The following is a 113516-nucleotide window of genomic DNA, read 5'->3' on the forward strand; positions in this document are numbered from 1 at the left end:
GGAATAATTCAATGCTCTGCGTAAGATGGGAGAGTGTTTGACAGCTCAGTGCAGTTACTGGTTCTTCCTGTAAATGATCTGCGCCCTTTATATTGGCACATCGCTGTACCAAAAATGTATGTTGTGCAACCAGTTTTAAGATCACAGTGCTTTTTTTAAATTCATTTTACGGTATGTGGGCGTCGCTGGCTGGTCCAGCCATTATTCCCCATCCCAAGCTACACTTAAAGGCGGTAGTGAACTGTACATCACTGCAGTTCACGTGATGTAGGTACACCCACAGTGCTGTCAGTGAGGGAGTTTCCAGGATTTTGACCCAGCGATAGTGAAGGAATGCTGATATATAGGGTGGTGATTCAAGTTGCAAGGGGGTCTCCAGGTGATGGTGTTAGCAAGTCTGTGTTGCTCTTGTCTTTCTAGATGGTCTTGGATTTGGAAGGTGCTGCTGAAGGAGCCTCGGTGAATTCCTGCAGTGTATCTTGTAGATGTACACATGGTGGACACTGCTCGTAGGGAAGGGTTGAATGTTTATGAAAATGAGAGTGAGCAAGAGGGCTGCTTTGTCCTGGATGGTGTCAAGCTTCATGAGTATTTCTGGAGCTGCATCCTTCCAAGCATCGGATAGCTTCCCTCACCTTCCAAACCCCCTCACCCTCGCTATCCTCCAAACCCTCACCCTCACAATGCTCCAAACTCCTCACGCTCACAACCCTCCAACCTCCTCACCCTCACAACCCTCCAATCTCCTCACCCTCACAACCCTCCAAACTCCTCACCCTCACAACTCACCAATCTCCTCACCCTCACAACCCTCCAATCTCCTCACCCTCACAACCCTCCAATCTTCTCACCCTCACAACCCTCCAAACTCCTCACCCTCACAGCCCTCCAAACTCCTCACCCTCACAACCTGCAAAAATCCTCACCCTCGCAACCCTCCAAACTCCTCACCCTCACAACCCTCCAAACTCCTCACCTTCACAACCCTTCAGTCTCCACACCCTCACAACCCTCCAAACTCCTCACGCTCACATCCCTCCAGTCTCCTCACCCACACAACCCTCCAAATTTATCACCCTAGCAACCCTCCAAACTTCTCACTCTCGCAACTCTCCAAACTCCTCACCGTCCAAATTCCTCACCCTCGCAACTCTCCAAGCTTCTTACCCTCTCAACCCTATAAACCTCTCATCTTCACAACCCTCACAACCCTACTCACCCTTGGAACCCTCCAACTACTCACCGTCCAAACTCTCAACTACACAACCCTCCAAACTCCTCACCCTCTCAACCCTCCAAACTCCTCACCCTCGCAATCTCCAAACTCCTCACCCTTGCAAACCTCCATCTCCTCACCCTCACAACCCTCCAAATTCCTCACACTCGCAACCCTCCAAATTCCTCACACTCGCAACCCTCCAAATTCCTCACACTCGCAACCCTCCAAACTCCTCAGCCTCACAACCCTCCAAATTCTCACCCTCACAACCCTCCAAATTTATCACACTTGCAACCCTTCAAACTCCTCACCCTCGCAACTCTCCAAGCTTCTCACCCTCCCAACCCTCCAAATCTCTCATCTTCACAACGCTCACAACCCTACTCACCCTCGGAACCCTCCAAACGACTCACCCTCCAAACTCTCAACCACACAACCCTCCAAACTCCTCACCCTCGCAACTCTCCAAACTCCTCAGCCTCACAACCCTCCATCTCCCCAACCTCAGAACCATCCAAACTCCTCAGCCTCGCAACCTTCCAAACTCCTCACCCTCGCAACCCTCCATCTCCTCACCCTCAGAACCTTCCAAACTCCTCACCCTTGCATTCCTCCAAACTCCTCAGCCTCATAACCCTCCTTCTCCTCACATTCACAACCCTCCAAACTCCTCACCTTCGCAACCCTCCAAACTCCTCACCCTCGCAACCTTCCATCTCCTCACCTTCAGAACCCTCCAAACTCCTCACCCTTGCAACCCTCCAAACTCCTCACACTTGCAACCCTCCAAACTCCTCACCCTCCAAACTCCTCAACCTCGCATTCCTCCAAACTCCACACCCTCTCAACTCTCCAAGCTCCTCATTCTCACAACCCTCCAAATGCCTCCCCTTTGCAATGCTCCAAACTCCTCACCCTCGCAACCATCCAAATTCTTCACCCTCGCAATCCTCCAAACTCCTCACCCTCAGAATCCTCCAAACTCCTCACCCTCGCAACCCTCCAAACTACTCACCCTCCCAACTCTCCAAGCCCCTCACCCTCGCAACCCTCCAAACTACCTTACCCTCCCAACCCTCCAAACTCCCTCATCCTCCCAACCCTCCAAATACCACCTGCCCTGTGGGTGACAGAGTCCGCGGAGGGAGTGTTGGAATTCTCCGCCACCTCAGAAGCAGAGTGGAAGCACATCATCCTCCCTCTTGGGGAAGTCTCAGAAGGAAAGATACCCACTCGTCCAGTATTCACGTACATGAGGTGCAGTGATGGTGTGTCTGAGACGGGTGGAAGGAAACACTTAACCTTGAGGTTAATTCCCTTCATTATTGTTTCGGGGTGCATGACTACTTTAGGCATGAAGGAAGTTAGCTGTGGAATTCCAACGCCAGTTTCAGGTTCAGTTTCAGCGAAAAGGAAAGCACAGAGAGTGCAGAGTGAATTCAGCAGCGAGGTCAGTCTGAGAGAGAGCAAGAGTGCTTCACAAAACTATCAACCCAAAAGCCAGTGACTCTTCCCAACTGGGGGATTTTCACAGTAACTTCATTGCAATGTTAACATAAGCCTATTTGTGACATGAATAAATAAATTTAAACTTAATTAGGTCATATTGCTGAATGTCTTTCAGACGTGCTGGTTAGGGTGCATTGGCCGTGCTGAATTCTCCCTCAGTGCACCTGAACAGGAGTGTGACGTCTAGGGGATTTTCACAGTAACTTCATTGCAGTGTTAATGTAAGCCTACTTGCGATGTTAATAAATAAACCTTCAAGTAGGCTTATATTAACACTGCAATGAAGTTATGGTGGCACAGGGGGCACGGTGGCACAGTGGTTAGCACTGCTGCCTCGCAGCACGAGAGACCCGGGTTCGACTCCTGGCTTGGCTCACTGTCCGTGTGGAGTTTGCACATTCCCTCCGTGTCTGCATGTGATTCCTCCGGGTGCTCCGGTTTCCTCCCACAGTCCGAAAGACGTGCTGGTTAGGGTGAATCAGCCATGCTAAATTCTCCCTCAGTGTATCCCAACAGGCACCGGAGTCTGGCAACTAGGGGATTTTCACAGTAACTTCATTGCAGTGTTAATGTAAGCCTGCTTGTGACACTCTTGTTTCCACTGCCCTTAACCCCTCAGATGGAGACCATTGCCTTGGCAGCATAGAAAGACTAACCTCATGGTCCCCAGTAGCCATCACCATTCACCCAGGATTGCAACGTGATCTTGTTCAACTGGACCAGTGGGCTGATGAATGGCAGATGGAGTTTAATTGAGATAAATGTGAGGTGATGCATTTTGGTAGATTGAACCAGGGCAGGACTTGCTCCGTTAATGGTAGGGCGTTGGGGAGAGTTACAGAACAAAGAGATCTAGGGGTGCAGGTTCATAGCTCCTCGAAAGTGGAGTCACAGGTGGACAGAGTGGTGAAGAAGGCATTCGGCATTCTTCGTTTCATCGGTCAGAAAATTGAATACAGGAGTTGGGACGTCTTGTTGAGTTTGTACAAGACATTGGTAAGGCCACACTTGGAATACTGTGAGAAGTTTTGGTCACTCTATTATAGAAAGGACATTATTAAACTAGAAAGAGTGCAGAAAAGATTCTCTACAGTGCTCCTGGGACTTGATGGTTTGAGTTATGAGGAGAGGCTGGCTAGACTGGGATATTTTTCTCTGGGGTGTAGGAAGCTGAGGGGTGATCTTATAGAGGTCTATAAAATAATGAGGGGCATAAATCAGGTAGATAGTCAACATCTTTTCCAAAAGGTAGGGGGGGTTGGGGGATCTAAAACCCGAGGGCATAGGTTAAAGGTGAGAGGGGAGAGATACAAAAGCGTCCAGAGGGGCAGCTTTTCCACACAGAGGGTGATGAGTGTCTGGAACAAGCCGTCAGAGGTAATAATAGAGGCGGGTACAATTTTGTCTTTTAAAAAACATACAGATAGTTACGTGGATAAGATGGGTATAGAGGGATATGGCCCAAACATGAGCAATTGGGATTAGTTTAGGGGCTTAAAAAAATGGCATCATGGACAAGTTGGGCCAAAGGGCCTGTTTCCATGCTGTAAACCTCTAGGACTCGATGAGGATGGTGGTGGTTTGGAGTCAGGAATTGGCTGTTCTCCAATAGCCATGACTCATGAAGGCACTGGGGAGTTCTAGAGGCTCTTGCTTTTAGTTTCATTTATTCTTTGTTACGGCCAAAGCTTGTACAATAAACCTGCATCATTATTTTGAAACGGCGAACCACGATGTTATGGCCATTCGTGTCAGTGAGGTTTTCCCATCCCGCCGCAGCAGACGGAGGGTTAGCCAGGCGTCAAATTCCCCGACCTCGCTGCAGTGGGAGTGGGGCATGAACAGTCGGTAAGATCGCACTCCCCCCTCCCCACATCTTCTAGTTTTACTTACAATCTACAATGCCTAATATAGTCCGGACATTACACTGACCTCACTGAAGAATCCCGACAGTGCAGAGAGAGAGGCCATTCAGTCCATCAAGTCAGCACTGATAGAGCATCTTACCCAGGCTCGCCCCAATCCCATAACCTCACTAATTTACCAATCTCCCTAAGTTGCACAGATTTTGGACGCCAACGGACAACTTACCATGTTTACTCCATCTAACCCGCACATCTTTTGGATTGTGGGATGAAATCGGAGCACCCGGAGGAAACCCGCGCAGACACGGGGAGAATGTGCAAACTCCACGCATACAGTGACCCAAGGCTGGAATCAAACCCGGGTCCCTGGCACTATGACGTGGCAGTGCTAACTATCCTTAGTGCGTGGTAAAGGTTGGAAGGTTGGAAATATTCCATGTCACCTTTTAAACTTGTTGCATCGTATTTTTACCCTCCCCCTGTTACCCTCCACTCCCCCAAACATTGTCACCAACCAGTGAAGTGTTCCCAGCACCGTAGAACCCAAAGTGGATGTGTGGGCTGGCATTTCTAATGTGGCCTCACCAGCATCTTATACAGCTGCAACATAACCTCACTGTTTTTAAACTCCATCCCTCGAGCAATGAAGGACAAAATTCCACTGTCACTGTAGGGGACAAAGACAGACAGGTTGAAAAGTGTGAGGGAAGTCATTTGAACAAAAAAAACCCAAAGTTTTCCATTCAAGTAAAGAAAGTGTGAATGGCAGTGTGAAAGGAAGTGGATTTAAAATATAGAGGAATTGACATTGGCATCATTAAGCCATCAATTCACATTGTGTGACCCGGTTTATAGCGACTGAGTGAGAAAGGTCCCCTCTGACTGTGAGCGACACTTGTTCACGGGGAAAGCACGTGCTTTCAGCTCTCTGGTGAAACCACAGACCAGTGAGTGCCTTAGGCAAGTTCACAATTATTGTCAAATACCTCTTTCGTGACTTACACTTTGTTTTGCATTTCTTGACAGGAAATATCTTACACAGATACGTCACAAGTTGTTTCAGTTTCTGCATTACTATCGTTTCCTCAGGGCAACAAGGTAGCACAGTGCTTAGCACTACTGCCTCACAGTGCCAGGGACCTGGGTTCAGTGCCCGGCTTGGGTCACTGCCTGTGTGGAGCTTGTGTGTTCTCCCCGTGTCTGCGCAGGTTTCCTCTGGGTGCTCTGGATACCTCCCACAGTCCAAGGACGTGCAGGTTAGGTTGATTGGCCATGTTGAAATACCTTAGTGTCAAGCGGATTAGTGGGGTAAATATACAGAGTTATGGGAATAGGGCCTGAGTGGGATTGTTATCAGTGCAGGCTTGATGGGCCGAATGGCCTCTTTCTGCATTGAGGGGATTGTATGAAATCTATTTAGCAGCTGCTGACTCCTGCCATAATGTAAAGGGTCATTATTCCTGCTCACACACAATAGCACTGACCCCCGCTGGGGCACGGTGCCACTGACCCCCACTGGGGTACGGCGCCACTGACCCCCGCTGGGGCACGATGCCACTGACCCCCGCTGGGGTACAGCGCCACTGACCCCCGCTGGGGTACGGCATCACTGACCACTGGGGTACAGCGCCACTGACCCCCGCTGGGCTACAGCGTCACTGTGTAATATCAAAATTTCACCCATTCAGTGTAGGATTAATCACATCACAGTCACAATGGGCAACACTCAAAATTCACAGCGCCTCCTTCCCGCGGACATCTGGAGCTGGACAACAAGTCCTTCTCCCACCATATCCATCTCCCCAGCATGACTAAATACATGAAGCCCCACCACAACAACACTCTCCCAGAAATACTGTATTTATTCAGGGATAATTAATAAATACAGATTGATTACGTGCCTCAAAGATTTCCCACTGAAATATTTGCTAATTAATTAACAAATTTCTGATCAGAAGCACACAAAGCAGTGACTTTTGATTATTAAATATTTCAAACAGAAAACCCCACTCTGTGATCCTCAAACAGGAAGCATTCACCTTTAACGAGAATGAGCAGAGGACTATTATTTTTCAGAGATGCCGAATAAAATAATTATCTCCCCATTTTATCCAATCCCCTTACCTCCTTCCAATCCATCTCTCCTCTCTGAAGCGACCTCAGACTTTTGTATCCTTTTCCCGAAGGTGGAAAACATTCGATTGTGGTGAGGGGCAGCTGGGGTGGGGTCTTTTGCTCCCACCACTGTCAATGCGAATTGAAATGTGTGTGTGTGTGTCTGTATGTGTGACAGTGTGTGTGTGTGAGTATGTGTGTGTATATAGAGTGCGAGAGTGTGTGTGTGTGTGTATATGAGAGTGAGAGAGTCAGTGTGTGTCTGTGTGTATGGGTGTGTGCGTGAATGCAAGAGTGAGTGTGTGTATGGGTATGTCTGTGTGAGAGTGGGTTTGTGTACGTATGTGTGACAGAGTGTGTGTCTGAGTGAGAGAGTGAGTGTGCGCATGTGTCTCGGTGTGTAAGTGAGTGTGTCTGTGTGTGTGCATGTGACTGCAAGAATGAGTGTGTGTGCATATGCGACTGCGCATGTATCTCCGTGTGTGTTTGTGTGTGTCTGTGTGTGTGTGTCCGCACCAGGATATCCTTGGTTAGGTGGATTGGCCATGCTAAATTCCCCCTCAGTCTATTCGAACAGGCACCTGACTGTGTTGACTAGGGGATTTTCACAGTAACTTCATTGCAGTGTTAATATCGGCCTACTTGTGACTAATAAATACACTTTAAACTCCTGATGTTCAAAACCAATTTCAATCCAGACTTTGCTGTTTGGGACATTGGAATATTTGGCTGTTATATTTATAATAAAAAGCTTCCTGTGTCGTTCAGGTCCTGGTGGGAACTATGTCTAATCAGTGATTACCTTCAGTGCTTTCTTTGCACAGTCGCTGCTCAAGATGGGGTAGAGTTTCTCGGTGAATGTGTCAGTGAATGTGTACAGGTGAGACATGTCCTCAGCATTGTAAAACGACACCTGTCCACCCTCGTAATCCAGGTAAATCCCAACTTTCTTTAATCCCATTTCCGCACTCAGAGGTGTAGGAGGAGCGCTCATACTGACAAACTGCCCGTTTAACACGTGTCTCACAATGGTCCAAAACCCAGTCGCAGGTTTCCGATCACAGTCCTTGTTCCGGGGCACGGACTCAGGGACCACGCCCACGCGCCAGGTTGAGTTATTCTCCACCTCGACCTCCCAGTAGTGCCTTCCTGCTGTGAATCCCTCCGAGCACAGGGCACTTGGCCAGTGGGTAAATCGTTCAGGGTTGTCGATTGCACAAGGCGGCCCACGGCGAAAAATCATTTGCGTTCCGTTGTCAAACAGGTGCAGGTTTCTGTTCGCTGTGCGTGCATTGAGCGTCAGAGAAGCTGGAACTGAAATGTAACTGGACTCAAATATGAAGCCTGTAACTGAATAGGCACAGACTGCACCTCCCAAACCCACAATATTTATCAGAACAGCACTACGGGATTACCCCACCAACAGCACTGTGGGATTACCCCCCAACAGCACTGTGGGATTACCCCCCCCCAACAGCGCTGTGGGATTACAAGACCTCCCTACTTTTATATTCAATCCCCCTCGCTATGAAGGCCAGCATCCCATTCGCCTTCCTGACCACCTGCTGCACCTGCAGGCTGGGTTTTTGCGACTCATGCACAAGGACCCCGAGGTCCCTCTGCACCGTCGCCTGCTGCAGTTTTTCGCCACGTAAGTAATAGTCCTTCCTACCATTATTCCTACCAAAGTGGACCACCTCGCACGTGCCAATATTAAATTCCATTTGCCAGTTCCTGGCCCATTTGCACAGCCTATCTCGATCCTTCTGCAGACTCTCCACACCCTCCGCGCAATTTGCCGTTCCACCAATCTTGGTGTCATCAGCAAATTTCGACACCATACACTCGGTTCCCTCCTCCAGATCATCTATATAAATGGTAAATAGCTGAGGCCCCAGCACCGACCCCTGGGGCACTCCACTGGTCACCAACCGCCAATCTGAATAGCACCCATTGACCCCCACTCTCTGCCTCCTATTTGACAACCAATCCTCTATCCACGTTAACACCCTACCCCCAACTCCATGCCGCCTTACCTTCTGCAATAACCTCTTGTGAGGTACCTTGTCAAACGCCTTCTGAAAATCAAGAAAGACCACATCCACCGCCTCTCCTCTATCCACCGCCCTAGACACATCCTCATAGAACTCCAATAAATTCGTCAGACACGACTTCCCCTTAACGAAACCGTGCTGCGTCTGCTCTATCAAGCAATTCCCCTCAAGATGCCTTGCTATTTCCTCCTTGATGACGGATTCTAACATTTTACCTACAACAGACGTTAAACTAACCGGCCTATAATTCCCTGCCTTTTGCCTGCCACCCTTCTTAAACAACGGCGTAACTTTAGCCGTTTTACATAAGAACATAAGAAATAGGAGCAGGAGTAGGCCAACTAGCCCTTCGAGCCTGCCCCGCCATTCAATAAGATCATGGCTGATCTGTCGTGTCTCAGTTCCACATTCCCGCCCTCTCCCCATAACCCTTAATCCCCTCGCTTATCAAAAACCCATCAACCCGCGTCTTAAAAATGTTTAGCGAAGTAGCCTCCACCACATCAATGGGCAGAGAATTCCAGAGATTCACCACCCTTTGAGTGAAGAAGTTCCTCCTCAACTCTGTTCTAAACCTCCCTCCCTTTATCTTGAGGCTGCACCCCCTAGTCCTACTGTCCTTTCTGAGAGGGAAGAGTCTCTCCACCTCTATCCTATCCATCCCATTCATCATCTTATATGTCTCAGTGAGATCTCCCCTCATTCTTCTAAACTCTAACGAGTACAAGCCTAATTTATTCAGCCTCTCCTCATCGTTCAACCCCCTCAACTCCGGTATCAGCCTAGTAAACCTCCTCTGCACTCCCTCCAAGGCCAAAATATCCTTGCATAAGTGCGGCGGCCAAAACTGCACATAGTACTCCAGCTGCAGCCTCACCAATGCCCTATACAGGTTCAGCAAGACCTCCCTACTTTTATATCCAATCCCCCTCGCTATGAAGGGCAGCATCCCATTCGCCTTCCTGACCACCTGCTGCACCTGCAGGCTGGGTTTTTGCGACTCATGCACAAGGACCCCGAGGTCCCTCTGCACCGTCGCCTGCTGCAGTTTTTCTCCACGTAAGTAATAATCCTTCCTACCATTATTCCTACCAAAGTGGACCACCTCGCACTTGCCAACATTAAATTCCATTTGCCATTTCCTGGCCCATTCACCCAGCCTATCTAGATCCTTCTGTAGACTCTCCCCACCCTCCGCACAATTTGCCTTTCCACCAATCTTGGTGTCATCAGCAAATTTCGACACCATACTCTCGGTTCCCTCCTCCAGATCATCTATATAAATGGTAAATAGCTGAGGCCCCAGCACCGACCCCTGGGGCACTCCACTAGTCACCATCCGCCAATCCGAATAGCAACCATTCCAATCTTCCGGCACTTCCCCGGAATCCAGTGACGTTTGGAAAATAACCACCAAGGCATCCACTATCACCTCTGCCATTTCTTTCAGAACCCTTGGATGCATTCTATCTGGTCCTGGGGACTTGTCCACAATCAGTCCCTCCAGTCTGTCGAGCACCGCCTCTCTAGTAACAATAATGTCATTGAGATCCTCCAGTCCCACCACCTTTCCATCGCTAACACCCGGCAAATTATTCACGTCCTCCTCCGTGAAGACCGAAACAAAAAAGTTATTCAAGGCCTCAGCCATTTCCCCATCCCCTACCACTAAGTCCCCCCTCTCATCCTCTGAGGGTCCAACGTTCACCCTAGCCAGCCTCTTCCTTTTCATATATGTATAAAAACTCTTGCTATCCTTTTTTATATTAAGCGCTAGCCCAGCTTCATAGTTTCTCCTACCCTTCTTTATCAACTTCTTTGTCAATCTTTGTTGAAGAATGTCCTTTTAGGGAAGGAAATCTGCTGGTCTTACCCAGTCTGGCCTACACGTGACTCCAGAGCCACAGCAATGTGGTTGACTCGCAACTGCCCTTCGGCAACGAGGGATGGGCAATAAATGTTGGTGGTTTGATATTAGTTTTCTATCTATCTGTATTAACTGAGGTTGGGCTTTACTGTCCGGCACAGAATCACTGATTTTGTATTTCCCTGGACTGAGGCATGGGCTGGGTGCAAATCGATTGGCCCAATCACTACTGTTTGATGTTCGGAGGGCTAGTTCCATTACAATAAAGATTGTTCCTCAGGTAAGTACTGGAAGATGGCACAGTGGTTAGCACTGCTGCCTCACAGCGCCAGGGACCTGGGTTCCATTCCCAGCTTGGGTCACTGTCTGTGTGGAGTCTGCACATTCTCTCCGCTGGTTAGGTGCGTTGGCCGTGCTAAATTCTCCCTCAGTGTACCCGAACAGGCGCCAGAGTGTGGCGACTAGGGGATTTTCACAGTAACTTTGTTGCAGCGTTAATGTTAGCCTGCCTGTGGCGCTAATAAATAATAAAAATAATGAATTGACCATACTGTGGTGTCTGCGGGCTGTGACAGGCTTCAGTATAGAAACAAGTCTCCGTTTCTGATCACAGGGTGAGGCAGCGTTACCTGGTTTGAGGACCTTGAACATCCGTTTCCAAACAAAATACTGGAGGGGACGACTGAATTCTCCTAGCGACAGGTCAACAGAGACACTGCTCACAACTCCACCTTCACCGTCTGATCTGGTCAAACATTATTGGATGTTTAAACTCCACAGTAACAAACATTTAGTTCAAATTGTCAACAGATGATCAACTCCAACACTGAGCTTTAAGAGAAATTCTCTCTCACTGGTGATGTAAGAGTTTACATTGGACTTTGTTGAAAATAGTGGACCACGGGGTGATCTTTCATAGAATCCTACAGTGCAGAAGGAGGCCATTCGGTCCACCGAGTCTGCAACGACCACAATCCCACCCAGGCCCTATCCCTACAAACCCCTGCATTTACCCGAGCTAGTCCTCCTTGATTTACTGTGCAGTCTGGAGCTCCTTGGGAGGGATATAAGTAAACATTGCGTTATCTCTGGGGAGGGAGATGGTGGCACGGTGGTACACGGCAGCTGGCTGGAATTGAATTGCCGTTAATAAATCTGGAATATTAGGCCAAGCTCAGCAATGTTGGCCATCTGGTTCACTAGTGCCCTCTGCAGGAGAAATCTGCTGTCTGCACCCGGCCTGGCCTAACACGGGACCCGAGAATCCATGGTCATGTGATCGATTCTCACACACCCTTTGAACTGGCCCAACCTCCGTCTACATTTCCCGCCACCTCAGCAAAGCAGTCAGCATAATCAAGGACCCCACGCACCCTGGACATTCTCTCTTCCATCGTCTTCCTTTGGGAAAAAGATACAAAAGTTTAGGTCACGTACCAACTGACTCAAGGACAGCTTCTTCCCTGCTGCCATCAGACCTTTGAATGGAACTACCTCACACAAACCTGATCTTTCTCAATACCCTAGCTATGACTGTAACACTACATTCTGCACCCTCTCTGTTCCTTCCCCCCTATGTACTCTTTGAACCGTGTGCTTTGTCTGTATAGCATGCAAGAAACAATGCTTTTCGCTGTATCCCAATACACAGAGGTATTTTTCTGACACCTCCTCTGAAAAATAGATATTAGTGTTATTATATAGTGTCCCCTCAAAGTCTTTGTCATTTGCATGTTTTTATAGAAGGGTATTCGTTACATACCTGTCACTAATGGGAGTGACGTTCTGAAATACAAGAAAGTAAGTCAAGAGTTAAACTTACAACCTAAACATTTTCTGAACTACAAAAATATATATTTGGTGAGGATTATTTTCTCCCTTTATTTCTTTGAACGTGAAGGGGAGGTGATGGCCTAGTGGTATTATTGCTAGACTATTCATCTAGAAACTCAGCTAATGTTCTGGGGACCCGGGTTCAAATCCAACCATGGCAGATGGTGGAATTTGAATTCAATAAAAAACAAAGGGATCTACCGATGACCATGAAACCATTGCCGATTGTTGGAAAAACCTATCTGGTTCACTAATGTCCTTTAAGGAAGGAAATCTGCCCCTTACCTAGTCTGGCCTACATGTGACTCCAGAATCACAACAATGTGGTTGACTCTCAACTGCCCTCCAAGGGTAACTAGGGATGGGCAATAAATGCTGGCCAGCCAGCGATGCCCATGTCCTGCATTTTAAAAAAAGAATCCCCAAGTATTAACTAGACAGAAGTCAACATTAGACTGGTCAAAGATGCTAACTTGAAGCTAATTCTCGGAACAGGAAGCCTACAAGCTGGAGCAGAACTTTAATTCGATGACCTTTCCAATGCTGACTTCAACGAAGAGGAAAAAGAAAGGAGGGAATGAGAATGAGTCAGTCACCCCCCGATCCCATCAGTTACTCCAATGAGCAGGTTAGTTAAAATTCCCCAGCTGCAGAGAACCAGGAGGGATGCTTAATTTAATTTATTCTTGTCACGTGTATTAACATACAATGAAAAATATTATCTCTTGCGCACTGTACAGATAAAGAATACCGTTCATAGAGAAGGAAAGGAGAGAGTGCAGAATGCAATGTTACAGGCATAGCTACGCTGTAGAGAAAAATCAACTTAATGCGAGGTAGGTCCATTCAAAAGTCTGATGGCAGCAGGGAAGAAGCTGTTCTTGAGTTGGTTGGTATGTGACCTCTGACATTACTTTCTTTTTCCCGACGGAAGAAGGTGGAAGAGAGAATGACTGGGGTGAATGGGATCCTTGATTATTCTGGCTGCTTTTACGAGGCAGCAGGAAGTGTAGACGGAGTCAGGGATGGGAGACTGGTTTGACTGATGGAATCCTTTCTTGCAGTCTTGGGCAGAGCAGGAGCCATACCAAGCTGTGGTACAACCAGAAAGGATGCTTTCTATGGAACATCTGGAGAAATTGCTGTGATTTGTAGCGGACATGCCACATTTCTTTAGCCTCCTGAGAGACTAGAGGTGCTGGTGGGCTTTCTTAACCATAACATTGGCATGGAGGGACTGGGACAGTTTGTTGCTGATTTGGACACCTAGAAACTTGAAGCTCTTGATCCATTTCTACTTCATCCCTGTTGAGGTAGAGAGGAACATATCCTCCACTACACTTCCTGAAGTCGATTAGAATTGTTACAGCACAGAGGGAGGCCATTCTGCCCTGTCTTTGACTAAAGAGTAGCATGAGACAGTCTACGCTTCATTATGATATTATATTGAGATAGTCTATGCTACATTCTACGCTTTCTCCTTTCCTTCTCTACGAACGGTATGCTTTGTCTGTATAGCGTGCAAGAAACAATACTTTTCACTGTATATTAATACATGTGACAATAATAAATCAAATCAAATTTCACAGTTTAAGGGCTATTAGGGATGAGCGATGGCGATGATCCGATGGATAAATGTTGTGGACATATATTTGAATTTTTCCCTGGGACGATTTTACTGTTATTCTCTGGCAGTGTTCATTATTCGTTCCTTCTCTCCTTAACTGTTCAGTTGGTGGGTGGGAGAAAAACAAAGAGATTTTTGTGTCAAAGATTTTCATCTTGAACTTATCAGGACAAATAGCACTGGTTAGACCACAGCTAGAGCATTGTGCGCAGTTCTGGAATCAACATTATGTGTTAGCACAGGAAAGGGTGCAGAGAAGATTTACCAGGATGTTGCCTGAGTTTTAGCTATGAGGAGAGATTGGATAGACTGGGCTTGTTTTCCTTGGAGCAGAGGAGACTGAGAGGGGATATGATTGAGATGTATAAAATTATGAGGTCATAGATAGAGCTTTTGTTTATTCATTCATGGGAGTATTCCATCACACTCCTGACTTGTATCTTGTAGATGGTGGACAGGCTTTGGGGAGTCAGGAGGTGAGTAGACAGGAAGAAACCTTTTTCCTTGCTGGAGGGATCAATGGCCAGGGGGCTTAGATATATGGTAGGGGGCAAAGGAGGTTCAGAGGGGATGTGAGGAAAAAACTTTTCACCTTTAGGGCGATGGGAGTGTGGAACTCACAGAGTGGTGGAGGCAGAGACCCTCATAACATTGAAGAAGTATTTAGATGTGCACTTGAGCTGCCAAGGCTTACAAGGCTATGGACCAATGACGGAAAATGGGATTAGAATTGTTAGGTTGTTTGTCATTGAACGGTGCTGGATGTGATGGGCCTTTTCGCCCTGTAGACTTCTATGTGTCTAAAGATGTGCAGGTTAGGTGGATTGGCCATGCTAAATTGCCCCTTAATTACCAAAGATGTGTAGATTAGGGGGAATTAGTTAGGTAAATATATGGGACGATGGGGAAAGTGCCTGGGGAGGATGCTGTTTTGGAGATTTGGTGTAGGCCCTATGGGCCGAATGGCCTCCATCTGCACTATCGGGATTCTTTGGTGAATGTAATTCACAAGAATACCAAATGTAAAGGCGACAACAATTTGTACTGTAGGGTGAAAAGCATAGACGTAAGGAAAAGGCCCTTCTTTTAAAGCAACACCCTGTACTAAAGTTTATTTATTCGTGTCACAAGTAGGCTTACATTAACACTGCAATGAAGTTACTGTGAAAATCCCCTAATCACCACACTCTGGCGCCTGTTCAGGTACACTGAGGGAGAATTTAGCACGGCCAATACACCCTAACCAGGCACATCTTTTGGACTGTGGGAGGAAACCGGAACATCTGGAGGAAACCCACGCAGACACGGCGAGAACGTGCAAACTCCGCACAGACAGTGACCCGAGCCGGGAATCGAACCCGGGGTCCCTGGCACTGTGAGGCAGCGGTGCTAACGACTGTGCCACTGTGCCGCCCCAACACAACTAACTGTCTTAGGCAGGGAACAGAGGTGTCATATTACCAAAGTGGCATAAGCTGTTGTTTTAATTCATCGGGGCAATCTCATTATCAATTGGGAAATCTTGTACCTGCAACAATAACTCCGCTTCTTGCACAGACAGCCTCTGCTGAATGTCGAGTTTCTCCTTGTTAATTAACGTGCTTTGGTCTGATAGTCTCTTCATGTTTTCTTCCACTTCCTTGTTTGCGTTCTTTTGCTTCTCGTCCAGCCTGGTTATCAGCGCAGCCTTCTCATTGATCAGGAACTGCAGCATCTCATCAAATTCAGCCTCAATTCTGGTCCGCAGTCTACAGACACACTCCTGTTAATGACAAAAGCCTGTCTTTAAATAGCACCTCTGATCTCAATGTCCCAAGGGGCTTTGCATGAACGAAAGATGGCCACAATAAGGCGGTGCTTCCCAAACCTTTCTTGGACTGCAGTTTTGGGAAGGTCTGACACAAGGCAAACCTTGGTCAACATAATAGGTTATAAGGAGCTTAAGGCCAAGAAAGTAAACTGGACTGTCTGCTATATTGTGGCCACAAGAGCAGGTCTAAGGCTCGGAATCCTGTGGTGAGTAACTCACATCCTGATTCCCCCACACCTGTCCATCATCTACAAGTCCGGAGTGCGAGGGAATACGCCCCTCTTGCCTAGAAGGGTGCAGCTCCAACAGCACACAAGAAGCTCGACACCATCCAGGACAAAGCAGCCCCGCTTGATAGGCACCACATCCATAAACATCCACTCCCTCCACCATCGACGCTCAGTAGCAGCAGTGTGTACCACCTACAAGATACACCGCAGCAATCCACCAAAGATCCTTAGACAGCACCTTCCAAACCCACCACCACTTCCATCTAGAGGGACCAGGGCAGCAGATACCTGGGAACACCACCACCAGCAAGTTCCCCTCCAAGTCACTCACCATCCTGACTTGGAACTATATTGGCGTTCCTTCACTGTCGCTGGGTCAAAATCCTGGAACACTCTCCCTAACAGCACAGTCATTCAAGAAGGTGGCTCACCAACACCTTCTCAAGGGCCAACCAGGGGTGGGCAATAATTACTGGGCTAGCCAGCGATGTCTAATGGATGGATAGAGGGACAGATGTGCAGAGGGACGGAGAGCGAGTGGGATGGAGGGAGGGAGGGAGGGACAGAGCGAGGGACAGACGAATGAACAATTGACTGAATGAATGAATGAAATTGAATAGATAAATTTCAATAAATAAAGAAGAATTAATGATGAGTTGGAGGTGATTTGTAACTAAAATTCAGGTAACTTTTAGAACAGGCACCTGCTTTTAGAACAGTTTGTCTCTTCTGGTGAGATATCAACACAGAGTATCCAAACACCCCACCTTCAGCTGCCGGAGACTGTTCACATCTTCATCCTTTGCAATCCGTATCGCTTCCAGCTCCTCCTCTCGAGAAACCAACTCTTCCCGCAGCTTGCCCTGAAACAAAGAGATCACCATTGAACGGATCCACTGTCACCCAACAGGAGGATGTGATGCCGTTGGAGGAAAAGATTCCCGGGAACCATTCCAGGGATGAGGAACATCCCAGTTACGTGGACGGACTGGGGTTGTTCTCCTTGGAGGCAGAAGGAGATTGGACACAAACACCCGAAAGCATGAAGACCTTAAAGGAAGCAGGGAGGGAGAAACGGTTTCAGCTGGGAACAGACAGAGGGTACTGACGTCGGGTGAATGGCAAAGAATCAGAGGCAATGTGAGGGAAACACTTGCACCCAGAGGCTGGTGGGGGTTGGGAACTCTCTGCCTGTAAGGGTGGTGAAGGCAGAGACCCTCATAGAACAGTACAGCACAGGAACAGGCCCTTTGGCCCACAATGTTGTGCTGAACATGGGGCCAAATTAAAATAATCCCTACTGCCTACCCTTTGTCCATATCCCACTATTCCTTGCATATTCTTGTGCTTATCTAAAGGCCCCTTAAACGCCCCTCTCGTATCTGCTTCCACCAGCCCTGGCAGCGCATTCCGCACACCTACCATACTTTGTGTAAAAAATTTGCCCCTCACATCTCCTTTGAACTTTCTCCCTTAAGTGCATGTCCCTGAGTATTAACATTTCAACTCTGGGAAAAAGATTCTGACTGTCAATGCTGCACATGGTTTAATGACTTCTATCCCTCAGCCTCTGTCGCTCCAGAGAAAATAACCCTAGTTTGTCCAGCCTCTCCTTATAGCTCATATCCTCTGATCCAGGCAGTTTGGGTTTCCTCCGGGTGCTCCGGTTTCTTCCCAGTCCAAAGATGCGCAGGTTTGGTGAACTGGCCATGGTAAATTGCCCTTTAGACATCTAAAGATGTCTAGCTGGGTGGCACAGTGGTTAGCACTGCTGACTCACAGCACCAGGGACCTGGGCTCAATTCCAGCCTTGGGTCACTGCCTGTGTGGAGTCTGCGCATTCTTCCCGTGTCTGTGTGGGCTTCCTCCGGGTGCTCCGGTTTCCTCCCACAGTCCAGAAGATGTGCTGGTTAGGGTGCACTGGCTGTGCTAAATTCTCCCTCGGTGTACCCAAACAGGCAATGGAGTGTGGCAACTAGGGGATTTTCACAGTGACTTCATTGCAGTGTTAGTGTAAGCCTGCTTGTAACACTGATAAATAAACTTTTTAAAAACTTTAGGTTCGGGGGATTAGCAGGGTAAATATGTGGGGTTACAGGGATTGGGTCTGTATGGGATGCTCTGTCGGAGAGTCAGTGCAGAGTCGATAGGCCAAATGGCCTCCTTCCACACTATATGGATTCTATGACTGATGGGAATTGGTCCGAGTTATAACATGGATAGAGCAGCAAGACCCATCTGATACACAAAATGTCCTTTAGGGAAAACTTAGTCTGACACTAGTACTGGTCTGCTCCCTTATGTGACTGCAGACAACGGGGTTCACTCTGAACTGCCCACTGACAGACAATGCCTAGGGAAGAAGCTGTTCTTGAGTCGGTTGGTACGTGATCCAGACTTTTGTATCTTTTTCCTGAAGGAAGAAGGTGGAAGAGAGAATGTCCGGGGTGCTGGCTGCTTTGCCGAGGCAGTGGGAAGTGTAGACAGAGCCAATGGATGGGAGGCTGGTTTACGTGATGGACTGGGCTACATTCAAGACCCTTTGAAGTTTCTTGCTGTCTTGGGCAGAGCAGGAGCCATTCCAAGCTGTGATACAACCAGAAAGAATGCTTTCTATGGTGTATCTGTAAAAATTAGTGAGAGTCGTCATTGACATGCCAAATTTCCTTAGTCTTCTGAGAAAGTAGAGGCATTGGTGGACTTTCTTAACTATAGTGTCGGCATGGGGGGAGCAGGACAGGTTGTTGGTGACCTGGACACCTAAAAACTTGAAGCTCTCGACCATTTCCACTTCATCCTTTTGAATGCACCTACCTCACATTAAGTTGATCTTTTTCGACACCCTAGCTCCAACTGTAACGTTCATAAAATCCATAGAGTCATAGACTCCCTACAGTGCAAAAGGAGGCCATTCGGCCAATCAAGTCTGCACCGATCACAATCCCACCCAGGCCCTATTCCTGTAACCCCACGCATTTACCCTGCTAATCCCCCTGATACTAGGGTCAATTTAGCATGGCCAATCCAGCTAATCTTTGGACGGTAGGGGGAAACTGAAGCACCCGGGGGAAACCCACGCAGACACGGGGAGAATGTGCAAATGGTGTTGTAATGAAGCCACACCATTCAAGGGGCAATCAGGGTTGGGCAAACAATGCCAACTCTTGCCCACATACCAATGACCCCCCCTCCCGCCCCTCCCACAACCCCTCCTCCCTCCTACCCCCCCTCTCACCCTGTAGAATTCAGCTGCCTCCTTCATGGGTCTGACGGTGTGGTTCTGGTGGGCTTCCGACTTGGCACAGACCAGGCAGATGGCACGTTGGTGCTCCCAGCAGAAGAGCTTGAGGATCTCGTCGTGCTCTGGGCAGAGGAAGCCCACCCCCTGGGATCCCACTCCAACCCCATTCCCGCCACCCCCTCTCCCCCTCCGTTCCACCAGCCTGCGCACACTAGCCACCATACTGGCGGCAAAGCGGTTGTCCCGGAGAATCCCGCCGGCGAGCTGCGCGCCGCACTGCGGGCAGGAGGGAGCTCCGGACCCGCTCGCCTCCTGCCGGAGGATGCAGGGCCGGCAGAACATGTGCCCGCATCCCACTGTCACCGGATCCCGATAGAAATCCAGGCAAAGGGAGCAGAGGGATTCCTTCCTCATCTTCTCCAGCTCCTGCTCCACGGTAAATGCAGCGGCTCCCGTCTCTGTGTCTGTCTTTGTGTGTCTATCTGTCATTGCTCTCTGTCTCCCTCTCTTTCTCTCTCTGTCTCTGTCCCTCTCCCTCTCGCTGTCTCTGTCTCTCTCACAGTCTCTCCCTCTCTGTCTCTAACTCCGTCTCTCTCCCTCGCAGTCTCACTCTGTCTGTCTCTCTCTCTAATTCTAACTGTCTGTCTCTCTCTCTAACTCTAACTGTCTGTCTCTCTCTCTAACTCTGTCTCTCTCTCTGTCTCTCGCTCCCTCTCTCTCTCTCACCTTCTCTGTCTCTCACTCTCTCTGTCTCTAACTCTATCTATCTCTCTCGCAGTCTCACTCTGTCTCTCTCTCTCTGTCTCTAATTCTGTCTCTAACTCTATCTCTCTCTCTCTGTTCTCTCACTCTCTCTTCCTCTCTGTCTCTGTCTCTAACTCTAACTCTGTCTGTCTGTCTCTCTCTTCCTCTCTGTCTCTGTTCTCTCGCTCTCTCTGTCTTTTACTGTAGTTTCACTTTCACCGGAAGCAGGAAGTTTTAATCTGCTCATTCAACTTAAAGGGGTATTGCACTCAGGACTGGCCCACTGATCAGATTTAAAGGGACATTGCACTCAGATCTTATCCATTGATCCAATATAAAGGGGCAGGACACTCAGGACTTGTCCGCTGATCTGATTTGAAGCGGTATTACACTTAGATCTTGTCTGGTGCTCTGATTTAAAGGCAGTAAAAAGTCTGACAACACCAGGTTTTAGTCCAACCTATTTATTTGATAATAGACTCACAAGCTTTCGGGGTTAGCCCCTTTGTCAGGTGAATGGAGAGTAAATAAATAGGTTGGACTAAAACCTGGTGTTGTCAGACTTTTTACTGTGTTTACGCCAGTCCAACGCCGGCATACCCACATCATGACTACTATCGACACCGCAAACTGCCGGATCCAAGTGGAGAGGATCTCCAAGAAGATTGCGCATATCGACACAGACATCAAGTTTTTACAGAGATGCAAGAAAGCAGACAAGATACCAAAAGGACTACAGATAAATCACCTGACGAAGGGGCTAACCCCGAAAGCTTGTGAGTCTATTATCAAATAAATAGGTTGGACTAAAGCCCGGTGTTGTCAGACTTTTTACTGTGTTTACGCCAGTCCAACGCTGGCATAACCACATCCTGATTTAAAGGGACAGAGCACTCATCTTGTCTGTGGCTCTGATTTAAAGGGGTATTACACTCAGGACTTGTCTGCTGATCTGATTTAAAGGAGCTGGACGCTCAGGACTTGTCCGCTGCTCCAATTTAAAAGGATATTACATTCAGATGTTGTTCGCTTATCCAATTTAAAGGAGCAGGACACTCAGGACTTGTCCACTGCTCCGACTTAGAGGTAGTCATGACGTGGAGATGCTGGCGTTGGACTGGGGTAAACTCAGTAAGAAGTCTCACAACACCAGAACTCTCCACTCTCCAGACGAAGGAACAGTGCTCTGAAAGCTAGTGGTGTTTACTGCCAAATAAACCTGTTGGACTTTAACCTGGTGATGTGAGACTTCTTACTGTGCTTAAAGGATCAGGACACTCAGGAGTTGTCTGCTGATCTGATTTAAAGGGACATTTCACTCAGATCTTGTCCGCTGATCCAATTTAAAGGGGCAAGACACTCAGGACTTGTCTGCTGATCTGAGTTAAAGGGGCAGGACATCCAGGACAGGAACAATGATTTGGAAAAAGCAAAAAGAAGGATCTGCATTGCTTTAACAACATTTTATGATCTCAGCACAACCTAAAGCTATTTATAACCCGTGAAGCACTTTTGAAATGTGTTGTGTAGGTGGTGCCTGTCTTTTTAAGACACGACAGCCTAAGAGGGTCACTGACTCGAGGGACCAATGGGAACCAACAGTGAGTGATCACCAGAGAGAGGGAGTTCTTTTTTTAACAACATAAGAACATAAGAAATAGGAGCAGGAGTAGGCCATCTAGCCCTTCGAGCCTGCTCTGCCATTCAATAAGATCATGGCTAATCTGAAGTGGATCAGTTCCACTTACCCGCCTGATCCCCGTAACCCTTAATTCCCTTATCGATCAGAAATCCATCTGTCCGTGACTTAAACATATTCAACGAGGTAGCCTCCACCACTTCAATGGGCAGAGAATTCCAGAGATTCACTACCCTCTGAGAGAAGAAGTTCCTCCTCAACTCTGTTCTAAACTGCTCCTCCCCCCTTATTTTAAGGCTATGCCCTCTAGTTCTGGTTTCCTTTCTAAGTGGAAAGAATCTCTCTACCTCTGCCCTATCTAGCCCCTTCATTATCTTGTAAGTCTCTACAAGATTCCCCCCTCAGCCTTCTAAACTCCAATGAGTACAGGCCCAATCTGCTCAATCTCTGCTCATAAGCTAACCAATGTTAGTTTGCTAACCGATGGCAGTGTTAGTTCTGGAAATGTGTAAGAAAGATGTGAGAACTGGAACTCAGCCCCAGGTAGCCTTAGTGTCTCCTGTACCAAAGATGGGCAACACGACAGCTCAGTGACTATCAGTGCAGAGGAGGTTTACTAGGCTGATACCGGAGTTGAGGGGGTTGAGCTATGAGGAGAGGCTGAATAAACTAGGCTTGTACTCGTTAGAGTTTAGAAGAATGAGGGGGGATCTCATTGAGACGTATAAGATGATGAATGGGATGGATAGGATAGAGGTGGAGAGACTCTTCCCGCTCAAAAAAGACAGTAGGACTAGGGGGCACAGCCTCAAGATAAAGGGGAGGCGGTTTAGAACGGAGTTGAGGAGGAACTTCTTCACTCAAAGGGTGGTGAATCTCTGGAATTCTCTGCCCGTTGAAGTGGTGGAGGCTACCTCGCTAAATATTTTCAAAACGTGGGTTGATGGGTTTTTGATAAGCGAGGGGATTAAGGGTTATGGGGAGAGGGCGGGAATGTGGAACTGAGCCACGACAGATCAGCCATGATCTTATTGAATGGCGGGGCAGGCTCAAAGGGCTAGATGGCCTACTTCTGCTCCTATTTCTTATGTTCTTATGTAATATTGTAAAATGTCAGGCAGCATGGACAGGTTGGCCTGAAAGGCCTGTTACCATGCTGTAAACCTCTATGGATCGATCGAATGGCTTCCAATGTTAAAATTATCTGATTAAACTGCTGTACCTGGTGGCAAATTTAACCCAGCTCTCAGGGTGGGAATCCCATGGAATCTTGTGGGATCCATGATGTGGAGATGTTGGCATTGAACAGGGGGTAAGCACAGTAAGAAGTCTCACAACACCAGGTTAAAAGCCCAACAGGTTTATTTGGTAGCACAAGCAACTAGCTTTCAGAGCACTGCTCCTTCATCAGGTGAGTGGGAGTTGTGTTCACAAACAGGGCATCTAAGACACAAACTCAATTTACAAAATAATGATTGAAATGTGAATCTTTACAGGTAATCAAGTCTTAAAGGTACAGACAATGTGAGTGGAGAGAGAGTTAAGGACAGGTTAAAGCAATGTGTATTGTCTCCGGCCAGGATAGTTGGTGAGGTTTTTCAAGCCCAGGCAAGTCGTGGGGGTTACAGATTGTGTGACATAAATCCAAGATCCCGGTTGAGGCTGTCCTCATGTGCGGATCTTGTGGGATGCCAGTTTTATACTCAGTCTAATATTGACAATTGGAGTGGCACAGAGTTTACCACTGCTGCCCCACCCGGGTCCAATTCCAGCCTCGGGTCACTGTCTGCCTGGAGTCTGCATGTTATCCCCCTATGTCTGTGTGGGTTTTCTCTGGGTGCTCCGGTTTCCTCCCACACTCCAAAGATGATTAGTTGTATTGGTCAGGCTAAATTGCCACTTAATGTCCAAAGATGTATAGATTAGGAGGATTAGTGGGCTAAATATGTAGGGTTACACGGATAGGTTTTGGGAAAGATGCTCTATTGGAGAGTCAGTGCAGGCACAATGGGCCTTATGGCATCCTCCTGTTCTGTAAGGATTCTACGTCTAACAAGGGCAGTAAAGTTATGCAAGGCAAGATTACCAATCATAAGTGAACAGTCAGACACATTTGCAAAGCTGAAATGTTCTTTATTGCAAATAATGTTACAATTTCCATTTCTAACCTTGATACTGAAATTTATCAATATAATTACAGCTGGCAACTTCAATACATGTGTATATATATGTACATATATTGTGATGATACTGTGTCTTTAAAGAATATTTTTGTGTAGGATCTGTTTTAACAGTCTATTCTAACCAGTGCCACCTGGTCTGCACCTGTGTTGTTACTGCAGCAGCATAATTGTTGCTAGAATGTTTGTTTCAAACTGAACCAATGCTGTTCTTTTTTTTTGTGACTTCCCCTGGGGTTTTGCAGAGTAGGGGTTGATTGGTAGATAAGGCTATATGACTGGGTGGAGCTAGGCTTACATGGAAAAATCAAATGTGATGCTGCTTGGAATTGTGAGAGAGCAGAGCTTCTGCTTTCTCTCTCTGAAGCTGGACACTGAAATCTGCCAGGAAATAAGTCTCTCTGAGAATCTCCTGTCTGGGGGTCAGAAGACAGGTGTCTAATTTGACCTCAGTCTAGAGCTGTTAAAAAACTGGAAATCAAGCATCCACATGGGTGGCACAGTGGTCAGCACTGCTGCCTCATAGTGTCAGGGACCTGGGTTTGATTCCTGGCTCAGGTCACTGTCTGTGTGGAGTTTGTACCTACTTCCCATGTCTGGGTTTCCTCTAGGTGCTCCGATTTCCTCCCAGAGTCCAACAGAAGTGTTGGTTAGGCACTAAATTCTCCCTCAGTGTATCCAAACAGGTACCAGGGAGAGGCAACTGGAGGAATTTCACAGTAACTTCATTGCAGTGTTAATGTAAGTCTACTTGTGACACTAATAAAAAAAAATTTTAAATGAACAGGAACATGTTGGTTTTTGGTGCTAACTGGCTCTGAAGAAGGGATCTGTGGTATTCTTCTTACAATTGGAACAACAGAGATAGCTAGCTGTTAAGAATTATAACTTGTTTTATTTGAGTATTTTAATTGGTAAAAGTTATGCTAATTCTTTTTGTTATATTCTAATTGTGTTCTTAAATTTTGTTTTGATAAAAGCTCCCATGTGGGTCACTTGGATCATACCTGGAGGGAAACCCATTCTGCTCACCCTGAAGCCAAAATCAAATTCAAAAGTTAGGGTCTAGGTTGACTTCATAAAGTACCTTGGAGTTTCAGGTGTGGTCCCTAAAATATACACATGTTTCTATGTAATATATATGTATTATGTATGTACGTAATTTAGACATTTAGATATAATTTAAACCTAACATTGCATATTTCCATCTCATCTAGCAATAAATGTCCAGAGAAGGATTCAATGTAATTAAAAGCATCTATTATTGTGCAATAGCAGGTCCGATAACAAGAGCTGTTGTTTAATGTATTTTTTTAAATTCAGTCACGACATGGGCATCGCTGGCTGGCCAGCATTAATTGCACATCCCTAGTTGTCCTTGGAGGGCAGTAGAGAGTCAACCACATTGCCGTGGCTCTGGAGTCATATGTAGGCCAGACTGGGTAAGGACGGCAGATTTCCTTCCCTAAAGGGCATTGGTGAACCGGATGGATTTTTTCAACAATGGTTTCAAGGTCATCAGTAGATTCTTTATTCCAGATCTTTTTTATTATTGAATTCAAATTTCACCATCTGCCGTGGCGAGATTCGAACCTGGATCCCATTAGCTGGGTATCTGGATTATGAGTTGAGCGATAGTACCACTAGGCCATCGCCCCCCCCCATCAGTGAGCAAATACAATCTTAAACAGTTACCAAATTAACAAAAATTAATCCACGTGGTGAAATTCAGAATATTTCTTGATGGCAAAGTTCTGGCCCCTTGTCACTTGAAAAATTGGCCAACATTTGAGAGAATTGGTGAAGTTTTCTCAAAAGTGAGACTGATTAGATTTATTTTGGTTCAGTAAGGGCACTAAGGAGCAGAGAGCCAATTGGTGGTACTATACCGATCAGCTGTGATGTGACTGAACGGGCACTGATGGCCAAGTCTGCTGGAATGTAACCCCCGAAAAGTGTGAGGTGATATACTTTGGAAAGAGTAATTTGACAGGGAAGTATTCAATGAATGGTAGGACATTAAGAAGGTCTGTGGAACAAAGGGATCTTGGTGTGTTTGTCCACAGATCACTGAAAGTGGAAAGGCACATCAGGAAGTGGTGAAAAAGGCATATGGGACACTTGCCTTTATCAATCCAGGCATAGATTACAAAAGCAGGGAAGTCGTGCTGGGAGATGTAGAGAACTTTGGTGAGACCACAGCTGGAGTACTGTGTGCAGTTCTAGTCGCCACATTATAGACAGGATGTGATCGTACTAGAAGGGGTGCAGAGGAGATTCACCAGGATGCTGCCTGGGATGGAACATTTAAGTTATGAAGAGAGATTGGGTAGGCTTGGGTTGTTTTTGTTGGAGCAGAGAAGACTGAGGGGGGGGGGGGGGTGACCTGATCAAGGTGTAAAAGATTAAGAGGAACATGGACAGAGTGGATAAGGAGCAGCTGTTCCCCTTAGATGAAGGGTCAGTCAGGAGGGGACATGGGTTCAAGGTGAGGGGCTGGAGGTTTAGAGGAGATGGGAGGAACAAATGTTTTATCCAGAGGGTGGTGACAGCCTGGAATGTGCTGCCTGGGAGGGTGGTGGAGGTGGGATGCCTCACATCCTTTAAAAAGTACCTGGATGAGCACTCGGCACATCATCACATGAAGGCTATGGGCCAAGTGCTGGTAGGTGGGAGGTTGCATGTTTCTCATGTGTCAGCGTGGACTCGATGGGCCGAAGGGCCTTGAGGAATCTCCTGTTGCCATCTCAAACATGAAGGGTAACCAGCTTCAGAGGGTCCATTTTGCAACCGGTGTAGAAATAAGGATACAGTTCCTCAGTGAAAGAGTCAGTGAAAGTGAAGAGGTGACACATATCCTCGGCATTGTAAAAGGATACCTGTCCTACCTCATAATCCAGGTAAACCCCGATCCTGTGGGGCCTGATGCTCAGACGCAGAGGGGTGTGAGGCGAGGTGAGGGCAGCATATTCCTCGCCGGACCGCCTCAGGGCCCAGACACCAGCCTCAGGCTCCGGCTTGACGTTCTCCCTCCTGATGATGGACGCAGTGGCCACCCCCAGCGCCCACTCCCAGTTCATCCTCACCCTCACTTCCCAGTAGATCCTCCCCGACGTGAATCCCTCCGAGCCCAGCGCGCAGAGGCAGTGGCCGAACTGGGCGGGGCGCCTCATATGCTGCTTCCCACTCCCGGCGCGCAGGTGCCTACAGTCGGCAGACAGGCTGAGGTGGGGGTGCGCCGTCTTGGCGTTGAGAATCAGCGGCGCTGGAACTGAAACAGATGGCGGTTAGAATTGGCCGCACAGGTGGCACAGTGCTTGGCGCTGCTGCCTCACAGCGCCGGGTTCGATTCCCGGCTTGGGTCACTGTCTGTGCGGAGTCTCCACGTTCTCCCTGTGTCTGCGTGCGTTTCCTCCGGGTGCTCCGGTTTCTTCCCACAGTCCACAGATGTGCTGGTTAGTTGGATTGGCCAGATGTGGACTGGCCAGGTTAAGTTGCCCCTTGGTGTCCAAAGCTGAGCAAGGTCATGTGGATTGGCCGTGCTAAGTTGCCCCTTGGTGTCCAAAGACGTGTAGGTTAAATGGATTGACCGTGGTAAATTGCCCCTTAGTGCCCAGAGGTTATGGGAATAATGCGATCGGCTGCAATGTGGATGTGGCACTTGAACCCCACTCACCCCTCCCCCACCACCCGATTACATCTCCCCATCTCCTCACCCCCCCATTGAAGTAAATGTTGGGCGAAGTCGGCATTGTGTGTGATGCCCAGCCAGCCAATTAGGTTAAAATGACCCCCAGTCCCTTTGCTGCAGGAATACCGTCAATGGTTACTATGATGCCTGGCACATATAGGGTTAACGTGGGCCGCACCACCCACACACCGATGTAAGAGAACACATGACCCGCGCCGAGGGGTCACTTCAGCGTTGGACAGAGATGTGTGCGCAAGCCAGCGCGGAGACAGCTCCTAGCTTGAACTGTGCATCACAGAATCCCAGCAATGCAGAAGGAGGCCATTCGGCCCATTGAGCCTGCACTAACCACAATCTCATCTAGGCCCTATCCTCATCGCCCCATGCATTTACCCTACTTAGTCCCCTGACACTAAGAGGCAATTTAGCCTGACCAATCCACCTAACCCACACATCTTTGGACTGTGGGAGGAAACCGGAGCACCCGGAGGAGACCCACGCAGACATGGAGAGAACACTCAGACAGTCACCCGAGGCCAGAATTGAACCCGGGTCCCTGGCGCTGTGAGGCAGCAATGCCAATCACTGTTACACTAGGCTGCTGATATGTACCTAGCTCTTGTAGTTAATAAATATGTAGAGTTCAACTACTAAATACTACAAAGACGTCATTCAGTGATATCCAGCAATGCACAGTTTTGGTCTCTTTATTTAAGGAAAAATGTAAATGCGTTGGAAGCCATTCAGAGACGGTTGACCAGACTAACTTTTTCTTTTATTCATTTGTGGGACACGGGCATCGCTGGCTGGTCAGCATCTATTGCCCATTCCTAGTTGCCCTTGTTCAGAGAGAATGGCCTCCTCCAGCTTCTTGTCTGTATGTTTGTAACATCCTACAAGAGTTAAGTGTGTGTCACCATAATCTGCCCCACCCAACCCATCTCATCAACAGAATAGAAATAGAAACAGAAGATAGGAACAGGAGGAGGCCATTCAGTCCTTCGAGCCACTCATCACAATCATAGCTGATCATCCAACCCAATAGCCTAATCCTGCTTTCTCCCCATAACCTTCGATCCCATTCACCCCAAGTGCTATATCCAGCCACCTCTTCAATACAGTCAATGTTTTTGCATCAACTACTTCCTGTGGTAATGAATTCCACAGGCTCACTACTCTCTTTGGGTGAAGAAATGTCTCCTCATCTCCATCCTAAATTATTTACCCTGAATCCTCAGGCTGTGACCCCTGGTTCTGGACCCCCCCACCATCAGAACATCCTCCCTGCATCTACCCTGTCTGGTCCTGTTAGAACTTTGTAAGTCTCTGAGATTCCCCCCACCCCTCCATTCGTCTGAACTCCAGCGAAAGCAATCCTAACCGAGTCAATCTCTCCTCATACGTCAACCCCGCCATCAGCCTGGTAAACCTTAGCTGCACTCCCTCGAGAGCAAGAACATCCTTCCTCAGAAGAGGAGACCAAAACTGCACACAATATTCTCAGTGTAAGAAGTAAAGTTTATTTATTAGTGCCACAATTAAGGCTTACACTAACACTGCAATGAAGTTACTGTAAAATTCCCCTAGTTGCCCTGTGAAATTGCAACAACACATCCCTGCCCCTGTACTCGCAACCTCGAGGCTCAATGTTACCTATCTTGATTTTCTTCAGCACGCGTCTCCATACTCCGTACTGCAGAGGTCCACTGAACTCTCCCAGGGTCAGATCCACGGGAAGCCGTGTGGGATTCTGGTAGTCGACACCCGACCTGAGCAAACAGTGGAAATTGATTCATTTTCAAGTTATGAAATGTTGAGTGTGGGGCAATGGGGGGGAAGGGGGGGATTAATGGGTTTAATGAGTGTCAAAGTGGGGACGGTCCATTGTAGGACCGGCCCAATTTTGCTTTACATTTGAAGGGAAATCCCCCAGTGGGGCGGGTGACAGACATTCCCTCCCCTTGTGTATTCACATCTGTGCTCTCCCCGTTGCCAATCCTTGCAGACGCATGTTTGTCAGCGGTGAGTTGTGGTGAGTGGGTGAGATGGTGCAAATCCGTAAAGTGACGCAGGATCTGCGGGTGCTGAGGTGTGATCGGAGGATCATCCAGGGAAACAACTGAATCCTGAGGCAGGGCAGGACAGAGAGAAGGTCAAGGGAAGGAGAGAGAGAGTGTGAAAGAGAATGCAAGGGAGAAAGAGGGCAAGAGAAGAGAGAGTGCAAAGTAAAATAAAGCTTGTTTATTTATTAGTATCACAAGTGTACAGTTCTTGTCACCCTATTATAGAAAGAATATTATTAAACTAGAAAGTGCAGAAAAAATGTACTAGGATGCTACAGGGATTTGGTGTTTTGAGTTATAAAGAGAGGCTGGTTAGACTGGGACTTTTTCTCTGGAGCGTAGAAGGCTGAGGGGTGATCTGATAGAAGTCTATAAAATAATGAGGGGCATAGATCAGCCAGATGGTCAATATCTTTTCCCGAAGGTACGGGAGTCTAAAACAAGAGGGCATAGGTTTAATGTGAGAGGGAAGAGATGCAAAAGGATCCAGAGGGGCAATTTTTTCACACAGGGTGGTGAGTTCTGGAACAAGCTGACTGAGGTAGTAGAAGAGGCAGGGACAATTTTGTCCTTTAAAAAGCATTTAGATAGTTACATGGGTACAATGGGTATAGAGGGATATGGGCCAAATGCGGGCAATTGGGATTAGCTTTGGGGTTTTAAAAAAAGGGCAGCATGAACAAGTTGGGCTGAAGGGCCTGTTTCCATGCTGTAAACCTCTATAAATTTGTGACTTTAAGTAAGCTTACATTAACACTGCAGTTGTGAAAATCCCTGTGTCGCCACACTCCGGAACCTGTTTGGATACATTGAGGGAGAATTTAGCATGGCTAAAAGACTGTGGGAGGAAACTAGAGCACATGGAGGAAACCCATACAGACACGGGGAGAACGTGCAAACTCCACACAGATAGTAACCCAAGCCGGGAATTGAACCCAGGTCCCTGTGCCGTGAGGCAATTGTGCTAACCACTGTGCCACTGTATTGCCCAAGAGAGAACGGGAGAAAGAGGGTGAGGGAAAAAGAGTGACAGAAAGAGAGAATGAGAGTGAGAAGCTGAGAGAAAGAAAACAAGAGATGGAGGGAGAGAGCAAGATTTGATTTTGGACATAGCTATCCCCAGGGGAGTGGTGGGAGAGCAGGGTGAGAGCAACTGATTATCCAAGAGGCCAGAATCAGAAGAATGTAAAGATTCCGAGGGTTTCAGGCTGGGGGGATGGAGAGGGATGGAAGAAGGAAGCGTGGATTAGTGAAGGGCACCAAAAAAACAGGACTTACCATCTGATATTGGACCTCATATCCTGCAATAAAAACAGGAGCCAACATTAGAGCGAAACTGAAAAAGCAGCAATACCGCAGAAGGTGGGAATCTGAAATTAAAAGCAGAAAGTTTCAGAAATACTCTGCCGGTGATCATCTGTGGAGAGAGGGAGGGAGTTAGCAGTCGGGACTCGGGAGCAGGAAATTTGCATTCCTAATCAACGGATCTTTGGCTGGTCCGTCAGATATTCCGTCCTACCAGTGAAGATTTGGCTTGGAAACGCCCAGCCTTGAAATCTGCTAACAAATCATCAGTCTGGGCAGTGTAAGGACTTCCACGAGGCTGACATCTTCGAGTATGAGCTCCCCGATTGAGGTCATAATCAGGGAGCCTCACTATATCTAAAAAATGGGAATGTCACTTCCACTGGCACTCCGGATTCTGACTGTGCATCTGAAGCTCCCTTAGGAGTGGTGCTGGTAAATAAAGGGAATCTGGTGAAGGGGCGCCGGCCTGTGAGGAGTTATTTCAGGTGGCCGTATTAGAGGTGAAAAAATTGGAAGGAACATTGGCGTGGAGCAGACTCACTGGATGGCAGCCCACTCCACAACTCTGTGTGTGGACAGACAATCGAAACAGGCTGTCTAATAGGAGGCAGAGAGTTGGTATCAATGGGTGCTATTCTGATTGGCGGTTGGTGACTAGTGGAGTGCCGCAGGGATCGGTGGTGGGACCTCAGCTATTTACCATTTATATAGATGACCTGGAGGAGGGGGCTAAGTGTAGGGTAACGAAATTTGCTGATGACACGAAGATGAGTGGAAAAGCAAATTGTGCGGAGGGTGTGGAAAGTCTGCAGAGGGATCTGGATAGGCTGAGCGAGTGGGCGAGGACCTGGCAGATGGAGTACAATGTTAGCAAGTGTGAGGTTATCCACTTTGGCAGGAATAATAGTAGGAGGGATTACTATTTAAAGGGCGAAAAGCTGCAGCATGCTACGGTGCAGAGGGACCTGGGGGTCCTTGTGCATGAGTCGCAAAAACCCAGTCTGCAGGTGCAGCAAGTGATCAAGAAGGCGAATGGGATGCTGGCCTTTATAGCGAGGGGTATAGAATATAAAAGCAGGGAGGTCTTGCTGCAACTGTACAGGGCACTGGTGAGGCCGCAGCTGGAGTACTGTGTGCAGTTTTGGTCGCCGCACTTGCGCAAGGATATTTTGGCCTTGGAGGGAGTGCAGAGGAGGTTCACTAGGCTGATACTAGAGATGAGGGGGTTAAACTATGAAGAGAGACTGAATAGACTGGGTCTGTACTCGTTGAAGTTTAGAAGGATGACGGGGGATCTTATAGAGATGTATAAGATAATGAAAGGGATGGACAGGGGAGAGGTAGAGAGATTCTTCCCGCTCAGAAAGGACAGCAGGACTAGAGGGCACAGCCTCAAGATAAGGGGGGGCAGTTTAGAACGGAGTTGAGGAGGAACTTCTTCACTCAAGGGGCAGTGAATCTCTGGAATTCTCTGCCCGTTGAAGTGGTGGAGGCTACCTCACTAAATATATTTAAATCACGGGTAGATAGGTTCTTGACAGACAAGGGAGTTAAGGGTTATGGAGAGAAAGCGGGAAACTGGAACTGATCCACTTCAGATCAGCCATTGTCTTATTGAATGGCGGGGCAGGCTCGAAGAGCTAGGTGGCCTACTCCTGCTCCTATTTCTTATGTTCTTATGAGAAGGTACAGACTCCACACTGGCAGTGACCCAAGCTGGGAACTGAACCCAGGTCCGTGGTGCTGTGAGGCAGCAGTGCTAACCACTGTGTCACTGTGCTGCCCATGTGTTTATCTAAAAGCCCCTTAAACGCCCCTATCGTATCTGCCTCCACCATACCCCCCCGCAGCGCATTTCGGATAACCGCCACTGTCGTGTAAAAATAAAACTGGCCGTTCACATCTCCTTTGAACTTTTCCCCTCTCACCTTAAGCACATGCCCCCACCACCACCCCCCCCACCCCCTAACATTTGGCATTTCAACACTGGGTAAAAGGTTCTGCTTCTATTGCGTCCAGTTCTGGTTGCCACATTACAGGAAGGGCGTGGAAGCTTTGGAGAGATTGCAAAGGAGGTATACCAGGAAGTTGCCTGGTTTCGAGGGTGGTGGCTATGAGTTTTGAATAAACTAGATTTATTTTTACTGGAAAGACGGAGGCTGAGAGGAGACCTGATAGAAGTCTACAAAATTATGAGAGACGCAGATAGTGGACGGGTGGCCAGAGGCTTTTTCCCAGGGTGGAAGTGTCAATTACAAGGGGGCGCAGGTTCAGGGGCAGAGGGGGAAAGTTTAAGGGAGATGTGCGGGGACGCGCTTCCAGAGGAGGTGATGGAAGCGGGCACATTTAAGAGGCATCTGGATGGGTACATGAGTAGGGAGGGAATAGAGAGATACAGATCGAATAAGGGCAGAAGGTTTTTTGTCAGTTTGGTTAGGGCATCTTGATCTTCACAGGCTTGGAGGGCCGAAGGGCCTGTTACTGCGCTGTACTTTGTTAGAATCATAGACACCCGACCTTCGGAAGGAGGCCATTTGGCCCATTGAGTCTGCACCGACCACAATCCCACCCAGGCCCTATTCCCATAACCCCACATATTTACCCTGCTAATCCTCCTGACTCTAAGGGACAATTTATCATGGCCAATCCACTTAATCCACACATTTTCTGAGTGTGGGAGGAAACCCTCGCAGACACGGGGAGAACGTGCAAACTCCACACAGACAGTGACCCGAGGCTGGGAATCGAACCTGGGACATTTGTGCTGTGAGGCAGCAGTGCCGGCCACTGTGCCGCCACGTTCTTTGTCAACCCTCTTAATGCTGCTTAGGTTTATAGATTTTAATCAGCAATTAGTAGCAGAAGTAGGCCATTCAGCCCTTTGAGTCCGCTCTGCCATTCAACCAGATCATGGCTGATCTCTCCCTGGTCTCAAATCCACCTCCTCAGGTCTCCTCTCAGCCTCCGCTGCTCCAGAGAAAACAACCCCTGTTTTGTACAGCTTCTTCTTATAGCTCATTTCCTCTAATCCAGGCAGCGTCCTCATGGTAAACTACGACTCTCACCAATTTTTTACAGATGCACCCTAGAAAGCATTCTTTCTGGTTGTATCGCAGCTTGGTCTGGGCTCCTGCTCTGGCCAAGACTGCAAGAAACTACAAAAAGTCATGAACGTAGCCCAATCCATCATGCAAACCAGCCTCCCATCCATTGACTCTGTCTACGCTTCCCGCTGCCTTGGCAAAAGAGCCAACATAATTAAGGACCCCACGCACCCCGGACATTCTCTCTTCCATCTTCTTCCGTCAGGAAAAAGATACAAAAGTCTGAAGTCATGACTGAAGAACAGCTTCTTCGCTGCTGCCGTCAGACTTTTGAATGGACCTACCTTGCATTAAGCTGATCTTTCTCTATACCCTAACGATGACTGTAACACTACAGTCTGCACTCTCTCTACGAACGGGATGCTTTGTATAGTGCGCAAGAAACAATACCTCTCATTGTATCCCAATACACGTGATGATAATAAATCAAATCAAATCTTCTGCACCCTCTCCAAAGCCTCCATCCACATTATTAAAGCTCTGAAAGGTTGTGTGATGAATGGGTTATTTATCGTATTGATACCTGAAGCAACTCTGTTTCCTGCAGAGCCAGCATCTTCTCCACGTTCGTTATCGTTTGATTAATGGCGGCCGTGTCCTGCGTAATCTTCTTCATGTTGTCCTCTATCTTGCAGGACACCGCTTTGTGCCTTTCTTCGAGTCTCGCCAACATGGCCTCCTCCTCGCTCCTGACAAACTGCAGCAATTCTGCAAACTCGGACATGATGTTCTCCCGGAGATCCTCGACGTACTTCTGGAGGAGTTAGGGTTTTGAGTTCCGTCAACGCGAGGTTTCGTTCAAACTCGAACCCAGCCCTGGGGCCTTAATTCATAGAATCTACAGCGCAGAAGGAGGCCATTTGGCCCATTGGATCTGTACAGACCACAATCCCACCCAGGTCCCATCCCCGTAACCCCGCATATTTACCCTCCTAATCCCCAGACACCAAGAAGCAATTTATCACGGCCAATCAACTTAACACTGTTGCAGGGCAATATCAGGGATTGTGTCTTTTATATTTTAATAGATACGTCCGTTGATATTTTGTTTAATTTCAGTGTAATATGCAGAGGTATATAGAGCAAGCCCAGAGAGCAGGCCTCACCAGAGGAAAGGAAAGGGTTAACGCAGGTAGCCAGAGCTTTGGTCTGCTGACAGATAACGATCGACGCATGCCATCAATTTCTAACAACAGTCACGTGCAGATCTTTCTGAGTTATCACAACAATGGGAGAACTGGCTAGACTCCATAGAGTCCAGAGATGTCATAGTCCTTTGTAAGACATGATCACTGAGCAGAGGAGTGAGGGGACCAACTAACACATCATTGTTGATCAGTTGGGCAAACACAAGGCTTTGACTTTGTAATTGGGTAAACGGAAATTTCCAGAGAAATTTCTGGAGAATCCTTCACCGGCCGAGGCATTGAGTTTAAAAATTGGCAAGTCATGTTGCAGCTTTATAGAACCTTAGGCCGCACTTGGAATATAGCATTCAATTCTGGTCGCTACACTACCAGAAGGATGTGGAGAGGGTAGAGAAAAGATTTACCAGGATGTTGCCTGGTACGGCGGGAATTAGCTATGAAGCGAGGTTGGAGAAACTTGGTTTGTTCCCACTGGAGCGACGGAGGTTGAGGGGCGACCCGACAGAAGTCTACAAGATTATGAGGGGCATGGGCAGAGTGGATAGTCAGAAGCTTTTTCCCCAGGGTGGAAGAGTCAATTACTAGGGGGCACAGGTTTAAGGTGCGAGGGGCAAGGTTTAAACAAGATATACAAAGCATGTTTTTTTACACGGAGGATGGTGGGTGCCTGGAACTCACTGCCGGGGGAGGTAATGGAAGCAGATACGATAGTGACTTTTAAGGGGCATCTGGATAAATACATGAATAGGATGGGAATAGAGGGATATGGTCCTGGAAGCGTCGGGAGTTTTAGTTCAGTCAGGCAGCATGGTTGGTGCAGGCTTGGAGGGCCGAAGGGCCTGCTCCTGTGCTGTAATTTTCATGGTTCTTTGTTCTAAATGATTAGCGGGATGTACTGAACAATGTATTTGCAAAATGAGATTAAAGATCCATCCAGTATCCAACTTGGGGAATTAATATGTTAATGTGAAACTTGGCGACTTGAAAAAAATATAATAGCCTGTATGAATCTATGATGGGCAGAGACAACTCACAGGCAACCTGGGACTGCAGACCTGACTTCATCTCTCCCTCGTGCATGTGGAATAAAAACTTTCCTTGAAGTTCAACATAGTCTCCAAGGCGCGATTCATTTTATTCCCCCTGCCCCCCTACCCCCCCATCTTTGGACTGTGGGAGGAAACCGGATCACCCGGAGGAAACCCATGCAGACACGGGGAGAACGTGCAGACCCCGCACAGTGACCCAAGCCGCAAAGGGCAATGACAAAATCCTTTCTGGTTGGAGATGGCTAATTGCCCCAGAGAAGGTGGTGGAGATGGGTAATTGCCCCAGAGAAGGTGGTGGGAATGGCTAATTGCCCCAGAGAAGGTGGTGGAGATGGGTAATTGCCCCAGAGAAGGTGGTGGGAATGGCTAATTGCCCCAGAGAAGGTGGTGGGGATGGCTAATTGCCCCAGAGAAGGCGTTGGGGATGGCTAATTGCCCTAGAGAAGGCGGTGGAGATGACTAATTGCCCCAGAGAAGGTGGTGGGAATGGCTAATTGCCCCAGAGAAGGTGGTGGGGATGGCTAATTGCCCCAGAGAAGGTGTTGGGGATGGCTAATTGCCCCAGAGAAGGCGGTGGAGATGACTAATTGCCCCAGAGAAAGCGGTGGGTGAGCCACCCTCCAGGAACCGCGACTGTCCATGCGATGTAGGTACACCCACCATGCTGTTAGGGAGGGAGCTGCAGGACTGAGTGACTGATTCAGTTTAAAGTCTAAAGTTTATTATTGTTACAAGTAGGCTGACATTAACACTGCAATGAAAATTCCCCAGTTGCCACACTCCAGCGCCTGTTCAGGTATCATAGAATCCCTACAGTGCAGAGAAGGCCATTCGGTCCATCAACTCCACACCGACAACAATCCCACCCAGGCCCTATTCCCACAACCCCACATATTTACCCTGCTAGTCCCCCTGACACTAAGGGGCAATTTAGCATGGCCAAGGCACCTAATCCGCACATCTTTGATATGTGGGAGGAAACTGGAGCAGTCAGGCGAAGCCCACGCAGACATGGGGAGAATGTGTAGACTCCATAATGACAGTGACTCAAGCCGGGAATCGAACCTGGGTTCCCTGGCGCTGTGAGGCAGCAGCGCTAACCCACTCTGCCATCGAAATATACTATCTATGTCCACGCTATCAAAACCCTGTCTTAATTACCTCTGTTGGATCACAAGATTATTTTTGAAAAGTTAATTGATGGGACATGTGCATCACTGGCTGGGCCATTATTTATTGCCCATTCTAATTGCCCTTGAATTAAATGTCTGGCTAGACCATTTCTGAGGAGCAGTTAAGGAACCACCATTTGGGATTTTCACAGTAACTTCAATGCAGTGTTAATGTAAGCCTACTTGCGACACTCATAAATAAACTTAAACAGTGCTGTGGCTCTGGAGCTGCATGTAGGCCAGACCAGGTAAGGACGGCAGATTTCCCTCCCTAAAGGACGTTAGTGAACCAGATGGGTTTTTACGACAATGGTATCTGGGCCTGATCTTTTTAATACAAGTTACATTATTGTCGCCTTTTCCTTCACTTAATGTGTCACTGACATTGGGGCCTGGTGCACAAGGTATTAAGTCATCTTTTGCCGCCCCGTTCCACATTGGGTTTTACTCCAGTTGGTGTGGCTGAGTATCAGATGGAACGGAGGCAGTCAGCCATGGTGCTTGCGCCCGTTACGTACCAACTCGCCAGGCAGTGATCTTACAGCCTGTCCGTGCCACACTTCCACTACAGCCAGGTCGGAGAGTTTGGTGGCCAGCTAGATTTAGGGGCAGCACGGTGGCACAGTGGTTAGCGCTGCTGCCTCACAGCACCACGGGCCAGGGTTCAATTTCCAGGTTTTATTTATTCATTAGTCACACAAGTAGGCTTACATTAACACTACAATGACGTTACTGTGAAAATCCCATAGTTGCCACACTCTGGCACCTGTTCGGGTACACTGAGGGAGAACTTAGCATGGCCAATGCATCCTAACCAGCACATCTTTCGGACTGTGGGAGGAAATCGGAGGAAACCCACGTAGACACGGGGAGAACATGCAAACTCCAGTCAGACAGTGACCCAAGCCAGGAATCTGACCCGGGTCCCTAGCGCTGTGAGTCAGCGCTACTATCCACTGTGCCATTGCGCCGCCCGTGGTTGGATCACTGTCTGTGTGGAGCCTGCACATTCTCCCCATGTCTGCGTGGGTTTCCGCCGGGTGCTCTGGTTGGGGTGCGTTGGTCATGCTAAATTCTCCTTCAGTGTACCCGAACAGGCGCAGGAGTGTGGCGATTACGGGATTAGTCACAAATAGGCTTACATTAACACTACAAGGAAGGAAAGTGTAACTTCACTGCAGTGTTAATGTAAGCCTATTTGTGACACTAATAAATGAACGATGGCAAGATCCTGGTCACTGAGGGACAGTGCAACATATTACCTTCACTTCGTCTCGGTTAGCCTCCTCCATACCTCGGCACTGGTGAAGGTAATCCTTCCGTTTCTGAAGAGATTCCAGTTTATTCCGCAACATTTCCTGGATCAGGATGAACACAGATTCGTCTTTCAATCCATCTGTGGGTCGTTGGCTGACCCAACACTTTTTATTACCTATCCCTAATTGTCCCTGAACCGAATGGCTTGTCTAGACATTTAGGACTCACATGTAGGCCAGACCGGGTAAGGATAGCAGATTTCCTTCCCTAAAGAACATGAGGGAACCAGATGGGTTTTTCCAACAATGGTTTCATGGTTATCAGTAGATCCTTAATTCCAGATTTTTTAAATTGAATTCAAACTCCACCATCTGCTGTGGCGGGATTCGAACCCAGGTCCCTAGAACATAATGCTGGGTCTCTGGATTACTCATTCAGTGACAGTACCACTGAGCCACGGCCTTAGCAAGGCCTCGTACAAGGTGAAACTAGCCACAGGGAGGGAATAAGATACATGGGATCAAACCTGACACACATTATAATCTTTACCTCAAGCCTTCAATGTTTTCTCACTCATATTCCCCTCTCTTTCACTTATTGTTTTCTCGCTCATTTCTTTCTCTCCCATTTGTTTTGCTCTCTTTATTTCTTTTTTTCTCTTGCTGTGCCTTCTTTTCTCTCTCTCTCTCTCTGCCTCCCGCCCCCTCTTTCTCTCTCTCTCCCTTCCTCTCTCTCAATGTCTCAGTCTCTGTCTGCCTTCCCTTCTCTCTCTCCCTGCCTTCTCTCTGTCTCTGTCTCTCCCTTCTCTCTCTCTCTCTGCCTTCCCTTCTATCTCTCTCTCTCCCTTTCTCTCTCTCTGCTCTCCCCTCTCTCTCTGCTTCCTCTCTGTCTCTCTCTCTCGCTCTCTACCTTCCACTTTGCCTCCCCCCTCTCTATCTCTCTCAGTCATAAGAACATAAGAACAGAAGAAGTAGGAGCAGGAGTAGGCCATCTAGTCCTTTGAGCCTGCCCCGCCATTCAATAAGATCATGGCTGATCTGAAGTGGATCAGTTCCACTTTCCTGCTTTCTAGGTTTACTAGGCTGATTCCGGAGTTGAGGGGGTTGAACTATGAGGAGAAGCTGAATAAACTAGGCTTGTACTCGTTAGAGTTTAGGAGAATGAGGGGAGATCTCATTGAGACATATAAGATTGTGAGCAACAGGCAAAGATGCTGTTAACACATATATCTGTACACCATAGAAAAATAGCCTAAAGTTAGGTAGACTGGATATAGTCAGGCACATTGATAACCCACATTATGGAAACAACTGTGATTTTAGTCACAAACATAGGGCATAAAATTCGCTGCTGCTAACAGAGCAATAGTCAGGGACAATAAAAAGACTGCCTGTGGTGTAGGAATAACACCAGATGTGTGGTGTGCAGTGAAGCATACACCACATCCTGAAGGAATGTACGAGGTCCAAGTTATAAAAAGCAAATGGTATACAAGATATGTTGTTTCTACAACTAAGCATAAAAGGGGGAAAAAGGTCACTGAGATAGTCGGGACAGCAGTGATTAAGTTGGCAAAGGATTGATTACCGTCAATCCGAACTGGACATGTAACAGTGTTAGATAAGACGGATGAGTTTACTAATGCACTCTTGTGATAACAGGAGACATTGTTAGATGGGGAGTAGAGGGGATGGAAACTTGGGGCACCTTGAGCCAATAGGGGAATGACAACACATAGATGGGACAGGGACCACCAATTAGGGGAGAACCACACATTGCAAAGCCATTACAATGCTTGTAAAAAAGTATAAAAATGTGCTGCAAATCGATGTAAGGTGTGCCTATTTTATTGGACACCCGGTCTTGCAAGAACGTTAAATAAAATATCTTGCTCCTTCAGAACTTGACTTGACTAAATTGTTTGACTGTGAGCTGCGTTTCTCACAAGGTGATGAATGGGATGGATAGGATAGAGGTGGAGAGGCTCTTCCCGCTCAGAAAGGACAGTAGGACTAGAGGGCACAGCCTCAAGATAAAGGGGGGGCGGTTTAGAACGGAGTTGAGGAGGAACTTCTTCACTCAAAGGGTGGTGAATCTCTGGAATTCTCTGCCCGTTGAAGTGGTGGAGGCTGCCTCGCTAAATATTTTTAAGACGCGGGTTGATAGGTTTTTGATAGGCAAGGGGATTAAGGGTTATGGGGAGAGGGCGGGAATGTGGAACTGAGCCACGGCAGATCAGCCATGATCTTATTGAATGGCGGGGCAGGCTCGAGGGGCTAGGTGGCCTACTCCTGCTCCTATTTCTTATGTTCTTATGTTCTCCCCATAACCCTTAATTCCCTTGCCTACCAAAAACCTATCTACCCATGACTTAAATATATTTAGCGAGGCAGCCTCCACCACTTCAACGGGCAGAGAATTCCAGAGATTCACCACCCATTGAGTGAAGAAGTTCGTCCTCAACTCCGTTCTAAACTGCTCCCCCCTTACCTTGAGGCTGTGCCCTCTAGTCCTGCTGTCCTTTCTAAGCGGGAAGAATCTCTCTACCTCTACCCTATCCATCCCCTTCATTATCTTATACGTCTGTATAAGATCCCCCCTCATCCTTCTAAACTCCAACGAGTACAGACCCAGTCTATTTAGTCTCTCTTCATAGTCCAACCCCCTCATCTCTGGTATCAGCCTAGTGAACCTCCTCTGCACTCCCTCCAAGGCCAAAATATCCTTGTGTAAGTGCGGCGACCAAAACTGCACACAGTACTCCAGCTGTGGCCTCACCAGTGCCCTGTACAGTTGCAGCAAGACCTCCCTGCCTTTATATTCCAATATATTTTATATTCTACTCCCTTTCTCTCTCTCTCTCTCTCTCTGCTCTCCCCTCTTTTTCTGCTTCCCCTCTGTCTCTATCTCTCCCTCTCTCTCTGACTTCCTCTCTGCCTCCCTTCTCTCTCTCTCTCTCCCTGCTCTCCCCTCTCTCTCTGCTTCCCTTCTGTCTCTCTCTATCTCTCTGCCTCCATCTCTGCCTCCCCCCTCTCTCTCTCTATTTCTCTCTCTGTCTCCCAGCTCTCCCCCTCTCTCCGCTTCCCCTTTATCTATCTCTCTCTCTGCCTCCCCTCTCTCTCCACTTCCCCTCTATCTCTCTCTCTCTCTCTTTCTCCCTGCTCTCCCCTGTCTCACTGCTTCCCCTCTCTCTCTCTCTCTCTCTGCCTTCCCCTCTGCCTCCCCTTTCTCCCTTCCTCCCTCTCTCTCCCTGCTGTCTCCCCTCTCTCTCTGCCCCCCCCGACTCTGTCCCTTCCTCTCTATTCTCTCTCTCTCTGCCTTTTCCCCTACCCCTCTCTCTGCTTCTGCTCTATCTCTCTCTCTCTCTCTCTCTGCCTCCCCCCAACTCTGTCCCTTCCTCTCTTTTCTCTCTCGCTCTCTGCCTCTGTCTCTGCCTCACCCACCCCCCACCTTCCCTTCTCTCTCTCTCTCTGCCACCCCCCACCCCTCTCCCCCTCTCCCTCTCTTCCCCGTACCTTGTAAATCTGGGTGATCTCCTTCATCGAGGCGCTGCTTGGGCGGGTTCTCCGTGCACCTCTTCTCGCTGGCACGGTTGCAGGGACCTCCCCGGGTACTGCCCTGGGCACTGGCTGACCCACTGCCCCCCCGATGCCTCCCCTGACGGGTGAGGTTCCCCGCTGCCCAGTCAGGCTGCCCAGCTGTTTCCGAGCCTTGGCCACCTTCCTCCTGGCGGTGCGGTTGTTCCGGATGGCATGGGGAGCGAATTCCTGGCAGCACAGGGGGCAGGGGAGACGCTTGGGCAGCGGGAAGCCGTCCTCCTCCGGCCGGAGAGGGGGTGTGGGGAGGCAGACCCGGCAGACGATGTGACCGCAGGGCACACTCACTGGCTGCTTGTAGAGCTGCAGGCAGACAGGACAGATAGTTCCATCCAGGATACTCTCCATCTCCTCAGCTGCTGCCTCGGCCCCAGCACCGAGCGGCTGGTCAAAGTTTCGATTTCCCCTCAGACAGCTGTGGGAAAGGTGGGGAAGTCTGCATACGTAACACTTCCTGCATTAAACTCTGCTCTGTGGAGCTGGAGGTGGGGCTTACTTAACAAGGAACAGAATCCACATTCTGATCGGCAGACTCAATATCTCCACTGATCCACACAGCGTGACCCTCGCAGGGAGGCTGCAACTGTCAAAAGAAGTAAGAAGTCTCACAACACCAGGTTAAAGTCCAACCAGTTTATTTGATAGTGATCCCACAAGCTTCTGGAAACGCTGTTCCACTCTCAAAATAAACCAGAGAAAGCATCCTTTCTGCTTGGTGTTTCTTCTGCTCTGCCCAAGTTTGCAAGAATTCGATTTCATAGAAACCTTACAGTGCAGAAGGAGGCCCTACGGCCCATTGAGTCCGCACCAGCAACAAAGTAAAAAGTTTATTTATTCATCGTAAGTCACTGTGAAAATCCCCCAGTCGCCACACTCTGTTCGGGTACACTGAGGGAAGATTTAGCATGGCCAATGCGCCTAGTAAGAAGTCTCACAACACCAGGTTAAGGTCCAACAGGTTTATTTGGTAGCAAAAGCCACTAGCTCCGAAAGCTCGTGGCCTTTACTACCAAATAAACCAGTTGGACTTAAACCTGGTGTTGTGAGACTTCTTACTGTGTTTACCCCAGTCCAATGCCGGCATCTCCACATCACTGCATCTAACCAGCAGGTCTTTCAGACTATGAAAACCGGAGCATCCAGAGAAACCCACACAGACGTGGGGAGAATGTGCAAAGAATCCCACCTAGACTCTATCCCATAACCCCACACATTTACTCCACTAATCCCTCTAATGCCCTCTCTCTCTGTCTATCTCTGCCTCCCCTTCTATCTGCCTTCCCCTCAATCACGCTCTCTCTCTCTGCTTCCCCCTCTCACTCTCTTTCTCTGCCTCCCTTCCCGCCCCCCTTTCTGCCTTCCCTCTCTCTCTCTCTCCTTCCCCTCTCTCTCACTCTCTTTGCTTCCCTTCTATATCCTGGGTCACTAAAGGGCAATTTAGCATAGCCAAACTACCTAACCAGCACATCTTTCAGACAGTGGGAGGAAACTGGAGCACCCGGGAGGAACCCATGCAGACATGGGGAGAACTTGCAGACTCCACACAGACAGTGGCCCAAGTCAGGAATTGTCCCAGGACCTTGGATCCATGAGGCAGCAGTGCTAACCACTGTGCTGCCCCATTTTATTTAATTAAATTTATTATTGTTACATGTATTAGTATACAGTGAAAAGTATTGTTTCTTGCGTGCTATACAGACAAAGCATACCGTTCATAGAGAAGGAAAGAAGAGTGCACAGAATGTAGTGTTACAGTCATAGCTACGGTGTAGAGAAAAATCAACTTAATGCGAGGTAGGTCCCTTCAAAAGCCTGACTGCAGCAGGGAAGAAGCTGTGCTTGAGTCGGTTGGTACATGGCCTTAGACTTTTGTATCTTTTTCCCAAAGGAAGAAGGTGGAAGAGGGAATGTCTGGGGTGCATGGGGTCCGTAATTATGCTTGCTGCTTTTCCGAGGCAATGGGAAGTGTAGACAGAGTCAAGGGATGGGAGGCTGGTTTGCATGATGGATTGGGCTGCATTCACAACCTTTTGTACTTGCTTGCGTTCTTGGGCAGAGCTGGAGACATACCAAGCTGTGATACAACCAGAAAGAATGCTTTCTATGGTGCATCTATAAAAGTTGGTGAGAGTCGTAGCTGACATGCCAAATTTCCTACCACTATAAATTACAAAATGTCATGAATTTCCTGATGACAGCAAATTAGTTCGGAATTTTGTTCCCCTGAAATTCCATGACCAGTCCACCTAACTTACACATCTTTGGATGTTAAGGGGCCACATCTGAACGGCCCCACACAAGCAATTGCTCTTCCATTCTGCTCTCTGATTCCCTCACCTTCTCTGCACTAACACCACCTCACCCCACACCCTAACCCCCACCCCAACCCCCTGGTGCACTCAACCCCATAGCAGGAAGGCGGAAGTAACGTTTGCTAACCTCAAAGGCACAGAAAAATGTCTGTCCCACCAGGTGTATGCACCAATCATTACATACATCATCACCGGGTGGGGGGGGGAGGGGGTCTGCTACACAAGATTTCGGCGTGTTGGATTATTAGTGAGGATTCACCGGATGAAAATGGGATTCCAAACATATACCACCCCCCTGCCCAGGAAACGCCATTAAGGGATTTGAGGAAAATGTTTAGTTTCCTCCTGCAGTCTCAAGATGTGGAAGTTAAGGGGATTGGCCATACTAAATTGTCCCTTGGTATCCAAAGACATTTGGGTTCGGTGGATTAGCCACGCTAATTGCCCCTTAGTGTCAGGAGGATTAGCTAAGGGAAATACATGGGGTTACAGTGAAAGGGCCTGGGTGGGATTGTGGCCGGTGCAGCCCCGATGGGCCAAATGGCCTTCTTCTGCACTGTAGGGATTTGAAGACTTCCGACTTCCACTACTGGACCTCGTTTCCAGAATGGAAAGTCCCTCCCAGAGTTCCAAATCAGGACAATGTGTGTGTCTGTTCTGGGGTGAGGGTTGGGGGGATGGTGGTGGTGGGAAGGAGGGTGTCGGGGGAAGGAGGATGTTGGGGGGAGGGGGGTTGGGCGGTGGCAGTGGAAAGGTTCCCGCTGGGAATGAGATAAATACTAATAATTGCTGCTGATGTAATCTGTTGGTTAGTGTGGTTTAATGCTAACAGCGATAACAAGCTGAGAATAAAAGTTCGTTATATCTGTAAATAAGTGAATGAAACCTGCACAGATCAATGTGCCCTTTGCCCCATAAAATAGCTGTGGTCACTTGGACCTTTGGACCATCGCTCTCTGAAGGTGTGTCCCCAGCCCATGTTGAATAAACCAGATTAACTTTACTCCTATCCCAGCAAAACCCGACACATTTAGCATGGCCAATCTACCTAACCTACACATCTTCAGACACAAAGGGACAATTTAGCGTGGCCAATCCACCTAACCTGCACAATCTTTGGTCACGAAGGGACAATTTAGCATGGCCAATCTATCTAACCTGCATATCTTTGTAACCAGAACATCGGGAGGAAACCTACGCAGATATGGGGAGAACGTGCAAACTCCACACAGACAGTGACGCAAGACAGAAATTGAACATCAGTCCCTGGTGCTGTGAGCCAGCAGTGCCAACCACTGTGCCACAGTGCTGCCCCATTGAATGGTGGAGCAGACTTGATGGGCTGAATGGCCTACCTATGCTCCTACATCTTGTGGTCTTATAAGGTTAGATTTCAAATTAAATTTGCATTTAACATCAGGATTCAGGTTAGATTTAGAGTTAAGATTGGATGTAGGGTTTGGTTTAGGATTAGGTTTGTGTTTAGGGCTAGTTTTTGGGTTAGATTTCGGGTTAGGTTGAGGGTCAGACTTAGGGTTTGAGTGAGTAGTGTGGGTTACTTGGAGTTTAGGATCGGGGTCTATTGCAGTCTATATTTGTATACATGAGCTCAATATTAAAACGTTGGTCGGAGATGAGATAGTTCTTCCGTTAGTGTTGGTGTCCAAAATAGTTGGGCCAGGGGTTGTGTTAGACAGGAAGATTTTTTAGGTGTTTAGCCTGATTGAGTTTCCCTATTAGGCCAGAATTCTCTGGCCATTTACGCCAGTGAGATTCTCCAGTCCCGCTGGCAGCACATCCCCATCCGTGGGTTTCCCGCTGGCATGGGGTGACATCAATGGGAATTCCCACTGACGGCGATGGGAACCAGATAATCCCGCTGACAAACAACACACCACCTCCAGCCAAGGGGCTTGGAGGCTGGTGAACTTCAGGTTTTTAGGTGTCCAGATCACCAGCAACCTGTCCTAATCCCCCCCTGCTGATGCTACAGTTAAGAAAGCCCACCAACACCTCTACTTTCTCTGGAAACTAAGGAAATTTGGCATGTCCGCTACGACTCTCTCCAACTTTTACAGATGCACTGTCGAAAACCTCTTTCTGGTTGTACCACAGCTTGGTATGGCTACTGCTCTGTCCAAGACCACAAGAAACAAAAGGGTCATGAATGTAGCCCAGTCCATCATGCAAACCATCCTCCCATCCATTGACTTCATCTACACTTCCCGCTGCCTTAGAAAAGAAGCCAGCATAATCAAGGACCCCACATGCCCCAGACATTTGTCCCTTCCAGCTTCTTCCATCGGGAAAAAGCGACAAAGGTCTGAGGTCACGTTTCAACCAACTCAAGAATGGCTTCTTCCCTACTGCCATCAGACTTTTGAATGGAAATACCTTGTATTAAGTTAAACTTTCTCCACACCCTGGCTATGACTGTAACACTACAGTCTGCACTCTCTCATTTCCTTCTCTATGAGCGGTATGCTTTGTCTGTATAGCACGCAAGACAAAATATTTTTCACTGTATACTCACACATACAACAATAAGAAGTCAAATAAAATCAAAGAATCTCGCCCTTTACGTTTGATTCAGACTATTTGGTAATGGGGTTTGTTGCATGTCTAATCTCTAGGGTTGTGTTTTTTTCTCTTTGTTGCCCGTTGCAATGGCACAAAAGTGTCCTATGAGTCTAGTTTTTAAATGTTGATTTGAGACATTGTTTAGTTTGGACTGACAAGATTACATTGTGTTGCTCGCATGCAATGTTTGATTTACTGAGGTGGTTCTCATGTGATCTTGTTTCGTCAGAGGCTGTGGCTTAGAGGTATCGTCATTGGACTAGCAATCCAGAGATTCGGCGTAATGTCCTGGGGTTCTGGCTTCGAATCCCACCACAGCAAATGGTGAAACTTGAGTCTGGAATTAAAAGTCTAATGATAACCATTGTCGATTGTCAGAAAAACCCATCCGATTCACTAACGTTCTTCAGGGAAGGAAATCCACCATCCTTACCTGGTCTAGCTTACATATGACTCCAGAGCCACAGCAATGTGGTTGACTCTGAAATACCCTCTGAAATAGCTTGACAAGCAAACTAGTTCACGGGCAGTGCTAGTCCAATGAATAAAAAGAGAGGAAATGCTAAAAACTCTCCAGAAACAAAAGAGAATCAAGGGATTGTGAATCAGTCTAGTGAACCTTCATTGCACTCCCTCTATGTCAATACTCCAGGTGTGGTCTCACCAAGGGTCTATACTCTATGACGATTAGGAAATGTACCTTACTTTCTAGCGCTTCCTGGCCACTCAAAAATAAGCAAATTTAGCATACATGGGATTGGGGGGTGGTGGGTCTTGGATTGGATTGAGAAATTTGGGACACAAAACAGAGAGCAGGAAAAAATGGGTCTTTTTTCAGGTGGGCCAGCTGTGATGGGTTTGGGACTGGAAGGATCAGTATCTTGGGCTTCAGCTATTCACAATGTTTTAGATGGAGGGACTAAATGTGATATTTCCAATATGACACAAAACTTGGTGTCAGCTGTGAGAAGGATACAAAGAAGCTGCAAAGGGACTTGGAGAGGCTGAGCGAGTGGGTGAAAATTTGCCAGACAGTTCGCACTGCTGCCTCAGCGCCAGGGACCCGGGTTCAATTCCAACCTCGGGTCATTGTCTGTGTGGAGTTTGCACATTATCCCCATGTCTGTGTGGGTTTCCTCCGGGTGCTCCGGTTTCCTCCCACAGTCCAAAGCTATGCAGGGTAGGTGGATTGACCATACTAAATTGCCCCTTAGTGTTAGGGGTACTAGCTAGGGTAAATGCGTGGGGTTCTGGGGATCGGGCCTGGGTGGGATCGTGGTCGGTGCAGACTTGATGGGCCAAATGGCCTCCTTCTGCACTGTAGGGATTCTATGTAATTCTGATATGGGCCAAACGTGGGCAGTTGGGATTGCTGGGAGGGCACCATGGATCAGTTAGACCGAAGGGCCTGTTTTCATGCTGTATTGCTCTATGACAGAGCAGGTTCAAAGGGCCGAATGGTCTACTCCTGCTCCAACCTAATATGCTATTATGTAACATTTTTAATGCCCTTGATTAATGGCATGTTCCTCGAGTAAACGTTTCAACTAAAAGACAGCACCTCTGGCTGTGCGGCATGTCCTCAGTACTGCACCAAGTGTTGGCTGGTACATGTTCGGAACTCTGGATTCAAAACCATATTTTTCTTCTTTCAAATGATAAAGTTTAAAGTTTATTTATGGGTGTCACAAGTAAGGCTTACATGAACACTGCAAAGAAGTTACTGTGAAAATCCCCTAGTTGCCACACCCTGGCACCTGTTCGGGTACCCTGATGGAGAATTTAGCATGGCCAATGCACCTAACCATCTGGTCGCAGCAGCTGAGGGACTTCACTGGTGCAACATTTACCAAGAAGTGGGAAGCAGAAGATCTGGTCTGAAGGAGTGTTAAGCCAGAAACATTGCATTAGTGTTTTCCACCTACTCTCCTTCTCCTCTAACCCTGCAAAAAGGAAGGTAAAAGTGAAGCTAAGTTTTATACAATTTTTCAAACAATTGTGTTGGTGCTCAAAATGTCAGTCAGTGGGGTTAAGTGCTGCAGTTCTGAGATGTGGGAGATCTGTGATGCTTCCAGTGTGTCGCCTATTATATCTGCAGGAAGCTCACCCTATTGCAGCTCCTTACAGAACGCATGGATAGGTTGGAGCAGCAGTTGGATGCACTTAGGAGCATGAAGGAGGCAGGAAGCTTCATAGATAGGAGTTGAGAGACATGGTCACACCCAAGGTGCAGTCTGATGGGTGACCGCCAGAAGGGGCAGCCAGTCAGTGCAGGAATCCCCTGCAATCATCCCCCTCTCTAACAAGTATACCATTTTGGATACTGTTGGGCGAGATGGGCTATCAGGGGATCAACACAGAAAGAAGTCTCACCACACCAGGTTAAAGTCCAACAGGTTTATTTGGTAGCAAAATCCACCAGGTTTCGGAGCGCTGCTCCTTCGTAAGGTAAGGGGCAGGGTAAGGGAACAGGTAAGAGACACTTACCTGACGAAGGAGCAGCGCTTCGAAAGCTAGTGGCTCGTGCTACCCAATAAACCTGTCGGATTTTAACCTGGTGTTGTGAGACTTCTTACTGTGTTTACCCCTGTCCAACGCCAACATATCCACATCATGACTATCAGGGGATACCAGCAGCAGCAGCAGCCAAAGCAGTGGCACCACAGCTGGCTCTGTTGTTAAGCAGGGAGGGATAAAGTGGACTAGAGCAATAGTTATAGGGTACTCTATAATTAGAGGTGAAGATGGGCGTTTCTGTGGACGTGAAAGAGACTCCAGGATAGTATGTTGCCTCCCTGATGCCAGGGTCTAGGATATCTCTGAATGGACAGAAAGCATTCTGAAGGGAGAGGGCGAACAATCAGATATCCTGATACATATTGGTACTAATGACATAAGCAGGAAGAGTGATGAAGTCCTGCAGCAGCAGTTTAGGGAGTTAGGTAGAAAGTTAAAAGCAGGACTTCTGGGTTGTAATCTCAGGATTACTCTCTGTACAATGTGCTAGTGAGGTTGGGAATAGTAAGATAGTGCTGCTGAACACGTGGCTAAGCAGCTGGTGTAGGAGGGAGGGTTTCCAATATCTGGACCATTGGGGTCTCTTCCGGGGCAGATGGAACTTGTACAGGAAGGATGGGTTGCATCTAAACTGGAAAGGCATAATAAATATTCTGGCCGGGAGGTTTGCTAGTGTCAATCGGAAGGATTTAAACTAGTTTGGCAGGCAGGGTGGTGTTATTGCGAGTGGGCAAAACGACCACTACCGACTCAGGGTGAAGTTCAATAACGGCACAGCTTTCTTTTCTTTTAACGTCGACGGAGAAACAAAGTCAGGACGTACAATCGGACTGTCCCGAAAGTGTTGGACCAATTGTTTTAAGTGTGTGTTAATTGTTTTTGTCTGGTTGGTTATTAATGGTCTAGGATCTCTGGGGTTTGAACCATGGGTGTGTTATTGATCTCAAGAGTTTTGAGGGGCCAGGGATGCTTTCCTTAACTGTGTTAATTTTAGCTGTCTCTATGGGTTGTTTGACTGGTTTAGAAGTGCTGATTTTGATGGGGTGGGGATGTGTTCTTTAATTTAGTTCCTGTAGGTGCCATCCTGACCAATTTCCCTTATGTGCGAGCCCTCATTTGCATTCTAAAAGCATGCTCTTGCCTACTGATCAGTGTCTGTTACTTTGTGATTTTAGTGGAGGGCTCTGAGGATAGCTTTAGTTTGCTTCCATTTTGTGTGCCCAATTTCATAAAATTTGTTGTCCGATAACAGTGGGAACCAAAGCAAAGGTGAATTAGCTGAAGGGGAACCTGAGAGTAGGACCAGTAAATACCAGAGAAATAGCAGGCAGAGAGGGCTTGCTAATCAGAGTCTGGTGGACTGAGGTGCATTTGTTTCAATGTGAGAAGTGTAACAGGTAAGACAGATGAACTTAGAGCTGGGATTAGTGCTAGGAACTATGATTTTGTTGCCATTACAGGGACTTGGTTAAGGGAAGGACGTAATTGACAGCTTAACATTCCAGCATACAGATGTTTCAGGCGGGATAGAGAGAGATGTGAAAGGGGTGGGGGAGTTGCATTCCTGGTTAAGGAGAATATCATATTTGTACTCCAGGAGGATACCTCAGAGGGCTCATACAGTGAGGCAATATGGGGAGAGTTCAGGAATAGGAAAGGTGTAATCACAATATTGGGGGTTTACTATAGACTGCCTGACTGCCAGTGGGAAATTGAGGAACAGATATGTGGGCAGATGTTGGCAAAGTGTAAAAATAACTGGGTTGTTGTGGTGGGAGATTTTAATTTTCCCTAAATTGACTGGGACTCACTTAGTGCTAGGGGCGTGGATGGGGCAGAGTTTGTAAGGAGCATCCAGGGGCGCTTCCTGAAACAGTGTGTAGATAGTCCAACTAGGGAAGGGTCCATACTGGACTTGGTATTGGGGAATGAGCCCGGCCAGGTGGTCGATGTTTCAGTAGGGGAGCAGTTCGGGAACAGTGACCACAATTCAGTAAGCTTTAAGGTAGTGATGGATAAAGCTAAGTGTGGTGTCCTCAAGTCTCCTGGCAGACGGACTGCAACCCAGATAAGTGTGTGGTAGTTCATTTTGACAGGTCAAATGGGATGAAGGAATATAATATTAAGGGTAAGACTCTTAACAGTGTGGAAGATCAGAAGAATCCTGGGGTCCGGGTTCATCGGATTCTCAAATCGGCTTCGCAGATAGGGGATGTGGTTAAGAAGGCGTATGGTGTACTGGCCTTCATCAATAGAGGAATTGAGTTTAGGAGTCAGGAGATAATGCTGCAGCTGTATAAGACCCTGGTCAGACCCCACTTGGAGCACTGTGCTCCCGTTCTGGCCGCCTCATCACAGGAAGGATGTGAAAGGGTGCAGAGGAGATTTACAAGGACGTTGCCTGGATTGGGTGGCATGCCTTATGAGGATAGGTTGAGAGAGCTCGGTCTTTTCTCCTTGGAGAGACGAAGGATGAGAGGTGACCTGATAGAGGTTGATAAGATGTTGAGAGGTATTGATCGAGTGAATTCTCAGAAGCTTTTTCCCAGGGCTGAAATGGCTGCCACAAGAAGACACAGGTTTAGGGTGCTGGGGAGTAGGTACAGAGGAGATGTCAGGGGTAAGTTTTTCACTCAGGAGGGTGGTGGGTGCGTGGAATCGGCTACCAACAGTGGTGGTGGAGGTGGAATCAATAGGGTTTTTGAAGAGACTTCTGGATGAGTACATGGAACTTAGTAAGATTGAGGGTTATAGGTAAGCCGAGTAGGTAGAGATATGTTCGTTGCAACTTGTGGGCCGAAGGGCCTTTTTGTGCTGTAGTTTTTCTATGTTTTATGTTCTATGTTCTAAGTTAAGGTGCTAAATTGGGGGAAGGCTAATTATAATAATATTAGGCAGGAACCGAAGAATGTAGATTGAGGGCAGATGTTTGAGGGCAAATCAACATCTGGCATGTGGGAGTCTTTCAAGTGTAAGTTGATAGGTATTCAGGACTGACACATTCTTGTAAGGATGGAGGATAAATATGGTACATTTTGGGAACGTTGGATAACGAGAGATATTGTGAGCCTAGTCAAAGAGAAAAAGGAAGCATTTGTCAAAGCTAGGAAGCTGGGAACACACAAAACAAGTGTGGAATGCAAGGTAAGTAGAAAGAAACTTAAGCAAGGAGTAAGAAGGGCTAAAAGGGGTCATGAAAAAGCATTGGCCAGCAGGATTAAGAAAAATCCCAAGGCTTTTTATACATATATAAAGCGCAAGAGGGTAGCCAGGGAGAGGGTTGCCCACTCAAGGACAAGGAGGATTTCTATGCCTGGAGCCAGAGGAAATGGGCAAGATATTAAATGAATACTTTGCATCAGTATTCACCAAACAGAAGGACTTGGTGGATGTTGAGTCTGGGAAATGATGTGTAGATAATTTGAGTCATGTTGAGATCAAAAAGGAGGAGATATTGGGGTTCTTGAGAAACAGTAAAGGAGACAAGTCCCCAGGGCCTGATGGGACATTTTCCAGAATACTGAGAGAGGCAAGAGAGGAAATTGCTGGGGCCTTGAGAGAAATCTGTGTTTCCTCAGTGGCTACAGGGGAGGTTCCAGTGGATTGGAGATTAGCCAATGTTGTTCCTCTGTTTAAGAAGGGTAGCAAGAATAATCCAGGTAATTACAGGCTGGTGAGCCTTACATCAGTGGTACAGAAATTATTGGAGAGGATTCTTCGAGACAGGATTTATTCCCACTTGGAAATAAGTGGTTATATTAGTGAGACGCAACATGGTTTTGTGAAGGGGAAGTCACGTCTCACGAACCTGATCGAGTTTTTGGAGAAAGTGACAAAGATGATTGATGAGGGTAGGGCAGTGGATATTGTCTACATGGACTTGAGTAAGGCCTTTGACAAGGTCCCTCATGGCAGACTGGTGCAGAAGGTGAAGTCGCATGGGATCAGAGGTGAGCTGGCACGGTGGATACAAAACTGGCTCGGTCAAAGAAGACAGATAGTAGCAGTGGAAGGTGTGTTTCTGAATGGAGGGCTGTGACAAGTGCTGTTCCTTAGGGATTGGTGTTGGTACTTTTGCTGTCTGGAATATATATAAATGATTTGGAGGAAAATGTAACTGGATTGATTAACAAGTTTGTGGATGTAATACAGATAGGAAATATACAGTAAATGGCAGAACCCTTAAGAGTATTGATAGGCAAAGGGATCTGGGTGTACAGATACACAGGTCACTCAAAGTGGCAATGCAGGTGGAGAAGGTAGTCAAGAAGGCGTACAGCATGCTTGCCTTCATCGGCCGGCGCATTGAGTTTAAAAATTGGCAAGTCATTTTGCAGCTTTATAGAACCTGAGTTCGGCTGCACTTGGAATACAGTTTTCAGTGCTGTTTGCCACACTATCAGAAGTATGTGGAGTCTTTGGAGAGGGTGCAGCAAAGATTTACCAGGATGTTGCCTGGTATGGAGAACATTAGCAATGAGGAGAGGTTGGAGGAACTTGGTTTGTTCTCACTGGAGCAACGGAGGTTGAGAGGAGACCTGATTGAAGTCTTCAAGATTATGAGAGGCATGGACAGAATGGATAGTGAGAAGCTTTTTCCCAGGGTGGTAGAGTCAATTACTGGGGTGCATAGGTTGATGTTGCGAGGGGAAAGGTTTGAAGGAGATATACAAGGCAGATTTTTTACAGAGTAGTGGGTGCCTGGAACTTGTTGCTGGGGGGAGGGAGTGGAAGCAAATACGATAGTGACTTTTGAGGGGTGTTTTGACAAGTACATGAATAGAGGGATATGGTCCCCAGAAAGTCAGGAGTTTTAGTTAAGTTGGACAGCCTTGGAGGGCTGAAGGGCCTGTTCCTGTGTTGTAATTTTCTTTGCTCCTTGTCTTTTGGACAATGGGAGAAAACAGGAGCACCCGGAGGAAATCCATGCAGACATGGGGAGAATGTACAGACTCCACACAGACAGTGACCTGAGGCCAGAATCGAACCCGGGTCCCTGGCGCTATGAGACAGCAATGCTCGCCACTGTATCACCGTGCCGCCATGGTTGAGAGCTTCAAGTTTCCAGGTGTCCAGATTATCAACAACTTGTCCTGGTCCCTCCATGTTGCGCTATGATTTAGGAAACCCACCAACACCGCTACTTTCTCAGGACGTGAAGGAAATTTGGCACATCTGCTGCAATTCTCAGCAATTTTTCCAGATGCACCATAGAAAGCACCTTTTCCTGATATATCACAGCTTGGTAGGGCTCCTGCTCTGACCGAGACTGCAAGTAAATAGAAAGGGTTGTGAACGTGGCCCAGTCCATCATGTAAACCACCCTCCTATCCATTGACTCTTCCCCTGCCTCAGAAAAACAGCCAGCATAATTAAGGACCCCAGACATTCTCTCCTCCACCTTTATCTGTCAGGAAACAGATACAAAAGTCTGAGGTCACATACCAACGGACTCAAGAACAGCTTCTTCCCTGCTGCCAGCAGACTTTTGAAAGGACTTACCTTATATTAAGTTGCGCTCCACATCCTAGCTATGACTGTAACACTACATTGTGCACTCGCTCCTTTCCTTCTCTACGAGCAGTATGCTTTGTCTGTATAGCGCACAATAAACAATACTTTTCTTTGTACACTAACACATGTGACGATAATAAATCAAATCAATATCAAAATCGCTAAAGCAGCCTGTTGGCAAGGGTTTGAGAAAGGTGTATACCCGAAAGAACTCACCAGAAGGAGAAGGGTGCATGGGAACACTAACACTTGAAAGTTCCCTCCCAAGCCACCCATCATCCAGATTTGGAAATAAGAACACAAGAAATAGGAGCAGGAGTAGGCCATCTAGCCCTTTGAGCCTGCCCCGCCATTCAATAAGATCATGGCTGATCTGTCGTGGCTCAGTTCCACATTCCCACCCTATCCCCATAACCCTTAACCCCTCGCTTATCAAAAACCCATCAACCCGCGTCTTAAAAATATTTAGCGAGGTAGCCTCCACCACTTGAACGGGCAGAGAATTCCAGAGATTCACCACCCTTTGAGTGAAGAAGTTCCTCCTCAACTCTGTTCTAAACCGCCCCCCCACTTTATCTTCAGGCTGTGCCCCCGAGTTCTACTGTCCTTTCTGAGCGGGAATAGTCTCTCCACCTCTATCCTATCCATCCCATTCATCATCTAAGATGTCTCAATGAGATCTCCCCTCATTCTTCTAAACTCTAACGAGTACAAGCCTAGTTTATTCAGCCTCTCCTCATAGCTCAACCCCCTCAACTCCGGTATCAGCCTAGAAAACCTGCTCTGCACTCCCTCCAAGGCCAAAATATCCTTGCGTAAGTGCGGCGACCAAAACTGTACACATTACTTCAGCTGCGGCCTCACCAGTGCCCTATACAGCTGCAGCAAGACCTCCCTACTTTTATATTCAATCCCCCTCGCTATGAAGGCCAGCATCATTAGCCTTCCGGACCACCTGCAGGCTGGGTTTTTGCGACTCATGCACAAGGACCCCGAGGTCCCTCTGCACCGTCGCCTGCTGCAGTTTTTCGCCACGTAAGTAATAGTCCTTCCTACCATTATTCCTACCAAAGTGGACCACCTCGCACTTGCCAACATTAAATTCCATTTGCCAGTTCCTGGCCCATTTGCCCAGCCTATCTAAATCCTTCTGCAGACTCTCCACACCCTCCGCGCAATTTGCCGTTCCACCAATCTTGGTGTCATCAGCAAATTTCGACACCGTACACTCAGTTCCCTCCTCCAGATCATCTATATAAATGGTAAATAGCTGAGGCCCCAGCACCGACCCCTGGGGCACTCCACTAGTCACCAACTGCCAATCCGAATAGCACCCATTAACCCCCACTCTCTGCCTCCTATTTGACAGCCAATCCTCTATCCACGCAAACACCCTACTCCCAACTCCATGCCTCCTTCCCTTATGCAATAACCTCTTGTGAGGTACCTTGTCAAACGCCTTCTGAAAATCAACAAACACCACATCCACCGGCTCTCCTCTATCCACCGCCCTGGACACATCCTCACAGAACTCCAATAAATTCGTCAGACACGACTTCCCCTGAACAAAACCGTACTGCGTCTGCTCTATCAAGCAATTCCCCTCAAGATGCCTCGCTATTTCCTCCCTGATGACGGATTCTAACATTTTACCTACAACAGACGTTAAACTAACCGGCGTATAATTCCCTGCCTTTTGCCTGCCACCCTTCTTAAACAACGGCGTAACATTAGCCGTTTTCCAATCTTCCGGCACTTCCCTGGAATCCAACGACGTTTGGAAAATAACAACCAAGGCATCCACTTTCACCTCCACCATTTCTTTCAGATCCCTCGGATGCATTCCATCCAGTCCTGGGGACTTGTCCACAAACAGTCCCTCCAGTCTGTCGAGCACCGCCTCTCTAGTAACAATAATGTCATTGAGACCCTCCAGTCCTACCATCTTTCCATCGCTAACAGCCGGCAAATTATTCACGTCCTCCTCCGTGAAGACCGAAACAAAAAAGTTATTCAAGACCTCAGCCATTTCCCCATCCCCTAAAACTAAGTCCCCCCTCTCATCCTCTAAGGGTCCAATGTTCACCCGAGCCAGCATCTTCCTTTTTATATATTTATAAAATCTCTTGCTATCCTTTTTTATACTAAGCGCTAGCCCAGCTTCATAGTTTATCCTACCTTTCTTTATCAACTTCTTTGTCATTCTTTGTTGACATTTAAACCTCTCCCAATCCTCTTCTCGCTCACTACCCTTTGCTACTCTAAACGCCTCCGCTTTTAATTTAACACTTTCCTTCACCTCCTTCGTTATCCACGGCTTATTACCTCTCCTCCTACGGTCCTTTTTAACCATTGGAATACATTTCTGCTGAGCACCAAGAAAGATCTCTTTAAAGATCCTCCACTGCTCCTCAGCAGACCTACCCTCCAACGCGCTCCCCCAGTCAACATTCGCCAATTCTTCTCTCATCCTACCGTACTTCCCTCTGTTCAAACAAAGGATGCGTGTCCGGGAACCCACTTTCTCCTCCTCCATCTGCATCAGAAACTCCCCCATACAATGATCACTCTCCCCAAGAGGATCCTTCACCACAAGGTCCCTAATTCTACCCGCCTCATTACATAACACCAGATCCAAGATACCTCGCTCCCTCGTCGGCTCCAACACACACTGTTCAAGGAAACTATCCCGGCAGCATTCCAAGAACTCCTCCTTGAGCCCTCCGCGTCCAACATGGGTTGACCAATCAATATGTAGATTGAAATCCCCCATAGTTATGGCCATTCCATTCCTGCATGCCGCACTTATTTGCACGTTAACAGCCCGCCCCACCTCCAGATCATTATTCGGGGGCCTATAGACGACACCCACCAGCGTCTTCCTCCCTTTGCTGTTCCTAATCTCCACCCACAACGATTCCACTTTCTCCTCATTGGTTCCTATATCATCCCTTGCTACCACCCTGATGCTATCCTTAATCAGCAGAACTACGCCCCCCTACCCCCACTTTTTCCTCCCGCCTATCCTTCCTAAACACTTGATACCCCTGGACATTCAGCTCCCAGTCCCTGTCACCTTGCAGCCACGTCTCTGTAATGGCCACCAGATCATATCCATTTGTGCTGATCTGCGCCACCAGCTCATCCACTTTATTCCGAATGCTTCGTGCATTCAGATAAAGTGCCTTCATCCCAGCCTTCACCTGGACCCTATTTGCCAGAACGCCACCAACCCTACTCACGCCCCCTCCTCCCTTTATTATTGGGACATCCTCGGCCTCTTCCCTTACCTGCACCCTCTCCTTAACTTTAGACCCCGTAATGTCACCTACCCTCGCACCCTCCTCCCCCCCCCTCCTAATTAGTTTAAAGCCCTACCTACATTCCTATTTACACGATCGCCAGGACTCTGGTCTCAGCACGGTTGAGGCCATCCCCATCCCACCTGAACAGGTCCCACCTACCCCAATACTGATGCCAATGCCCCATAAATTCAAACCCATTCCTCCCACACCAATCCCTGAGTCACCCATTCACTTCCTTAATCTTATCAACCTTACGCCCGTCTGCACTCAGTTCAGGCAGTAGCCCAGAGATAACCACCTTGTCGGTTGTATTTTTTAATTCCATTCCCAGCTTTTCATACTCCCTCCCCAGATCCTTAGTTCGCATTTTGCCCACGTCGTTGGCACCCACATATACTACTATGACTGGATTCTCACCCTCCCACTCCAGGTTCCTCTGCAGCCCAGATGTGACATCCCGGACCCGAGCACCAGGCAGACAACACACCCTTCTGTGCACTTTGTCATTGTGATGAAGGACAGTGTCAATACCCTTAACCCCACGATCCCCAATTACTACTACGTTCCTTTTCACCTTCTCCTTGCCTATATCCTGTGTCTGCATCACTGTACTGTGTGCAGTTTGCTCACTAACCTCACCTTCCTCGTTCTTGTCCACACTGGAAGCAAGAACCTCAAACCTGTTATGCAGATTGAGAGGCTGAGGCATCCGGTCCCCACCCTCCTTCCTCCGGTCCCCACCTTCCTTCCTCCGGTCCCCACCCTCCTTCCTCCTCTCAGCAGCCCCCTCTTGTTCCTGACCAGTTAGCCAGTCTAGCGGGGGTGGATGTCTCTTGCACCCCATTGACAATGGCACCCTCTCTCCCCCTGATGAGCCTCAGTGTCTGCAGCTCAGAGGCCAACTCATCTACCTTGAGCTGGAGCTCCTCCAGCAACCTGCACTTACTGCAGACATGGTCACTGGGAAGGACCCTGGGGTCCACCAGCTCCCACATCGTACAGCAACAACACATCCCATGCCCCTCCATTATTCACTGTAGTAGTATTGAAAATTTCCACACGAACTTACCTGGCCCTTTTTCTCCCTAGCCCTTTGATCCTAAGCCCTAATATCTTACTCTGCTTCCCTCTCACTCCGCTGCCTGCTGTCTACACCAGGCCTCCTTTTAAACCTGGCGCTGTTTTAAAGCCTGCTCACCCACAAATCCCTGCTATCCACTCCCTTAGAATTCTTAAAGTGGTAAATACAAAAAGCCCGCAAAAATGCTTTTAAATGATTTAAACAGTTCTACAAGGTAAGTTCTTACTACAAAAGTGCTTTAAACTTATTTAAATAGGTTTTTAACAGGTAATTTCTTATCTGGCTCTCTGCTCCTTCACTTGTCTGCTCCAGCAAACAGTGGAAGGCTTCACCGTATATATCAATGTTCCTTCACTGCCCGAGAAGTCAAAATCCTGTAGCTCCCTCCCTAGCAGCACTGTGGATAATCTCTAAACTGTCTGTGCTTTATATGCTCTGTCTGAGGCCAGAACTCTCCATTCACCTGACAAAGAGGGAAACCTCGAAAGCTTGTGAGTCTATTATCAAATAAATCGTTTGGACTAAAACCTGGTGTTGTCAGACTTTTTACTGTGTTTACGCCAGTCCAACGCCGGCATACTCACATCATGATGTACGTACACAGAAAGACGTCTCACAACACCAGCTTAAAGTCCAACAGGTTTATTTGTAGCAAATGCAACAAGCTTTCGGAATAGGCTGTTCCTTCGTCAGGTGGGTGGGAGTTCCACACTGGCGGGTGTACCTGCACTGCAGGGAGAGCAGCGATAGAGGCGGGGCGTAGAGGGAAGGGGCAGAAGGTCAGAGGAATAGGGAGAGAGAGAGGGAGAGGGAGAATGCAATGAAGCGGACGGGGAACAGGGCGAGGGGAGTCCCCGGCACTGAGGGACAAGAGATGCAGCCAATCACCTCCAAAGTTCCGCAATCCCGCCTCCCTTCAGATGAGTGACAGGCGCTCCGGCCAATCCTGCTCCCCAATTGGCAACGCCCCTGGAACGCTGCGTGTCAGCGGATAGGGCCAATCCGTTTCCGGCTCCCCTGATACCGACCCTCTCTCAGTCTGAGTGACAGCGGCCCTGACCAATTGCCCTCCACCTTCCGGGGACGGCCTGCTTTTATGTCAATAAGTCATACTGACCAATCTGCTTCCCTAACGCTCGGAAACCCGCCTCTTAATCTGAATGAATGACACAACAACCAATTGACTTACGGACAACTCAAAAACCCGCCTCCCTCACGATGACTGACAGGCGGTTGAACCAATCGCATTTCAGACTCTCCAAAAATCGGTGTTCAGGCGCAGAGCGACAGTGGCGCGAACCAATCGCCTTCTGAGCTTCATGAACCCCGCCTCCTCAGTATCTGTGACCTGAGTCTTCCCGGTGTCAAGAGCACCCACTTCTTCTCTGATTGACAGTTATTGCGACCAATCGACAGTCCCACCCCTGTCCCCCCTTGTAAATGACATCCAACCTGACGAATCGGCTTCTCTATTCCCCTGAATCCCGCCTCCCTCGCTCTGAGTGACAGGGACTCCGGCCAGTCGGCTTCTCCATTCCCCGGAATCCCGCCTCCCTCACTCAGTGACAGACACAAACAACATGTTGAGTTTCTGCTTCTTGGATTTAATGATGATCTGTGGAATCTTTGAGAAAAACTGTTTCTATTCCAGCGGTTCACAGATTGTTTTGTTTGAAGAATCATTTTACAAATGTAATCACGGAGCCCCCAATGTAAATTATAATTCTTTATAATAACCACAACATGAACAGGTTCCATCAGTTTACAGCTGGCAGGAGGCAGGGAGACGGTGTGAAATTATGGGATGGATCTGTTAGAGACCTTTAATCCCGCAGATTGTCAGCGGCGCCGAGTTTTTCCCGTCGTGATTCGATCCCGGGCTGAAGAAGGGAAAGATTCTCTCAGTGAAAGTGTGGGTGAAAGTGTGGAGATGGGACATGTTGTCCGCATTGTAAAATGACACCTGTCCACCTTCATAGTCCAGGGAAACCCCGATCTTCCGGAGATTCACACTCGGGGTGAGGGGGGTCTCTGAGGGGGAGGTGAGGGCAAAATAACCACTTCCGGGACTCAGCTCCACAATCCACAATCCGGTCTCAGGTCTCAGGGAGATAACCCCTTTCCTCTTCACAGACTCTCGGGCCACTCCCAGATCCCACCATGTCTTCTCCCCCACCTCCACCTCCCAGTAATGTCTCCCTGCTGTGAATCCCTCTGATCCCAGGACAAAGGGCCAGAAATCAAACCTCTCCGGGGTGTCAGGGAGCAGCTGCTGTTTGTCTCCGAATCTCACACTGGTCCGGTCCTCAGACAGGATGAGCCCGGGATTCGCTGTGTTCGGATCCAGAGTCAGAGAGGCTGGAGCTGGGGGAAAGTGAAAATAACACAGTCAGTGATTTAGAGAGAGCGGGTGGAGAGGGGAGAGAGTGTGAGGAGTGAGGAAGAGAGGAGAGGTTTGTGAGGGGTCAGGGAAAATGAGGGGGAGGAGAGAGTGGAAGTAGGAATGGGATGGCAATATGGAGCCGGAGGGAGGGGAGAGGAGGGGGAATAGACCAGGAAGGAGAGACAGGGAAGAGCGGAGAGAGGATAGTGAGTGACAGAGAGATAGGGAGGGGGGAATGAGAGGATAGGTGGAGGGGTGCAGTTGGGAAGAGAGAAAAGAGGCAGGAATGAGAGGGACTGGAGGGAGCCGGAGTGTAAAGAGGGAGATTGAGAGTGGGATGTGGGAGATTCAGAGTGGGATGTTTTGAGTGTGGAAGCAGGAGAGAGAACGGCAGAGCAGATGACAGGGATTGGGATAGTGGGTGAGAAAGAAAGAGCAGAGTAGAGAGAGGATCTGGAAGGCAGATAGTGTGGGAGGAAGAAATAAACAGACCCTTCCGTGTAAAGACAGGATGGGAAATAAAGCAGGAGGGGCAGGGAAGAATGTGAGAGAGAGGGAAAGGGGAGAGAGTCTGAAGAGAAGAGAGTGAGGGGGAGAAGTATAGCAGAATGATGAGGGAAGGGGATAGGAGGTGAGGTGGAGAGAGAGTATGTGTCGATGGGGGAGAATAGGAAGGTGCTGAGAGTGAGTGGGTGAGGAGCAGGGCCAGGGAGCAGGAGGGACAAATGAGTGGCTGGCAGGAAGATGGGATGATTGTGGGAAATGGGAGAGACATTGCGGGACAGATTGATTTCCAAGTTAATTAGTATCACAAGTAGGCTTACATTAACACTGTAATGAAGTTAGTGTGAAAATTCCCTAGTCACCACACTTCAGTGCCTGTTCGGGTACACTGAGGGAGAATTTAGCATCGCGAACCAGCATGTTTTTCGAACTGTGGAAGGAAATCCACGCAGACGTGAGGGAGAACGTGTGGATTCTGCACAGACGTGACCCAAACCAGGAATCGAAAGCGGCTCCCTGGCTCTGTGGGGCAGCAATGTGAACCACTGAGCCACCATGCCACACAAAGTAGGAAGAAGAGAGGAATTAAAGAGGGAGAGACAAAGGAAGAATGGGAGGTGAGTGAGAGAGGGAGAAAGGGGAGGGAGAGAATGTAGGTAGAAAGAAGTTTGTGGGGAGAAGTGGGGAGTATGTGAGCAGAGGAGCGCATAAGTGACAGGGAGTGGAAGGAGAGAGAGATAGCAGGGTTGGGGAAGGAGAATTTGAGAAAGGGAAGACAGGCTGTGAGAAGGAGAGTGGGGGGGTGGGGGTGACGGTCAAGGTTGAGGAGAGAGGGAGAGGGGACAGAGGTAGAGGAGAGAAAGCTGGAGACAGCGGGTGGGAGGTGATATCTCTGTGAAACATTGTGTAAATGTCACTGTACAGATTGTTCACAATCCGAGTCTGTAAGATATCACACAAAACCTCAATTCCAAGAACAAAAGAATTCAGAACAGGAGTAGGCCATTCGGCCCCTCGCGCCTGTTCTGAACAAGATCATGACTGATCTGATTGAATATTGACAGTGATCCGGCCTCTGCTGCTCACTGGGGTAGAGAATTCCAACACAAATGACCCTCTGATAGAAAACAAAATCTCATTTCTGTATTAAATGCGAGATTGCTAATTTTCAAAACGTGCACTATACAAGACGCCATCACAAGGGAAACATCCACTCGGCATCAATCCTGTCGAGTCCCCTCAGTGTCTTCTACGTTTCAATAAGATCACCTCTCATTCTCCTAAACTCCAATGGATATAGGCCAAATCTGCTCAGGCTTTCATGATAATATAACTGCCTTCATCCCAGGAATCAGTCTCTAATTCAATGGTCATTTCTTATATTATGTATATTAATAATTTGCATAAGGGAAGTGAATGTACTGCTGCTAAATTTGAGATGACACAACAATAGGTGGGAAGGCAAGTGCTGACGATGACAGGGTCTACAGAGGGATAAAAAAAATTAGGTGTGTGGGTGAAAGCTTGGCAGATGAAAAATAATGCAGGAAAATGTGAAGTTATGCAGATTGGTGGGAAGAATAAAGGAGCTGGATATTATTTAAATAGGGAAAGACTGCAGAAAGCTGCAGCACAGAGGGATTTGGGATCCTTGTGCATAAATCACAAAAAAGCTGGCATGCAAGCTCAGCAAGTGTTAGGGAAGACAAATGGAATATTGACCTTAATTGAAAAGGGAATGGAGTATGAAAATAGGGAGGTCTTGCTAGAACTGTACAAGTGACTAGTTCGGCCGCACCTGGAATACTGTTTTCATCCCCTGAACTCAGAAAAGACGTGCCACCATTAAAAGCAGTCCAGAGAAAGTTAATTTGATTGATTCCAAATATGGCAGGATATTTTTAACAATCAAGGCTAAGTAAGTTGGGCCTGTACTCATTGGAGTTGAGAAGAATGAGAGGTGACCTTATTGATACATACAGGATTCTCAGGGGGCTTGACAGCTTGGATGCTGATAGTTTGTTTCGCCTTGTGGGAGAGTCCACGACCAAAGGGCATATTCTCAGAGCAAAGGCTTATCCATTTCAGACAGAGATGAGGAGGAATTTCTTCTCTCAGAGGTAGTGAATTCTTGGAACTCTTCACCGCAGAGAGGTGTAAAGACTGGAACATGTCTTTGGGGCTGAGAGAGACAGATTTTTAATCAGTAATGGAATCAGGGTTATGGAAATAAGGTGGGAAAATGGAGTTGGAGGATTATCACATCAGACCAGTCCTGATCTCATTGAATGGCAGAGCAGACTCAATGAGCCAAATGGCCTACCATTGTCTTATGATCTCATGATCTTACGGAAGGAGATCAAAATATTGCACATTACTCCAAATGCAGCCTCACTAAGTCCCTGTATGCTTACAGGCACAATTTTTTAAATGTGATTGCCCTGACAAGAAACACTAACATTCCATTTATATTCCTAATTACTTGCTGTAAATGCAGACTAAGGTTTTGTGATTTTTACACTAGGACACCCAGGTCCCTCTCTACACTAAAGTTCTGAGTTTCCCAGTGCGATATCAGACCAGACCCCAAATTTGTTACAATATTGGATGAGGCTCCATATTCGGTTGTGTTCAGAATGGGAACAATCAACGTTTTTTTTGGTGCACAGAACAACTTTGAAATCCCAGTTGCTGAAGAAGGGTATAAAGCCATGAGATTCAATAATTTGAAAGAAATACAATAATTTTTGAGACAGCGTCAGGTTGGCAATGCTGCCTCACAGCTCCAGAAACATGGGTTCAATTCCAACCTTGGGTCACTGTCTGTGTTGAGGTTTGCACGTTCTCCCTGTGTTTGCATGGGTTGCCTCCAGGTGCTCCCGTTTCCTCCCCACATCAATGATGTGTGGATTAGGTGGATTGGCAATGTTAAATTGCCCCTTTAATTTTTGTGTGTGAGTGTGTGCCCTGTGATGGATTGGTGTCTTAACACCCTGTGCCTGTCGGCATTGTCTCTGACTCGCCAGGACCCTGAATTAGAGTAAGTGGGGAAGTGAGGAATAATTTTTTCTCTTAAAGAGTCAACAAAGCAAACAGTTAATACTATATATCTTATACATGAATAATGAATGAGGTAACCATGAATTAAAAGGAAATCCTAATTACTCACTAAGAGGATAAAGCCATAAGATTCCATAATTTGAAAGAAACACAACGCACAGTGGTGCATTGGTTCGGCTGCTACCTCACAGCTCCAGGCACTGGTCTCACACACACCTCAAACCTCATGTTAGATGACATGACCGAGGCAGAACACACAGACTTTCTCAATAATCTGTCCAAATGTCAATGATCACCATTCATTAAAAACCTTCCATAAATAATGGAGGATCAGGTGACTGGCATTAATGAGGAACAACAAGATGCTTTTATGCTTATAAGAATAGTAGAAATAGAGAAATGAATGAGATTTGAAGTAGATAAATTTCCCCAGACTTGGTGGTCTCTATCTCAGATGCTGAAAGTCATGACTGTCAAGAAAGTTGATGCATTGGTGGCTATCTTTCCAAATTCTACAGACCCTGCAATTGTTCCTGCAGATTGGAAGGTGCAAATGTAACTCTGATGTTTAAGAAAGAAGGGAGAGAGAATATGGAGAATGAAAAACTTGTTAGCCTGACATTAGTCCGAAGGAAAATGCTAGGATCTGTAACAAATGATGTAATAACTGAACACTGAGAAAATAATGGTGAACTTGGGCACAGTCTGGATTTCTGAAAAAGAATCAGTTTAACAAACTGCATAGGAACAGGCCCTTTGGCCTTCCAATCCTGCACCGACCACGCTGCCCAACTTAACTAAAACCCTCTACCCTTTTGGGGACCATATCCCTCTGTTCCCTCCTATTCATGTACTTGTCAAGACACCCCTTAAAAGTCACTATGGTATTCGCTTCCACTACCTTCCCTGGCAACCCAGTTCCAGGGACCCACTCTCTGAGTAAAAAATTTGTCCAGATCAATTTCCATCTGCCATCTCTCCGCCCAAGTCACCAACTGCTGTGTCCCCTGATGGTCCTCATCGCTATCCACAAATCCACCAATCTTTTCGTCATCCGCAATCTTAGTAATCAATCCAGTTACATTTTCCTCCAAATCATTCATATATATTACAAACAGCAAAGATCCCAGTACTGATCCCGAAGGATCACCACTTGTCACAGCCCTCCATTCAGAAACACACCCTTTCATTCACCCCTTTGCAGCAGGCGACGGTGCAGAGGGACCTCGGGGTCCTTGTGCATGAGTCGCAAAAACCCAGCTTGCAGGTGCAGCAGGTGGTCAGGAAGGCGAATGGGATGCTGGCCTTCATAGCGAGGGGGATTGAATATAAAAGTAGGGAGGTCTTGCTGCAGCTGTATAGGGCATTGGTGAGGCCGCAGCTGGAGTACTGTGTGCAGTTTTGGGCGCCGCACCTGCGCAAGGATATTTTGGCCCTGGAGGGAGTGCAGAGGAGGTTTACTAGGCTGATACCGGAGTTGAGGGGATTGAGCTATGAGGAGAGGCTGAATAAACTAGGCTTGTGCTCGTTAGAGTTTAGAAGAATGAGGGGAGATCTCATTGAGACGTATAAGATGATGAATGGGATGGATAGGATAGAGGTGGAGAGACTCTTCCAGCTCAAAAAAGACAGTAGGACTAGGGGGCACAGCCTCAAGATAAAGGGGAGGCAGTTTAGAACGGAGTTGAGGAGGAACTTCTTCACTCAAAGGGTGGTGAATCTCTGGAATTCTCTGCCCGTTGAAGTGGTGGAGGCTGCCTCGCTAAATATTTTTAAGAAGCGGGTTGATGGGTTCTTGATAAGAGAGGGGATTAAGGGTTATGGGGAGAGGGCGGGAAAGTGGAACTGAGCCACGACAGATCAGCCATGATCTTATTGAATGGCGGGGCAGGCTCGAAGGGCTAGATGGCCTACTCCTGCTCCTATTTCTTATGTTCTTATGTTCTTATTCCGACGCTCTGTCTTCTTTGACTTTATCCACTTTGCTAGTTCACCTCTGATCCCATGCAACTTTAGCTTCTGCACCAGTCTGTCATGAGGGACCTTGTCAAAGGCCTTACTGACGTCCATGTAGACAACATCCACTGCCCTACTCTCATCAGTCATCTTTGTCACCTCCTCGAAAAACTCGATCAAGTTCGTGAGACACGACCTCCTCTTCACAAAACCATGTTGGCTCTCACTAATATGTCCACTCATTTCCAAGAGGGAATATATCCTGTCTCGAAGAATCCTCTCCAATAATTTCCCTACTACTGAAGTAAGGCTCATCGGATTGGAATTACCTGGATTATTCTTGCTACCCTTCGTAAACGTAGGAACAACATTAGGTATTCTCCAATCCTCTGGGGCCTTCTCTGTAGCTAGTGAGGATGCAAAGATTTCTCTCAAGGCCCCAGAAATTTCTTCCCTTGCCTCTCTCAGTATTCTGGGCTATATGCCATGAGGCCCTGGGGATATGGAGGGCATTAGATATGACGAGAGGTTGGAGAAGCTTGTTTTGTTCTCACTGGAACGATGGAGGTTGAGGGGCGAATTGATAGATTATGAGGGGCATAGACAGAGTTGACATTCAGAAGCTTTCTCCCAAGGTGGAAGAGTCAATTACTAGTGAGCATAAGTTTAAGTTGCGAGGGACAAGGTTTATAGGAGATGTACGAGGTAAGTTTTTTTACACAGAGGGTGATAGGTGTCTGGGACTCTCTGTCGAGAGAGGTGGAAGGAGATACGATAGTGGCTTTTAAGGGGAGTCTTGACAAATACATGAATAGGGTGGGAATGGAGGGATATGGTTCCCGTATGGGCAGGGGGTTTTAGTTCAGTTGGACAGCATGGTCGATGCAGGTTTGGAAGGCCTATGGGCGTGTTTCTGTGCTGTAATTTTCTTTGTTCTTTGATATGTTGGCCTTCATCGTGAGAGGATTTGAGTATTGGAATGGGGATGTTTTGCTGCAATTATATAGCACATTGGTGAGGCCACACCTGGACTACTGTGTGCAGTTTTGACCACCTTATCTGAGGAAGGATGTCCTTGCTATAGAGGGAATACAGCGAAGGATTACCAGGCTGATTTCTTGGGTGGCAGGTCTGTCACATGAGGAGAGACTAAGTCGGTTAGAATTATAGTCACTGCAGTTTAGAAGGGTGAAAGGGGATCTCATAGAAACTTTAAAATTCTAACAGAGTTGGACAGGATAGATTCGTAAAGAATGTTCCAAATCGTGGAGGAGCCTGGAATGAGGGGTCATAGTTTGAGGATAAGGGGTAAACCTTTTAGAACTGAGGTGAGGAGAAATTTCTTCACCCAGAGGATGGTGAATCTGTGGAATTCACAATAACTGAATGTAGTTGAGGCCAAAATGTTGTGTGATTTCGAAAAGAAATTAGATATAGTTCTTGGGGCTAATGGATCAAGAGATATGGGGAGAAGGGGGGATCAGGATATTGAATCTGATGATCCACCATGATCAAATTAAAAAGCAGAGCATGTTTGAAGGGCCAAATGGCCAACTCCTGCTTCTAGATTCTATGTTAACGAGAGAACTATCTGGAGTGGCAGTTATCTGTCAACCACCTGAAATCAGTTCATTCATGAGTGTTAATCAGTGCAGCAGGAAGTAAAACTAGCAAGCGACTCAGCAGACGGTCTATAAATAAGACACACCTTTCAAAATGCATGGCCAGTAATAGGTGCATGAGACAGGTGACTGCGCTGGGCTGGGATGGAGACTGAATGAGGGGCGAATCAGGTTCATGCAGGAATGAAATGCACAGGGGAAAGAAATGTGGTTATCATTGGAATTATTCTAAGTTAATTAAGTGAGTAATTTAATTAAATTTAAGTAGATAACATGAGGAACAATGCAAGATAGGTGTTATGTTGCAGTTGAGGAATGTGTGATTTTGGATGTCCAGGTAATCCATGACTAACACACCTACAGAAAGTGTAAGCAGCTGGAGGACTTCCAGATCAGAATGAGTGAGTTAGAGGCTGAACTGCAGACACTGCACAATGAAAGGGAATGGGAGAAATCCCTGGATAATTTGATCTGGAATATGGTCACATCTCTTAGAATAGGGTCATTTGTTTTGGTCAGCAGTGAGTGACAGGAAGATGTAATCGAGAGCGAGACAAGGAAAGGGACTGAGCAGACAGTAATGGAGGAACCTCAGACTTCGCAGTTGTTGAAAAGAGTTGAGGTGCTTATAATATGTGTGGATGAAAACAAAGGCTGAAAAGTGAGTGAGCAGTCTAACCATGGCACTATGATACAGGAAGCCTATCAAGTGGGGGATAACAAACAGGAATGTGGTTGCAGTAGCGGACAATATAGTGTGGGACACAGGTACTGATCTCTGCAGCAAAAGCGAGAGCCCAGACAACTCAGTTGCTTGATCGTACCAGAGTTCTGAGCTGGAGAGGAATTTTCACTGTAAGTGGGAGGATCCAGTTGGCATGGACTATTTAGGTACCAAAGACATAGACAGGACAAGCAAAGAAGATTGTCCTGGTCCACTCCTCTAATGGTCAATCAGGGTGATATTGTGGGCTGGGACACTGAGGTTGGAGGGAAGTGGTCACACAAGCAGGGGTATTTGGGATGTCTGTAAAGGGCTTAGTCACCATGAGAGGCTCAGTACAAATTAAGGAGCAGAACCTCAAAGGTAATAATCTCTGGATCATTACCTGAGGTAGATGTAAACTGGCAGAGGGAAAATGAGATGGCAAAGATGAATGTTCAAAGGCTGGTGTCTGTCATGGGCATTGGCACCAGTATTGGGGATAGTGGGTTGTTTTGATTTGATTTATTATTGTCACATTTATACTGTGAAAAATATTGCTTCTTGCAGGCTATACAGATGAAAAGTACTATTCATAGAGTACATATGAGAGAAGGAAAGTATAGGATGCCGAATATAGTGTTACAGTTACAGATGGGGTGAAGAGAAAGCCAACTTAATATATGATAACACCAATCAAAAGTCTGATGGCAGCAAGGAAGAAGCTGTTCTTGAGTTGGTTTGTATGTATTCTCAGACTTTTGTATCTTTTTCCCGACAGATACAAGAAGTTGGAAGAGAATATGTCCAGGGTGCACGGGGTACTTGATTATGCTGGCTGCTTTCCCTGAGGCAACGGGAAGTGTAGACGGAGTCAATGGATGGGGGACTGGTTTGCATGATGGATTAGGCTACAACTTGGTAGTTTGTTGCAGTTTTGGTCAAAGCAGGAGCCATATCAATGCTTTCTATGGTGCATCTGTAAAAGTTGGTGAGAGTCATGGTGGTCATGCTAAATTTCCGAAGCCTCCTGAGAAAGTAGAGGCACTGTTGATCTTTCTTAACTATCGTATTGGCATGGAGGGACCAGGACAGGCTATTAGTGATCTGAACACCTTGAAATCTGAAGCTCTCGACCATTTCCACTTCCTCCCTGTTCTTGTAGCCAGGAGCATGTCCTCCAATACATTTCCTGAAGTTGATGACTCTCGTTCACTTTACGACATTGAGGGAGATTGTCGTCACACCATTTTGCCAGATTCTCTATCTCTTTCCTGTAGCCCATCTCATCATTGTTTGAGATTTGACCCACTACGGTTGTATCATCAGCAAATTTGAATATTGGGCTGGAGGGGAATTTGGCCACATGGTCATAGGTGTTTGAGGAGTATCGTCAGGGACTGAGGAAATAGCCTTGTGGAGCACTGGAGTTGAGGATGATCACAGAGGAGATGTTGTCACCTGTCCTTACTGAATTGCAGTCTGTAGAAAAGAAATCTCGGATCCAGTTGCAAAAGGAGGAGCCAAGCCTTAGGCCAGGGAATTTCAAGATGAGTTTTGTCGGAATAATGGTGTTGAAGGCTGAGCTGTAGTCAATAAATAGGAGTCTGACATAGGTGTTCTTGTTAACTAGGTGATCCAGGTTTGAGTGTCGGGTCGGGGAAATGGCATCTGCTGTGGACCTTTTGCAGCGATAGGCCAACTGTCGTGGATCCAGTCAATCTGGGAGGCTGGAATTGATTCGTGCCATGACTAACCTTTCAAAGCATTTCATAATGGCGGATGTTAGAACCACCGGACGGTAGTCAAGTTAAAGTTTATTTATTAGTCACAATTAAGGCTTACATTAACACTGCAATGTAGTTACTGTGAAATTCCCCTAGTCGCCACAGTCTGGCCCCTGTTCCAGTCAATGCACCTAACCAGCATGTCTTTCAGAATGTTGGAGGAAATCGGAGCACCTGGAGGAAACTCAAGCTAACACAGGGAGAACATGCAAACTACACACAGACAGTGACCCAAGCTGGGAATCGAACCCAAGACCCTGTTAACCACTGTGCTATCTTGCCACCTCCCCCACCCACCCACCCCATGCTGGGACGGTCTACACCTGAACTGCTGGGATGAGTGTTCCAGGAAATTGCATAACACAGGAAGTAAAAAGGGCTTCAAACTAAACTCAGAGGGTAAGCTACTTTGAATACATTTGGCAAATCCAGGGGGAGATTCAAGGCAAGAAACCATGAAAATAATATGGGAAATGGGGATCAGAGAATAACGGGAATGGACAAACAGATAAAACCTACGAATACACCAAGAGTCAAGTCTAATTAGTACAAAGATAATAAAAATATGAAACTAAAGGCTCTGTATCTGAATGCACACAACATTCATAATAAAGTTAACAAATTGATTACACATATTGAAGTAAATGAATATGATCTGATTACAGAGACATTGCTCCAGGAGGAAAGGATAACATTTACTCATATTCAAGAAGAATAGAAAGCTTGGTAAAAGTGGAGTGGGAGCACTGTTTATCAAGGGCCTCATTGGTGCAATAGCTGGAGATGATCCTGGTTCAGGAAATCCGGATATAAAATCGGTTCGGAGATGAGGAATAGTAGGGGAAAGAAGTCAATAGCGGGAGTCGTCGACAATCCTTGCAACAGTAGCCACAATGTGGGTCACAGATAAAGAGACAGTAATAATCATGGGTGATTTTCATCTAAATATAAACCAGAAAAACCAGGCTGTAGTTGCCTGGATGGGGAGTTCACAGAATTCTTTTGAGGAAGTTTCTCATAGCGGAACGTTCTCGAATTAACCAGAGAGTAGGTTATGTTAGACTTGTCTTTGTGTAAAGTGACAGGAATAATTAGTGAATTCTGAGTGAAGGCAGCACTTGGCCACCGCAACTACAATATGATTGAATTTGAAATCCTGTTTGAAAGGGAAAAGAGAGGGTCTAAGTTCGGTATTTTAGACTTAAATAGGGGCAACTATCTGATCATGAAAGCTAAGCTAGTTGTAGTGAACTGGGTCCCCAGGCTTGGGGATATATCGACACAGAAGCAAAGGCAGATGTTTAAGATGATATTTCAGAATATTCAGAATAAATATATTCCTACTGTAAAGAAAATCCCCAATGGGAGGACCCACCATCTGCGGCTCACTGAAGAAGTTAAGGAAAGGCTCAAATTCATGGAAAAACATATAACTGAGCAAAGATGAATGGCAGGACAGATGACTGATGAGAATGTCAAGAATGGCAGAGATCAAACCCCCACAATAATGTAGCAGCAGCAAAATAGGTGTCCAGTGTTCCCACACTAAACATAAGGAGAAGTCACATTGTCTGTACAAACTGGAGACATTTGATATAACTGGAGACTCAATACAACCTTGATCTTCCATTGGATGGTGATGCCCTACCCAGAGGAACAACCTATACAATTAGTCCCTGGTCTTAATGGGGCCACCGGAAACCCTAATAGAAATGATATAAGGAGTTATTTGCTCTGTTTCCTTTCTAATATTTATACCGGAAACGACAACATCAAAACAGAACACTTCATCATCATCACAATGCTGTTCCTGTGATCTTGCTTGGAAATTGGTTTTCTCATTTTCTACATTCAAATACTGACTGTTCCTTAGAATAATTCCTCTGGTTCTAAAGTGTTTAGGCTCACACTGCAGGAATGAAGGGAGCTTTTGATGATTTCTCTGTGACCAGGAGGTGAGTTATTTTTCTTACTCCTGCTTGCTGCTCCTTTCTCTCTCACTCCTGCTGTGTATTCATGAGGATTTCTTGTCCCCTGTTCCCTCCTCAGGAACGACAGAACATTTTCCCACACTGCAAACCCGCAGGAAACTGGACAGAGATTTTGTTCTGAAGATCAGCCCTCAGAATGGATTGGGCCTCTGATCGAATTCATAGAGTGAGCAGTTTGTTCATTGGTTCACTACCTCAATGGAGTCGCTCAAAAACTCAACCTCACTCAATCCAAACTGCCCTGTCATCCTCCCTATTTTAGATGTAAAGCTTTGATCTCGACTCTGTGACTGTGTGAAACCTGTGGACGTTTATAACCACACTTATATTCCAGATCGTGAACATTTCAATAAGATCACCACATTCCCTCCCTTATCCACTGCAGACTCGCACTTTCTGCATCCATCCTCTTGATTAAGGTGTCGAATTCCACCAGATTATCTGCCGTTTAACACCTACTGTCTGATGCCTGTGTGTCTTCTTGATAAATGATGATAAAAAAAATGTTTCCCACAATGACAGAGGAGACCAGTCCAGTCTCCTGGAGCAATTCCATTTCACATCCTGAGATTGGTGCTCTATTCCTCTGGTTATACAGATCCCTTCACTGCTTTGACACACAGTGCTGATGGCTTCAGTCACTTCCCCAGAGGAACCTCAGAAAGAGAAATATGAGAATGGGGAGACTGCAGGTAATAACAACTGGAAATGTGAGTATTTAAGCTGGATCTTTGGAGCCCATTCAATATATTTACAACTGGATTGATAAGCAGGACAATTAATATGAGACTTACCGGGGTTAATGAAGTTTATCATTTCTCTCCATGCTCTGTACTGTAAAAGGTCTTTGTACTTTCTGATAGGCAGGGCGGCAGCAGATACTGAGAGTTTGTTAGACTCCTCACTAATCCTGTAAATGGTAAAAATGATGCTATGAATTTGTCTTTGTTAGAAGATTTAGAACTTATTTAAATGGTCAAATTTACAGCATGTTTGATGACAGAGAAAATGTACAAAGTGAAATGCTAATCTTGTTTCTCTAAATGAGAAATAAATAACTTTTAAATTCAAGGGCAGAGAATGGAAACAGCCATCTCTTGAAAAGGTTCAAAACCTGATAACAGACATCACAGACTGCAGGAAATGATAAATATTTAGCCTGTCCACTTGCAGTATGATAAACAAAGTTTGTAGAACAAAGACAAAGACTGAAAACACCCCAAAGCTGAATATCCAATTCTGCAATCCCTGGCCCCACAACTCTCCCAGAATCCTGCTCTTCTCTACTTCCGACACCTTGAACATCTCTGATTTCAGTCACTCCCACATTGGGAGCTGGACCTTCAGCTGTCGAGGTCCTGAGCTCTGGAATTCTCTCCCTGATCCTCGCTATCTTTCTTTCTTTTTTCTTCCTTGAAGACACTCTCTGAAATCTACCTCTATGATCCAAATTAATCTTTCCTTATTTGGCTCTGTGTCAATTTACTTTATAATGCTCCTGTGAAACTCCTTACGGTATTAATTTCCACTAAAAGTTCGATATGAATACAAGTGTTGTGTTGTTAAGGACGCAGAGCCAATTTTTATTTAGTATAAACTTAGAATCCATTCTCCCTTTAACCTGAGACTTTCTCGGGTTGGTCAGGCTCCATGCAGGGACATGGGTGACCCACTCCTTAGAAACATGGACCGCGCGGTTCTCTCAGGTTCAGTGGGAAGGTCACAGACACTAACAGCCAACATCGGGCAAGTGATCACTTCCGGCCTGGTTGTATTAATTACACTTCCCTGTTATTTATTACAATATCGTTGAACAGTTATGTAAAATCACTGTAATGAGGTGAGTTATCATAAAGTTCTCGTCAGTGTGTATACGCGGAGCTTATCATTTCCTGCAGTGTGTGATGTCTTGGTAACTAATGACCGAACATTTAAAGTTGTGACAACAACCAATAAATAAATACAAAATAACACTTCACTGAGTTTATTTTACCAAACTGCAGAGTTTCAGTAAAGAACATGTCCTACCTTCTCTTCCGACAAGCTTCCTCCTGAAAGAAATGAATCAGGAACAGTGAGGATGACAGTAACAGATTTCAGGAGCAGTTCGACAGGCTGGTGAAATGAGCAGACTCAGAGCAGATGAGATTTCACACGGAAATGTAAAGTGATGCATTTTGGAAGGAAGATTGTGGAGAGTCAAATAAACTGGAATTGAACATCAGTCCTGCTCACAGACACAGTGACTCACACACCGTCCCAGACACACCCACACACTCACAACATGGAACTGGAACCGGATTACAATGGGAGTTCCAGGGGTACATTGAACTCGGGAAACATGGAAACAACCACAAAGCAAGTGTGAAAATCAAGAAAACTCATTCTCAGGAGGTTACAGGAATTCCCGGGAATCTGCAGATAGTGTGGGAGCCATTAGATCCGAGACAACAGGAAAACGGTTCAGGAAGGGACACACAATTCTGTTCAATTCAGTTCGTATTTTTCAGTCAATGCTATATTAATTTCACCATTACCATCAGTTATTTAGTGACTGTGTGACGTTTCCCTGAACTGAGCTGCAATATATTCCCTCACCATCAGAAATATCAGCTGGTCTTTTTGCTCCATCTGTTTCTGCAACTTTGAGAGTTTCTCCTCAACAGAATTTAAATTCTCCTGAATCTCCCGAAGGTTTCTCTCCATTGGTTTTAGAATCCTCTCCTCTTCTTCCCTGAGGTCTCTGAGTAATCGCTGCTCTTTCTCAGTGAGAATCTGGCGCATTTTGGTGAATTCGGATGTGATGTGGGTCTGCAGACTGCTCGACTGTTCCTACCCAATGAAATGTGAAACATAATTAATGTCCCGCGATAAAGGGAACAAAACTAACCGAGATCCCAGAAAATCAGCACAGGGAGACTTTACCCTAACTTCAGAAATCTTCCCTTTCTGATTCTGTTCCATTTCTAGAACCGCCGATTTCTTCTCTGTGAGAGAATCGAGGGAAGATTTGAGCTGATCCTGGGATTGGGAGAGAAAATCACAGAATGAAAGTGCTGGATGTTGAAAATGTGATAAAGCTATCAGGTAAATAATATTTCCCTTTTACCTTATAGATTTCAACAGCTTCTTTAATGGGCATGAAATTATGAGATTTGTGTTCCCGCGAATCTCTACAAATCAGACAGAGCAATTTCTTGTCAGTTTCACAAAACAGCTTCAGTTCTTCCTGGTGTTCTTCACACTGAAGTTTACTTTCCTTCTCTTTCGGATTCAGCTTTAATTGTCGAGCTTTCTCGGCCAGATTCGCTAAGGCCCGATTTACCCTGAGGTTTCTTTCCGGAAACTCCTCTCTACATTCCGGGCAGGAGTTTATCTCCTTCTTTTCCCAACACTGGGTGATACAGGAGCGGCAGAAGTTATGTCCACAATCCAGTGTTACCGGATCAGTGAAGAAATCGAGACAAATGGGACAAATTGTCTCCTCGGTCAAACTCTGGAGCTGTTGTCTGGAAGCCATGTTCACACTCAGCACTTCCTGATTCAAACCGCTTTCAGTTTCGGAGTTACTGCCGCACATCCTCAGTTCAGCTATTTCCCGATGAAGTTCACTGCAGCACTCAGGGAATTATTATTACAGAGTGGGCCATGTCCTCGCCACTTTCACACTGGAGATAACAACTGGCGCGGTCTCAAGGATAACGGAGGGAAATCATTGAACTCAGTCGGGGGCAGGTTGGGCTCCCGGGGATGTTGACAGTGGAAAGAGAGAGAGAGATGGAGAGATAGAATGGGGCGAAGAGGTGGAGATGGGAGGGATCGAGATTCCATTACATTTCTCTTCAGTCTGAACCCAGTGCCGATTAAAACCACTCTGGTGAAACTCGGTGTGAGATCCAGATCCAGAAATTGAATTGTGTTCATGACTGCAGCCGCTCACATTGAAACATCAAGTACTATAAATGTCAAGGAAACATTTTACACAGCAGGTATCGGGAAGATATTTAAAGGGTTCCACCTGTGAAGTTTGGTTTGTTTTCTCGAAAGAGAAACTTGCGGTTTTATAAATGTTTATGAATCCCTCCCGGGGCCCCTGACCCAGAGAAACATCAACTGATGACGGAGCGAAAACAGAAAATGCTGGAAAATCTCAGCGGGTCTGACAGCATCTGTGGAGAAAGAGAGCTAACGTTTCGAGTCTGGATGTCTCTTCGTCAGATTCCAACATCCGCAGGAATTTGCTTTTAGCTGATGAGGGAACAGTTGAAGTGGAGTCTCCCCTCCAATACTGGGCGGAGTTTCTTCACACAGAGAGTGGGGAGAATGTGGAACTCGCTGTCACATGGAGTGATTGAGTGTGCGTGAGATGTGGTGTGTCTGATTATGTATCCAGTTCCCGCAACAAATCTTTGCGTTCAAATCACCTCCCTTGGCCTCGCTGCTCCCTATCTTTGTAAACTCCTCCAGCCCGATAACTTATTAAGATCTCTGAGCTGCTCCAATTCTGCCTCTTGTTCAACCCTGATTCCCTTTGCTCCAACATTGGTGGCTGTGTCTTCAGCTGTCCCGGCCCTAAGGCCGCGGTTCCACTAATACCTCCCGACCTCTCTCCCCTCCTTTAAGATAATCTTTAAATATTAAGATTGTCGCCGTTTTTCGATATCTGGTAAATAGGTTTGTTTCGGTGGCTCAAATCAACTTTTGACAATTACTTTAATAATTATTTTGTGGGCAGCATCAGGACTGTATTTAATTGGACCCTGGTTAATCCACTGTAACCATGCCTTACACGTCAGATTGGGGATAATCTGATGATTTTTCCTGTGTTTTGAGCAGGAATGATCTGAACAGAGGAATAACCAGATGAAGAGCGCAATGCAACGTTGCAGTGTGGGTGTCAATCAGTGTGTGTGACGTGTGAATGGAGCTGGTGAATCAGTGACACTCAGGATCACAGAATGTGGTGAGAAAGCTGAATCAGCTGAATTTGGGACATTGTCTCTTTCTGAACCCGGGGCTCCGGGTCCTTTCCCGGGCTCCCCTCCCCCACTCGCGCTTCCCACCACGTGATGCTGTGCTGCGTGCAGCCCCTCCCCCTGCCCCCGCTGACGCTGTCTGATCTTCCAATCAGAGCCGCGCTTCATCCCGCGCTCTGACGTTAGGTTGGAGGACAGAGAGCGGCTGCTCCTCGCGCTCTGGGCGGAGCTTTTCCTCCCGCGCGCCCGCTTTCCCCCCTCAGCCGCCCAGAGCCGCATCATGGGCGCTCATTCAACTCCTCCTTTCATATGGGGCCAACACTTTCTCATGGGATGTCTGGTTTCACTCCATTCCATGGCCTCCTGAGAGTTTGCATGGAGGCTGCCGTGAGATGCGGAGCCCAGTGCGTCTGCAGGAAGCCGAACTGAACATCTCCCCCAGCCAGAGCAAAGAGCTGAATTCCAGAGGTGGAGTGAGAGTGACTGCCCTGAACATCATGGCAGCATTTCACCCAGTGTGGCATCAAGGAGCCCCAGGGAAACACAACTCAATGGCAATCGGGGGGAAACTCTCCACTGGTTACAGTCTGGATTCTTACTGCAGGAACATCACCATCAAGCTGCTAAAGTCCCTGGTTCTGCAGACCCCAGTCAGGGGAACCATCCTTCCAGCACCTATCCTGTGTCAACCCCCTTTTCATTGAAACTCTGGGGAACAGAGGCCGAGTGTATTTATTCTCATCTCATGACAATCTTCAGTTCAAGTCAACTTTGAAAATGTGGATTTGATCCGATGGAAATGTCAGATCATATAAAAATCATAATATGATCTCGCAATGGAAAGAGACCATTCGGCTCATCCTGCCTGTGAATCTTCGAAGACTGTCCCACTTCTTGGGCCGTTTTTAATGGGGAATTCTTTCCTGCGGCACTAAGATTCTGTCAGCAGGTGTCAGGGCTGCGCTTTTGAAGAATGAAAGATTTGAGTTCACACACACGGCGGGATTTTCCAGCCCCAAAACCAGAAAATCACACCCAAGGTCAACGGACTTTTGAATGACCTTTGTCCACGCCCTCACCCCCACCCGCCAACGCCTCTACTTTCTCAGGAGGCAAAGGAAATTTGGCATGTCCGCAGCAGCTCTCAGTAATTTTTCCAGCTGCATCATAGAAAGCACCCTTTCCGATATCACAGCTTGGTATGGTTCCTGCTCTGGCCAAAACTGCAAGTAATTACAAAGGGTTGCGACGGTAGCCCAATCCATCATGCAAATCTCCCTCCTATCCATTGACTCTTCCCCCTCCGTCTGAAAAGCAGCCAGCATAATTAAAGACCCCAAGCGGACGAGCACACTTGCTCCCAGAGCTGGAGATTCAGGTTCGAATCCTGGTCAGGCTGCTTTTCAGCAGTAACGTTCGGACGGCATGAAAGAAATTCTGTCACCTCTCTCAGGTGGACCCACCCAACGCCCTCCTTCTGCTGCTCTTTCCATGCTTAAAAGAGGCATCATCTGTGAGTAAAACACTTTCTTTGGCATCGCTTCTCGGCCTTTTGGCTCAGATCAAGTGTAGTATTTGTTCTTATCAGTTTAATATCTGATACGTCCCGATCTGGGAACCATATATTAAATTGATTTTTGGAGCAGGGAGATGGAATCGGGGCTTGCTCCGTTCACTCCACGTATCGACCGGTAACTTCAAAAACAGCTCTTCCACCTTTATCTGTCGGGAAAAAAGATACAACAATCTGAGATCACAACCAACCGAATCAAGAACAGCTTCTTCCCTGATGCCATCAAACATTTGAATGGGACTTACCTTGCATTAAGTTGAGCTTTCTCTACACCCTCGATCTGATGTAACATGACATCCTGCACTCTCTCCGCTCCTTTTCTGTGAACGGTATGCGTTTTGTGGAAAGTGCGCAAGAAAGAATACTTTTTACTGGATGCTAATACATGTGACAATAATGAACCAAATCAAATCAAAAACTCACTCTCGCCCTTCAGATGAGTGACAGGGGCTCCGGTCACTCCACGTCCCCAATTGGCAGAGGTCCCGACCCCGTGAGTCTCAATGACAGCGGGTAGGGCCAATCGGCATACGGGATAACAGGAATCCCGCCTTTCTCAGTCTGAGTGACAGCAGCGCTGACCAGTCGGCCTCCACATGCCGCGGTTCGGCTCCTGAAGTCACTCTGACCATTCGGCTTCCCCACTGCTCGGAAACCCGCCCCGTAATCTGAATGAAAGACACAACAACCAGTCGTCTTACGGAACACTTGAAATGCCGCCTCTCTCACGATGACTGACAGGCAGTTTGACCAATCGCCCTTCAGATTCCCCAAAAATCGGTGTTCAGGCTCAGAATGATAGGAGCTGGAACCAATCGCCTTCTAAGCTTCATGAACCCCGCTTCCCTCAGTCTCAGTGACCGGGCCAATTCCGATGCCAAGATCACCCGCTTCTTCTCTGATTGACAGTTATAGCGGCCAATCGACAGTCCCTCCCCGAGCCGACCCCTCAATGTAAATGACAGCCAAACTGACCCATCGGCTTGTCGAGTCCCCGGGAACCCGCCTCCCTCGCTCAGAGTGACAGGAGCGCCGACCAATCGACTTCTGCATTCCCCGGAACCCCGCTTCCCTCACTCAGAGTGACAGGAACTCCGGCCATTCGGCTTCTCCATTCCCCGGAATCCCGCCTCCCTCACTCAGTGACAGACACAATCAACATGTTGAGTTTCTGCTTCTTGGATTTAATGATGAACTGTGGAATCTTTGAGAAAAACTGTTTCTATTCCAGCGGTTCTCAGATTGTTTTGTTTGAAGAATCATTTTAGAAATGTAATCATGGAGCACCCAATGTAAATTATAATTCTATATAATAACCACAATACGAACCGGTTCCATCAGTTTACAGCTGGCAGGAGGCAGGGAGACGGTGTGAAATTGTGGGATGGATCTGTTAGCGACCTTTAATCCCGCAGATTGTCAGCGGCTCCGAGTTTTTCCCGTCGATATTCCATCTCTCACTGAAAGTGTGGGTGAAAGTGTGGAGATGGGACACGTTGTCCGCATTGTAAATGATACCTGTCCACCCTCATAGGCCAGGAAAACCCCGATCTTCCAGGAATTCACATTCGAAGTTGTGGTGGAAGGGTGGGGGGGGTGGGGGAGGTGGAGGGCGGTGGTGGAGGTGGGGGGCGCTGGTGAGGGGGAGGTGAGGACAAAATAACCCCTTCCATACTCCAGTCCCACAGCCCCGAATCCGGACTCAGGGCTCAGGTCGATTCCTCCTTTCCTATTCACAGGCTCTCGAGCCACTCCCACAATCCACTGTCTTCACCCCCACCTCCACTTCCCAGTAATGTCTCCCTAATGTGAATCTCTCTGATCCCAGGATATATTCGAGGGTTCAAATCTTTCCAGGTTGTCTCCGAGTCTCACACTGGTCCAGTCCTCAGTCAGGATGAGCCAGGGCTTCGCTGTCTTCGGATCCAGAGTGAGAAAGGCTGGAGCTGGGGGAAAGTTAAAATAACACACTCAGTGATTTAGAAAAAGGGTGTGGGGAGAGGAGGGAGTGTGAGAAATGAGGAAGGGAGGTTTTGAGGGGGAGAAGAGAGGAAATGAGAGGGAGGGGAGCATGAGGCCAGGAATGGTGAGCGGTGGAAGGGGGAGAAACGTGGAGAGAACAGAAGGGAGAGGCAAGGAAGTGTCGAGAGGGGGTTGACATGATTATAGGGAGGGGGAAAGAGAAAGAGGTAGAATGGTGCAGTTGAGATAAGAGAAAACAGCTCAGCAGTGAAAGGGAGTGGAGGGAGCTAGAGTGTGAAGAGGGAAATGGAGAGCAGGAGGAGGGGGTGGTCAGATGCGATTGGGAATGCTTGTTTGTGGAAGCAAGAGAAACAATGAGATGAGATTGGGGTAGTGGGTGAGAACCACAGGGCAGTATATAGAGAGCAACTGAGTGGCAGATAGTGTCGGATGTTGTGACGTAATAAGATGGGAGGTACAGGGTTTGGCATGGCAGGGAGAGTGGAAGAGTGTGCGTAAGAGAGAGAGTAGGAGGGTGAACACAAAAGCGGAGGACTGTAAGAAAGAAGGGCAAGTGGTGCGAACAGGACCTTGGGAGGAACAACATGATGGTGTATGAGAGAGAGAGTGCGAGAGAGGAGAAAATGTGTAAAAGAGGACCGGAAAGAAATAGGACAGGGAAAAATGTGGTGGAGAGGGCAACAATAGAGAGAGAGATGGGATGGTGAAGGGAAGAGGTATAGCAGTATGATGAGGAAAGGGAAAAGGATAGTATGCAAAGGTAGAGAGAGAGCAGGGAGGAACTAAGAGTGAGTGTGTGGAGACTCGGGATAGAGAATGGGAAGAACAGATTCTTGCAAGTTAGGGTGAGGGAGTGATTGTGGAGAATGGGAGACAGAGATTGAGGTAAGAAAGAGAGAGGAAGCTAAATCGGGCAAGAGAAGGGCATAGTGGGAGGTGAGTGCCGGGGGGAAAAATAAGACAGCATCGGTGTAGGGAAAGATGGGTGGAGAAGGAGAGAGTTGAGTAGAAGGAAGTGAGAGAAAGCGAGTGGATAGAGGGGTGGTGGGGAGGTAGAATTTAAGAGAGGGAAGACAGATAGTGAGAAAGAGAGTGGGGGGAAAGGTCAAGGTTGAGGAGTGAGGGAAGAAAGAGGGAGGAGAGAAAGCTGCAGGGAGATCGGGTGGGAAGCGATATTTCCATGAAGCAGTACGTAGATGTCACCGCACAGGTTGTACACAATGTGAGCCTGTAAGATGCCAAATAATATTTAAATTACAGGAACACAAACATTAGGAACAGGAGTAGGCCATTCAGTCCCTCCAGGCTGCTTCTGTTGGGGACAGAAGTGGGCAAATGGGGTCATGCAAACAGGGATATTTCAGATATCTGTGAGGACATAATCAGCATGAGAGGCTAAGTACCTAACTAAGAAGGAGGACCTCAAAGGTAATAATCTCTGGATTATTACCTGAGCTGCAAATTGGCAGAGGGAATTGCAGATTGCAGAGATGAATGTTCCAAGACTGGTGTGGGAGGAGTGCCTCTCGATCATGGGCATTGTACCAGTTTTGGGGATGGTAAGGTTTTATTGTTTGAATGATCTACACCTAAACTATGCTGAGATGAGTGTTCTTGCAATTCACTTAACGAGGGAAGTAAAGAGGGCTTCAAACTAAACATCGAGAGAGAGGGATCAACCTTGAGTAGTTGTGGCAAATCCAGAGGTAGATTCAAGGCAAGAAAATCCCGAAAGGATGATCCACCATCTGTGGTTAACTAAAGAAGTTAAAGCGAACATTAAATTTAAGGAAAAATCATATAATTGTGGGAAGATGAGTCGCAACTCAGATGACTGAACAGAATGTGTAGAAAGGCAGAGATCCAGCCCTTGCAATTGTGTAGCAACTTCAAAGTAGATAGCCAGTGTACTCACATAGGCAAAAATCTCACACCTGAAGACTCAATACAAATTTGATCTTCCATTGGATTGCGATGCTCCGCTCAGAGGAACAGAATATTCTAATCACTGATCTTAATCGACCACTGGAAATTCCCATCAGAAATCAGGTAAGCAGTTTGTTCCCTCTGTTTCTTGCCCAATATTTACACTGAAACAACATCATCAAACTTCATCATTATGCTGTTTCTGGGAGCTTGCTCTTTGGAAATTGTTTTTTACATTTCCTGCATTACAGCAGTGATTGTTCCGCAAACATATTCACTGGTTCTGAAGGAATTTGCATCACACTGTGGGAATGAAGGCAGTTTTTAATGATTTCTCTGTGACCAGCAGGTGATTTGTCTTTCTCACTGCTGCTCGACTCTCCTTGCTCTCTCTCATCCCCACTGAATGATCATGCATCCTACGGCCCCGAGTCAACAGAGTTGGGAGGAGGATTTCTTGTCTCCTGTTCCCTCCTCAGGAGCCACAGAACATTATCCCACACTGCAAACCAGTGGGAAACTGGACTATGATATTGTTCTTAAAATCAGCTCTGAGAATGGATTGGGTTTCTGATCAAATTCACAGACTGAGCGGTGCGTTCACTGGTTCATTACCTCACTGGAGTCACTCAAAAACTCAACCTCACTCATTCCAAACTGCCTTGTCACCCTCCCTATTCTAGATTTAAAGCTACACCTACTTCAATCTCGACTCTGGATGTTTGCAATCTCCCTTTCATTCTGAAGCATGAATATTTCAGTAAGATCACCACACTCCCTCCTTTATCCAGCACAGACTCGCAGTTTCTACAGCCCCCTCCTCTTGATTAATGAGTCGAATTCCACCAAACCGAATATCTGCCGTTTAACATTTGCTCTCTAATATCTTTACCTCTTCCTGATAAAAGATGATAAAAACTACTTCCTAGAATGACAGACGAGACGAGACAGATCCCTTCACTGCTTTGACACACAGTGCTAATGGCTTGAGACACTTCCCCAGAGGAACCACAGAAAGAGAAATATGAAAGAGAAACCTCGCACAACCCTCCTATATCGCCCACCATGAACCTTATGGTTATGCCCCTTAATAACAGCTACATCCACCTGAGGAAATAGTCTCTGAACGTCCACTCTATCTATTCCCCTCATCATCTTATAAACCTTTCGTAAGTCGCCTCTCATCCTCCTCCACTCTTAAGAGAAAAGTCCCAGCTCCCTCAACCTTTCCTCGTAAGTTTTACCCTCCAAACCAGGCAGCATCCCGGTATATCTCCTCTGCACTCTCTCCAATGCTTCCACATCCTTCTTATAGTGAGGTGACCAGAACTGCACACAATGATCCAAATGTGGTCTCACCAAGGTCCTGTACAGTTGCAGCATAACCCCCACTACTCTTAAACTCAACACCCCCCCCCCCCACCACCATTAATAAACACGAACACACTGTAGATCTTCTTTATGACTCTATCCACTTGAGTGGCAACCTTCAGAGATCTGTGGACATGAGCCCCAAGATCTCTTTGTTCATTCACATTCCTCAGAACCATGTCGTTGGCCTTATAAACCACATTCAAATTTGATCGACCAAAACGAATCACCTTGCACTTATCAGGGTTAAATGTCATCTGCCGTTTTTTTCGGCCCAGCTTTGCATCCTATCAATGTCTCTTTGCAGCCTACAACAGCCTTCCACCTCATACACTACTCCACCAATCTTGGTGTCATCAGCAAATCTATTGACCCAACCTTTAGCCCCCTCCTCCAAGTCATTGATAAAAATCACAAAAAGCAGAGGATTCAGCACTGATCCATGTGATATACCGCTGGTAACTGCCTTCCAGTCTGAAACTTTTCCATCCAACACCACCCTCTGTCTTCTATGACATAGCCAGTTACTTCTCCAAACGGCCAAATTTCCCTCTATCCCAGATCTCCTTACTTTCTTCATGAGCTGACCATGGAGAGCCTTATCAAACACCTTGCTAAAATCCATGTATAAGACATCAACTGCTCTATCTTCGTCCACACATTAATTACCTCTTCAAAGAATTCAATCAAATTTGTGAGGCAAGACTTACCCATAACGAATCCGTGGTGACTATACTGGATTAAGCTGCATCTTTCCAAATGGCCATAAATCCTATCCCTCGGGACCTTTTCCATTGACTTCCCAACCACCAAAGTAAGACTAACCGGCCTATAATTATCAGGGTCATTCTTATTCCCTTTCTTGAACAGAGGAACAATATTCGCCACTCTCCAGTCCTCTGGCACTATCCCCATAGATATTGAGGACCCAGAGATCAAAGCCAAAGGCTCGGCAATCTCATCCCTTGCCTCTCAAAGAATCCTAGGATATGTCCCATCTGGCCCAGGGGATTTATTGACCCTCAGGTTTTTCAGAATTGCCAATACATCTTCCCTCAGAACATCTACCTCCTCCAGCCTATCAGCCTGTATCATCCTCTCATCCTCAAAAACATGGTCCCTCTCCTTGGTGAACGCTGAAGAAAAGTATTAGTTCATCGCCTCTGCTATCTCTTCTGACTCCATGGCCAGCCCTAACCTCATCCTGGTCATTCTTTTATTTCTCACATAAGAGTGAAAAGCCTTGGGGTTTTCCTTGATCCGCTCCACCAAGGATTTCTCATGCCTCCTCCTGGCTCTCCTAAGCCCTTTTTTAACCTCATTTTTTGCTACCTTGTAACCCTCAAGTGACCCAACTGAACTTTGTTTTCTCATCCTTACATACGATTCCTTTTCCCTCTTGAGAGGACATTCAACCTCTTTTGTGAACCATGGTCCCCTCATTTGGCCATTTCCTCCCTGCCTGACAGAGACATAACTATCAAGGACATGCAGTATTTGTTCCTTGAACAAGCTCCACTTTTCATTTATGCCTTTCCCTGACAGTTTCTGTTCCCAGTTTCTTATGCTCCCTAATTCTTGCCTAATCGCATCATAATTACCCTTCCTTCAATTACAAACGTTGTTCTGTCGTATGGCACTATCCCTGTCCATTGCAATAATGAATGACACCGAATTGTGGTCACTATCTCCAAAGTCCTCTCCCACAAACAAATCTAACACTTGGTCCGGTTCGTTACCCAGTACCAAGTCCAATGTGGCCCCACCACTTGTCGGCCTATCCACATATTGTGACAGGAAACTCTCCTGCACACACTGTACAGAAACTGCCCAATCCGAACTATTCGACCTATAAAGGCTCCAATCAATGTTTGGAAAGTTAAAGTCACCCACGACAACTACACTGTGACCTCCACACCTATCCATAATCTGTTTTGCAATTTCTTCCTCCACTTCTCTATTGATATTTGGGGGCCTACAGAAAACTCCTAAAAACGTGACCGCTCATTTCCGATTTCCAACTTCAGTCCATATTACCTGAGGAGGCAGATTCCCCTCGAACTGCCTTTCAGCAGCCGCTAAACTATACTTGATTAACAATGCTACTCCTCCTCCTCTTTTACCACCTTCCCTACTCTTACTGAAACATCTATACCCGGAACTTCCAACAACCATTCCTGTCCCTGTTCTAACCGTGTCTCCGTAATAGCCACAACATCGTAGCCCCAAGTCCCAATCCACGCTCCAAGTTCACCTATCTTATTCTGTGTGCTCCTTGCATTGAAGTAGACAAACTTCAGCCCACCTTCCTGTCTGCCTGTACACTCGTGCGACCTTGATACCCTCCTCAGTACCTCACTACACTCAACACTGGCTTCTGGACGACAGCTCGTTTTCCCATCCCCCTGACAAATTAGTTTAAATCCCCTCCGAAGAGCCGTGGCAAATTCCCTCCCAGGATATTGGTGCCCCACTGGTTCAGGTGCAAACCGTCCTGTTTGTACAGGTCTCACCTTCCCCAGAATGTGCTCCAATTATCCATGAAACCCTCCCTCCTACACCATCCCTGTAGCCACGTGTTTATCTGCATTCTCTCCCTGTTCCTCAACTTGGTAGCACGTGGCACTGGCAACAAACCAGAGATGACAACATGGTTTGTCCTGACTCTCAGCTTCCACCCTAGCTCCCTAAATTCCTGTTTTAAATCCCCGTCCCTTCTCTTACCAAATCGTTGGTACTGATATGTACCATGAGTTGTGAACTGTTCCCTCTCCCCCTTAAGGATCCTGAAAACACGGTCTGAGAAGTCACGGACTCTGGCACCCGGGAGGCAACATACCATCCATGAGTCTCTTTCGTTGCCACAGAACCTCCTATCTGTCCCTCTAACTTTCGAGTCCCCAATAACTATTGCTCTCCTGCTCCCCTCCCCCCCGCAGCCCCCCTTCCCTTCTGAGCCACAGGGACGGACTCAGTGCTGAAGATCCGGTCACCGCGGCTTACCACTGGTAGATCGTCCCCCTCAACAGTATCCAAAGCAGTAGACTTGTTGCCGAGGGGAAAGACCACAGGGTATCCCTGTACTGACTGCTTCCTCCCAGCCCCTCTCACTGTCACCCATCTATCTTCATTCTTCGGAGTAACTCCATCTCTCCTATCCTCGCGCGAATCCAGCACGGAAAACCACAGGCTGTGAAGTTTGGCGATGGATCAGATTCATTAACAGGCAGGTAGAGGTAGAGAGATCAACGTGGATTGGAAATCAATGTCTTGTTTTATTGCAGAGATATTGTCTGTGATTCCGGTGTAAAACGTTTCATATATCTGACAGTATTGAACATTGGGTTTTATTGTTACTGCCTGGGTGTTAAACAGCTCCTGTGGGGAGAACAGGAAAGAGAATCTGTCCTGGGGGACATGGACACCCCTTACACAGCCCAGCGGAATTTACTAACATTCATTTCAACACATGGAACATCTGGGAAGTTATTGAAATTGGAATTTCTATCATTCTGAGCGGATTAAATTCTCCTCAGTTTTGGAAAATGCCCTCACCCTCGACAGCACCACGGAGAGTTCTGCCATCATCGTTAAAATGTGAGCGGGGACTTTCGGCAGTCAAATCATGAAGTAATTTTTCACATCAAAGTGTCGGAGATGTGTGGAATTCTCCCTCATCGAGGGATAGATATTGGGAATATTGTGATCTTCCAGGGTATCAAGTTGAGGTGCTCAGTGGAATATACTGACTTTAATTTCAACTCAAGGAAAAGCTGGAAGTTTCTGTCATTTGTGGCAACTCGGGGCTCCTGTCCTTGTCAGTAATTAATTCATTGCGGGTGCAGTAAGTTTCTGGGATGAGTTGAGATTTTGTGTGAATTCAATTTTTCACTGTTACAAAAGTGCACCGCTGCCACCTGCTGACAAAACTCATTCCACCAGGTAAACTCATATACAACAGCCAGGATTTATCACTCCCTCCTTTGGCTCCGGGCACTGGGCATGTTCATATCATCAGCAATGTTTCCAAAGGATGGAAGGTGCCCATTGAGAACTTTCGTTCGGAAGGGGCCGGATTAACTTGGAGACAGATGAGACAGTTTCAAGTGATGCTGGAAATCCTCTGACAACATCGGTCACCAAATGCAATTATGTATTAAAGATAGTCCACCAGTCAGGAATGTGATGGAATACGCTCCACTTTCTTGGTTGAATGCAGCTCCAAAAACACCCCATATACCATCCAGGACAAAACAGACACTTGACTGGCACCTCATCCACAAACAGTCAGCCCATCCACCATTAGTGCACAGTCGCAGCAGTGTGTACCGTCCACAAGATGCACTGCAGAAATTCACCAAGGCTCCTTCAGCCACATCTTCCAATCCCATGACGACTACCATCTTGAAGGACAAGTGCAGCAAACACATGGGAAAAGTACCTGCTGGAGGTTCCTCTCCAAATCACTCAACATCCTGACTTGGAAATGCATCGCAGTTCCTTCACTTTCACTTGATGGAAATCATATCCTGGAACTCCCCTCCCGAACAACACAGGGGTATACCTAGCCTTCAGCGACTGCAGCCGTTCAAGAAGGCAGCTCACGACCTTCTCAAGGGGTATGAGGGATTAGAAATAAATACTGGTCTAAGCAGAGACATCCACATCCTATTAATCAATTAAAAATATAGTTCGGACTCAGGAAATGGAAATATGTTCCTAATTTGATTCATAGACAGAATTGAGATATTATTGTGCTCCTGAGTCAGCACAACTACCTGACAATCTCTTTCCCCCCAACTAGCTTTTCTAAATACGTTACACTCTGAACTTGTTTAATGCCTGCCATGTTTTTTCTGTAGCCATGACTCTAGTCTCCATTCTATCCAATTCCCATATGATTGTCTCCAGTTCTCGTTTTAATACGGATTCTGATCCAGTAACTGAATTCAAAGATGGATTCCACACACCCCATAAATCCTCCAAATTGTCATATCACCAAGATATCAAAGACGAGATGCTGTGCTTAAAAGACAGATGATTTTTGGTTCCACAATATCAAACTATTTCCCAGTCCACAGACTTTATTAGCAAACAAATCCTATCCACCAGAATAAACATGGCCCAGTCCTGGATGTATTTAATAGCAGCGATAATCGCACAATCCAAAACACAATCACTTGTAAATTCGGCGATACCTCTGCAGGTTGGATGACTAAGTGAATTTCATCTCCAACACAGACAGGTGAACGGCTTCTCTCCGGTGTGAACTCTCTGATGTATCAACAGGTCGGAAAAACGAGTGAATCTCTTCCCACACACGGAGCAGTGGAATGCTCCCTCCCCAGTGCGAGTGCATTGGTGTCTGAAGGTAACAATCTCCAGAATAGCCCCCGTGTATTGCTGAGTACGGAAAGGGCATAGGGTAGATGGATGGTCGGCTGTAAAGTCAGTGCAGCAAGTAGGCTTTAGAATCCTGGGAAATTTGAAACTTGTTCAGACCGGAAGGTTACAGACGACTAAGGTCAATATTGTGGGGCGATTCGGAAGTAACATTGAAAAGGGGCAAAATAAGGAATATAAAGAGTTTCGAGAGACTGATGGTGTTAACATAGAAATAATGGCAATTAAAAGGGTGAAGTAAGGAAAATGCAATAGCTTCTAAAATTGGGTTTTCAGTAAATGTCTGTGAACATGTGGAATGTGAGATATCCTCCCCACTGATTGTACCCGATCCCAAAATCATCCCTTTTACTATTCAACCAGCATGCTCACCAGATTTTACTAATACATGTCCAAAACGTAAATGAGGAATATCTGCGAGCATCAACGCATAACTTTATATTGGCTATGTCTTTCCAATTTTAAACAATTTCATTACTTTTACTTTAGTACTTGTTGCAAGGCAAAAATTGGATCAAACATTTGGCTTTTCAATCATCTTCCAACCCTGACACCCTTTCCATGGCGTCATCACATTCACGGCGCATGCACGGGTAGACTTTCAATCAGGGTGGGAGTCACACTGAACAATTCAATGAGACATCATGATTTAAATTTAGACCCTTTATTCTGGAACTCAACAACTCATTGGAGATTAGAAGAATGAAAGGGAATCTCGTTGAAATACATAGGATTCCAATGGGGCTTGACAGGGTAAATGCTGAGACGGTGTTTTCTCTCGAGGGAGAGCCCAGGACCAGAGGGAATTGTCTCAGAATAAAGCGGTGCTAATTTAAGACTAAGGTGAGGAGGATTTTTACCTCTGAGTGTTGTGAGTCTTTGATACTCCTTGCCACTGAAAGCTGTGGGGCCAGAGTCGTTGCTTATATTTAAGGCTAAGATAGATTATTGATCAGTAAAGTAATCATGGGTGATGGGGAATGGGCGGGAAAGTGGACACTGAGGAATGTCGGGCCAATTATGATCCTACTGAGTGGCGGAGGAAGCTCAAGGAACTGAACAGCCCACTCCTGTTTCCATTTGTTATGGTCGAATTAGTTCCTGCTGCACCGAGGTTCCGTCAGCAGGTGGCAGCGGTGCGCTTTGTAACAATGAAAGACTTGAGTTCACACAGAGTCTCAACCCATCCCAGAAACTTACTGCACCCGCATTACATAGCGACACCACTCTGTTTGTGAGCAATGTTGGAAGGTAAAGCAGGTACTTCACACAGAGCAAGTTCTCGCAGATAAAAACAAATAAAATTAATTGCTAGTTAACCTCTTTGTATCGGTGCTGTTTGAGAGAGGAACCTTGGTCAGGACAAAGTTTCAACTCTCCTGCTTTTCTTTACCGTGGCATTTAAACATAATTCAAAGCAGACAAGACCTTGGTCAACATCTCACCGAAAGATCAGCACATGTGTTGCTTAGCACACGGAATTAACAGTCGGGGAATACAGATGGATATCCAGCCTCTCGAGTCCTTGAGACTATTTAAATCAAGTTTGCATTGTCTGTACAGAATCATGATGTTATAGGTGGTGGAAAGGTTGGCGACATTGGAGAGCCTAAACACAAATTGGGTGACATCTTTCCAGAACACCCTCGTCCTGTCCGTAAGCCTGACCCTGAGCTTCCAGTGACCGTTATCTTAACTGTCCGCCCCATTCCCTCTCTCACCTTTCTGCCCTCGGCATCCTGCTCTGTTCCAGTGAATCCTCTGTCAAACAATTCCTTATACTGATCCAAACTGTTTTGCAACCGAGGTGAAATTCTGACCTCACATCCATTCCCTTACCCAAGGAAATTCCAGTTCTAACATCGCTTGTGTCTGTGGGGCCTCAGCTCACCACCTGTTGCTGAAACTGTATTCCGGGCTTTTGTTGCCGCTGCTCTTGATCGCCCCAATTCAGTGGCAGCTCTTGTGTTCCAATCCCAATTCGTGTCACTACTGGATGGGAAGTTTGCAGAATGGAAGTCTGTCTCACAGGATCGTAAGTTTTTCCTTTCTTATAAAAAAAATCCTGGGTAAACAGTGTCACAAAGCCACTAATTAGTTTTAACAACTGGAAAAATAGATTTATTATAGTGAAAAGTTTGATTGTATTATAATGTTGCATTACTCCCCAGTTATCTTCACAAATGTCTACAGTCTTCAACATTAACACCCCACTCTGAAACCATATGGCCCATCTTCCGTCAATTTCGATGACAATCTCAAGATGAGTTTCCAAACTCCATTTCCAGACAAACACGTTTTGAAATCTTCTTTCAAACAACGCTTTCCATCAGCTGTTTTCGTCAAGGATCCACTCCTGGTTTTCTATCTATCCTTTCAAACAAAGCTTCCGCTCTACTTTTTAACAACGGTTTCCCACTTCTCCTTTCAGATTTCCCTTGACTTAAATTGACACAAAATCAGCCCCCAGCACAGTACTGTTGCTTCACACACTGGAAGCAAGGATACGAAATCTTACAATTACTTCAGACATGTTGCTTGTTCGTAGCAAACCTTACTAACTCTTCATTGCCCAGGCCTGACGTTTACTTCCACTGCGTTCAAGGCAGTTCCTCCTTATTCCGTTAACTACGGACGTCTTAGAAACTTCACTTCATTTCTCTAGTTTCCTTAACCAACTGTACTTTATGTTTCCTGTCTTTGTGTTCTTTACCATTAGCCCATGGTATGGATTTTCTTCGAGCAATGGTGAGAGAGATGTCCCGCTCTCTATCCTTCTATAGCCACCTGCCAATGAACTCAGTTAAAACCACACTCAAAAAACGCTCCTATCTAAAGATGGACCAGTTACTAAGCAATGAGTTCTACTTCTCCAGTCTTAGAGTCCTGGACCTGAATCCCAAATTAAATTAGGAAGACAGACAAAACCCCAACATTTTTTCTATTGTTGCATAAATGTGAGGATAGGATCATTCACACCAGGTATAATTCCACTAAAAAATTAGGGATCATTAATAGTAAAGCAATCTTTATTTAATAGCACAGTTTAATTATAACTCTACTAAATGCAGCAGCTTATCTGTAACTCATTGAAGAATATTTAAACATGAAAAGAAACAACTCTAACTTCTATCTTATCACTGTTTCAGTTCCAAATAAGCAACTTTCTTTTACAGACTCCAAAACCACTTTAAGTACAGTTAGCAACTATAAATATACTTTCTATAGTGAGTGTAAACAGCCTTGAAGCTTTGAGAAATTTTGTGGAGAGAACATCTGACAGATCTCTGTCTTGAAACAAAATCCCAGCCAGAGTTGAAAGCTGCTTCTTTTTTCTCTCTGCTACATACCAAGCTCCTTCAATGAAGCACATTATCACATGACCCTGTGTACCGAAACCTACCTGCCATTCCTTTAGCCAAAAATCCCAGTCAGTTAGCTGTCTCCTAAATAAACACCACATGGCTATAATGAGTAATTATGATGCTGCTCTCCCAGCATCTGAGCTGCACTCCCACCAGACATACCAACTGTCCGTAGAAAATTACTGACGTTAAAAACATTCCCCTTAAACGTTATATATCCATAACTACTTTCATCAGATCAGCTTGCTCTCTGAGCACAATAGAAGCAAATTTGAGCAAAAACCAAGCCTCCACACATACAAACAACATTGTCGATCATTGGTCCAATTGTATCCTGCCTCACATGGCAACACTAAATTAACCCACTTATAACGATACCTGATTCCTAATATTAAACAGTACAAATGTAGATCTCTGGGAATTACATCGGTTTTCTGGACACATTCTATTGTGAGTGGACTTGTTCAAAATTCTTCTTCATGTATCCTAACTCACAGCAAGACTTGTTCACACATCACTTCAGAATGCACTCCACGGCTAGATTATAATATTGTCGGCTTTGTTTATCAATGTCTCCATGATCTCATTCCTCCATATCTCTGTAAATATCTGCAGCTTTACAAATCTCACCATATCTGTGCCATTCGAATTCTGATCTCTTGTGTAAACTCTGATTTTTGTCGCTTCATCACTGGCGGCTCTATGTTCACGTGGCCAGATCTTAAACTCTGGGATTATCTCTCCCCTCCTCACCCCTTGCCCCCCATTTCTCCCCACCCCCAAGCATTCCGTGTTTCCTTTAACAACATTCTCTAAATCCTTCCTCTTTGACTAACAGTTTGCTCACCTGAACCATTTCACTATATTAACTTTGGCCCATAATCCACATGCGAAGAATCTTTTGAAGTTTACAACGTGAAAGGTGCTATGTAAATGCAAGTTACAGTTATTATTGTTGAGTTTTCCGGTATTTCGGGGATTTGCAACCGCTGCCGGGACAAGTATCTGTGGAAGCAGGAACAGCATTGCTCATCCCCCTCATTTCAGCCAATCCAAACTGTTGTTTTATGATGATTCTGGTGAGCAGACTCCCCTGGTTCGGAAGCTCAAAGCGCGCCTGACACTGAAACTGGAGGAGGAGATGAAGATCTTTCTGATGTTATGGGGAGAAGTGAATTGGACAGAAGAACAAACAGCAATGTAAAGATATAATTCACCAACTCACCAGGTCCCCTTCCACAGCACATTCCAAATCCATCACCTCTCCCACCTACAGCAGATAGACGAGCACATCACCACCTGTAAGATCCTCTCCAATCCACATGCTCTACATTCAATATGAATGACTCCCAGAGCCTGTCGCTCTGCAATGTTACCATAGCGGCATCGGCCAGGGTGGGCCTGGGTGGGAATCTCCGTCGGAGAGTTGGTGCAGACTCAGTGGGCTGAATGGCCTCCTTCTGCACTGTGGCGATTCCATGATAGCGCCACCACTTCCGTTCATTCTGACTTGTCAGTGACATCCTATCAATCTTCGCAAGAATTATATATGTTTCAATAAGATTGCTTCTCGTTCTTCTCGACCCTACAGAATATTTACCCAGTATATTCAGTCTCTCCTCACACCACTGCCCGCCCAGAAATCAATCTAGGCAATCCTGTCTGTTCTCCCTCTGAGGTCAGTAAATCACTCCTTCGATAAAGAAACAAGAAGTGTGCACATTCCACCAGGTGTGAACTCACAACGTCCTAAGAAAACAGCAACCACATTTGTTTTTACTCTTACACTGCAATCCGTTAGGAATAGAAACAAGACAGTAGTTCACAGTAAACTCAGTAAAGAGGAGAGTGAAATCTACACTGAAGGACGCACTGAAGTTGGATTCATGGCTTTCACAGGGGATTTTTTTCAGCCTCCGTGTTCCAGTGACCCTCTGCCGAGTCTGAAGAGATGCGGTGAGAGATTTGTTCCGCAGTGTGAGCGCAGCAGGTTGGAGCGGATTTGTCCAAGTCTGGGTTTTGATACCAAGGCTGACAGCGATCCTGTTCACTTCCTGAGTTCACCAATCATTGACTCTGCACCATTACCGTCCAACGATCGCCTGTTGATAATCCTCTTCAGTTTTATAGATCGATTCAGCGTCATACAAATACCGCAATATAAATCAAACTTAAAGACGACTGAAAAATCCTTATGTGTGTATATTTCCCACCCAATTGTGGATCTGACGAGTATTCTCGCCCGAAGTTTTCTCAATGATGGCTGCGGAATGCATCATCAGACAATGGCATTGAGTGAAATCAATTGTCAGAATGCAGATGTGATACAGTCTAAGAACAGAAGGAGCACGTAAGAATCATAATATGACCCAGCAGAGTCCATTCGGCCGATCGTGACTGTGAATCTTCAAAGACAGTCCCCACTTGGGCCGTTTTGAATGGGGAATTCTTCCCTGCAGCACTGGATTCCGTCAGCAGGTGGCAGCGGTGCGCTTTGTAAGAATGAAAGACTTGCGTTCACACAGAGACTCAACCCATCCCAGAAACTGACTGCACCCGCAATGAATTACTCACAAAAACAGGAGCAGCCGTTATGTAGGGAAATACAGCAGCCATATGGTATATGGTATGACACATGAGTAGAATAAATGAGATGAATTAGCAGTTAGCCTCTTTTTGCTGTTGCTGTTTCAGTGAGGAAAATTGTCCAGGACACTGGGGGAATTCCCCTGATCCTCTTTACTGAGGGATCTGAAACATCCACTTGAGACAGACGCAATCTCGGTTCAATATCTCCACCGGACAGACTGAGCTGGAAGTGAAAAGAGAGCAACAGGAGTGAACCATTCAGATCCTGGAACCCCTTCCGCATTTCAATGAGATCATGACCGATCTGTTTCTCAATTCCATTTACAGCCTTTGATAGAAATCGGTTCACACTCTGGAAAGTCCAGATTTTTCCGATATCCACAGAATATCGTGGGACAATATTGGGACAATCAAATTTTATAGTGAAAATGTGATTGACGTTTTCACTGGTGAAACACCTCACTCCAATGTTAAAGCTGATGACAGAAGTTCTCAATGATGATAATGGGTGAGAGCAGTTTCCAAAATAAAGGAGGGTCTCTGCCGGCGGGAAGATTGCTGCCGATGATAGAAACTTCCCAGACTGTCTTTCCATGAAGGGGAATGTGAGTGAATTCCGCTGGGATGAATAAGGAGTGCACGGATCACGCGCCAGACTTTCGTTCCAGCTTCCCACACAGTCTCTGCGCGACGCCCGGGGAGTGAAAATGAAAATATATCTGAGTGTTCGGGATTGTGGCAGAGATGGAGCATTTTACAGAATAGAATCACGGAGAATATGTCTGCAATTAAAAATGCAAATATTTTTAATCAACTTTGCAACCCGCTCCCCTCCTCCTTCACTCTCTACATTACAGTCTAATTAAAATATCTGCTTATCACTCAATCCGATGCGGGAAATATGCCAAAATGTCACAGCCTGTGAGTTCTCCCTGTTTGTGTTTCCTACCTTGCTGGACAGGCACAAGTGTTCTTCCAGAAGCGGGGGGCGCTTTAAAATCACTTCCATTAGACAATGCTGGAAATGCTCAGCAGTTCTGACAGCCTGTGTGGAGAGAGAAATGGAGTTCATGTTTCGAGTCCGTGTCACTTCTTCTTAACTCTATTTCCTCTCTCCACTCAGCCTACCAGACCGGCTGAGATTTTCCAGCATTTTCTGTTTTTGTTTCAGGTTCCAGCATCTGCAGTATTTTGCTCTTAGACTCCCAATTGGATGAGATTTCACCCTCTCCCACTTTACATTGGTTTGTCCCACAGTGTTACCCCCATCCCTATGAAATGTTTCCTCTTTCTCAATGAGTGAGAGGGTCGGCACTGTTTGAGATATGAATCCATATCAAAAAAAGCCCCTGGTCCAGTGTTTAAATACGTCTGCATTTTATTTATATTTCAGAAAATAAGCCTCATTTGCCCAGACAGACAGAAAACAAGTTCCATAAACATGCTGTGATGATCTTGTAATTCAAGCCTCCCTGTCAATGTATCAACTCTCTCCATCTCAACCACTCCAGGTGACAGTGAGTTCCACATTCTCACCCCACTCTGCGCATAGAAATCCCTCCGAATACTGGGGGAAAGATGAGATTCCAAGTCCTTCCAATCGACATCAGTTGATGTTATTTTCTGGGCCATTGTCCCTGGGAGATATCCACTGAACACAGAGTCTTGTGTTGTAGAGATGGCTGGGAGGAACCGGCCAGTGCATTAACTCTCCAATGCCTCCCCACCTCTATCCCTCACCAGGAGGGGTTGAGGTCTTCCACTGCTTCCTTGAGCGGGGGCCTGAACAATTCCCATTCACCACTCTCCTCCACCAGACTCAATTTGTCACAACAATTTCTCCTTTAACTCATTTCGTTTCCTGCAACTAAAAGGTGTGGCTTTGAGTACTAGTAAGGGCCCCGGTTGTGTTTATCTTTTTGTGGGGTGTGTGGAAGACTCCTGGTTCCATTCTATTCTGGAACACTCTGCAACTCCTTTTTTTATTGCATCAATGACAGTATCAGTGCCACTTTATACTTTCATCTGGAACTGGGAAAAAAATCGACTTTGCTTCCAATTTTCACCTCTCCCTCGCTTTCACATCTCCAACACTTCATTTCCCTTCCTTGACTCCTGTCTCTATTTCTGCTGATAGACTGACCACGATGTTCATTATAAACCCACCGATTACCACAATTACTTTGACTACAGCTTCTCACACCCGGCTCCCCGTAAGAACACAATCCTATTCTCCCAGCTTCTCCATCTCTGTAATACCTCTTTTGATGATGCCACCTTCGACAATGGTGCTTCTAACATAGCTGTTTTTTTTTTACTTCACCGAGTCTCTCCCCCTGCACGATCCGCACCCCCTCGCTGCAATTGATATGAAACTCAACCCTGACTAACCCATCTCCTTCACCTCTACCCCACTCCTTCTTCTCTCTCTCAGTACCATCCACTGATTCACTCTTAGACTTGTATTCTTTGTCCCTGCCTGCCATGCTCTGTTTATCAATTCCAATATTAGTACCTTTCTCCCTTGCCTTGTCTCTTCACTTTGGTGAATCACATCATCCCAAATTTGATGCCTCGCCCGAACATCTAACTTGAAACTCTCTACTTTCCTAGTTAAGTGCCTGCTGGAAGATTATCCCCAGCACAGTTCAGGTGCACGCTGTCCCAGTGGTACAGATTCCCCAGTACTGATGTCAGTGCCCATGAACCGGAATGCACTTCTCCCACTCCAGTCTTTGAACCATGCATTCATTTCTCCAATTTTTATTGCTCCATGGATATCTGCACATGGCTCGGGCAATAATTCAGAAATAATTACCATTGAGGTTTGTGTATTAATTTCGTGCCTCGCCCAATCTATGCAGAACCTCCTTCCTCATTCTGCCTACATCATTGGCACCTACATGGACCTCGGCCACTGGGTGCTACCCCGCCCACTGCATGTTCCTCTCCAGCCCAGAGCACATATCTCAAACCCTTGCACAGCGCAGGTAACACAAGACATCTGTACTCTCACCCCTTGCTACGGAGAACCCTTGACTGTACTGGCCTCTATGGCCACTGCATTCTTATGGGCTTTCCCCAGCTGAATGACATCTTGCTCCCATGCTCAAATGTCCATTCTTGCTTGCTTCGTTCCAGTGAATCCCAACACAAATTGGAGGAGCAGTATCTCATCTTCTGATTAGGCATGTTCCAGCGGTCAGCACTCAACATTGACTTCAATAACTTTACACTGTGACCTTTCTCTTCCATCTTGACATTTTTTTAATTTCAAACTTTTTTGTGCCAACACAAACCCTCCCCTTCCCCACTGGGCCAGCTGCCACTTGTCCTTTAGCCTTATAGTAAGCACTGACTTTTCTTTCTCCCTTTAGCATTTGCTGCTAAATTACCTTAACACCACTAACAGCTCCTTGTGTAGTCCATCACACTGTCTCTCTCTCGTACCCTATACACATGCTCATGGCAATCTCGCCGAATTCCCACCTTTCACTGACCGTCTATCTGCTCCAGCTGCTCCTTCCTCTCTTAAACAAATTAAAATTCATCATATTTCTCACAAACGTTAACTTTCTTTCTCTCTGCACAGATCTGCCAGACCGGCTGAGATTTTCAGCATTTTCATTTTTTTATTATTTCTGTGAGCTTCCTATGCAAACATTCCAGAAATCTGGCGGTAAGTATCTCGCCCTTAGTTCTCCCTGTCAGCTGCGACTCACCATGAGGCAAAAAGGCCATGGAATCGAATCTCTCTCCAGATACCTGGGACATCACCAAGGTTTGTTGTGGGATTCTGTTCTTACGATAACCCATACAACCCGATTTCGCAGTGATCACTCCGTGTTCAAATACCTCGTCGGCTTTAAGGAGCTGTGAGAGGCCCCGGTTGGGGAAATGGTTTACTTTCGAGCAAATGAAACCAAAAATCACAGCTACGACTCATTTAAATATCGCCTTTGTGCCTGTCGTTTTCTTGACGAGTGCGGGACTTCCTGCTCCAGGAGGGGCTGTTCATTCATTAGTTCAATTCAGTTCAAAAGTTTTATTGCTTTCTTGTCTTTCTTTGATTTTCTTTCTCCCCCGCTCTTTCCCCCTGTTTTATCTTCTCTTTCCTTCCCCTTTCTCCCCTTTGCTTCCCCTTTCCCCGCTTTTTCTCTATTTTACCTCTCTCCCAGCCACTCGTCCCTTTTACTCTCTCTGCGGACCACGAAATTGCCTTTCCCCTTTTTGTGGCTTTCTCATCTTTCATTCCCCCACCCTGCAGTATAAATATCTCCCACTTCCTATGCCTTTTAGCTTTGATAAAGGGTCACCTGGACTCGAAACGCCAGCTCTTTCATCTCCTTGCAGACGCTGCTGAGATTTTCCAGCATTTTCTCTGTTGGAATGTAATTCCGTGCATGGATCTGGAACATTCACCGAGTTTCACCACAGGGTTTGTAATCGGCAGCGAGATCAGACTGGAGTAAAATGTAATGGAACCTCGATGCTGCCCATCTCCGCCTCCTCCCTCTCCCCCTCTCCTTCCACACTCAACATTCCCTGGAGCCCAAACCGCCCCTGACGGATTGTAATTATTCCCCTCCACGCTCCAATTGTTTCTCCATCACACTGAGCGAGGATTTATCAACGCGTGTGATAGCCGAGAGGACAGAGATTCATTTATAATCGCAATGAATGTCATCAGGAAATCTGGAACTGAAGGTGTTCAGGAATGCAGTTGGATCCCACAGTTAAACCGGTATGAATCAGGACGTGCTGAGAGTGAACATGGCTTCGAAGCAGCTGGTCAAGAGTTTGAATGAGGAGACAATTTGTCCCATTTGTCTCGATTTCTTCACTGACCCGATAATGCTGGAATGTCACCACAACTTCCGCCGCTCCTGTATCACCCAGTGTTGGGAAAAGAAGGAGATAAGCTCCTGCCCGGAATGTAGAGAGGAGTTTCCGGAAAGAAACCTCAGGGTAAATCGGGCCTTAGCGAATCTGGCCGAGAAAGCTCGAAAATTAAAGCTGAATCCGAAAGAGAAGGAAAGTAAACTTCACTGTGAGGAACATCAGGAAGAACTGAAGCTGTTTTGTGAAACTGACAAGAAATTGCTCTGTCTGATTTGTGTGACTGCGGAGGAACAGAGAGAGCACCGCTTCCTGCCCATGAAAGAAGCTGTTGAAATGTGCAAGGTAGAGGGAACAAATTGTATCGCTTGATTGTTTTGTGACAATTAGTTGTTCTGAGACTTTTATTCTGTGATTTTTCTCTCCCAATTCCAGGATCAGCTGAAATCTTCCCTCATTCTCTCAATGAGAAGAAATCGGCGGTTCTAGAAATGGAAGAGAAACACAAAGGGAAGATTTCTGAAGTGAGGGTAAGGTCTCCCTGTGTTGGTTTTCTGGGATCTCGGTTAGTTTTGTTCCCTTTCTCGTGGGACATTAATTATGTTTCACATTTCATTGGGTAGGAACAGTCGAGCAGTCTGCAGACCCACATCACATCCGAGTTCGCCAAAATGCATCAGATTCTCATGGAGAAAGAGTGGCGTTTACTCAGAGATCTCAGGGAAGAATGTTACGCCGCTGTTTAAAAACGGTAGCATGCAAAAAGCAGGGAATTATAGGCCGGTTAGTTTAAAGTCTGTTGTTGGAAAAATGCTTGAATCCGTCATCAAAGAAGAAAGGAATGGAATGGAATGGTTTGATAGAGCAGACGCAGCACGATTCATTAAGGGGAAGTCGTGTTTGACGAACTTATTGGATTTCTATGAGGGTGTGACTTGTGCCGTAGACAGAGGGGAACCGGTGCCGCACAAAAGGTTGCTTCAGAAGGTTAGGGGGCATGGAGTTGGGGGTAAGGTGTTAGCGTGGACAGAAGATTGGTTGTCTAATAGGAGGCAGAGAGTTGATATCAGTGGGTGCTATTCTGATTGGCGGTTGGTGACTGGTGGAATGCCGCAGGGATCTGTGCTGGGGCCTCAGCTATTTACCATTTAGTTAGATGATCTGGAGGAGGGGGCTGAGTGCAGGGTGACAAAAGGTCTTGCTGCAACTGTACAAGGCACTGGTGAGGCCACAGCTGGAGTACTGTATGCAATTTCGGTCGCCGCACTTGCGCAAAGATATTTTGGCCTTGGAGGGAGTGCAGAGGAGGTTCACTAGGCTGATACCGGAGATGAGGGGGTTAGACTATGAAGAGAGACTAAATAGACTGGGTCTGTACTCGATGGAGCTTAGAAGGATGAGGGGGGATCTTATAGAGACGTATAAGATAATGAAAGGTATGGATAGGGTAGAGGTAGAGAGATTCTTCCCGCTCAGAAAGGACAGCAGGACTAGAGGGCACAGCCTCAAGATAAGCGGGGGGGCGGGGTGGGGGGGGGACGGTGGGGTGGTGGATGGAGCAGTTTGGAACAGAGTTGAGGAGGAACTTCTTCACTCAAAGGGTGGTAAATCTCTAAAATTCTCTGCCCGTTGAAGTGGTGGAAGCTACCTCGCTAAATATATTTAAGACACGGGTAGATAGCTTTTTGACAGACAAGGGAATTAAGGGTTATGGGGAAAAAGCAGGAAAGTGGAACTGAGCCACTTCAGATCAGCCATGATCCCATTGAATGGCGGGGCAGGCTCGAAGGGCTGGATGGCCTACTCCTGCTCCTATTTCTTATGTTCTTTCTTATGTTCTTATGAAGAAGAGGAGAGGATTCTCGAATCAATGGCGAGAAACCTTCGAGAGATTCAGGAGAATTTAAATTCTATTGAGGAGAAACTCTTAAGTTGCAGAAACAGATGGAGCAAGAAGACCAGCTGATATTTCTGAAGGTGAGGGAATGTATTGCAGCTTTGTTCAGGGAAACTTCAGGCAGTCACTAAATAACTGATGGGAGCTGTGAATTTAATATCGAATTTACGGAAAAATGAAGACATTTTGAATTAATTTAATATATCGCAGGCCCTTTATTGAAATTTACCACAGACACAACATAACTGATAATAAGTCTATAGGTTTTACCAAAAAAAATCAGAATTATACTGAGTTTGTGTCTACTTCTAACATTTTCTGCAGTTGAGAAGTTTATTTATTAGTCACAAGTAGGCTTACATTAACACTGCATTGAAGTTACCGTGGAAATCCCCTAGTCTCCACATTCCAATGCCTGTTTGGCACACTGAGGGAGACTTCAGCATGCCAATGTATTTAATCAACATGTGTTTCAGACTGTGGGAGGAAACAGGAGCAAACCGCTGAAATCACTGGGAGAATGTGCTGACTCAGTACAGACAGTGACCCAAGACCGGGATTGAATCCGGGTCCCTGGCACTGTAAGGCAGCAGTGCTCGCCATTGTGCCGCCGTGCTGCACCAACTTACCACTCCCACATTGTGCAGGATCTCAGGAATAGCGGCAAACTTCCGGGGATGAGTTGTCGTGATCTGGACATTTGGTTGGAATTATTTCCTTGCTTCATTCGTATAGTTTCCTCCTGAAATTGACATTGCAATTCAGTTCCCATTCCATATTGTGAGTGTGTGTCTGATATGGTGCATCTGGGATTGACTTTGCCTGCCAGTGGGATTGATGTTGTGTTCCAGTGTCTGATACAAAGGGCATCTTAATGATATCATCAATGCTACAACACATAGGACACAATTCCCTTCATTGTGCCTGTGCCAGCTCAGTGAAAAAGCTCTCTGCCCGGCTCTTTATTCTGATGGGGGCAATTTTTTACACAACTTAAAATTCCGATTGAATCAGCTTTCTCCATCATGTCAACCTGCACACTGCAGATCATCACAATTCAATGGTAAAAGCAAAATTATTTTTCTACGATTGTCTTGAAGATTTGTGAACTTGATCCTCCCCACCTCCCTGTTCCTGTATTCCTTTTAAATTGTATTATTTAGTTTCTTTGCCTCTCATTTTTCCATTCAAAATATATCACTTACACTTCTGTGTTAAATCATATCTGCCCTCTGTCTGTTTGTTTCACCAGAGAGTCATAGAGTCATAGGGGTTTGCAGCAAGGAAACAGGCCTTTCTGCCCAACTTGTCCATGCCACCCTTTTTTTGGACGACTAAGCTAGTCCCAATTGCCGTATTTGGCCCATATCCCTCCTCCATCGCCTCTTGAAATCAGTTGCTGTCATCCATACTGTTGGTGATTTATTTATTTCAGGAGGAGGTTTATCAGAAGAGAAGGTAAGACATATTCTTTCCGAAAACTTTACGATATTTGTCCAATTAAAATATCTCAAACGGGTTGATATGGTTGTTTGCGTTTCCGTCTCTGCTTTGAGTGCAATAATTATACTTTAAAAAGCGTTTACAGGTGAGTGACACTCTGGCCGATGGTTCACACATGGGTATGTTCTTTGCAGCGGCATCAAAAATGAACTACGACTGTGCTAAATGGGATAGATTTCAAATATATCCAGCAACTCAAGACCAAGCATCCGTGTGGCGCGATGGACCATCAGCAGCAGCAGAACTGTACTCAACTATAATCAGTTATGTCATGGCAAGCACATAAACCAAGGGGTCAAATGTGATTCAGTAAGGTGTGAGGAAGGCATGCCTTGAGCAACACTGCATAATACCTACAGTGCAGAGGAGGCCTTTCAGACAATCGAGTCTGCACCGACTTTCTGACCCAGGCCCTCTCCCGCTCCAACCCGACTGTAACATGCACATTAACCATAGCAAACTCATCCAACACTAAAGGGCATTTTAGGATGGTCAGTCAACCAAACTTGCACACCTTTGGAGTGCGAGAGGAGACCAGAGCTCCCATAGGAAACCCACGCAGACACGGTGAGAATGTGGAGACTCCACACAGACTGTCACCCAAGGCCAGAACTGAACCCGGGTCTCTGGCACTGTGAGGCAGCAATTCTGTCACCGTGCCGCCCCTCGGGCATAACTAAAATGATACGTCAACCTACTAAACTTACAACAAAGGACTATTTCCATGCAAATCTTTTCTGCACTCTTTCTCGTATAATAATATATTTTTCATAATAGAATGACCAAAACTGTACACAGGATTCCAAGTGTGGCCTTACCAATGTCTTGTACAACTTCAACATGATGTCCCAAGTCCTGTATTCAATGTTCAGAGCATTGCAATGCTCTGAATTGCAACAAAACCTCCTTACTTTTATCCTCCGATCCTTTTGCAATAAATGCTAATATCCAATTTGCCTTTTCTTAATGCTGTACCTGCATACTATATTTCCCTCTCTCTCTTAGCCCCTTCCATTCTCTATTCTGCCAGCACATACTCTCTCCACTTCCTCTCCTTCTCCCTTCCCTCATCGTTCTGCTTTATCTCTCCCCGAGCACTCCCCTTCTGCCCCTCTCTCCTTTGTCTTTCCAGCAATTTCTCTCCTGCTCTGCTTTCCTTCCCCACCTCAGATTGAACATTTCCCCCTCCCCCCCCAACGTTCTCCCCCCTCTCCCAATCCCGTCTTGCACATTCTCCCCCATCTCTCATTCCAGTCTTGCACATTCTCTCCCCTCTCCCACTGTCTCTCATGCACTCATTCTTTTTCCCATCCTCCTGTTTTTGCTAACACCCCTCCATCTTTCTTACACTCTTCTACTTTTACATTCACCCTCATGCTCACTCTCTGACTCACACTGTGCCTTTCTCCCTGAATCCTGCGTTGTCTACTCCCCTAATCTCATTGTTAGAGAGCTTCCAAGACACTTCCTGCCACCTTCCCGCTCTCTCTGTCCTCCCCTCTCTTTTTTCTCCACCCTCCAGATTTCCTTGTCACACTGCTCTCTCTCTCACTCTCTTCTGCTTCCACGCCCTCCAGACACCCGATCTCTCTCCAATCCCACTCTCCATCTCTTGACTCCAGCTCTCTCCACTTCTCTATTCCCCCCTCTCTGCTCCGTTTTCTCTCTTCTCAACCTCATTCACAGCTTTCATCTCTCTCCTCTCCCCTCTCTCTCACCTCCTGGATTTGCTTCCTATCTCATTTCTTTCCTTGAGGCTCATATCTCCCCTACACCTTATTGTCCTCTCCCTTCACTTCTTTACCTCACTGTGCTCTCTTCTCCTCACTCCATCTGTTTCTCCCTGTGGGATTCTACCCCTCTTCTCACACTCTCCTCTCTTCATCTGACTAAATCACTGACTGTGTTATTTTAACTTTCCCCCAGCTCCAGCCTCTCTGACTCTGGATCCAAACACAGCCCAACCCCGCCTCATCCTGCCTGAGGACCGGACCCGTGTGAGATTTGGAGAGAAATGGTAGCCGCTCCCTAACACCCCGGAGAGGTTTGATTCCTGGTCCTTCGTTCTGGGATCAGAGGGATTCACGTCAGGGAGACATTACTGGGAGGTGGAAGTGGGGCAAAAGACTTGGTGGCGGCTGGGAGTAGCCCGAGAGTCTGCAGAGAGGAAAGGGACAATCGAACTGAGCGCCGAGTTTGGGTACTGGGCTGTGGGGCTGAATCCCAGAAGCAGTTGTTTTGCCCTTACTTCCCCATCATGCACCTCCTTCACCCCAAGAGTGAAATCCCAGAAGATCGGAATTTACCTGGACTATGAGTGTGGACACGTGTCATTTTACAATGCAGATAACACGTCCCATTTCCACACTTTTACCCACACTTTCACTGAGAAAATCTTCCGCTTTTACAGTCCGGGATGGAATGAAAATGGGGAAAACCCTGCACCACTGACAATCTGCTGGATTAAAGATCATTAACAAACCCATCCCATAACTTCACACCGCCTCTCTGCGCCCTGCCAGCTGTCAGACCATAAGATATAGGAACAGAATTAGGCCACTTGAAACCTGCTCCACCATTCGATCATGGCTGATGTTTTTCTCATCCCCGTTCTCCTGCCTTTTCCCCATAACCCCGATCCCTTATCAATCAAGAACCTATCTATCTCTGACTTAAGGACAATTAATGGCCTGCCCTCTACAGCTTTCTGCGGCAAAGAGTTCCACAGATTCACCACTTTCTGGCTGAAAGAATTCCTCCTCATCTCTGTTTTAAATGATCTTCCCTTCAGCCTGAGGTTGTTCCCTCTGGTTCTAGTTTTTCCTACGAGTGGAAACATTGTCTCCATGTACACTCTAACCAGGCCTCGCAGTATCCTGTGAGTTGCAATAAGATGCCCCCTCACCCTCCTAAACTCCAACGAGTACAGGCCCAGCGTCCTCAACAGTTCCTCATATGACAACCTCTTCATTCCAGGCATCATTCTTGTGGACCTCCTCTGGGCCCTTTGCAAGGTCAGAACATCCTTCCTTAGATATGGGGTCCAAAACGGCTCACAAAGCTCCAAATGGAATTTGACCAGAGCCTTATACGGCCTGAGAAGTACATCCCTGCTGCTGTATTCTAGCCCTCTCGACATGAATGCTAACATTTCATTTGCCTTCCTAACTGCCGACTGAACCTGCACATTAACCTGAAGAGAATCGTGAACAATGACTTCCAAATCCCTTTGTATATCTGATTTCCTAAGCATTTTCCCATTTAGAAAATAGTCTGTGCCTCAATTCTTCCTTCCACAGTGCATAACCTCACACTTTTCCACATTGTATTCCATCTGCCACTTCTTTGCCCACTCTCCAAATCTGATCAAGTCCGTCTGCAGCGCCCCCTCCCCCCTGCTTCCTCAATATTACCTATCCCCCTGCATATCTTTGTATCATCTTCAAACTTAGCAACAGTGCCTTCAGTTCCTTCCTACAAATCGTTAATGTATATTGTGAAAAGTTGTGGTTCCAGCATTGACCCCTGAGGCACACCATAGTTAGTGGCTGCCATCCTGAGAAAGACACCTTTATCCACACTCTCTGCCTTCTGTCAGTCAGTAAGAAGTCTCAATCACCAGGTTAAAGTCCAACAGGTTTATTTGGTAGCACCAGCTTTCAGAGTGTTGCTCCTTCCTTTGGTGAGTGAAGAGTTGTGTTCACAAACAGGGCATACATAGATACATACTCAGTTTACAAGACCATGGTTGGAATGCGAATCTTTACAGGTAATCAAGTCTTAAAGGTACAGACAATGTGAGTGGGGAGAGGGTTAAGCACAGGTTGAAGAGATGTGTAAGGCTCCAGAGAAGATGTCGTAACTTCGCTGCTCCGGAGAAGGACTGGTCAATGAAGGATACTCTGTCCGCCGTGTCCCATGTTTGGCTTCTGAGGAGGTCGTGCGGTTTTCCGCAGTGGTGTGTCAGAACTGTCGATCGATGAGTCAAACGCCATATCCTATTTTATGAGGACGTCTTTTAGCATCTATGGGTGTCCGTTGCAATCCTCCCCTGCCATTCAACCAATCCTCTATCCATGTAAGATGATGAGTGTGGGTCTCACTGACAGGTGGAGAGAGAAGCCAGGTTAACATTCCTGGAATAAACCCTGGGAACTGAAAGATCAGCAATGACTTCTGTAGGGCTGGGAGAAAGAAGGACGGGGAGAGAAGAAACAAATAAAAGTTTAATTGTGGGGAGGAACTTTCCGGGTAGAGCTGTGAACTGCAGAAACCCAGTGACCTTCCTGCCTGCAGTGTTTCTCCACAGGCAGAAGGTGGTGGGACATCACCATGTTTGAGATGAATCAGGGCAGAGATCTCCAGGGATGCTTTCAATAAAGTAATTTCTATTTAGGGAAAAAAAGGAGAACAACACAAAGAGGAGAAGAAAATTTGTAAAACAATAACAAGCTCCCCGCTTTGTATAAATTCCCAGGAGTTAATGCTAGATCTGCAAGAGCAGCTGTCAGGATTTCCACCCCAATCTTACAGAATTCTTTCCCTTCTTCACAATGATGAACAATTTGGCTGTCATAGTTTTCAGCGGTGAGCTGGGCATTTATTTTGCGTATGTGGTAGCGGGGGTGCGGGGGGTGGGGAAGTGGTGGGGAAGGTGGGAGAGCAGCTGTTGTTGTGATACTCGGCCATCTCCATTTTGGGTTCAAGCAGTGAACAAGTGCCATTATTGTGCTGCCTGGTCTGTTAAGTATTTCCATCATTTTCTATTTATATTAATCACCAGTTGGTTTGTTTCTAGTATTTGAGATAAAGTTGTCTGCCTAACTGACTTCAAACTCTCAGCATGGTTCAATAATGTTCCCTTAATGATTCAATAACAATGATGAACTGCAATGGGTTTGCACAGCTCTATAAATATTGCCCAGAATGCCATGATCAAGGGGATATTTGGAATGAAACTGGAAGGAAGAAAACTTCCGTGTTTATGGGAGGTTTTATTTTACATTAAAGTAGCAAGCTGTCTTGAGACAGTTGAAGATGTAGTTTGAATGCAGCCAGTCCATCACACAAAACAGCCTCCCATCCATTGACTCTGACTACACTTCCTGCTGCCTCGGCAAAACAGCCAGCATAATTAAGGGCTCGACGCACCCCCGATATTCTCTCTTCCACCTTCTTCCGACAGGAAAAAGTTACAAAAGTCTGAGGTCACGTACCAACTGGCTCAAGAACAGCTTCTTCCCTGCTGCTGTCAGACTTCTGAATGAACTTACCTTGCATTAAGTTGATCTTTCTCTACTCCCTAGCTATAACTGTAACAGTACATTCTGCACTCTCGTTTCCGTCTCTATGAACGGCATGTTTTGTCTGTATATCGCGCAAGAATCAATACTTTTCACTGTATGTTAATTCATGTGACAATGATAAATCAGTTCAGATTGTAAATGATGTGATGCTGCTATGAATATGGATTTGAAAATCTGTCAGTATTGATCACGATGTGTGAACTAATCGAATTTATAGGACATCAATGTTTAACCAAATGAAAAGCAGTTCAGTTGCTGCACTAATATGTTAGTGGAGTCACAGTTATTGTTAATTTCTGGTTTGTCTGACGTGTCTCATCATTGTCCACCTCAGCGAAATAATCTTTTAATCACTAGTACGTAATTACTTGTTTTACTAACATCTTTAATGTTCTTTGTAAATGGAACCATTTCCTGTTATTATATTGAATTATATTTAACACCCATGTTAACATTACATTTGGAAAATGATTTTCCAAACAAAACGATCTGAGAACCACTGAAATAGAAACAGTTTTTCCCAGAGATTCCACAGTTCATCATTAAATCCAAGAAGCAGAAACGCAACATGTTGTTGGTGCTTGTCGAGATAATGATGTGGAAATGCCGGCTTTGGACTGGGGTAAACAGAGTAAGAAGTCTCACAACAGCAGGTTAAAGTCCAACAGGTTTATTTATAGCAAACGCCACTAGCTTTCGGAACTGCCTATTCCTTCGTCAGGTGGGTGGAAGGAACAAGCAGTTCCGACAGTTAATGGCGTTTGCTGATAATAAACCGGTTGGACTTTAACCTGGTGTTGTGAGGCTTCTCACCTTGTCGAGGGCGGCAGTTTTCCGGGGAGTGGCATCGGATTGGTCTGCGAGCCTGTCACTCAGAGAGAGAGGCGGGTCTCTGTTGACGAGGGAAGCCGAATGGCTGGGATATCTACCAATCAGAAGTAGCAGGCGGGGTTCCGAAAGTCCTGGAAGATGATTGGTTGAAACTTCTGTCACTCTGAGCGCGGATTACCTGCCTCCGGGGCGAGGAGGTGTTCTGGACGTTGATTGGTCAAAGTGCCTGCCCGTCATACACGGGAGGATGAGCTTCCGGTCAGTTCGAAAGCTGGTTGGTTGCATCATCTGTCACTCAGCGTGTGGTCCCCCTGTCGTTGGCAGCAAGGGTCAGATCAGAGCACAGCCGCACCGAGCAAGAGCAGTTCGTAGAAGATCAGATCGGGAGGAGGAATTGTCCACCTGTTAACAGGCACAGGTGAGAGAGGCTTCCTCTTCGGTGAGGGTTGAAAAGTAATACAACCCCTAAAGTGCAGAAGGAGGCCAGAATGTCACGTTCTAGTGGGGAGTCCAATAAAATTCATGGGAGCTAAACTCGTATTGTTTGGGGATATTGGTGGGGAGGAAAGGAGGTGGGGGATGATGGAGGTAAGGAGATGGGGTTGTAATGGAGGTGAAAGGCGATAATGGGGGTAGATAGCTGAAGGAGGATGATGAGGGTGAGGAGATGAGGAAGAGGGGGATAATCAAAGCAGGTTTTGAGGAGGAGCAGGGGAGGGTTGTGTCACTTGAGAAGCAGTGGAAGGATTGTTAAGGAGGAGGCTGGAGAGTGGTTTTAGGAGGGGAGAAGGTTGATGGGGTTGAGGACTGGGAGAAGGGGTTCAGGAGGAGGGAATAGAGATTAAGGAGGAGCGATACCGTGTTAAGGAGAAGGGGTGTAGGGTATGAAGGAGGGGCAGTAGTAAGAGTGGTGAAGTTGATGGGAGAAAAGAATGTAGTTTGTGGGATAGGAAGTGCAGTGGGGTATGTGTTGAGGAGGGGGTATGACAGGGTGATAACAGCGACCATTATGAAATTAATTTGATTGATTTTATTCAGGCCTCAGTGAATACCAATCCCAGGGAATAAATTAAAACTATTGTCAGATTCAACAGCATTCAAATTACACAAAAGAAATAAACACAGTCTGACACTCTCTGAGGCTCTGAGGCGGAAGTAACATTTGCTAACCTCAAAGGCACAGAAAAATGTCTGTCCCACCAGGTGTATGTGCCAATTAATGTGCACATCATCACCGGGTGGGTGGGTGGAGAGGGGGTCTGCTACACAAGATTCCAGCGTGTTGGATTATTAGTGAGGATTCACCGGATGAAAATGGGATTCCCCACATAGACCCCCCGCCCAAGAAACGCTGTTAAGGGATTTGAGGAAAATGTCTCGTTTCCTCCTGCAGTCTTAACTTGTGGAAGTTAAGGGGATTGGCCATATTAAATTGTCCCTTGGTGACCAAAGACATTTGGGTTAGGTGGATTGGCTATGCTAATTGCCATTTAGTATCCAGTGATGTGTAGGTTAGGTGGATTGGCCGTGCGAAATTGCCCCTTAGCGTCAGGAGGATTAACTAAGGTAAATACATGGGGTTACGGGGATAGGGCCTGGGTGGGATTGTGGCCGGTGCAGGCTGGATGGGCCAAATGGCCTCCTTGTGCACTGTAGGGATTCGAAGACTTCCGACTTCCGCCACAGGCCTCGTTTCCAGAATGGAAAATTCCTTCTAGAATTCCAAATCAGGACAATGTGTGTGTCTGCTCTGGGGTGAGGGTGAGGGTAGGGGGAGAGGGGAGGGGGTAGGGGGAGAGGGGAGGGGGTAGGGGGAGAGGGGAGGGGGGAGGGGGTAGGGGGAGAGGGGAGGGGGGTGGGAAGGAGGGAGTTGGGGGAGGGGGAGCGGGTGGGGGGGTGGGAAAGAGGGTGTTGGTGGAGGGGGAGGGGGTGGGGGGGTGGGAAAGAGGGTGTTGGAGGAGGGGGGGATGGGAAAGAGGGTGTTGGGGGAGGGGAGGGGTGGGAAAGAGCATGTTGGGGGAGGGGGTGGGAAGGAGGGTGTTGGGGGAGGCAGAGGGGGTGGGAAGGAGGGTGTTGGGGGAGGGGGTGGGAAGGAGGGTGTTGGGGAGGGGGTGGGAAGGAGGGTGTTGGGGGAGGGGGTGGGAAGGAGGGTGTTGGGGGAGGGGGTGGGAAGGAGGGTGTTGGGGGAGGGGGTGGGAAGGAGGGTGTTGGGGGAGGGGGTGGGAAGGAGGGTGTTGGGGGAGGGGGTGGGAAGGAGAGTGTTGGGGGAGGGGGTGGGAAGGAGGGTGTTGGGGGAGGGGTTGTGGGAGGGGGGAGGA

The 113516-nt window shown here is 46.8% G+C and overlaps 2 protein-coding genes and 1 pseudogene across 2 annotated transcripts; 1 reads left to right on the top strand and 2 right to left on the bottom strand.

The window, feature by feature from the left end:
• Positions 1-7133: 7133 nt before the first annotated feature.
• Positions 7134-19956, bottom strand: LOC145335757 (E3 ubiquitin-protein ligase TRIM39-like). The gene is made up of 6 exons (XM_080181482.1): positions 19365-19956; positions 16897-16992; positions 15618-15851; positions 12392-12414; positions 11259-11374; positions 7134-8022 (listed from the first exon to the last, which is right to left on the bottom strand). The coding sequence occupies exons 1-6, from the start codon at positions 19857-19859 to the stop codon at positions 7496-7498; spliced, it is 1491 nt and encodes a 496-aa protein (XP_080037608.1). The 5' UTR covers positions 19860-19956; the 3' UTR covers positions 7134-7495.
• Positions 19957-25593: 5637 nt separating this feature from the next.
• On the bottom strand, positions 25594-77156 carry LOC145335742 (uncharacterized). The gene is made up of 14 exons (XM_080181462.1): positions 76746-77156; positions 76562-76657; positions 76235-76468; positions 75962-76051; positions 75665-75687; positions 74431-74546; positions 61452-61994; positions 59184-59208; positions 42241-42736; positions 38731-38826; positions 34623-34853; positions 30966-30988; positions 29278-29393; positions 25594-27204 (listed from the first exon to the last, which is right to left on the bottom strand). Exons 1-14 carry the CDS (start codon positions 77154-77156, stop codon positions 26681-26683), a joined length of 3024 nt encoding a protein of 1007 aa, XP_080037588.1. The 3' UTR covers positions 25594-26680.
• Positions 77157-80148: 2992 nt separating this feature from the next.
• On the top strand, positions 80149-80314 carry LOC145335767 (U2 spliceosomal RNA; annotated as a pseudogene).
• Positions 80315-113516: the final 33202 nt, after the last annotated feature.

Source organism: Carcharhinus amblyrhynchos, unplaced genomic scaffold (assembly GCF_965287045.1).
Source record: "Carcharhinus amblyrhynchos unplaced genomic scaffold, sCarAmb.v2.hapA scaffold_40, whole genome shotgun sequence".
NCBI lineage: Eukaryota > Metazoa > Chordata > Chondrichthyes > Carcharhiniformes > Carcharhinidae > Carcharhinus > Carcharhinus amblyrhynchos.

Bases quoted from the DNA above. Each gene is read 5' to 3' on its own strand.
- LOC145335757 (XM_080181482.1), bottom strand. From the start codon at position 19,859: ATGACAGATAGACACACAAAGACAGACACAGAGACGGGAGCCGCTGCA. The intron at 16,993-19,364 runs GTGAGAGGGGGG...TCTTTGTTTCAG, and splicing joins AGGCAGCTGAATTCTACAGG to GGCAAGCTGCGGGAAGAGTT. The intron at 12,415-15,617 runs GTACAAGATTTC...CTTGTATTTCAG, and splicing joins AAGCGGAGTTATTGTTGCAG to AACGTCACTCCCATTAGTGA.
- LOC145335742 (XM_080181462.1), bottom strand. From the start codon at position 77,156: ATGGCTTCCAGACAACAGCTCCAGAGTTTGACCGAGGAGACAATTTGT. The intron at 76,658-76,745 runs GTAAAAGGGAAA...TCCCAATCCCAG, and splicing joins AAGCTGTTGAAATCTATAAG to GATCAGCTCAAATCTTCCCT. The intron at 59,209-61,451 runs GTCTCTAACAGA...TCTTGCTTCCAG, and splicing joins GACAATCTGCGGGATTAAAG to TGTGGACAAGAACGAGGAAG.